Below are 144,179 nucleotides of genomic sequence, written 5' to 3'. Positions count from 1 at the left end.
TGTACTCTGATCAGTGAGGACACGTTCCGAACTTCATGGCCATCTGACGCACCCGCCCTGCAACAAGACGACACGCACCTGCGAACGTGGTCAGGACAGAATCTGCCACTATTGGGCTCTGCCAACGTGCAGGTTAACTACAACGGCCAGACCCATACGCTACCTCTGCTTGTTGTGAAGGGCACAGGATCAAGCCTTCTAGGGAGAAACTGGTTTTCTCCACTAGGCGTGATGATATGCGGCATACACCAGACGCCGAGCCAGAACATGGTTGAGCAACTGCAAGAGAAATACGAAAGAGTATTCTCTGAAGAGATTCCAGGAAACGAAGGGCCCCCGGTCACACTGGAGTTGTTGGACAACGCGCAACCCAAATTTCTGAAGGCCAGGCCGGTGCCGTTTGCTCTCCGAGATTCAGTTGAAAAAGAGTTGGACAAACTGGAGCAGCAAGGTGTCATCGAGCCGACGCAGCATTCAGAATGGGCCACACCACTTGTCGTAGTTCGCAAGAAGAACGGAACCATACGCCTCTGCGGAGACTACCGGTGCACCGTCAATCTTGCGACTAAAGCGTCCTCTTACCCGCTACCGACACCTGAAGAAGTATTCAGTGTACTACGTGGCGCAAGAGTCTTCAGCACATTGGACCTCACCCAGGCGTATCAGCAGCTGAAGGTGAGCGAGTCAACTGCTGAATTATTGGCAATTAACACACTGAAAGGCTTGTACAAAGTCAAGCGACTGCCTTTTGGCGTAGCTGCAGCCCCGGCCATATTTCAAAAATTCATGGAGACAGTGCTTCAGGGCATCCCAGGAGTTTGTGTCTACCTTGACGATGTCATCATCAGTGGCACTTCCACTGAAGAGCATGCAGTGCGCCTAGAGCTCGTTCTCGAAAGGCTAGCAAACGCTAATTTGTGCATAAGCAAATCGAAGTGCTGTTTTGCGGTGCCAGAGGTGCAATTTCTGGGACACCGAATTGATGCGGAAGGCATTCACCCTACCGAGGACAAAGTGCGAGCGATCACAGAAGCACGAGCTCCAACAAACAAGCAGGAGCTACAGGCTTTTCTCGGACTCTTGACGTTCTACGACCGGTTCTTGGAACAAAGAGCTACCGTGGCCAACGACTTATACCAACTCCTTCGGAAAGATGTGACATGGACATGGTCGCCACGCCATCAGCAGTCATTCGATGCCCTGAAAGACCTGATTCGAAGATGTACAGTCCTCCGCCACTACGACGAAAGGAAGCCTCTGCTTTTGGCTTGCGACGCATCACCGTACGGAGTCGGCGCGGTTCTATCGCAAACTGACGAGCAAGGAAGGGAAGCTCCCATCGCCTTCGCCTCACGTACGTTGTCGCAAGCAGAACGCAACTACGCGCAACTTGACAAAGAAGGGCTAGCCATCGTCTACGCGGCGACACATTTTCACCAGTACATTGCCGGCCGGAAGGTGACCTTTATAACCGATCACCGACCGCTATTGGGCATTCTGGGACCACAAAGGCCTATGCCACCAACTTTGTCTCCGCGAATGACACGTTGGTGCATCAAACTCTCAGCGTACGACTACGCTCTGGTCTACCGCAATGGGAGTAAACATCAAAACGCCGATGCGCTAAGCCGTCTGCCACTAGACGCAACTGTTGACGAACCATTTCCACCAGGAGACGTTCTGATGTTCGAAGCACTGCCAGAACCTCCGCTTACAGCAGGCACAGTTGCAGCATCTACGCAGAAGTGCGCAGCTCTCCGGCTAGTTTACACAGCTGTTCAACAAGGCAACGTGCATAAACTCAAAGGGGACAACTTCGACGCTTACCGCAGGCGAGCTACAGAGTTGAGCACCCATCGCGGCTGCATCATATTTGGGTCCCGAGTTGTGATGCCGAGAGAACTACGCGCACAAGCTATGTCTCTCATCCACGCCGGACATCGGGGCATCGTTGCAATGAAAAAGTGTGCCAGAAGCTACATGTGGTGGCCTGGCATTGACAACGACATCGAAACAGTGGTGCGAGAATGCAAGCCTTGCCAGAGCAGCCGGAGCGCCCCGCCGAAAGCTCCTGTCCCAGAATGGGAAAAGCCAGACACACCATGGCACACACTGCACATTGATTTTGCAGGACCAATTGAGGGCTGCACTTTCCTTGTGGTCGTAGATGCCTACACAAAGTGGCTTGAGATAAGGCAAATGGGACAGACGACTTCGGCAGCAGTCATTGACAACCTCCGATCACTATTTGCAACGTTCGGCCTGCCGCGCAAGGTAGTGTCGGACAACGGAACACCGTTTGTGTCTGCGGAGATCCTCAAGTTTTATCGCGACAACGGGATCTCATCAGTTACATCGGCCCCCTACCACCCAGCGACAAACGGACAAGCCGAGCGCTACGTAGCCGAGCTAAAACGCGCCCTTGAAAGAGATCAGACAGGCTCGCTGCAGCGCCGCCTTGCGCGCTTTCTCTTCAAGCAGCACACGACGGTTCAGAGCACAACAGGCGAGACCCCCTCGAAAATGATGTTCGAGCGTGAAATGCGAACCCAGCTCACAGCCATCCTCCCCGAGCCAAAGGCAGAGACGTTCCGGGAAGAAAAAGCAATTCCGCGCTGCGGCACGCTTAATGAGGGGCAGCGCGTCCTCGCCCGACAGTTTCTGAAAAAGCCACGCTGGGAGGAAGCTACAATTGTCAGACGCATAGGCATGCGCTCTTGGCTCGTCAACATACATGGCACAGTAGCACGCCGACATCTCAACCAGCTGCGTAGATTTACGACGCCGTCTGAGAGCTGTCCGCCAGCGGAGAGAACACGTGCACCATCTTCCCACATAGCCTGGCACCTCTTCCCGGAAGAAGAGACTTCGCCCAGGACAGACCTAGGAGACACAGCGAACAACAGCCAGCCTACAAGTGTTTCTCCCCCGAGCGCACAAAGCCAGCGCGCCTCCACGCGTGAGCGCCGACCCCCTGCACGATACCAGGCAACTTTCTAAGGGGGAAGGAAGTTTTGTGTCCCCTTATTGCTTTTGTGTGTGTGCGCCCCCGCACCCTCCTCCTAACGACCACTCGCATCCTCCTCCTAACGACCACTCGCATCCTCCTCCTAACGACCACTTGCTCCTCGTCGCACGCTGTCGCCAGATGCCCCCCCATGGTGCGCCCCCGCATCCTCCTCCTGTTTTGGGAAGCCACTCCCTCCCGTGGACGCTTCTCCGCTCCCTCCTTTCTTCGGGCGGCCAGTTCGGCTCCTGCCTCGGTCGACGCTGGTCGCACCCTCATCGGCTTTAAATAAACGAAGTCTTAAAGTACCGTGTGCGTCTTTCGCTGCATTCAACACAGCGACCGGACACGACACAGTCATTGCCTGCAAACCAGCTGTACTGCTACGCCAGTGTGCTTGCGCAATCTTCAACGTGAACTTTCCCATGTGGCCGCGATCAGTGAAGTATGGGTGAAGGGGAGGATTCTTCTGCAGTTTGTCCCTGCTTTCAATGAGGGTATTAAACCTGGCTGTGCAAATCCCGGGCGGACGGAGGTGTTTTGCGTTGCACTCCCTGAAATGCGAAGAAACGAGACGCATCTCGCCGCTCAGCGATTGCAGATGTCTCTAACGGAAACTGGCCTCCTTGAACATCGGTGCGTGTTGCCGCTTATCTAATTGCTGTGAGACTCAGACTGTCGGCGCACAACTTTTTTAGCTTTGTTAACATCCCGTGTGTCATTGCATCAAAAGCACCGCAGCATCTGTTCTGCCTGGTTAAGATATCGCATGTAAAGACCTCGACGAAGAGCTGTGTGTTCAATGTTGTAGTTGTCATTGCCATATTTTGAACAACAAAATAAATGACATGTTTAAATTTACGTCGCCAATGAACGCCGTCATATGTGCACTCAATTTTGACACACCTCTTGGTCACAGTTTTTGAGAACTGAGATGTGTACGATCACAAGCCGAAGCGAGTAGCGGAAGCGGTTAAAGAAAGACTGTGCGAAAACTCTCTACCGTGCGGTCATTGAAATAGCGACGCAGGGAAGGGGCCATTTTTTTCTTAATCATTTTCTTGCAAGCAGCTCTTGGACCCTGAAGCCAAAGGGTCTGCTTATATGAGAGGGCGCTAACAGGTATTTATTTATTTGAACATACTGCTGGCCTCACATTTGAGGCCGTCGCAGGAGTGGGACATCACATACACTAAAATAACACAGGTCAAGTAAGTGTAACACAAAAGCGATCGTAGTCCAACAAGGCAATATGCAATATACAAAAGGTAAAAGAAAGTAGCAAAACAGGAGCAAGTAGCATATTTGAGGACTTTGCGGGGTATTGCTTTTTCATAATGAGGTGGAGTGAAAGAGGACCCACCGCCACTGAATTTTCGTCATCAAAGACATTGAATGACAACCCTGAATTGGCCAAGGATGCATAGATCCATTAAACCAAGCCCACTGCGAATGCGAGCGGTAATCGGCAGCAGCCAGGCCACAATTTTGTTGTAGTGATTTGCGACGATGTCTTTGCGATAGCCCGCTTTACAATGCGCATTGTATGACACTAGATATTCTCTCATTAACTTTCCATTGCAGTGATTACCGCATTCAGATAAGGGGACGATAGGCGTCAGTAGGGGGTTCACAAAGGCTACGGACTGCACCAGGTAGAGACATGAGAATTTACTCGCCATTTTTTTTTAATCCCACCATCACCGCCGTCGGAGACCCTAGCATGCGTCTCGTATGCACGCACCCTTCCGCGCGGCAAGAGTTCCTACACGCACGCGGTGCGGCTTGAAGGTAGGGGACATCATTAGAGAAAACTTCACTAGACCAAGGGGCCGGGGCAAATGGCAATACAATAACTCCTACATCATCAGCCTGATTATGCCCACTGCAGGGCAAAAGCCTATCAATATCTCTCCAATTAGCCCTGGCCTTTCCCAACTGTGGCCACCGCATCCCCGCGAACTTAATCTAACTTTCTGCCGCCCCCTGCTAGGCTTACCTTCTCTTTGGAAGCCACACCGTTACCGTTAGAGAGAGGTGAAATGTTTTTTTTTTTTTTTAGAATTCGAGGTTATTCAAGAATTTGTACCAATAAAACTTATAGCTGAAGTATGAAAAGTAGTTTTGCGCTAGCTTTTAATATGATGACGCAATCACCGATTAAAACTGCGATGCTGTTCAGGGTTCTCCTCAATGCGGTGGAGGTGGGCGGAGGTAACTCGCGCTTAAGTCATTGCTACAGAAATTTCAGATATTCACTGCCTTCGCCTACATGCTGTCGTGCGTCATCCGATGCCACCAAACAATTCTTCTTGAGCTTCACCTTCAAGTGCATTCGTTTTCTTCCTTGATACAACTGTTTCTTCGCAGGAAACCTTACGCCGCCGTGTTTAACGTTATCACTGCCGTCTCTGACTGTCGCTGTGCACTGCAGAGAAGCCTGAACGCCTACGCCGCTTCAGTCGGCGACATTTGGCATGCTTAACCTGCAAGTTTCACACATTCGGCTCCTGTAAGCGCACCGAATTCTAAAACCTCTTCCGTTGGCCTTTAACACCAGCGCTTATCTTGCCTTCGCAATTGATTCGCTGCCGAAGCCCATTTCTTCCTCTTGGCTTCGACTAGGATGTCATTAACCTGCCTTTGTTCCCACACCCACTCTGCACTCTTCTAGTCTCTTAACATTATACCTTTTATTTTTATTTCTATAGCTCGCTGCGTTGTCCTTAACTTGAGCTGAACTCACTTCCTTAGCCTCCACGGTTGTGACCCATAGGTGAGTATCGGTGAGATGCAGCTGTTGTATGCTTTTCTTTCGTGGGATATTGGTAAAATGCCCTTCATAATCTGAGAGAACCTGTGATATGTGCTCCACCCCATTCTTATCCTTCGAGTGATTCCTTTTCATGGCCCGGATCAGCGGTCGCTACCTGCCCTAAGAATAACTGTTCCCTTACCACTTACAGCACCTTGCTACGAATTGTGAACTGTTGTTCCCTTGCATTGCTGCTGCACATGACTTTGGTTTTTCTGCATGTTAATGTTTAGGCTGATTGCTCTGCTCAGCCTCTCTAAGTCATTGATCATGCTTTGCACTTCATCTCCTGAGTGATTTAGCAAGGCAATGTAATCAGCGAATCGAAGATTACTTATGTATTCTCTATTAACTCTATTAGTATTTTCCTTGTCCCCAGCTGTTCCCAATCCCCACCTCGGTATACCTTCTGTAAACATAGCGAACAGGATTGGCGAGATCGTGTCTCCTTGCCTGACACATCCCTTATTAGAATTTTACTGTAGACTATAAGGACGACTATGGTAGCTTTGCAGCCATTACAGGTGTATTCTACTATTTTTACATAAGGCTCTTCTATACACCCTGACTGTGCAACGCCTGCATGACTGCTGAGGTTTCCACTGAGTCACATGCTTTTTTGCAATCAATGATTGCTATATTTAGAGGTTGGTTAAACTCTGCGCATTTCTCTGTCACCTGATTGATAGTGCGCATGTCGTCGATTGTGAAGTATCCCCAACAAAAACCAGCCTGATCATTTGCTTGACTGCAGTCTAAGGTCCTCCTGACTGTATTAGCGATTACCTTAATAAATATACCTTGTAGGCAACGCACGGTAAGCTGATCGGTCAGTAATTTTCTAAGTCCTTGACGTCTCGTTTAAGTTTAACTCCAGTTTGGGCGAGTTGGTTCATGTTGAAAGAAAATTGTTGAAAGAAAGAAAATGTTGAAAGAAAGAAAATTCTTATGAATTAAGATGCCAGCGTTCTTCCAAGCTTCTGGTACGCTCGAGGTCGCAAGGCATTGTGTGTACAGGGGGACAGCTTTTCTAGAATAATAACCCCCCCGTCCTTCAACAAATCTGCTGTTACCTGATCCTCACCAGCTGCTTTCCCCCTTTTTTATTGCTCCTAAGGCTTTCTTTACTTCCTCTCCTACAACTCCTACAGCGGCTTCCGATGCCTTGTCCGCACTTCGGAGGCTGTATGCCACCAATCTAAGGTATAGAAAGAGCGAAGAGCTGTGTAGGCACTGAAGCTTCAGCTGCATCTTTTTTGAATTTTGCTCCATCGAACAGGGGTCAGAAATATAGCAATTGCAAACAATTAACGCGCACTATATCACACACCACCTTTGAGGTATGGCACGCAGCAAGATCGTGCAAACTCACTTATGGCTTGTGCCCCTTTCGACACATGGCGCAAGGCACGTTGAAAATTTTGTCAGTTACACTTCCTAATGCTGACGCTGAATGCGTGTTCTTTGTGTACTTGACAAAAGGAGAGATGCGGAACGAAATGTAGATGGACTGCTTAAAGCCAGTTGGGCGAATAACGTATGGCTTCAAGGCCTAACATCTTTAGCGTCCTAGTGAGCTCCTGCTAGAATGTGACACAGTTACTCTTTCAAAATCACTATTACGCGCACTCGGCATTTAATAATTCCTTTGTTTATGTGGAAAATACATCTGGGTTGAAGGCCAAGCAAAAGGCCACAGTTTTGTGCGCATTATTTTTATTGTTGCGTTGATTCAAAATGCGAACATTTATTGTTCTTTATTGACAGCTGTATTCATAATATCACTTCGTTTATATTTGGCTATAAATTTGGAGCTAACAGTAAATAGCATGGCTACTTTTCCCTGTTTTCAGCTCGAGTTCTGGTTCTCTTTCAAATGTGCACAACCGAAACCCTGCCATGTTCCCCGTTCGGACCAGAGCGTGGCGGAGCTCGCCTGCTCGGGTCCTCCGACCTGCGGCCGCTCAAGCCTGTCCAAAGAGGTCCAGCGACCCCCGACAGGCGTAACTTGCGTTGAGTGCAAACTCTGTCTCGCAAACGGCCTAACGGTTAAAACGAGAGGGATAGAGGTCACAGCAGTGCCACGGGGACATTATCCTGTAGCAGGGTGCTAGCGGCGCGCATTCCTCTCGTCGCTCCGTGCGAGCAGCGGAGCCTTTGCTTCTCACGAACCCCCTGGACGAGGTTACCGTTGAATTTGTGCAGCTCTGAATGACAACGTCCTTAAACCTCTCCTTCCGAAACTTGGAGACGTGTTTCTTTGCGGCGAGTTGCTCTCCTCCCTGCGCAGGTTGAGTTCACGGCAGCGGTGTCCCAGGGTGCGTGTGGTGACAGCTGATCAGGGCCCTCGGCTCGCGCATAGCCCGAACCCGCGGTGGTTGGGGGCCTGTGCCCATTGAGAAAAATCCACAGAACCGAAACTGCCACCCGAACAGATTGTGAAAACAGCAGTTGATGACGATTGTGGGGATTGCGCGCATGCCGACGCAGATGTGCGAGGTCGCAGATCTTAGCTGAAAAATGCCGATTTGTCATCAAAATATAGGTACGGTGTAGTAATTTCAGACAAAATAAATGCAATGCTAATCCCCCCAGTAGCTGACAACCTCAACCTCTCAGCCTAGAAGAGTACAGCTGCAGAGTGCGGGGATGCGATTGACCACACTAATAACGTTGCTTATAAGTACAGCTTTCTTCACTGAAATGTGGCAGATGTAGGACGGGGGCTAAATGAAGAGTACCGGGATAAAGGGATAGAGAGAAAGAAACATTCGTTTTCCAGCTCTGGTCCTGGTCGCCGTCTCAAGTACGAGAGTCGGAGCCTACCTCGTGCAACACGTGGGTGGTATGAGCAACGAGCAGCGGCCACAATATCGGGCGGAGTGCAAAGGAAGAGTGGGCCAGTTCTCCCTAGATCAGGATACCTGTGTGGGTAAGGATTCGCGTGGCAGGTAGTGTGACGATCTTGTGGCACGTGCGCAGGTTGTTATGTCCAAGCAAGCGTTCCGCTGGCATTCGTAGAAACCAGCACCGTGCGCCCGCCATCGCGCGAAGCAAGCCCGAACTCTCCGACATGTCCCGGCTTGGAGTATGATTCATCCAGGCTCGGCCGGCAGAATCCCCAACCACCTCATCGCTAGCGCTAGCTCGAGACCACCGTGCTCGAGACTCAACCGACGCTTCGCCGGCAGCCCTTTCCCGTCTGCACACTTTGAACGGCCGAGCCCTTGTTGTCCATTCGTCCAATTTAAATGGTGACCAGTGGCGTGAACTGATTGGAGGGTTCCAACTGCTGGCTGCTGCAACAATCCCAAAGGGTCTAAAAACTGAACCGCGCTGAGCAGAAGCAGCAAACGGGGAGCAGACAGAAACATCAAGCGTGAGAGGCGCTCTCCCGGGGCATCGCCGTGCTCCTTTTGTGCCCGTTCTGCTCTCGGCCACTGTGCCGACTATGTAACGCCATTGAATATACTGTGCATAACTCTTTCGTCCACTCACCGCCGCCTTGTCCGTTTCATCGCTCAGCTCTGCGCAACAGTGGCAGCAGGCTGACAAGCCCCAAACCTAACAGCGGTGACAGGGCGGGATGCCCTATCCCAACATGGCCCAATATATGTGTGTGTTGCCAGGGTACGCGCCACATAGCTGACAACGGGTGTGGTCAGCGCGCTTGAGTATGTGGTAGTTGTACAGGTCACATGGTAGAGAACTTCTGCTATTGGAAGTACACTGGCGACGAGTAACATGTGGAGGAGGGGAATGAAGGAGGCGACGGGAGCGTCGTAGCTCTATCAGTCCTTTTCTTCGGTTTTTTCTGTGCTTAGCCCGCTCATCCTTAACAGCGGCGAAAACAGTACGAGATCATCCAGGTCGAACACAGACACCCGCAGCGATAGCAAGCGTGCTGAAACGCAGGTTCATCGACGTCTTTATAGCAATGCCGCTGAAGCGAATGTTCTTCTCCGTCTATACAATCGCCCCAGGAGAGAACAGGAGCCATCCTCGTAAATACGCTGACGGCAAGAATCTTGCGTCCGCGGGGGCGCAGATCAGGAGGTGTCTGGGATTCGACAGCGTAGCTAGCATGAGATGTGTGCTGCAGGACGTGGTAGGGCCGTGATACCTGGCGAGCTACTGAGGCTGTTGTTTTTAAAGGATCTGCTGTCCGACGGAACTAGTTCAATTTTCGAGGATGACTATTCTCACTGACACTTTCGTTGCGTGATTGCCTGCTTTACTGCATACATCCGGACTGTCTGCTTGTATTTTCTTGTTAAGTTTTATGCCTCGATCTACAACATATGTATGCTAATGTTTGTTTCATAAATCATTTTGTTAGCTCTACCTGACCTTTCTTTATTGTTAGAAGTGTCACAGTTGGCCAGAAAGATTGTACACGAGACCTAGCTGCTGCTTGAACTTGATATTCATTTTTGATTCATGCTGAATCAAGGTTCTTGGAGCCTATTTAAGGCACATTACAATGAGATGACCGTATAAATATTGTACTACAAAAGTTCAGCCGTATAACAGGCATACTAAATCGAAACACGCACATCTTTCCAACATCGGTAAAGCTGTTAATCTATAATGCCTTGTTTGTTCGTGACAAAAATTATTGTTGCCATGTTGTTTGGATCACAACGATGGATTCAAGGCAGAATCTATTTTTAAACCGACTACCAGCGCCTGGTACACATGAAGTAAAGATCGCTCAGAGGGACCCCAACATTTCTCTGCCATACACCGCACAATGCTTGCAAAGCTGTCGAGCATTTTCTTGAGCAAAGAAATGTGCTCCGTCCAGGACAGGTCGCGGTCTATCGTAACACCTAAGAATTTGTGGTGTGTTACGTATGGAACAATTTGCCCGTCGATTGTGACCGGATACCACGCCATTAACTTGCGTGTGAAAGCCAATGTTACGCTTTTAGCTGGCGAAAGTTCAACCCCCGACGGCGCAAGTACGCAGAAGTAATCGAAACCGAACGCTGCAACCTTGCTTGCACTTGGGGACGCGTGGCACTTGATATCCATATGCAAATATCGTCTGCGTAAGCGGATATCCAAACAGTGTTCGGTAGTTGTTTGAAAAGGCCAATAAGCACGAGATTAAACAATGTTGGACTGAGCACTCCTCCCTGAGGAACACCACAAGCAACTTGATGATCTGCTGTGTCTCCTCCAAGAGCCTCCATGTAGACTGCTCCGTCACTCGTTCAGTGACCTGACTCAAGCCTACCAGACCGCGCATCGGCTCTACCCCCCTCCCCGCTTCCTCGACAGCTATAATCACTTCGGACACGTCTCCAAACTCGCAAGCTACCCTCCCCCAAAATACACTCGCGCTTTAATAAGTCCTCCACACCCGCTTCTCCAGTATCCTCGGCTATCACCCCAGGGCTACCCTCGACCGTATCCTTTTCCTCTGCCCTTCGGACCCTCTCCCGCATCGCCTGGAGCGCCTTACCAATTGGAAAGCTCGGCAGACCCTGCTGAGCCGTTTCAAAGGGGACGACACTCTTCCATCCATCCATTCATCCTTAATGAGCCGTCTCCCTCGGGAGCTCCTCTCAGATGCGCTCGTTTCGCCGATACGTTCACTACCACAGTGTGTTTGAAGAAGGACATGGACGATCCCAAACCATCGACACCTTACGCCATGGCCGAAAAAGATCTGGGAAATAAGTCCAAGGATCCGACATACACTGATTCTTCCGAGAACGTCGGGCGGCCGAAACCGAAGACAAACGAAAGACGAGACAGCAGAACGACCAAGAAAGGAAGCGAGCTCGCACTGCGGAACAAATCGAAGGAGAGGGCGCCGCTCGTCTCGAGAAACGGCGCGAGGAACACCAAAGGAAGAAGGTTCGAAATGCAGCGTCCACTGCGATCTCAGAGCTCGCGTCTCCCGAGTCCGAAATTTTGGCCAAGAACAGTGAACGCGTGCGTTCTCATCAACTGCGACTGTCGACGTGCGCCTCGGCCTTCGCGAGATTTTAGAGAGACTTTGCGGACAATCCCCTAGGATACGTACGCCATGTGTGTGATAGAATTTGGTTTATGTGGGACTTGTCGACTGTGACTGAGAACATGATCCCCGTTCTCTGCCAAGCATTTCCAAACATCTCGCCGGAATACTTGCCGAGCCAAAGTTATGCCGCACCTACCACCACTTTCTGGTTAAACAAAAGATCGCCCTCTACAGCGTCACCAATGGATACTTCTGTCCATCCATGCCACCCGACTTACAGCCATTGAATGATGTGGCCGAAAGGCACTTGTCGCCGTGGATTCCTTTTGTCCAAATCAGGCTCCCTTTGATTTCATTCATATCAATTCTAGTAAACCAGACAGCTAACGCTCGTTACTTCCACGTCTTCCAGACGGTGGCGGCCTTTTTTCGGCTGGGGCAATACAACCACAATGCTAGTGAGAAATTCATTCCTAATTTCACAAAATATATGATGATGCATGCTCAATACTCTGGCTACTGATCAATGACATTGTCACCACCATCAACCTGGTTGCACCCATTGGCAGAACAAAGGCCTCTACCTTATCTCTCCAATAAACCCTGCGCTGTGCCAGCTGCGGCCGCCGTATCCCCGCAAACTTCTTAATCTCAATCGCCCACCTAACCTTCTGCCGCCCCCTGCTACGCTTGCCTTCTCCTGGAATTCAATTCGTTACCCTTAACAGCCATCGGTTATCCTGCCTTCACATTACATGGCCTTCCCAAGCCCATTTCTTCCTCTTGATTTCGGCTAGGATATGACTCGCCCGCCCCCCTCCTGTGACCCACTCTACAGTCTTCCTGTCTCTTAAGGTTAAGCTTATCATTTTCGTTCCCGTAGCTCGCTGCGTTCTCCTAAATTTATTTGAACCATTTTCGTTAGCTTCCATGTTTCTGTCTTATAGGTGAGAACCGGTAAGATAAAGCTATTGGCAGGCACTATAGGGAAAAGGTTTGGTTTGGTTTATGGGGTAAAAAAATTGGTAAAGTGGCATTAGTTATGTGAAAGAACCTGCCTAATGTGCTTCATCACATACTTACTCTCCTAGTTATTTCACTGTCGTGACCCGGATCGACGCACTGCCTGTGCTAAGAAGGCGTATTCCCTTATCACTTGGATCGCCTCGCTGCCAAGTGTAAACTGCTGTTCCGTTCCGAGACAGCTGAGTTTCATTAATGTTTAATGTATGTTGCCATATGACAATATACGTTTTGTCGTTAGGACGTTCAAGGCAAAGTTTGAAGCACAGAAATATTCCTCTGACGGGAAAAAAACTTTCCTGACAAGCAGACGTCTACTTTAAGCATCCCCTTCAAAGACTGCATTTTATTTTCCTCCTGCTCTTGTAAACATGCGCTTCAACTAACACAACTCTAAAGCGAAGCTTCTTCGTTTTTCCGCTGCCCAGAGATCGCGTATATGGCGTTAAGGTTCTTTTAGAAATCTGTGCCAATTTACAAGAAATCCCGTAGGCGGATTTGCGCACCCTTAATAGCCGGTATTTCAGCATTAACAAAAAGTTGGAGTCAGGTGACCATGTCATTGTTGCGGCTGTTTTGCCTGTGTTGTAATTCGCTCCTCAAGACTTTGCTGATACTTGTTGCTTCTAGAGTGCTAATTAAAGTTTTCTTTTTTCGTTTGGCAATACGGGTAATGAGATGTTAAACCATCATGCGGAAACGGCGCATGCTGTGTTCGTTTCGTGAACATTCAGGCAAGTGTTACAACGCCGATGATTCTTAACAGTATTAGATGCGTTTGGACCGAACTTGAACACATGTTCCATGCACTAATATTTTTGTATACAATGCTGGAGCACCCACTGGAGTGCATATCAGATACATTTTTTTAATGTCCTTTCCTCTGACAACAGTAAGATGGGCACTGCAATCAGAATTCAATAGGGTTTTCATCAAAACGCAATGCCCCATTTTTATATCGCTCAACACACCCTCAATACCAATTCAATACCCATTCTGTGCACCGTCAATAAAAACATAATTTTCCCTAATGAATCGTTTGTACGGGTCCGCAACAAAAGGGCATTACTATCTTTCGAACACGAAGCAATTTTGTTGTGTTTATTCTTACTTTCTCGCCGCGCTGATGGTAGAAACAAAGCACTGAGTTCGTAAGTGATTTGTGCAAGTTCATTTTTAGCGCTTTCTCTGGTATTGCCTAGAATATGTTAGCTCTTTTTTTTATTGCCTTCACATTTCGAATTTCGTTTAAACGAGCGTTGATTGAATTCGCTGCGCAGTTTTTCCTGTGAGTACCAGCTCTGTATTCAAACGCTCATCTGTATGCTTACCTTTAGTTCACCGCCATTCGTTCTTTTTCAGTATCGTCGATGTAATTCAAAGCAATCTTGTTCGTTGTTGACAGCTTACCGTCCGCAGCAGTGTTTGCTGTGGCGCGTATTTTCATTTTTCAACAGGAATACAAATGTCTCAAATATCACAACAAACGAATTGACTTCGAACAGGCACCGTTCCAAGAATTATAAACACAACTTGAGCCTGACAGTACAACCACTCAAGAAATGTCTTTTTTTCATCTCCCCTTTGGTAGCTGTTCTCAAATATAATTTCCGTTTTCTTCCAGTGGATCGAACTGCCATCGTAAGGCTGCAAGTGCCACGTGCCCACCCGTGACCTCAAGGAAGCAAATTACACATATCTAAAGTGCACTTTCATCGCTCCATAGTGTGTCATTTCACGATTTCGGGGCACGCCTCAGAGCGATAACCTTGCTCGGCATTATAGACGAAGCACTCATGTAAGCTGCAAGAACCGGCGATATATATATCATACCGGCTGAGCCTCCAGTCATCAATCATAAGAGAGCATTCGTTGCGGAGACATGTCGCAGAGGCACAGGTCTCCTCTAGGTCTGTTACTGTCATCTGTTTACCTATCCTCCATCTGTGCCATTTTTATACCTCTGGCTTGGGGTTGTAGAGCCTACGTCGACGGTAAGGACGCCTTCCAAACTTTGATTCAGGGAAATCTCAATGTCGTTGTGCTGTCATTCCGGCCCCTTTGGTCCGAGCATGATGTCGCCTGGGCTAAACAAATCACGTCGCCGATGACAATGTGGTTCTATACTGACAGTAATTTCATCCCTTTCATCAAAGCCAATTTTCGCCAGGGAAGGAAGACATTAGTCGTCGTACCAAGACTGAAGATTGGGTGGAGTCTCTTCCGCATGCTCCTCACAATAGAGGATGAACTTTGCGCCGTCGTTCACTGGGTGGTAATACGAGACGACGCTTTGCTTCAGCTCGAAAGGGCAAGTTATAAGCGAATTTCCTTTTCGGTTAAGTTTTCCGTGCTCGGCCATTGTGGTAGAAAAGTGAGCAGCGCCCTCATTTACTCCGATGAGTCGCAAAGCCAGGTCTTCTATACCGGACAGGATCTCCTCAAGTTCAGCTCATTAGTGAAGGTACCTTGGAGTCCAGGAAAAGACAATTTCTTCGGCAGTCAGCTGCGCGTTGGTTGCTTGCACTTTCGCCGTTATAACAGCGCACCTGGTCCACGGGTGCCCAGCGGTTCTGTTTGCCATGAAAAGCGCTACAAGATCCTATTGTACCTGCTGCTTCAGATGAACACGTCACTATCCTTTAGCCGCCACTTCAGCATGAATCACGCCGTGACTTCTCTGATTAGCGGTAAAATTGATCTCCTGATGAGCCTGGCAAGCCTTGATAGTTTCGTTCTGAATCACTTTTCGTTCGCAGACGTGGATGTAAACTATGACACCTTCTACAGCAGGGCGAACGACACCCGATCCGTGTCGGTGTTCGCTGTCCTCTCGCACTCGGCTTGGGGTGTTGCGTTGACACTACTCTGCATGGCCTCCTCAGCTCTGATCCTGGCACTGCTGGGCCCGTTTCGCACATGGAAGATATTCGCTTTAAATTTAGTTGACGAAGCGATGTTCCTCTTGGCGCCGCTATTGGCTACTGCGGAACCTGATACACAGCACCGTAGACACGATGGACGCCGGAAAGTTCTCTATGCGATCTGGATCCTGAGCATACTGTCCTTGTCTGTCTACATCCGAAGCGAAATGACGGCCCTGGTGACAGCGACGAGACCTGCCGACGTTCTGGACACACTGGATGAGCTAGAAGTTGCTTTGGATGCTGGAAAAGTAGCCCCATGCGCCGATAAGGGATCAACTGCGTTGAGGCTCCTTGAAAACGGTGCAGAGCACTCAAGCGTCATGATGAAAAAGTTGAACGCCGCGTACAAGCGCCATTCAAAAGACGAGTTGGTCATGCCGACCATGGTAGACTGCATACTGTCTGCCGGCAGGCGCGACAGGATCTGCTACTCTCCCGTCCAGCCAAAATGCGTAATTCTGGAGATGGCGAAAGGTGTCCGGGCTTTCCGTGAGCCATTCACAATGGTCCTTGACGGCTTTCCTGTTCGGAATGGATTTCCATACCTTCCGGCTTTGCGCAGGTTCCTCTTCGCAGTGCGCGAAGCGTCTCTAAAGAGCGCGATAATTGACTACTGTGATGATGATGCCATCATGCCGAGCCAACTGAGTCTTCAGTTAATAGATTATATGAAGCACTACTTTCTCATGCAGTTAGTGGCAGTCACGGTGTTTGCAGCCGAGTGCCTCACTTGCCTTATCTTGAAATTTCACAGAACACAACGTGAATAAGTAGCGTATTGTGAGATCGCCACTGATATAGATTTGAAGGAGGGCCACAGACATTTCTCCTACACGGAAAAAATACCGCGAAAAATAACTGCCCTAGCACTAACCTTATGCGTACGCATGCAGTCGGCAAGAGAATCACGTTGGAATGAAGCAGCTTTTTCCTTTTTCTGGTCACACAACTTACTTAGTTACGTTACGTTCACTTTCTGATTGTGCGTGCAAAATATTTTTGTGGAAAAGATGAAATGGTCGGGATTGTTTCCCGCGCAAAAGTATAAAAAGAAAGTTCATGCTGCTGCCTTTTTTCTGATGGTTGTGGCCTTTCGCGTCTCTCTCGGGTTGCATGAGTTCATCCTCGACAAGAAACTACTCTCGAGCAGTTGCCTGCACGTCAGCACTACTCCTACGTCAGTGTGGTTGCGCAAGCTTCAACGTGAACCGTCCCATGTGGAAGCGGTCAGTGAAGTCACGGATGAAAGGGAGAGTTTTTCTGCATTGTGCCACCTATGCTTTCATCGAGAGTGTCAACCATGGCTCTGCAGACACATAACAGGGTGTATTTTGTGTTGTATCCCGTGAACTGTAAATAAATTTGATGCACCTGGTACCTCAGTGACTTCAGATGTTTCTAAAGGAAAACTAAACTCCTTCAGCATCAGTAAGGGTTGCTACTTTTCTTATTACTATGAGACGCAGGTTGTCGGCGCACAACTGCTTTAGCATTGTTAGCATCACGTGTGTCATTACATCAAATGAAACACCGCATCGTTTCTTTTTGAATATTGATGTATAGCACCTGTCGACCTTGACGGAGAGCTCTTATTAAAGAGCACATCTGATGGACTTTGTGCTGAATGTTCGTAGTTGTCATTGCCATACGTTCTAGATCAAAATAAATGGCGCGTTCAAATTTACATCGTCAGTGAACGCCACTAATTGTTCACTCAGTTTTGCCACACCCCATGGTCGCAGGTTATGAGGACTAAGATGTGTAGGATGTCCAACGGAAGCGAGTGACGGAAGTAGTTGTAGAAAGGGGGTCATTGAAGAGGGTCGTGTTTCCTTAAACACTTTCTTGCAAACAGCTGTGAATCGCAAACCCGAAATGCCTTCTCAATGAGAAAGCGCTAAAAGGTATTGCTTTTTTTAAAAACGTAGGGCAAAAAAGAAATGTCCGCCGCTTACACCCGTGGCCACGGGCATTGAATGACAACATTTAATTGGCCAAGGATAAATAGACCAAACTAACCAAGCCCACTGCGAATAAGAATGCGCGCGCTAATCGTCAGCAGCCATGCAGGTCGCCATAACGAGTTTTGTTGCAGTCAACATTCATCCAAACGACGCCTGATACCATGAACCGGAAAGAAGGCACGATGCCGCCAATCTACGCGCAATCATTACGTCATACGCTGTGAATCTAAGTTTTCGCTGCTTGTCTTATTAGCCCCATCGTTAACAAGGAACCCGTACAGGTTCTGAAACATGAGTTTTATTTTGACTGGGTCAGTGACTAATGCTTCTTCTACTGTAGCCGAACCATAGCTTAAAAATTTCTCGCAGCACCATTCAAGTCTCTGCAGTGCAAGTCAATGCTTTATTGAGGTTTACACCATGTGCAGATATGCATGATTGTGATAGTTTCAGCACACCTGACATCCGCCTGACAGGCGCTAATGCTTTTGCAGATGCCCTTGAATGCTATTGCGTGCTGAAATTCAAAAACAACTTGAAACCCAAGACGTTATTTTGCATTAGCACGAAATTTCTTTCAGGCCGTCTCTATAGAAAGCTAGCTCATCAGAGTAGCAAACCTAAAGCTGCGTTCTTCCTCTTATGCATTGTCCGCCGTTCACTACTTCATCCCGCGACTGGTATCAATAACTGCTGTTGTGGCCGCACGCACGTGATAACCGGACGACAAAAATTCTCAAGCTGTTCAGACTGAAAACGATGTAATGGAGGTAAACGTGACACGTCTGTATTGCGCCGCCGTTCGGCACGACCTAAGGGGCAGCTTGCATGCAGGCCTTCCTACAGGCCTCCATCGTGGGGAACCTGTTGGCTCCGGCGAGGCAGTGGCGCGCTCTGTCTCCGCCAGTGGAATGCAGCTCACGACAGCGCACGGCTCCGGACCCGTCTGGGTCCGCGTCCGCAAAGAAGCCGAACCGCAGCTGTTCGGCCTCACAAAGCGCTGCAGTCGGTGAGCGGCACGGTTCGCGCCTCTTGGGATCGGCGGACGCAGTCCAGGGATGTGCGGAATACGTCAGTTCCCTTGGACGGGCAGTGGCCACGAGGGAACCTCCAACGGCGACATCCCTTGCCCTCCATGTACCACCACCAGCTGTCGATTATATCTCGCCTGCGGCAACGTGCCAGGAATGAAAGCTTGAACGTGTTCGTCCAATGAACCGCCTTAGTTCTCGTTGCAATGGTAGGAACAGACATCCGTCTAGCTTGATCTGACTAAACCTCACTTGCACAAAAATCATCGACCCTTCACAGTAGAAAGGAGCATGCAATGATGAGAATGAGCAAGTACTTTTAACTTGATCAATTGTTTTAGTGTTCTTATATTTCTATACCTCTACACCAGTACTTGTATTGAGCCCATCCATGCCTTTCGTATCATTACCTTGTGCGGGCGAAATACTACAGCCACGGCGCTCTTTGGGCAAGTTGTCGTAGGGCCGTTAAAATCAAACAGCCTTCGTCGGGTAATTTACTCGCGCCACTATTTCCACATTTCTATAGTGCGCAAGCGCTAGATGGGTCACTAGCGAAAAATACGTTATGAGTGATTCTCAACCGTCAGAATAACTCGGGTAAGCTTGGAGTAGCGTCACGCCAGCTGCAGCCAAGTGAAGAGAGGTGTGCGCGCATGAAGAGCGAGAAACGTGGTTGCGTGTACATGCAGATGCCAAAATATGGGAGGAGACACTTAAGCTCCGCAAGGCTATGACGCTATAGAGCTAATGGGTCAACGCCCATATATGCAGAATTGGTCATTGTCTACTTTTTCCCTGGCTGTCCTCGCAACACCTAGTTGCGGAAATAAACCTTCAAACCTTCAAAACCTTTATGTTCATATATCCCTGGGAGTCCCGATACCCCTCCTGGCGCAGTTGTGCAGCGGCTAAGCGATGCTCCACTGCCCTGCGATGGTAGGTGGTGCTATCCGTGAGGGTCTAGGCGATCCAAGTTGCTCTTTCCGGAGAACCTCTCGCGGCCAGTCATTAGCCACCTGCAACGGTGGTCAGTTTGCTCAATCTTGTAGGCAGGTTGCGATTGCGCCACACGGTCCCGTGATCTAGGTTGCCCACCTCCGGCCGCTCCTGCTGCAAGGCTTCAAACCGCTTCAAACGCTAATACTTCGACAAAACGCTGCAAAAACCACAGGGACGTTCAGCAAATCTTGACACCAGCAACGTGCTAGTTCTTCCTGGCATACCTTGTCAGGGGTAAAACTACAATCATGTATACCCGATTGGCGACCCAGGCTGGAGAATTTGAGGCTTAACTGCTACACCACTGCGCCCGTAGTAGTATGACGACTCTGAGCGACCTATGAATGTGAATTAGAGAATTACCACTTCTGCATATATGGGCATTAATCCATTAGCATCTTGTAACTAAGACGAAGTTTAACTGTATTCTCTAGTGTTTTTCTGTATTGCATGCTTGACAAATACACATAACTATAGACAGGAAGTTGAAACTTGCCAGTAGAGCTTTTCCTGGCGTGGTGATATCAGATTTTTTTCAGCCTTATTAAAGCCTTCGAGAATGAAGCTGCCACCATCGCAAGGCTGTTAGCTTTGCTTCTAAATGACGCTTAGTTCAATCGTCACGACAGCCGTAGGTCGGCATTTTGTCACAAAAATTTAGGAGAAATGTTTAAGACTGCTTTCGTGTGGCAATGCGAAAGCATTACTCTCCCTGGTGCTATGTTTACGTTTAATGTTTGTAGATGCATTAAAGTACAAGTTTATGAGTTTGCATACTGGTTACGCACCAGTCCAGAAACGTTCGAACTCTCTCGCTGCAAGGAGATGAGGTCAGTCGAGTTTGCACACATGCGCGTATGACATCACCCGGAACGTCGTACGACGAGCGGTTGCATCACAATTTTGATACGAAAGTCTGGGAAGGCATACAATTGAAGGCGCATATGTCGTCGGTTCGAATCCCTGTCGCAAGCTAGCCTCAAGCTTGACTAACACATGTAAGCTACATGCAAGGACAAATCGCATGACGCCACCCGGAACGCTGTATGACAAACGATTGCGTCACAATTATGATAAACTGGGCGCCACCTGGAGGTCTTCCAGAGACGAGTACGTATAGACAAACGACATGCATTGGATTGTCTGAAATGGCAGTGTGCGCTCGGCTTGATGTGTCATACGGCCGCTTGATGACGTCATCCTATTTTTCTTGACACCACTCGGATTTTCAGTTCCATCTGCTACTACACATACACACAGACACAGACACACACATCGTCAGCGTTTCTCGTAATGGGACTAGCAATGTTTTCGCATAAATAAAATAAATCTGCGACTGGAAGACGAAACCAGGCGGCACATGTTCCATAAAAGCAAATCATAGAGCAACCATCTCTACCGATCGGGAACTAAAGACGCAGTTAGCCACCGCAGTGGCTTAGTGGCAACGGCATTCAGCCGCTGAGCCCATGGACACTGGTTCGAATCCCAACGGCGGCGGCCGCGTTTTGATAGAGGCGAAAAGCAAAAACGTCTGTGTGCTGTGCGACAACATTGTACGCTAAAGAGCCCCAGCTCATGGAAATTAATCTGCAGCCTTCCACTACAACCTTCTTCATATCCCGTGCGCAGATCTGGGCCGCTAGCACTCACACGCGATTTCATACAACACCACGCAACATGCCTAGACCCTAACCAAGAAAGAGTCGAATGCCGATATAATCTTGTCTTGAAGATAAGATAATAATCTTGCAGATGACCTTATCTACTGCCATTTTTATATATCAGATTTGGGATCTATCGAACTATTCTGCAACACCTCCTTCCCCCCCCCCTCCCCCGAGTACGATATATCAATTCAATTGTATTTCGTGATTCCTTCGACTTCGACATATTTGGGTTAGTTTCAATATCCAACCCAACATGCGACACCTGAACTTCGTTTCTGTAAGACAATCATGATGGGGCTTTTTGCGCATGCGGCCACAATAATTCGTTCCGAAGACAATGATGGCGCGACGACACAAACACTTTACCGCATGAAGATGAAGTTCTTCACGCAGATTTCAAATGATCGCCTGGTGCCCTTCTTATGTTTTGCCTAGTTTTAATGCTCCTGAAACCTGTTTCAAAACCTCCTATATAATGAGGGCTTAGGTTCGAAACGGTCTTTAATTATGATAGGAAATGTCATATTTTGTAATTATTGTGCTGTAAATGCGTGAATTGCATTAAGCAGTACCATGATCAGAAAGGGCACTTCTACCACTTCAAGCATGAAGGCATAACATAGTCTTTCATACTGTAGCATGCCTGTTGGCATGAATGTCATGTGTCGCACGCCTGTTGCTGTCGTAAGTATTTGCTTTTCCGGTGAGCATTTCGAGGAAAAAATACTGAAACAGGCGGCTAGCATTAGGCACAGCCTCCGCAGAGCATCAGTTTGCACAGCTTACAAATCCGCAGCGTCGGAAAATGAATCTCTGCTTTCAAAAATATCTCAGTAAACCCTTCTAACGGCCTAGGTATTTATATTGCTTGAAGCACCGACACTTTATTCCCTATAGTGCTAGTTACAACCATCTCCTCCAAAATATCGCCTTGTCAAGGGTTTTCAGATATGTTTGTTGCTATCAACATTAGCGCTTTAGGCGAAAATTGTATAGAGGTTGTCAGCATCTTACGCCTGACATTCAGTGAAGACAGCCTTCTGGTAGCATTCGGGAGCAGGTGTTCGAATATCCACGCATTGTTGGCGGCAGCTGCCCATCGACGCAAACCGGTTGCGACCCCTGTTGCAAACACCTGGTCCCTCCGAAGCCAACAGTACACAATCGTTGATGGTTTCGTTGTAGTAGAACTCTGGTGGCCCACCAGAGCAGATTTTGAAGACAGGTTGTCCGCATATCACTCTCGCCTAAAGACAAAAAAAAATAAAAACGCAAATAGGAAGGTTTAGTAAGTGCTGTCCTCGTGTACACCATGACACCAAAATCAGTGACGTCCCAAAGAGGAACTGAACGGAACTACCGAAGCTATGCTCTGCTATGCTTCACAAAAGTGGTCGCCTATGCAAAGTAAAGCATACAAACTGGGCATCCCTGTAGCTGCTTTCATTACTATATCCATCCACTCGTTTAGACACTAAGAACAGTTGATTTTTTGTCTTGGTGTCCTTGTTTGCTTTGTATTACTATTATTGACTTAAATTGCCCTAGCATCCGATATTACATGAAGTATGCGCTGAGTGTTCACATGAAAGATTCGATGGCAGCCTTGAACTGAAGTGGATCGGATTTCTGTGCGGCTTCTCGACGGGCGGATCGATCTATCCTAGAGCAGTGTTCTAGAGCTTACTAGTTAATTATTTATTTCTGATTGAATGGCATCCGAGGGCATTACAGGAAGAGGAAATGAAAAACATTTCGTATGCAAGTAAGGTGAAAGATGTAAATGCGTGGAAGCTACGTACAATACAGCATTCAATGTTGCCAGCACGCAACTTCTTCAAGATATTGAACGTGAGGGGTAAAATGAGTGCATTAAATGCATCCGTTGTACATTTGACTTCACGAATTTCCCACTGATGGTCAAGTAAGCAGGATAAAATGTGAGGTGGTAGCAAATACTGGTCCTCGCTTATGTTGAGCATCGGATGTGTGGTGTAGTATGTGCTAGGAAAGAGCAGATGATTCTGAGATGGTGGCGGGCGCGATTTCACAGCTAGTGTCCCCGCGATATTACTTAAATATCGGGGAGACTATCACAAAACTTGTCAGAAAAGGCAAAGACGCGACCTTTCTGTTCGCTATAAGTAAGGTGTACCTGAGATCTTAGAGAGGGCACACTACTGTGGCCGCAGCTGGCACAGGACAGGGTTAATCAGAGGTCAGTTAGGGAGGCTCATGCCCTGCAGGCTGATGATAATGACGCTACAGTAATGGGAGCAGTCCGAGTGATTAAACTCGGCTACTCAATTTTGAACCGAATCGAGAACGAAGAAACGAAGAGATTCTCGAGGCTCACAAATTCAGTATGCATATTCTAGCTCACATTGAGCAAAGGTGAGATAGGTTGAAGTCTTAACCGAGGCACACACAAGTCGCAGGTTACGACGGAGGTAGCCAAAAGTGCGATTCGCATCTCTAGTTATGTTCATTACGTGGGCGGAGCAAGTAAGGTCCTCGGCGTCACCGCGACGGTGACGCCGAGTTAGTGAGAGAAAAGATTATTATTCCGAGCCACATATCAAAGGAGTGACAGTGTTGCCAGCGGTAAAATAAGAGCAATGATATTTGATTTGTACTTAGGCCTAATAAATGCTTGTCGTGCCAGGCTTCAACGCCGTTAAGGTCACCTGTTCATATGCGAAGGTCAGATAGATTCTGTCCGTTCTGATTCTGGACAGATGTGTTACTGATATAGGTGACCGTCATGCCGTATCGCCCGAAGACTCCAATGCTTCCCTTCATATATGGGTTCCTATCTACACTTTAGCGCTGCGTTCCCCTTACCAACCACCCTACAGCCTTACTTCTGCCGTTACGAACCCAGGTAAGCCCAATTCAGTCTGTGCTGCACTTTATTTATGCCTCCTGAATGGCCTCACAAGTCCCGCAAAATCAGGAGAGCATACACAGTCGTATTTTCTGCCAGCCGGAAACCCGTCTGTTTTATTTTGGGAGCGACGATTACTTTAACTGCCCAACTTTACCTTCGCCTCGACAACCTTGTCTTGCTCTGTTCAGTTGATGACTTCGGAAGATGTGAGCTCGTCTCAGTGACTAAAGCACTTTTGAGGCTCGCTCAGCTTGACTTGTATTACGTTCAAACTACCTTCGCCTCGGGTTAATTGAATGCGGATCATGGCAACACGGACGAGCTCTCATCTATTTCCCATGAACGCTATGATGACGCAGGGCCAGACGCATTTTGGCGGCGGCAGGTGAGGCCCGAATTAACGTTTCATGCGCGATGCAGCTGCGTGGGAAAGATGCAGACCGATGCTCCCACCCATATTATGGGACAATACAAATCCCACCATGACGCGTTCCTCGGACACAATTTGATGACGACAGTAAGGGGGTGGCCCGGCTGGGCCCACTTAAATTGGGCTTCTCTAATCGCTTTGAGAATCGAAAAATAAATTTGAGCATAGGAGGAAAAACGCTAGGGGACACAGAAGATCCACCTTCAGGGTATGAAGCGATAGCCTTAGTGGGTATAACCTTCATCAGCCTCGGGTCCCCGTTGGGTATCACTTCGCAGGCATGGCCATTGTCTGCTTTGCATTCAAAGATGCCTGGGAGTCCTCGTACTCCTCCTGGCGCAGTGGTGCAGCAGTTTAGCGATGAGCCACTTCCTCGGCAGGTGGATGTTTCAAACGCAGCCACCGGTAGGGCTTGTGTGACACATGTTGCTGTTCGCGAGGAACCTCTCGCGACCAATCATTCATTAATTTTGCTGCCACCTGCAACGGTGAGAAATTTGCTCACAATCCGATGGGATAGTCGCCTGCTAAGATGGGCAGGCTGTGATGACGTCACAACGTCGTGTGACCTAGGTTGCAGGTGGGTCACCTGCTTTTCTAAAAACGCCAACGCCGACACCGGGATTGCCACTGAACTAGAATCTTAGCGCTATTGAAACAGGAGACGCTGACGAATGCTGGCAGACATCCCGCTCGCGGACGTTGGCAGACTTCTGAACAGAAAGCCCACACCCTCACTTGGTGCCCGCTCTGGACTAATACCTTCCATTCCGCATCTGCATCAGCTGAACTCTTCGTGCGTATTTTTTTTCTCTCTGCCCCGCCTGCAATGCAAGCCGCCTGCAAGCCTCGATCGCCACCGTCGATTTTCAGCACATTGCCGGGTCAACTTGGAGCTTGCAGAAGCATCGGCCATGATAGAAGGGCAACTGCTTCTCCCCGCCGAGATGCGCATAATTCAGAAATTCAATGGGCTCGTTCGAGAATATTGCACAAATGAGCCACCCAGTGGCAATCCGACGCTAGACCTTTTTATTTTTCACTTCTCAACAAATGCTACCATGGCCGGACACCCCCAAAGACCCAGCGCAAACTGAGTTATCAGAGGCGAGGGAAATGGAATGCCACCACGAGTGCTACCGCGTCAGCGCGCGAAGCCTAACACACAGCAGATATGCTCGAAAAAGAGATGAAATCAACGAAACACGCCTGCGCGTTAAAGGGCAAAACGGTTCGTACAAAGGCACGAAAACTCACCGCTTTTCGAAAGGCGATAAGGCCGTTCACCCTGAGCCCTCCCACCATGTCGGCATGGTCTCTCTTCAGTACCGCCTCACCATCTCCTTTTCCGGCCACATCCGCTTCATCCTGGGTACGAGAGCCCGTGGTGGTCTCTTCTGGGTCGACGTTTAGCTTGGCGCCTTCGCGCTCCTCGACGTCTTGTTTCGGTGCAGGCATAAGGAAGTCGGCGAGGCTCTCATCGACGCCTCCTGTATCTTCCCCAAGAAGTCCGCCACCGGCATGCAGTCCAGATTTCGGCCAAGTGAGCTGGAACTCTGCCGCGACCGTGACGAAGAGCATCGCCAGCAGGGCGCCGCACACGGCCACTGCCATCACCGCGACCAGAGCGCGACGGGGATTATGGCAGCACTGATCGCTCCACCTGCATTGACCATACACAACAATTCTGGACAAAAGCATTTTTGAACGGGAAACCATTTATGAGCGACGTTCTTTTTTCATATAATGTAAGATTTCACAGTAACAATCAATACAACCGGCGATCCCCCGACGACAGTCTTGCATTTTTTGTTATAAGCGTTTTTGAAATCGTTAAAAGCGTGCCCCGGAGCCGCAGCGGTGACTCGGTGGTTATGGTGCTCTGCTGATGTTCCGAAGGACGCGGATTCGATCCTAGCCGCGGCGGTCGAATTTCGATGGAGGCGAAATTCTAGAGGCCCGGGTACTGTGTGATGTCAGTGCATGTTAAAATACCCCAGGTGGTCGAAGTTTCAGAAGCCGTTCACTACGGCGTCTCATAGCGTGAGTCGCTTTGGGACGTTAAACCCCATAAACCAACCAACCAAAAGCGTTCCCCAATACCTTTCTATGGCAGTTTTAACTGTTCGATGCGATCGATGGAAACACTTTAACAGAAAGATTTTGCTACATATCGGAAGAATGGAACAGTACCTTCAATATTTCCATAACAGTACCTTACATATTTTCATTTTCAAAATTTTTGACTAAGAATGTTGGGCATGTCGCCTGGAGCTGGCAACTCTGTCCCCCCGCATTCCTTGTTTCGTACAGTATCCGCACGGTCTAATTATGATCAGATACTTGTAGTACAATCTTTTGAGTCAATATAAAAAGAACAGTGTTCAAACGATCCTCGCAAGCTGCGCCGACGATGGCTAATTATATCTAACCCGAACGTCTGCGTTAACTATTCTCAGACACTTGAGCCCCACTTGCAGCTACAGCATCATTAGGAAGTGCACAAGATTAAAAAACAGTACTTGTTTCAAAAAACTACGACGTAATGTACACACCATGGAACTAGAAGGCAAACTAAAAAAAAAGAAAAGAGTTTAAAAACAAATAGAATGATTGCTTGATGAAGTTAATCTTAGACTTATTATCAGTGATTAATGGGATCCAAAGATTTATCGAATGGAAGTAATTAAATCAGCCGCGTAGCATTCGGTGGCAAATGGAAAAAATTACGTTTAAAGCCATAGCGTGATCGAAGCTGGCAAGTTTGCTTTTTACAAGCTGTTAATCTACCAGGTTTTGTTGCTCGCATTAATTTATAATTAATATCCTCCTCAGTTTGTGTGGGCTCACACGTTCCCACAGAAATCAATTTCAATACGATATTTCTGCTGAAACGCAGCAAGGTGTGGGCAACTTTAATCACACGCGAGGAGCGGCAGGAAGATGGTTTTTACAGCACAATCTTTAACAAGGACAGGAAGGGAAGCTTCAATCCGCTTGTAAAACTGAACTTCCCTTCAGTGGACCGACGTTTTCCTCTACTCGCTGGATAAGGCTTGCGAATCAACATCACGTGAACTTTTGTGGCTGCTTTGCTGACTCAAAGAACAACATCAGCTCAATTTCCTGCTTGACAGCAAAATATTTATTTGGTAATGAGGCCGAAAAAATTAATTTACTGGAATCCTAAGAAAAATAATATTTGCTCATATCACTCCTGCACATGGAAACTGAGTTTGTGAATTGAGGCACACGGCCTGGACACAGTTCCTGCTCTTTCTTAAATGGCACAAAAGAGCAGGTATCTTATGATGGTAGCTTCACGCTCACGCGCCCAGGGAGCACTTAGCGCCGGGTCTTCTCTTTGCTACAGCGAAAACCAACGCATCAAACCGCGCATAGGGTTCACTCTCTAAGCTCGCCATCCCTGCGTATTTCCAGTTAGGTACAACATATCTCTTTTTTTTTTTTTCTACACGCAGAACGAGTTAACGACTTGCTGCATTAGAAAAACTGCGCAACGCGGCTGGAAAAGCCCAAGTATACAGTCATACATTTCCTCCTCGTTTTAGACAGAAGTGGCTGTCTGGGATCGCACAGAGCAGAAACCACAAAATCCCCTCTAACCTGGACCAACTCCTAGAGTGGATCGCAGGGAGCTCCCCCTCGCGGCCGATGTCCCGCAGCGCACTGTCAGTCTTCTGGTTGTTGCTGGCTTCTTCCCCCTCATCGGCCGCCGACTGCCGATGCCGGAAGTAGTGCCTGATCTCTTCCGGTACCCAGTACGGGGCCATGCTACTGCACGCGGATGTGTCGACGGTTTCCACAGTCGACGCAGAGCACGCGCTGTTCCTGGCGCTGAAGGACGACAAGGCGTCAACGGCAAGCGATGCGGACGGCGCCCCCATCTCGGTCCCAGGGACACGGCGCTCGAGGTGCTCCGGCAAAGCGGGCGTGGGAAGGGCTGTGCATGAATGAAAGGCATGGAACGTAGTTAGTGATTGCACCCGAAAGCTATGAATAAGTGCGAAGCCACACGCGCTAGTTGCTTTGAGGGGATAAACCTCTGTAATGATAAATCGCTCGTGTGCTGATATATCAATGCACGTTAAACAAGCCGAATCCGCCTGGATTCCATGCCTGTCCAACAGCTCCAACATTTCCTCCAAAAGAGGAAACGCTAGTTCCTAATGCATCGTTCTGGCTGTAATTAACAACGAACGTCGGGAACGAGCAACCGGGTTGCGATTGAAACATACATGTGTGCCTGGTGAACGAGACAACAGCAGAGCCACCTCGCTTTCGTCGTGGAGGTTGGCCTCTATCTTCAGTCGCCAGTTGTGACGTCTCATTCATTTTTTTGCGCAGCACGGTGCCGTCTCGTCACTTCTTTCTCGGCATGGGCTCTGGGCGTGCGTTTAAGCGTTATCAAGTTTAAACTAGCGACCAGAAATAGTGCTGATGTCTCTTGTGGGAACCGCGTCCCAAGACCGGTTACTGAAGCTTAAAAAGTGCTCAAGAATAACCCTAATTTTAAACCTGCGAAAAATTGAAAGTTTTCCAGACAAAACTACGCGTGATATTAACCTTAAGCAAACTTCGCCCTATATTGGGAGGCAATGGAAACGTGCTAAAAGCTTAGCCTAGGTTGTCTAGGTGAAAGCACAACACCAAGCACGAAAGCGACGCCTCCCTGAAAGGGCAGCTATATGGCTTGCTTTGTATTTCAAGCTGAACACACAGAGATAATGCGACAGTGTTAAGCACAGACATAAAGCTAGTATCTTCTTTCTAGTGGAGTCGTACCGAAAAGTGGGCACCGTTCGTCGTGGTGCGCGTCGGCAGGCGACACGGTCCGTGGCCGCGACCTTCCTAGTCGGAACCTTTCCGTCTTTACCGGGACATCGGGTTGGAACGGACCCATCCGAGTCCCGCGAAGGTGCGATTCCTGTCGGTCGGATTGAGGCCTCGGCTGCTGTTGGGGGTCATAGAAAAGAGCATACCCGAAGGGCACAGGCCGTCTTGCGTACGGGATGAACGCCATTTTTCTGGTTCTTTTGCCCTTGGAGAATGTTGTTGGACATATCCCTATAACCGTCTTCTTCTTTCTCTTCTTCCGGAAAGTTGCGCTGGTAGTTGGCTGGCAAGACCCACTGGCGCGAAAGGAACATTACAGAAACTGTATTTAACGAATGACTGAAAAATCCAGAAAATAGCATCGGCTAGAGAGTAGACAAGGCACGTGCCACTGCCGCATAGACATGAGAAGGCTAAGCAAGCTGTTTGCACCATCCTTATGAGCATATTTTGCGGCATAATCACCGTCATTGTTATTCTCCTAAGTACTATCAGCAAGCTTCTAACATATGAAACACTCATTCACCCCATCCTCGAATATGCTTGTGTTGTTTGTAAACCATATAAGCAGTGTGAAATCAATCAACTGGAGCCTTTGCAAAAGAAGGCCGTGGCTTTGTTTGCAGGAATTTGTGATGGATTTTTCGCCGTCCACTTTTTTCCCCAACTAAGCCTCGCTACACTTGCCGCACGTCGCCTTCTTGAATACTTCGAGTTCTTGTACACTTTATCCAATTCAGCTGGTTTTTTTTTTTTCGCTAGATAATTATCTGACATTTTCAAAATCTTCATCTACACGAAGCCACCGTGTCCTAAAAATTTCGCCCTTTTATGCCCGCACTAACTTCTTTAAGTACAGCTTTTTCCCCCCTACCATGGAAGTTTGGAATTATTTAGCAAGCTACATAGAGTCATTATCATTAGAAGAATTCTTACAAGCCTTTTCCTAATGTTTTATGACTGCTTTCTTTTCTTCTTTGTATCGTTCTTTGTATTCTACCCCACTCCTGCAATAGCCTCGCTAGAAGCTGCAATGTGTATAAATAAATAAATAAATAAGTAAATAAATAAATAAATAATCAAACTAAAACAAGACAATGGAAACGCAAACCTCAAAACGAAGACTAAGTTGAGCGAGACTATATATTATAGAAAAAGGTTAGTACTGCGCGATGGGACACGACAGGAGAACGAGGAACAAAAACGACAACACAGGCGTTTTGGTTCCTCGTTCTCCTGTCGTGTCCCATTCAAGCAGTACTAACCTTTTTGTGCAATAAACGAACTAGCCCGCTAGAACGTTCTATATATTGGTGCAGTTAACTTTGACGTTGAAGATACGAAAAGAGTCATTTAGAAGGTGGGGTGAGACTTTGAAATCGAGTTTCAAAATTTGGCTGTACAGCAGTAGCAATAAAAGCTATGGTCATAAAATTTGAAAGGAGTATTAAAGATAGACGCAGCTTGCATTAGAGTTAAAAATTAGTTTTAAATTTTGAAGCAGTATTTTCATTTTTGTTTTTTTACTTTTTTATACGTTTGTACCTCTCTTTAAGATCTACTTTTAACATCTTTTTTAAGATCCATAGAGTGTTCCAATTTAGTACAAAGGTAGCAACGAATATTTCACAGAAGTGAACTAGAAGTATGTTCCCACAGCAAAAACAAGATTTGTTACGTTTTTTTTTTTGCTTTTGCCGATGCATGAAAATTGCCACTTATGACTGGTCTTTTTATGCTAGAAAAGATAAAAATGCACCTAGGATATTGATTCTAGTTGCAATTATGTAACTGCCACTAATTAACTTACCAAAGAAATTGTGTTTGCTCATGCCCTATAGTTCCTGAGAAAAAGGTACACAAACTTCCAAAATTTTTGTTTTGAGAAAAACGCCGGTAAAGTCTTTGAAAACATTTTTGTTCATGAAAAATTCCCTGTGCGGTAGTCTTTTGAAGTGGCAGCATCGTCATACCCTTTCTCTTTGTTTCTTCGGTCCTTTCTTTCCTGTTTCGCCTCAGATCTCAGCTTGAAATAAGTTTTTTTTACCCTCCGTCTCTCTATAGATGCTAACGTTGACACACACAGAGGTCCAAGGGTGGCTCTCAAATGTTTCAGCACCCTTACTCGTGCAACATTTCCATCATTACAGCATGCAATTGCATCATCGACAGCTGTCTCAATTGTTTTGAGACTTGCAAAGATGGTTTTAGGACACCTCACCCAAATTAATTGTTAGTACATTGACAGCGTTAGTGACAGAGGACAGCGTCAAAGCTTAGCGTGCAGCCATAAACAGAAGAGCAAGAGGAGGAGCCCTAGTGGCTTAAAAATGTTCTATTCACAAGAATAAATTCGAAACCGAAACCTTCAAAGCGTTGACTTTCTGCACGTATAAGAAATGAAGAGACTATATCGAGATACACCCACTTTTCCTGTCAAGTGTCGAAGAAAAAAGACAAAAAAAATATTTTTGAAACCGCGAATAGACAAGTGTAATATATTTTCTGAAAGATAAAGATATTCTCTATCAGATGACTGAAAAATCTCTAAACTGAATTTTTTGACCAAACCAAGTTTCACCCCACCTTTAATAGAGCCCGCTCGTTATCCTCCTCACAAGCGAATACTTTAGTGTTTTGTTCGCGTTTCATTTGGTGCTGATTGTACTTCCTTCGTGGTTGAATGCGTTAACGGGACAATCTATGGTACCACAAGAACAAGTGGCTTCCCTGGTTTCAGCATGCACTCAAAGCAGACCGCAGCATTTGGCGATTACTTGCAACAAGGCACGCTTATAAGTCCACCCTACCAAAGCGAACAGACAAAGACGGCTTCCATTTTCAGCGGTGTTTGCTCCCCTGGATTAGCCCTTGCATTGGGCTAGCAGGACGTCTCACCGTATCTCGTCCAGTCTACCATACCCCAGGATTACTTTTTTCTGAGCTTGCCTTTTTTTTCTTTTCACAGTTTCGCAGATGAACCGGTTAATCTACTTTAGCAGCCATCATGCCTGAACGAAATTTGCTCTCCTCATCCTAACATCATTCCCACTTCACACCTTACTCCCCCTCACTAGGGCCTTCCTTCTCGGAGGGATGACCCTATTTAAACCCCGCCAATCATGGACGCTTTGCCCTGACGAAGACAAGTCGTCTTGTCGAACCGTTGACAAGCACCCTGAGGTCTTCCCTCCTTCGTTCACTTTGTGATCCCTTTACGATCAGGAATTTCAACGAGTTAAGGACTCGGGGTCGGAGTCAGCGATGTGTACGAACGGTTTATGCCTACATTTCCTACGAGGTAGGCAGGTAATTTTTTTTTATTTCTACTATCTCTTTTATTTCTACGTAACAACAGTGAGGCAGTGGTGTTCAAGGTTTGAGAAATTCCTTCAGGCCCAGAAAAGAATCGCGATGCAACGCTGGATCAATATTCAGTGTCCTACGTGAGGATGAAAAAATGACTGGAGAACAAATCGTATCACCGAGGTCTCGTAAACAGCGCACGAGTTCGTTTCCTCTTTTCTCGTCCTGGTTTGTGCTCCACTTGCTACGCTTTGGCAGCGTGCACAAGCCGTCCAAACTCACACTACTCATACGGAGAAGCCGAGGTTCTGTTTTTTATTGCATTCATTTACAACTGTTTGTTGCTCGTCGAGGTTTACTGTCATTGCAGGCGCTGAGATAATTAGTATTCCATTCTCCAGTGCACTATTTCCGAGGTGAGGGTCAGTGGCTCTGACAAGCTGGCACAAAAGACTTTACCGCGAACTCGGCATCATGTTCACTATAAATGATATAAATAAACACTCTGCATGAGGAGAGAAGACTGCAGATTTTCTCGCTTCTTCAAGGTCCTCTTCCGAACAATATATCGTATATAACGCTAACAGCGCATTCTCAGAGGTAAGCAGGCAGCGAGAGAATATTGCGGCGGCCAGCACCGGGAGAATACGAAAGCACTGACGCCTCCTCGGCACTCGTTGCCTTTCTATACCTCTCTCTATCATTTTCTGTTTGTTTGTTAATTAATTTAACTACTGAATTAGCGTAATTATCTTATGCTTTAATTATGGACCGATTTATTTGCTCTGATTATACCTTCCTTTATCTCAATCAACCATTTTGGTTTTTCGAATTTGACCGCTTCCTATATCCCCGTCCAGCCTATTCAACCGTCCAATGGTTTTTGCTTATAATTAATTACTTAATCTATGTCATCGAAACTTTTTGCTCAATTAATTATCACTCTTCAAATACATTTCAATTCATTTCAAAAAATTTTCACTCGTTGGCCTATTTTTGAACTATTTTGCCGTCCATGGCTGTTTTCCCGTCCACTCACTTTATCGACGTCCGCGCTCTTCCGACGTTTTTTCGACATTTTTGGCTGTAACTAATTAACTAATCATCCTATCAACATAATTTGTTTTTTTTTTTGCGCAGCATCATCGCATCATCCTCTTTCGATTACAACCACTCGTTGGATGCTACCTCTTCTGAGAACGCCATAAATACTGCGGACACCATTTGCGGACACCTTTTGGTGACACGAGCCCGCCGCAATAGCCTAGAAATGCTTTCCATTAAATATAGCTTCAAAACTCGTACTAAACGCCCCCACAAATGTAAACTTGATTATTTGGTTCGGTTAGCAGAGATAACAGTCAGCAGCGTTCTTCTCTCTCAAAGCGCACTGAACTAAATTCTTTTTCCACATGTTGCGAACAGTGACCTCCTCTGTTTCCACAGAACACGTTGACGACCCTGTTTCAGCACTCGTCCGCGGGCGGTTTGTGTTGCGGCCCCAGCGCATTTGCCAAAGGGCTGCTGAAGGGCCAAGGCTTGAACCGGTCCGAGGACAGGTACTCGTTGAGTCCCGGCAGGTTGGCGATCCGCTGGCAGTAGTCTTCGAGAGCACGGAAGCCCTTGCGGAAGGTGCTTGGCCCGAGAGTCTTGACCCCCTGCGCAGTTCCATGAAGCGGTAAAAGTGTATATACAATAGCGAACTTGCAGACACTACGCACGCACGCACGCACGCACGCACGCACACACACACACACACACACACACACACACGCGCGCGCGCGCACGCGCGCACGCACGCACGCACGCACACACACACACACACACACACAACACTACACACTACACACTACACATAACAGGGCAGGACACTTGCTAGAACAGCTGCGGTGCCGCATGTAGTGTGTAGTCTGTGTGTGTGCGTAGTGTAGCGAGTTCGCTAGAAAAGATGAATTTTTTAGTGCTCTCGGGCGCTCACGGCAAGCTCACGCCATTTTCGCAGTGCACGTCTAAACATCTCAGTATATTGAGGCTTTGGTTCTCAATGGTGAGAGCACGCATTAATTAAAAAAAAGCAGTTCTATTCGCTCTCTTTGAATGCGTCCGCAATTCGCTGACCAGTCGAAATCAAAAGCAAATTTTCAAGTGATGCACCTAATGTTCGGTGCATGCCCGCATACGATATTTATAGCAGAGCGCTGCACGGCATGACTGAAATTTCTTATTTAACGTTACTCTCTGACGCCTTTCCACGTTTAAGGTTACACAAATTCAGAACGAGAGGGATATCGAATAACCAGGAACCCTATTATTCTTGACCTTAAATACTTCTTCATGGGTGATCACGCCCGCATCCGGCAAAGTTATTCAGGCAGTTTCATTCAGTCCTCTAAACTTCCATAAAAGCACAAATGTACTGAAGGATCTCATTAACGGAGCGCGCATTGCTATCTCGACCAGCAACTCCATTCCATATAGAGGCAGCCGCGCGGCTTCAGCGTGCAGAAGTGTCGCGTACGCAACAGCTACAGTGCCTCCTGAAATGCAATTTAGAGAATGTGTTCCTGTTGCGCGTATACTCAGCACTCCATTTTTATTCGAAAGCCAAGTGTCCGCAATTTTTAATCATTTCGTGATTATGCATGTTTCAAGGCTCGCCATCTTGCATGATCAATTTTCTTCCTCAAAAACATAACAAACTTCGGTGCTTACAATGGCCTCCATTGCTTGCGTTGCATGACAACTTTGCTACGTCAAGTGCCATTGCCCAGCGGCTGCAACGAATTCATCATGTATAATTGTGTGACTGTGTTATCTCAAAAGCACGGAAGCACAACTTCCGGTTTACAGCGCCATACAGCGGCAAAGAGGAGGTCTCTCACTGCGACCGATAATCAGCCTTACGCAACCTTGCAGCAGCCTCATGAATCGGATGGACTTGTCGTGAAAAAAGCGTTCTTAACTTTCAGAAATCTCAAAAAAGGCGGCTGCACATTAATATTATGTTAAGTACACCAATTTCTCTGCATTCACCTAGTATAAAAGAAACGTGGCTGGAGGCTCAGCACAGCTGAGACAGGATAGACAGAGCAAAAGCTCTGTTAAGCATGGTTAGACAGGTTTAGTTTTCGTTCATCTTGATTTTTTCAAGACTTCAGCAAGAGCAAATGACGTATACATCACGTGCAACAAATGCAAGAGCAAGAGTCCAGAGCGGTGGTCGGCGCAGCGGCGGACATGACTGGAAAGCGCAAGAGCGAATCATGTGACACATCACATGCCTCAACTGGGGAGGAGAAGCGGCCGAGCAGCAGCCACCGCCGCGGCGGACGTGACTGCCAAGCGCGCAGCTATGGTAGAGAGTACTAGAATCGGTGGCGTCGATGAAGATGAAGATCGAGGCACCTGCCACGCCTGATATTGCACATGCGGCGCGCCTCTCGTTAGAGGTCAAATCCAAGAGCCAGTTGACCTTCAGGCTCAGCATGAAAGGAGTAGAGTTTTTTCGCACTAAAAGCTCCTCTGCGCATTAGATTGCCACTGCGTTTAGGACTCACCAGACAGCAGTTTGAGTCTCTTTACTTGGGTTACATTCTTTGTTTTCCATTCCACTACGGTTACATTCTTTGTTTTCCATTCCACTACTTTTTCTCACTCACGGGAGAGTTCAACTGTAAGCACGGTTGGGCAGCAAAGCTCCCACCTCGCTAACGGGACATGGGGGCCGGATAGAATAACAACGCTGGTTAGTACCTGGATGCAGTTACCGAAATCAGCCAGTGTATCCATTGGTAACTCGCGGTCATGGCATGCGCTATCGGTTCGACATCGCAGGAAACATGTCATGAAAGCCTGCGTATGCTGTCGCGCATTTGCCTAGGTTTGAAGGTTTGAAGGTTTGAAGGTTTATTTCCGCAACTAGGTGTTGCGAGGACAGCCATGAAAAAAGCTGTATAGACAGCTTGAGAGGTCCTGGCTTCCTCTTACAGTGCAGCATTGACGGCGGCAGAATAGGACATCAAACAAATAGTCTGCAAGAGTCTATGTCTGCAAGAGTCGATTAGTCAGCCTTCGTGCAGTCTTCGTAGCCTTCTCTAGACGTTTGTGGCTGGCTTGCTGATTCAGAAAAAACGTACCGTCCTGTTCATACCTTTACACTAACCTCAAAGTTTGCTTGAGGATATCATCTTTCACACGAAATAATTTCTGATTTCCGTGCCCATGGCGGCTACGCCTCTACCGCCACAACCACAAATCGTTGGCGGAGAACGACTACCATGAATGGAGGCAAAAATTTATAGAGAAAGTTTACTACATTCGAATCAATGCGAAAGCACTAATTTGGGCTACTATTAGAAGACGACGATGAGCGACCAGTGCTGCGGGACGGAGCTTTCACGCCGCAGACTGAAGTTAATGAAGACGACGTTCTGCAGTGCACAGCGCGAAAGTGTGGTCACTTTGTCCGTCCAGCTTCTCCTCTTCTTCGGTGCGAGCACCAGAGGTTTTGCACTACATCAAGTTAATAACTACTGGCAGATTCCCTTGCTAACTATCCCGATTTTCACATTCAAAACCTCTCTCTGTAATTTTACTGTATTCAGTTCTATGATCTTGTCTCTTTTCATTTCTTTCCTTGTTAATAATCAAAATATGATTTATTACAAATAAGTTGCAATATAAATATAAGGTATAATTTGCAATAACAATTACCCAAGCACAACACTTAGCTTGACACCAGTTTACCCTCTTCTCTAAGGCCTTCCTCACTTAACCTTGTCCTATCCCTTGTCGTGGGTATGTACCATGTCACTAAGACAACAACAACAACACGAAGAGTGTTCGGCTGCAGCAGTAGGCTAGTGAACAGTCATTCTGCTGAAGTGGTCTCTTGTTGCTAATCTAAAGGGCTAGTATGGCCAGACTTATTTTGCTGCCCAGTGCTGTACGCTTCATTGCCTTCTTTCTAGTGCGTCGTTGCTGAGGTGTGTCGTATTATGATGTAATAGTGATGTGCCCTTTGCCGAGTCTTTTCTCGTGCTTGGTTGTTTAGATGTGTCGTATTATGCACTGTATTGATTCTCGACTGTTTTCTTCATGGTTTGTACATAGGTCATGTACATAGAACATTGCTTCATTGTAATAATTGCCATGTTTTAAAAAAAAAGCAGCGATAGCCTCGTGCTCTCGTGCAGCGGCCTTTGAAGCTGTTATGATTGCGCTGCCGCGTGTTCGATTCCCAGTCGTAGATAGTGATGTGATTTTCTTTGTTCTTGTTTTCTTTCGGAATCTGCTGCTGCAGAAACCGGCAACAGACGATATTGCTATGCTCTGAATTTCTGAATTATCGCTTTCACACTACTTTCACTTGTTTTACTTTCTTCTTTCACTTTCACTTCTGCTTTCACTTTTTTTTGTTATCGCTGTATGATTTACTTTTTTTTTTTTGGGGGGGGGGGGTTGCTCCAGTGTGTGTGTGCTGGCCGTAACGTTCCGCAAAATGTTAGATGCTGTGTTTAGTAACTTTCGAAGGCAAGATTTTTCTTGATTTTTTTCAGGGATTCGCTACACGTGCATTTTTCAAATACCTGTTCAAAGCCTTTTTTTCCTTTTTCTTATTAACTTGTACCTGCCTTCTTAACTTGTTTACTTCTGTTTTCAGCCGTTTGTATTCTGTGTTGTATATTTGTTTTCTTTCATGAATCCCCCTTATGTAATGCGGCCTTTAGGGTATTGAAATTAATAAAATGAAATAAATAAATAAATAAACAGGGGATAACCGCAAAAGTTTTGAAGTTCTCAAGAGCTTACTGCACGCCGAGTGACGTGGACATAAGCGCGCCTACATCCGCGCACACACCAGTTCGGACACTAACCTGGAGTGTCTCGTACAGCAGGAAGTCCACGTACGTGACATCTTTCCCAGCGCCGAACGGACCGTGCTTGGCCAGGTAAGCCTCGAACTGGCGGAGCTTCGCGGCCACGTCCACCAGGAACTGGCGTCGCTTGTCGTCCGTGTAGTCCGGGTCGTAGCAGAGCAGCGCCACATACGCGAAAACGTCCGACGCCTGCGGGACGTTCGACGCGTGACACCAAAGGCCCGGCTAGTAGGACATCATTTCCAGTCAATAAATATGTTTTTACAACTACTACTTCAAAATCTAAACGTGTTCGTTTTGTTTTGTGCATTTCAAGAGTAAACCGCAAGCTTACCCTCCCGAAATGAGTCTGAATTCAAGTACGACTGCCAACGTCCTAACCAACAAGACTGGCTCGATGCTGGGTGTTTCCAATCATGTTGAAGCACACCTTGAAGGCCCAAGTATCAAGGCAACGGAAGAGGCACTCCAAGCATTTCAGCTTCAAGATTATCCGATCATAATCCCTGCTCGAAGCACTTTTGATACCAACACCTTTGAACTGTCGTGCTCACCACCCTAACGATATTATTTTCGAGCTTCTTCCGAGCTTTTTCCTGGAGGAGGGAGGAAAAGGGGAAGTCCGGAGGTGAGACTCGAACCAACCACCTCCTGCAGCCGAGACAGGCAAAACAATATGTCGTGGCTGTGGGATGCGGGATTCCGCTGCCTCAGGCGAGAAGGGAAAACGTATATTTCACATGGTGCAAGCGAGGCTGAATTGTTATATTTCGACGTATTGAATGCAGTACTGGTGAGAATTCAAGACAGCATCTGCAGGAAAGAGCTGAAGAGACCTCGCTGGCAGCCACCGGAGTGCAACTAAACTTTTCGAATAGTAGGGAGCCACAGAATGCTAAGCGGGACGTAAGAACTCCCACCCTCTTGTGCCTATCCGGGTATGGAGTATGAGCTATGGCTGCGCTGCACTCCATTGTTTGGCGCCCTGAGCACATCCACTGGACCACCTAGATGGACCAACATGGACCATGTGACCAGAGGTGCTGAATTATGCCGAGGTCTCACTCGCCACCCTTTTCAGCTGAGGCCCGCTTGGACAACACTACCTTCGGGTGGCAGGGAAACGCGGGAGTTTTCGTTACGACCTGTTACGAGACCCTTCCCCTAGAACAAAATTCCACATGAGCTCTCGCTGGGAACTATATCGGCACAGAACAACCGCAACCTGTTGCTCCAGCACGTCAACTCGCCGCTGGGTCTCCTCGTCCTTGGGCGCCAGTCCGTGCTTGCGGCCCAGGTAGCGCAGGATGGCCTGGCTCTGCGTCATCCGCACGTCTCCGTCGATCAGGTACGGCAGGTTGGGGAAGTCCAGGTCTAGCTTGAACTTCACTGCCAGCCACTCGTCACGGCTGGGCTTCGGGCCGTCGCCGAAGCCGTACCTGCACGCGTGACGCGACAACAGGAACAGTCGCCAGATGAGGTGGACTCCCTCTTTAAGCACATGTGCTAGCCATGGTGACGTTGATAATGAAAGTCCTCGTCAGTCTGCTTCGATAACTTTGCTCTATTCACGACTAAATGGTAATGCGGTAATAGTACGGGCCAAATCATTCTATGGCACGGGTGGTTCACCGAATTTCCTTACTATGCCGTGTGTATCACCTAAAATCTTGAGGGTAATTGCATTGTCAACCTTTGCTAATTAATTTCTATGGTTGTAACCGTGTTTTAACAGCTTTAGTTTTAACCGTGTGGCACGGTAAAAAAGGTATAAAAATCGCCTAAAGTCTGAAAACCTTCGTGACAGAGAAAGCAGTTGTGAGTTCGCGCTATGTGTGTCAGTGTGCTTCATACCTTGTTTGTACCTTAAAGTTCATAGCGCCTGGTAAGCATATATAGAGCACAAAGAGTGAATATAAAAGCAAACACAATAACCCGTGGCGACGCGGGCCAATCGCACGACTGCGACTCTTCTAAAGATTTGAGGCATACCCCGTTGGAAGCGCGAAAGGGAGTGACTGAAATTTTCTGAACAATATGAGTTTTGAGAACAATGCGGTTAATTATAAAGTAGAATACGCACCGAATGAATACATTGCCGTGCACAGCTGCCCCATCGCTTTCAAAATCGGAAGGCACAAAACCACGATGATGATGATGATGATGATGATGATGATGATGATGATGATGATGTCCTCAGACTTAATGGCACATACCCACGGCGGGGAACGGCCATGTTTAGAAATGTTGATTCTTTCTCATCATCCTCGCTGCCCAGCCATTAAAGCCTCCTTCTACCCGTCCAAGAGTTCAGTCTTTGGGTGCCTGCCCATGGCCCATCCTCAACAGAAAAGCGACAAACACAGGATCGGCTCGCATCCCCAGGGGCCAGCGGGCCTTTCATATTACTTCTACCTGCAGAACCAAGTCGGCCGGGCATGGCACTGATGAAATTACTTTAATACCTTTAAAGTAATTTAATTTTTGTTGTAATTTGGTATGTAATGAATTATTTTCCTCCTCTAGTAATTTAGAAAATGTAATTAATTAGGCAGTAATTTCGCAGCAGTAATAGTTAATTGCTTTCGAAAATTTGTTTCCTGAAATAAGTCACTGTTCTTTGTGTTGGCAAAGCATTGGTTTCTCGAATGCTCGGTAGGGCGCCTCGAAATCGTGGACGACGTATGGAAAGCCTGCACCGGTTAACGGATCGGCAAATACAAAAAAACTGAGTAAGACTTAGAAGAATTGAGTAAGAGCATTAATTGAACAGGACTCGGGAGAAATGGGAGGATCAGAGGAAGAACTCGCACCTCTTGTCTTCGTAGTCGACCCCGGCATGGGCGAGCAGGTAGCGGATGGATTGGGCCAGGCCTCGAATGTCCCAGTAGCCGAGCACTACGGGCGCCATGCTTGCAAAATTCTTCCCTCGCAAACGATCCACTTCTGAGAGCGATGCGCACTCACACTGCGCGGCGATCACATGCGCTGCTAGTTCGATGAATTTCCTGCTGTTGCCACTGCTCTCGTGTGCTCTTCGAGCGGCAGCTGGAGCCGCTCCTTTACTCTTCCCCCACCCCCTCTTCTCTCGGGCAGCCACCATGTTCCGTGCACCGCTCGAGCACTGCGGGCCCGGCGAACTGCAGTACTTGCAGCTCATAACATAAACGTCACCGAGTGACTGAGTTATCGCTGTCGCCAGGAAACACTGCTGTTTACCACCTGCGTCGGTTTGTTTCGACTGTCGCTTAAAGCTACAGCGGAATTGAAATTACACTCTAGGAGAACTTGGCAGCTTGAATTTACGCGGAAATACGCTTAACTGGTTTTATCGGACTTCGTTAACTGTGTCCGTGTAAATCAAAGCAGTGCAGCTGTAATCACAGTGCTGTTCCAACTAGTCCAATTCGAAACACTTCTTAAGAGGTGACACATGCGGTTCCACCATAGTTGATTCTTAAGTCACGTGACTTTGCGGTCGCTGACCAGGCGCATCCTGACAAGACAGCATAGAAACTGTCACTTGAGATCCGTAAGCGCACACTACCGTGAACGAAAAAGGCTTGCGGCGCATTCCCACTCCTGGGCAGAGGTCGTAAAAACCCTAAAATCCAAGAACGCAGTTTATTCCCGTTTTTTAAAGGTGCACTGAAGATGAATCTGAACTTGTCTTTTTGCCGCAGGAACTCGATCTACACGTTCCGAGCTTTCTTAGAAACTGCGATCTACTGCCCTGTGTGGCCGATTTCCCCAATTAAATCGAATTAACGTCCGGCTCCCGCCTTTTTTTTAATTCGGCCTCGTACGGTGGGCGGAGTCGACCAACGCGTGAAGCGCCTTTCACCCAGTCCCCTGTCGGCTTGCCGCTCTGCCATCGGCGGAGTAATATGCAGTAGTCCGTAGTAGCAAATAGTCCGCGCGTATTTTTATTTCTTCGGGCTTATTTTGCGGCTATATTTTCTGCTAATGAAACTATTTATTCATGGAAACCTAAAAAACAAAATAAAGCGAAAGCAAAGTCTCCACGGGACTGGGTGAAAGGCGCTCCACGCGTTGGTCGACTCCGCCCACCGTACGAGGCAGAATTCAAAAAAAAAGGCGGGAGCCGAACGTTAATTCGTTTTAATTGGGGAAATCGGCCACACAGGGCAATAAGCCACTGTTTCTAAGAATGCTAGGAACGTATGGATCGAGTTCCCGCGGCAAAAAGACATGTTCAGAATCCTCTTCAGTGCACCTTTAAGAGCAAATTTCATGCACTTTCAATCCCGTGGATATTTGAGTCACCTCACCGCATAGACGAATAACCAAAATGTTCTTGCGTCCACACGCCCCGCCGCGGTGGCTCAGTGGTTACGGCGCTCGGCTGCTGACCCGAAAGGCGCGGGTTCGATCCCGGCTGCGGCGGCTGAATTTTGATTAAGGCGAAATTCTAGAGGCCCGTGTGCTGTGCGGTGCCAGTGCACGTTAAAGAACCCCAGGTGGTCGAAATTTCCGGAGCCCTTCACTGCAGCGTCCCTCATAGCCTGAATCGCTTTGGGACGTTAAACCCCAATAAACCAAACCAAACCATCTTGCGTCCACAAGACGCTTGAATTTTCTCGTCTCTGTCAGGGTATCCACGTAAAAAACCTTATCAATGAGCTGGAAAAGACCCACAATCGCGATAGTTCGATACGTTCTCAAATATTATGGCAGGGCACTTAGAACGTCGGAGAGCAAACGTGATTGACGACCTGCGAGAAACACATCATACTGAATTTTCGGCACATTTATGGCAAATCTGGCGCGGAAAAAAATTCAAAATTTTCTTCCAATCATAAGATGAATGTCACCGCAATTGCAGGTTTCGTTTCTGGAGGTGTATACATCCCAAACTGACTCATGCTATGAGGGACGCCGTAGTAAAGAGCTCCGGAAATTTCGACCACCTGGGTTTCTTTAAAGTGCAATGACATCGCGCAGTACACGGGCCTCTAGAATTTCGCCTCCATCGAAATATGACCGCCGCGGCCGGGATCGAACCAACGACTCTTCGGTCAGCAGCCGAACGCCGTAACCACTGAGCCGCCGTGGCAGCACCCATTTCAGGTGGTGATGTATCACCTTATTTCACATTCACGGCTTCGGATGTATATACTTGTATATACTTGTCTTGATGTTTATATTTCTTATTTACAGGTAATTCAAGAATTTAGATATTTAGGAAAGAATTTAGGAAAGAAGGATGGAACGCAGTGCCTCTACATACTGCTATACTGTTGTTTTCTTTGTGAAGTCAGCACTTTATGTTTCAATACCTTTCAAAGGCATTGCTCGCTGAACAAGGTCAGCCACGAATTCAATGCCAAATCTGGCCTAAGCAAATACTACTTGCTAGACCAGCTCTCCTCACTGCTGAAAATTCAGATGAACATCATTGTTAGGATTAATATGCCTTGTTATCGTGTATTTAGTGAAAGGTTCAGTTAAATGATGAGTATATGTTCTTTGTACTGAAAGCCCACCGCTCCCACGCCGATGTGAAGGTTTCTCATCTTCGTACTTTACTCCGGGCTAATTTGCAACTGAATTTTTAGAGCGGTAGCTCTATTCAACGCAAAACTCGGTCACCATTCCGTGCCTGATTTGACCTGGATAACCTTGAGAATCGCAGCATAGCAACAGAATGATTTTGACAGATTGACCTTGGACGATTTGTGTCAAAATCGATGTCCAACCATAACAGGTCGTGCGCGACGCGATGGTGACCTCCAAATTTGGCCCGGGTCATTGCCAAAACGATATCGCTTGACCCTTGGGCATCTGTGGTTAAACCCTGCCTAACTTCTTTAATGTGCTCACGGGACCTTTAATCGAAGGGGTCCGCATTCTGTGTGGCTAACCTATGCCCGGATGAATGCGAAAGTTGGTTAGGGTAGAGAAACTTGGACAGGGTGAAAAATAGTTAGTTGTGAAACACCATAGAAACAAACCATGCCAAGTGGCGGTTTCTACTTTAAAGGGGCAAGTTCGCTCATCAAGTTTGTAATGAGGCTGAGAAAGTCAAAACATCACAAAATCTATGCAGTGGTCACGTTGTTCAGCTAGAATCAAGGACGTGCGGGTCCATAATGTATGTGGGCTTAGCGTAGTCAATCATCCTTTTTTTGTTGACACTACGAAGGTGCATAATTTATTTATTTATTTATTTATTTATTTATTTATTTATTTATTTATTTATTTATTTATTTATTTATTTGGGCAAAGTGCAGAGTCGTCTCACTCCAAGCAGGAGTGGACACAAAAAAAAACAAATACAAGAATCAAGAATACAAGAATACAAGAATACACGAATACAAGAAACAATACAAGAATACAAGTACAACTTCACCCCAGCATTTTCACGTTTGTAACGAACTCTTGCGCACTGGGACTGTCGACAATATTCCTAGGTAATTTATTCCAAGCGCGTATGGTTCTCGGAAAAAATGAATACTTAAAGGTATCGTTTAGGGGGCTATATTCACGAATCATTTTCCCGTTATCAAAACGCGAGCTTGTGCGTAGTGTGTGAGGGGTAATGAAATTATGATTGTTGATGTCTATTATATTGTTATATATTAAATACAAGTATTTAATCTGCATTCGGAACGCCTCGCTCGTAGTGTGTCGAGACCAAGATAATCAATCATTTCTGTCACGCTGTCAGTGCGTTTATATTTATTGCAAATGAATCTGGCCGCGGTTCTTTGAACCCTTTCTAATTTGGAAATATTTTTCTTTGTATAAGGGTCCCATAGACACGAGGCATACTCCAGACATGGCCGGACCAACGCTTTATAGGCTGCTAGTTTCACGTGCATGGGGGCTTTTGAAAGCTTGCGTCTAAGAAACCAGATAGATTTAAAGGCTTTGGTGCAGACTGTATTAATATGAAAATCCCAACTCAGATTGTGTGTAATAGTAACTCCGAGGTATTTAACAGACGGCGATTCCTTAAGTGCAGTGCCATTTACAGAATAAGAATGTTGTAACACGGTTTTGTTCCTGGATATGCGGAGGACTAAGCACTTATCAGCATTTAAAAACATGTTCCAATTAGCACACCAACCTGAAACGTCAGCAAGGGCTTTGTTAAGTTTAATTTGGTCAGTTGCACATTTAACAGAGGTGTAAAGAACGCAGTTACCTGCGAAAAGATTTATCTTAACATCACTGTGTATGACTTTTACGATATCATTAACATAAATAAGGAATAAAATTGGTCCCAGAACCGAGGCTTGTGGTACCCCTGATGTCACCTGCAGTGCCTCCGAGCAGTACTTGTCAACTTGGACGTACTGATACCTGTTTTCTAGATAAGCCCTAATGAACTCGATAAGTCTGCTATTTATTCCCATGTCGTAAAGTTTCTGTAATAATTTATTATGTGGCACTTTATCAAATGCTTTCGCATAGTCTAAAAATATAGCATCAATCTGTTCTTTGTTTTTAATCGCGAGTGAAAAATCATGGCATGCACTAAGGAGCTGCGTTACAGTCGACAAACCACGCCGAAACCCGTGCTGTGCGTCTGATAACAGTTTGTTTTCTTCGAGAAATACGGTCAAGTGTCGGCAGATTATATGTTCCAATATTTTGTAACTAGTTGAGTAAAGCGCATACAGATCGGAATAGTTGCTCAGAAACAGTTTGTACACTGCAGACAGTAGACAATACGTACAAGTTTCCTTATTCTACGCATGTCAGCACTGCAGTTGACGAGTCACTTATATGGAAGTAAACCGTTAAGGTACACACCACTGCGGGAGGAGTGCGTAATCTTCACGCCGCGGCCTCATGCCAAGGCCTGGGTGAATTAAATACAAACGATTTAATTAAGCTTAGATTAGTTTATAGGGCTTCGACATCCCAAAGCGACTCAGGCTGTGGGAGACGCCGTAGTGAAGGACACGGGAAATTTCGACCACCTGGTGTTCTCTAGTGCGCACTGACACCGCACAGTACACGGGCCTCCAGAATTTCGCCTCCATCGAAATTCGACCGCCGCGGCAGGGATCGAAACCGCGCCTTTTGGGGTTAGCAGCCGGGTGCCATAACCACTAAGTTTTTATATATACCGCTCTCCCTTGACAAGATGCAAACAGCAATTTAATTGTCCAGCATATTTCCAAGCAGATCATAAATTAGATTTATTCAGCATCAGGGCAGCCGCATGACTAATTGCCTCTACTGCCATTCGAATCAACAGCTAGACAATAGGCAGTTTCATGGATATTGAAGTAATCGTTCTTCTTAGACGGTTCGCAATGGAGAACTTCTTTGATGAACCTATGTTAACCAACTAGCCCACTATCATATCTTACCTCAGAACTTCGTTTGTTGCGTTCGCGTGTAACTACTGTGTCAATGTTTTGTTTGTCGGCACATGTTTGTGTCGTTTCGACGACACTGCGTTCGCTGACTCGATTGCTGCAGCCAGCAAAAGGAATAACACGGCGTGGTTCTAACTTATGTTACTACTAACACTAAATTGCCATCATACGGCACTGGGTATAAAATCCGGGCTCTGTGGACGCGGTGCAGTGACCCGTTGATGGCATGACGCGCAGCTGAAATGACGGCCTCATCAAAGGCGGCACAAGCGGGAAAAAACTTTTAATATATAGCTAGCAGGTGCACAAGAGTTTTTTTCCTTGTGTTAAGGTAGCCCATCGTAACAAAAAGAATTTACAGACTATCTCGTCGTCTAGAGATGATGTAAGCATGAAATGCTCTGCAGAAAAAGCCTACCTTAACCTAGGACGGCTCACAAATACTGATAGCCGCACACGAGCCTTGGGGAGCGTTCCTCATCACCCATTCCTGATGATGGCGTCGATGCGCCATCATCAGGAATGGCTCATTGACGCCATGATCAGGAAGGCAACAAAGCGAGCACTGGACCTCCCGGTGGCTACCTCCAGCACCAAACTGAAGGCGTTGCATGCGGTAAACTCCGATCAGAAGTTGCGGGAGGCCATCCTCGTGAATCAATATACGCGGCTATCGCAGACGGCTCCTGGGCGCCGCCCGCTAAACCGCTTACACATCCAACCCACATGCATACCAGAGGGGACGGATAACATCCCGGTGCTGTGGCGCCACATGCTCTGGGTCGCTCCGCTCCCGCGTAACAGGGACATGGCTTCACACGAAGGCAGACTACATGCGCGGGTTCGCACGCTTTAGAGGCAATATGGATCTAAACAGGGCGTCTACCACGTGGACATCACAGGGCCGTCGCCCGCGGGATTCTACAAGGCTGCCGTAGTCCACCGGGGAATGAATGTCGATGGGGTATCTTTTCGCGCCTCAAATACTACGCGAGCGGAGGAAGTTGTAATAGCTCTCGCTGTTGCCGATCCAAAATCGAGAACGGTTATCACAGAGTCTCGTCGGGCCTGTGAACCCTGCCTTGCAGGGGAAATATCACCTCTTGCCTCCCAAATTCTAACTCGGGCTCCCGCCGATCCAACTCGCTCAAACGTAATCTGGGCTCCTGGCCAACAGGGTCTACGAGGCAATGAGGCCACTGATGCGGCCGCCCGAGCGCTGCCATGGTCTTTATCCCCGCCCGTGTAAAGGTCTGTCAAAGGCGGAGGAGCGGCTTCTGCTCCGCCTGTGTACTAATAATTTGCTGTGCCCGGCAGCTCTGAAACACTTCGACCCTTCTTTCTCGGGCAGCTGTCCGCACTGTGCGGAGAAGTCTTCGGACATCTACCACATGGTGTGGGCCTGCCCCTCCAACCCTGCTATACCCCCTCACCCCAACCCAACCCGGGAGGACTGGGAGGCGACCCTGCTCGGCTGCTCTGACCTGCAGGCCCAACGGGCCTTGGTCGCGCGAGCCTGGGCGGCGGCCGATGCCACTTGGGTCCCCAACTAGGGACCTCCACCTAGTATATTATACCTCCTGTATTATAACCTCCTGTATTATACCTGTACATAAATGTTTTCCACCACCACCACCCGAGCGCTTACACACCGCGCTCCTCATCCTTGATCTCCTGGTTCAGAAGCTAATAAACCGCTTCTGCGGTTCCGCAAAATCTTAATTCATTATTGCGACAGCCACCGCCTCTACCCGGCACCTGCCAAGGGGCTGAGTAAGGCGGAGGATGGAACTCTGCGGCGCCTGCAGACAGGAACTGTTCTCCGTCCTACCGTAGTCTAACACTGATCCCAACATAGATGGGCGTTGCCCGCACTTTGGAGACACCTGCGGTATCTTTCACATGGTATGGGCACGCACTCAGAATCATCACTTTCTCCCTTCCCCTAACTCTACCCGAGAGGCATATGGGAGACTGCCTTCCTCAACTGATCTACACTGGACTCCCAAAGGGCTCCAGTAAAGCGGGCGCGAGACGGGGCCTCTTCATACGGTGTCCCGGACTAAGGACATCGACCATGTAGCGGAGTCTTCTGACCTCAAAGTCTCTTTCTGAGCATTGAAAAGGTTCTCACCACCACCACCACCGTGGCAGAGACAAAATACGCCGCGGCTAAGCAGTGGCGCTGCCAGCGCGTGAGCGTAGTCGACCGCAGTCGACCGTATTCAACCGGCCATCAGAGAAGGAACCGGCATACAAAATAATAAAACCCGGTTGGCACCGGAGACTCCAAGCCCCTCGCATCGTCTCAGCTCTCCTCGCACGTGCCAACAATTGGTGACCCGGAAATGAACGCAGTTCAGCGACATTACCCGGGCTTGGCGCCTTTACAATGGCCTCGACATTCTGTTCTGTGGGGTGAAGACCATCTTGCTCAATTCGACCGGTGCCCCAGATAAGATACGGCCGGTCTGTGCAGTTCGCACTTATCTAATTTCCACTCCTCATTCTCTGAAACGTTGTAGCACGTTTCTTAATCGCTCACTGTTATCCTGCGTTTTTTCACAGACCACCATGTCTTCTAAATAAGCTTGTACGCCCGGCAGGACTGCCACCATCTCATCCATCTTTATGATGAACATGGGGGCGCAAACAAAACGGAGACACAGAAAGAAGTCAACAGGACGAGCGACTTTTTCACAACTGGTTTATTTGGAACAAAACGACCTCTTAAATACAAAACGATACCAAATGCAGTGACAAAAAAATTCCGCCTCTCCCGTAACCGAGAGTAGAGTAAGCATGAAATGTTTACGGGCCTAACACAGGCTTCATTGACGGTGGCGGCATTAAAATCCAGGACGATGCAGAAGCGTACGCGGACACGACGAGACGCAGGCCTGACAAGAATGTATATGCAGCGCGTTCGAATACTCCGCGAGCGTGTATGCATCTGCCAGCCAAGAGGGGGAAAGGGCTTGAAGGCCAAGCGGCCGGCCTTTTACATGCGTGAGTGTGGGACCGCAGCGCCATCCTTGGGGAGGGAGCGAAAGTTTTCCGCCGAAAGCCCTTCTCGCCCTGAGCTCCCCTCTTACGGCCTTCTCTCAAAGCCCCTAACAGATCACGTATGACAACGAAGTGTATTGTGGCATGTATGTGCTTTTTCCACGCGTTATTAGAAATCGGAAATTATAATTCCGTGCATTATCAAATGCACAGCTCGACTGATATCTTGATAAACATTGAGAAGACACTGGCAGCAGTTATTTTTTGGGACTTGTTTGGAGAGCAGCCGGCGCTTGTATGCCGGTCCCGTAGGAGGGCTTAGAGAGTCTCGTTGAATCTCGTTACGTCTCGTACGGTGGCCGGATGTTCTCGTTTCAGAGCCCGGATGAGTGGAATTCAGTGCCCGGATGATGGCTCTCGGTCTCGGCGTGACGTCACCACAATGCCGGCAACGGGAGCTAAAAGCATTTCATGCTTAAAACATAGTCATGACGTGCGCGCAACGCAGTTGTTATAGATCAGAATATGCAACACATCCGTCAATCTAAGCAATGAAAAGTCATCCACTGTCAAGCAGCCACACTGTATCGCGAGCAGCATTGGCTTGAAAAGTGAAGCTGATAGCATATCGGAGATGATTTCGCTATGCGATTAGTGGAGTAAAATGACTCAGGCGCAGTGGAGCCACTTTTTTCTTACTTTTTTTAATAGCCGGGCTACGTTTCGCAGGCTCTCACAAATGTTCTTAAAAAATAAAAAACTGGAGGGTACAGTTAAGCTCCGCCTTAAAGGAACTCTGAAAAACCTTCCGAGGAGAGCACATCAACTCGCTCAATCACTGCATTTTGTTGTCATGAACACCTCAGCCAGATAATGCACTTATACACTCAGCAGAAAATTCACAATCACGCGCGAAAGTTGGCAAGCCGTTCCCCGCGATGCCCGCGCCCTCCTCCGTTGCTCGCACCTGCGTATACAAGTTGAGAGGTGGCTATTGGTTAGGTTCTTTCAGACGTCAGGATGTTACCATGGTCCCAGCGAATATGCCGCGTAGCTCCGGCGGGTCGGGAAACTCCGCCCCCGGAGGTGGAGCCGGCGGAGGAGCGCCGACCTTCCAGCGTGCAAAATGTGACGAGAGGAGAGGGAAACGCTCGAAGACGCTGAAATTCAAATTTGGGCTACAGATAACTGAGCTTCTACAAAGTGCAATACAAAAATTTCTTGCTGGACAATACTCATGACGCTGCGTGCTTTAACATTCCAGGCATACCGCAACTTTATTGAGCCCGTTTCAAAGCCCCGTTAAGGGCATGACGCGACAGCGTAATGGGTTAATTGCCGTATATGCAGAAGGTCATTCTCTACTCTACATTCATATAGATACCTGGGAGTCCTCGTACCCCTCCTGGCGCAGCGGTTAAGCGTTGCGCCATTGCCCTGCGATGGCAGGTGCTCCCCACCGGTGGGCCTTGTACGGCCAGGTTGCTCTTCAGGAGCGACCAATCATTAATTTAACAGGCACCTGCCACGGTGGGCAGTTTGCTTACTATCCGGTGGGCAGGTTGTAATGACGCCGCAAAGTCACGTGACCGTGGCCCACCTGCCTCCTAGGTGGCCATCTGGGGACCACCTGTCAGAGCCATGCTCGTTATTTTTAGTTCACAAAGCGGACGTCGACAGCGCCGTCACCGGATTTTCCGGAGAACGAGGCCTTTAACGCTTCAGCATTAAAGCATGTATGTATAGGCCGAACCCCGGGAAATTTCAGCTATACTCTGCTGACTATAGTCCAGAAAATACGGTACGTAGTTGTGTCGCAGTTGGCGATTATATAAACAGCGTCGCGTGGTACCAGCCTCGATTCTTCGTCTCGATCGAGGCATGAACCAAGGTGTGTCTCATAGGCTGCAGCTCAGCGCCCTCAGGTCCGGGTCATCATGCTCCCGCTATAGTCTAGCGGTGTTCGCAGCACATGTGATAAACACGTTGAGTTGAAAGATCTTATTAATAGAGCTAATAGTAGTAATAACCAGATAATAACAGATAATGATAATTGATAGATACAATAAAACTAGCACAGCTATCCAAGTTCATCAATAAGCGTAGGGTAACCAATAAAAGAAAATATAATGAGGAGAGAATCGAGCACGTACTAAAGGACGGAGGTAGTCTAAGAGCGGTCAAGAGGAAACTATAGGCAAAAATCAGATATATGCGCTAATAGACAACGAAGGCAATGTCATTACCAAGGTGGACATGGCAGTTAAAGTAATAATAATAATAATAATAATAATAATAATAATAATTTTTTATTTCTGCCTCAAAAAGTGACAGAGGAGCTGCAGAAAAAGCTGTCATAGACAGCTTGACTGAGCCGCAGCCCCCTATACCGGGCAGCAGTGACAGGCGACGAGGAAAAAAAATAACAAAAAACAAAAGAGAACAAGTCAGAGAAAAACACATTATTAACATCAAGAAAAATCTTACCTCTAGTTTGTACATGTGTGCAATTTACATGGTCAACCAAACATCATTGCATAAGTTAAGTATCTTTTAGCAGTACAACAAAAGCACAATGAATCAAACAATGCAAATTAAAGAAAACAAAAAACACCACTTAGTGCAGTTTAAAGAAAAAAATCATTTTGTAACACAGTCTGCGTATAAGCAACGCAGCTCACGATGAGTACAGGTAAACAAGTTAAAATTGGCAGATTTGTATGCGTTTAGAAGAGAAGGAAGTGTATATTGCAGGCGCTGTTTACCTGTATTTATGCGTGGTGTAGGCACCAACCAGGTTTCAGGCTCTCTAAAAGGGTAACTCGCTTCTTTTTCTTTCAGATTTGCCAGACGTCGAATATGACTTATGTTATTTTTCGTTTCTAGTTTAAAACGAACACTCAGTCGATATTGATATAAATCAAAGATTTTGATTATGCCAGTTTCACGAAAGAACGCTTTGCTGGGTGCTCCATAGTCCGCATTAAAGACGTAGCGAAGAAACTTTTTTTGCAGAACATGAATTTTTTGTAATGAGGAATACGTTGCAGTACCCCATACAAGCTGGCAGTAGTTAATGTGGGCACAGAACAGTGTGTTATATAGAAGTAGTTTAATTGATTTAGGAAGAATGTATCTAATGCAGCCAATCATGCCTGTTACCCTGGCTAACTGCCGGACAACATGATTTGCGTGATCTTCCCAAGACATGTGCGAGGAAAATTCTACACCTAGGCATTTGAAGTGATCAACAATTTCTATTTCTCTAGAGTTAAAGTTAATACTATCGTGTGGGGGGATCGGTTTGTTTCTTGGTCGAAATATTACAGCTTTAGTCTTTTTTTCATTCACGCGCATATAGTTTGATTGGGACCATCTTTCCAGTGTGATCATTGTCGTGTTGCACATTTGTATGAGGTCATGAATGTTACTTCCGGAGAAAAAAATGCTAGTATCATCGGCATATATGATGAACCTGACATTTGGGTTAATGTTCACAATATCATTAAGGTAAATGTTGAAAAGTAGGGGCCCAAGTATACTTCCCTGTGGGACACCAGAATAAATTGGTTTTATTTCTGAATATGTATTGTCTATGTTGACAGTTTGTTTCCTTTTTGACAAGTATGATTTTATAAGTTCTGCAGCCTGTCCCCGAATTCCGTAGTGCCATAGTTTCTCTAGAAGTAACTTATGATTAACCAAGTCAAAGGCCTTTGAGAAGTCTATGAATATTCCTATTACGAGCTCTTTGTGTTCAAACTGTGTCAGAATATATTCTTTTTGCTCTAAGAGTGCTAGTTCAGTCGATTTGTTTTTCCGGAATCCGAACTGATATGGTGTGCCGAGGTGCTCCGCACATATATCTGTACAGTAGCTGATGAATAAAGAGAGAGGCAGCAGAGCAGAGCAATTGGACACACCGTCAGTACAGTAACGAAAGAGGAAGTAAAGAAAGCCTTAGAAGCTAGGCAAAGGGGAAAAGCAGCAGGTGAGGATCAAGTAACAGTGCTCAGGAAGAATACGGGAATTTCATTTTTTTTTCTTACAACGACAAAACCAAATATAGTGTACTTCTTCCGTTGTCTCAAGTGTTGTGAACCTTATAGCTTCATTTTGAGCACGTGTGAGTGATTTCGCGCGAGGTAGGAGAATTTCGGTGCATAGAGACCTTTCTAAGGTTGACTGCGAGGTAGGAGAATTTCGGTGCATAGAGACCTTTCTAAGGTTGACTGCCTGCAGCTTTGTAACAAATTGTCTTGTCTGCAAGCTGTAATAGAACATTACGCGGCAGGGCTTTGATACCCTTGTATTAATCATAAGACAGCGAACAATGTCCGATTGCCCAAACTATCACCTCAGAGATATGCGGCTTCTTAATTTTAAGTTTATCAAGAAAATGTCTAGAAAAGAATCTCTGGCATATCTGTCTCGTCTGAGACAGGCACCAACAAAAAAGCAACAAAACTTCAGGGCTAATTAATTAGGAGAAACCGACCAAAGCGCACCGATTCGAAAGAAACAGTTATGCGCCTTATCCGAAGAACAGCAGGCCAGAGCATTAAGAATCTTACAGCCAGCGGCCTTTCTCTCCAAGTTGCCGCTACTATCTGCCCATCTTCGTTTTTACAAATTGTATCTGACCTTTTTTTTCAGTAATTATTTATCATGATCCTTACTGTTTGTATAAGAACCCACTCCTTATGTAATGCCCCCACGGAGGACTTTTAAAGTAATAAACTGAACTGAACTGAACTGGGGAGAAATATGTGAGTGTCTGAAACATTATCCGCGTGTTCAAGGGGAGAAAGAAAGAGTTGTCGGAGAATTTATGTGGTGCAATGCTATTCCGCTGTCTCTACATCGCAGCTGCTCGCCACATTATAAAATACTACCGGAGCAAGCAACCATTTCTGCACTGCACATATGCACAGCTTCAAATGTATTCCTTGTGCACAGGACACAGCTGCGCGACGCAGTTGTCTTTGCCTGTTCTTTCCAAGCAGCTATAAATAACCCTCATTCACAAATGTAGTTTCTTTTTTTTTAAATTGAAGTTATTGCAGCAACGCTGGCTGGCCATTCTTTTAGAGGAAACCGCAATGACACCTCTGTAAGTTATAAGGCAGGACCTGATCGCTTGATCATTTTCACGAACTCTGCAAAATATATAGAGGTTTTCGGTGCGCAAGAAAAATGTATTGCTCTCCGGGAAATAAAAAGGCCTTGTTTCCTAAGTTATTCTGTGGCCTTGGTAATATTTCTGGCCGACTTTGATATGTTCCCGGTTGACACGCTAGGTTGCCGACCAGGCGTACGCTGCATTCTGCTCCGGATGTTCTGCGTATAATGCGCGGAAATAATGGGAAAAATAGGCTAGCCGTCTTTTCCCTTGGTCCTTCAGTAACGCTCACACCGTTCTAGTACCAAAAAATTACAACGACGATTACGATGCTCCCTAATGCGAAATTTGAGCGCAGCTCTGTAAGTGTTTTGATTTTGCGATATAATGAGGTAAATAATTTGAGAGATATGTGTATGTATGTACAGTTACAAAGCACTCTTTAATTTCCACGGATACCCTCTCTTCAAGTAACACGAATCCCCTCTTAGTCTTTGATTGCCATGAAGGCGGCTTTGTGGTCGCAGAAATGGATGGAGATATATGTTCAGCCTGTTGCACCAATGCCTGGCTGATAAGCAGACGGCTTATACCAGGAAGACAACGCTGTGCGTGGCGTGGCCGACACGAACAGTCTAATAGCGCGCGGCACATTTCACAGCACCGCCCGCCATCGGAAAGGAACATGGGGCGACTGCAAGAAGGCAGCGTGCCGCCAGACAAACCTCCTGCCCCTAGCCGCCCCACTTCCGCACAGGCAGTGGTGATGGACGACGGCGCTCACGGCGCGCTAAGGACCCTCTGCTTGTGCGTCATCTATAAGCGAGCGGCAAAAAAAATGGTAAATTGGTTTCTGAGGAAAGGAAATGGTGCAGTATCTGTCCCTCACATCTCGGCGGACACCTGAACCACGCCGTAAGGGAAGGAAGGAAGGTGGGAGAGAAAGAGGTGGTCTCCGGAATAATCTCGACCACCTGGGGATCTTTGACGTGCACTGACATCGCACAGCACACAGGCGCCTCCTGCGTTTCGCCTCCATCGGTTTTGTTCCCTCGACACAACTGGTCTGGCGGGGTGCGCACTCCCCTCGCGTTCGGTTACACCAACGGCGACGTCGACACGGCTCAACCAATGAACGGGAGCATAAGAGCTGGGCTCTAAGATAGACGGCAAAGGGGTTACTGAAGCTGATTTAGCAAACTAGTTTAACTAAAACTTTTTGACGTGTTGTAAATAGCAAAGTGTTCACATCGCGATTTGATTATTTATATCAAAAGTAGTGCAGACAGTTTACCAAAAGTAGTGCAGACAGCAATTTTTCCTAAATTCTGCCACCCATGAAATAATAAATGCTTTTGAACCTCTCAATAGTAAAAGCACAGCTCGACCCGGTGATACTAAACCAGGTCCCAAAAAGTAATCCTTGATTACACTAGTCACTTACCTGTGTGATTGTCTTTTGTTACGGAGCGTTCCCACAGGAATTTCAGTTTGCTTGCGCGTTAGTTATCCACAAAGGAGGTTCTGAAGATGATTTAATTAGCTGCTATCCCATTTCCATTTTAAATGAAGTTTCCAAAGTTACTGAGCGCTTAATATTTAAAAGACGATATAACAAATTTCTTGGACGACTTACAAATAACAGGACACACGGACGCCGTCATGATATCGACTTGTATGACCACTTGACCTTTAATATTGACGCAAAAAGAATACAGGGTGCCCCAGCTAATTTTAGCCAGGGTTTAAAAATATGCACTTTGAGACGGCGCGACCAAATATGCTGCTGGCTTATGCATAGGGCAACTCAGACTATTTTTTGCATTGGGCTTAATTGCATAATTAGTTGAGATTAATTAACCAACTTCACAAGCAATGAAAGTAGGTGAAAAGTTCCAATGAGAAAGTTGTAGAACGATCTGCACAAAGTCTGGCTGGACAGTTTCTAAGTTTCCATCTAATACATGTTAGCTCTTTTTCGCTCACTGCAGATGCCAAAGAAATACAAAAATACCACACATAAAGCAGGTATCCCACCTCATCACTCCCGCTGTCCGCAATGTGGACCAGCAGCAGTTTTGCGTTGCCATGCCCATTTGGACTTGTGGTATTTGCAGCCCTGGGCCTACATTTACATTGAGGCTGCCCTCAAGAATCTGCCAAGGAATCGATGCAGTGGCATGTCTTCATTCCAGTCCAAATGTACGACAAGAAGTATAATGTGGACCGCCCTATTAGGTATAGATTCACCTTGAAGCTGCCCTCAAAAACCCGACAAGGTGCCTGTGCAGATGGCATGGAAGCATGTAACCTTCTCAACCCCGCCGCACCCAATCTAGAACCAGCAGTGGTTTTGCATGGGCAGCTTTCACTTTGCCGAGGTATTTTCTGGCATCACATCTCCCCAGCCCTGCCACACGGTCAGTGGTTTTGCGTGGGCAGGCCCATTTATGCTTGTCAAGGTTTATTTGCAGGCAGTCCACATTTACATTAATCCTGCCCTCAAGAACCCGACAAGAAATCGATGTGAGTGCATGTAGGCTTGCTACCTTTCCACCCTCATCGCACACTATGTAGGACGAACAGTGGTTTTGTACGGGGAAGCCCCATTTGGGCTTGCCATGGTATTTCCAGCATAGGGCACATATTTAATTTGAAGCTGTCATCAAGATTCGGACAAGGCACCGATGCGAGCAGCATGTTAGCATGCCACCTTTCCAGCCCCGCTGGGCCCGATGTAGCACCAACAGCGGCTTTGTATAGGCAGCAGCATTTGGGCTTGCCGAGGTGCTTCCTGCATAAGATCTACATTTATATTGAAGCTGCTCTCTAAAACCTGACAAGAGTCCAGTTCAAGCGCCATGCAGGAATAACTTTCCTGTTCATCCTGTGAATCCGTCTAGCGTAGCTCAGGGATGGCAGCACAACTCTCAGCAAGGCTTGAACTTCAAGGGGTACCACACCTTGCTTGATAGAAAAAGAAAGTGTTTAACATTGGCATGTAGTCAGTGTGATTAATTGACACATGTGATGATAGGACTGTGCCTTGCTTAAACGAAAAGGAAAGCACCCAGTGTAGAGGAAATACTCTGCAGAAGCACTAATGTGCTTCTGGCCCAAACATCAATGCTTCTGCAGGGTATTTCCTGCTCAGCCACTGCCAACAGAGGATCAACAGCGGTTTGGCGTCTGTAGCTCCTACCGATATTTCCTGCATAATGCCCACATATAAGTTGCAGCTGCCCTCAAGAACTTCACAAGGAACCGACACGGGCGGCAAACAGGAATACCATCTTTCCATCCCAGCCACGCCCAACATAGGTTCTGCAGCCCCATTAGGGCTTACCAATGTACTGCCTAAATGTGCCTACATTTAAATTTAAGCTGCCATCAAGAACCCAAGGGACCGATTTGGGCGGCATGCAGGAATACCACCTTAACAGCCTAGCCATGTCTTATAGGATGAACAGCAGCACTGCATGAGCAGCCCCGTTTGAGTTCACCAAGGTATTTCCTGCATAGGGTTCACATTCGCATAGAAACTGCTCTCAGGAACCCAGTACGGGATCAATGCAGGCGACATGCAGGCATACCACCTTTCCAAGCAATGTCGGGTCCAATGTAAAGCCAACGGTGGATTCGCGTGTGGCAGCACCTTAGGGCTCGCCCAAAAGAATAAACTTTATTCAGAAAGGGTCCTCAATTGAAGCAGCACGGGTTGCTCCGAACTGTATTCATCTAGTGTGGGGCCCCCAAGGAGGCAGCCGCTGCACAGGCTCGTTCTGTAAAGCTTAGCTCGTCATCCAGGACCGTGCTGGACAAGCCCACCTTCCACTGGTCTAATGTGAGGCTTTAAGTGAAGGCACTGCCGGGTTAGGTTGGCAAGCACACAGGGTAGGGAATAATGTAGCGCTATCCCCACAGTGTGAACTTTCCTCATACAAGGTTTTCCAGGGATTTCCTGCATAAGGCCCACATTTACATTGTAGCAGCCATCAGGAACCCGACAAGGGACCAATACACGGGCAGCGTATGACACCTTCCCAGCCCTGGCATGCCCGATGTAGAACAGTGGTTTTGCGTGGGCAGCCCCATTTGGGCTTACCAAAGTAGTTCTGGCATAGGGCCCACATTTACAAAGAAGCTTCCCTCAAGAACCTGAGGAGTGTCAGATACGAGCAGCAGGCAGGCATATATACCTTTCCAGCCCCGCCAAGTCCGCTGTAGGACCAACTGGGGACCAAGCAGTTTTTCATTTTTACATTGAGAAAATCGACTTCATTGTGGTTTTACTATGTAGTTTCTTGCTTTTGGGAGAGGGCGACTATTTTCTTCTTAAATCTGCCCCCGGAGTCAATGCAGGTATTTTAGGGGCTGTCACGCCCCAACTTCCCACGTGGTCCAGCAACGGCTCAACATTTTTTTTTGTTACTCTGGAAATTTCTGACAACTGGCATTGTTTTGACATGCAGTTTGTTAGCCCATGGGGAATATAAGAGCACATTTAGTAAATGTATCAGTTTGGTACACAACTGCCTCAGCCCAACCCATGCTCATCAGTTCGCAGGACTGAGCCTGTCCCAAGCCCACAGCCTGAGCTCGGCCCAGCAAGAAACCACTGTTCCCGGCCTGAGCCTAGGTTTTTGGGTAAGCCTAAGCCTGTGCAATGCTCGACTTGTGGGCAAGGACCGCCACCCTCCCAGTTTTCACCAGATACAGCAAGGTTCACACACCATGCAAGGGCCACCAATGGGGAGTGGGACGCACTGAACAGAATAACCGAAGTGTGGCGGCACAAGCACAAAAACGGGACCAGGGCTAGCGCGCCTAACGAACAGCTCGTATGCGACAAACACATGACCCAGAGGTCCGCTAACTGCATCAAGAGGACATAGCTGTCATGACCATGACCTTCAGCATACTACATGGATCACAGGGCTATGCTCATAAACGCCAAATACAAAACAAAGCATCGATTTCACAACGAAGCATTTTCTACTAGTGCACTGCACGGGCTCGGGCCGGCCTGAAAGCCCGGGCCCGGCCCGCGGGCCGGGACATGATCTGTTTTGCCAGGCCTGGGCCGGGCCTGAAGTTGCGGGCCCGGGCCGGGCTCGGTTTTTAAGCTGCGGACCCGAGCCGGGCTTGGGTCCGTGTAGAAACGGCTGGTGTCCGACTATTCATTCACTACTGCAGAGTGAAGTACACAACTGCGGCATTGGAGCAGCGACACGGATGAGCTATGGTTTATTCATTGGCTTATTTATTTACTTATTTCCCCGCCGCGGTGGCTTAGTGGTCAAGGCGCTTGATTACTGAGCCAGGGAACCGGGGTTTGCTCCTAGCCTCGGCGGCCGCATTTCTATTTCGGCGGCAAGCATGGCAGCCATGTACTTTGTAGTATCATTGCTCGTTGAAGAAACCCAGGTGGTCGAAATGATCCGGAGCCCTCTGCTTCGATGTCTCTCACAGCCTGACTCCCCTTAGGCCCTTAAAGGGACACTGAGGAGAAACTGAAGTTGGCCTGTATCGACAGAATACCAGCTCCTGATTACAAAAACACCACTCAAACTGACAACAAAGCTCTTGTAACGTAGAAAAGAGGAATAACCAAAATACAGGTATCGCCGCCACAGGCCAAACTCGCAAGTACAAGCGGGATGACGCCATAGGACAAAACAGTGTTGCTAGAACCAACAGTTCTAGCGACACTGCGGATGCGAGAAGCTACGAGTCACTGAGGCGCAGCCAATGCATGAGCAAATCTCCTTGACGTCGCCAGATGGCGCCACGTACCCGGCAGATACGCGAGGGCCTGCAGCATCGGCTTTAAGCATCGGGACCAATCAGCGCCTGCTCGACAAGGTACACGGTATGCTAAAGGTGTCTATTTGCGAGAACTTCAGGTCTCTTCGATTTGGCTGCACTGGCTGCACGAGTTCCGCAAAAGTTCCGCGACCGTGCAACGAGCGCGCAAGGCCAGTTCCGGCGGTTCACAACACTAGCGCCGCACTGTCGCTGTCAAAACGAATAGGCAAGTTCACAAAATGTCCAGGCCTTGTCGTCTGCAGCGCATCGCCAGCGTCGTTTCGCCGGCAGGCAGGCGGGTGCTTTGAGTCGGGTGCACGTGCTCTATTGATTCGTGCTGCATTTTTTTCTTTTTCTTGTGTGGTGCATCGGGCTTTTCGTGCGTGTGCCTGTAAGCGTGATGGAGAAGGCTGCCTGCTTGCAAGCGGCTCTGGAGCTGCTAGAGTCTGACAGCGACGAAGAATTCGACGAGATGTGCATTTTAGTTGCATGTGGTCTCGTTAGAAACGATCGCCATCGTATCCCTGGCTACTGTGAAACTGTAGTGGACACATACTTCGAAGTGGAATTCAAGAGACTCTTCCGGCTGTCTAGGAGGACTTTCGATGAGCTGAGCGCTCGCTTCATGGCATCGGCCTTCTTCCCCGATGCTGTACAAGGAAGGCGGCAGATTTCGGCCGAAAAAACATGCTTGATAGCTTTAGTGTACATAGGCTCCCAGAGCTCAATGTACTCTATTGCTGATAAATTTGACGTGACGGAGTCGTCGGTGCACGTCTGTGTCAACCGTGTTGTGAAGTTTTTGCACGCCATCAAGGACGAAGTGATCTGCTGGCCTAGCAGCGCGGAGATGGTCCGCGTGAAAGCTGGATTCCTCGCGAAGAGTGGTGGCAGGGGGCCCCGGAACACTATCGGCTGCATCGATGGATGTCATGTGGAGATCCTTAGGCCGGATCAATCTGCACATTCCTATTACAACCGGAAGAAGTTTCCATCTATCGTACTGCAGGGAATCTGCGACGATAGAAACAGATTCACGCACGTGTTCGTCGGTTTTCCGGGATCAACACACGATGCGCGTGTGCTGAGAGAAAGCTCGTTCTTTCAGAACGCATCCGCAATGTGCGATGGTGGGCACCTTCTTGGGGACTGCGCTTACCCGCTAATGCCGTGGCTCATGACTCCCTTCAGGGATAACCAGAGCAGTTTTCCTTCGTGGAAAAGAAACTTCAACGGAAGGCATAGCCAACAAAGGGTGACCATTGAGAACACTTTTGGACTGTTGAAGCAGCGCTTTCGAAGGTTGTACTTTGTCGACGCCAAAACTGTAACACAGTGCTGCTTCCTTGTAATGTCTGCCTGCGTTTTGCACAATTTCTGCAATGAAGAAAGGGATTTTTTGGAAGAGCTGGAGAGACTGCCACCTTACGACGATGTAGGAAACGGAGAGCCAACAGGACATGTTGACCCTAATTTGGTAGGCTACAGTGAGGCTCTGAGGGAACACATTGCAAAGCAGCTATGCTAAGGCAGCCTTGTTTTCATGATTGTTTCATGCCACTGCCATGCTGTTTGTGCAGTGCTTGCATTTATTCTAGTGCTGTTCAAGTGGAAGTGAATAAATGTGGATACATCTTGAATAAACAGCGCAAACGAAGACGAGCACACAAGAAAAGAAAACGGACGACACAGCGCTGTGTCGTCAGTTTTCTTTTCTTGTGTGCTCGTCTTCATTCGCGCTGTTTATTCAAGATGGTTAACCAACTAGCCCGCCAAAACGTGTTAATGTGTGGATACATATTTTGAACATTTCCTTTTCATTTGGGGTATGTGGCACACAGGTCACGAAACACCAAAGTGCAAGGGTTTACTGCTTATTTATTCTTAATACTTCAATGAGCATGTCAAACTTCGCCATACGCTCTTCGTGGCGCTTGGCTCTGGCTGCGTCCAGTTTCAGCAGCGTTTCAGCAAGGACACTGTTGGAAGATGTTCTCTGCCTCTTCCTGCGGGGCATGCTGGCCGGCACCTCCTCCATGTCCCTGACGGAGCCCGGGTCGTCCTCTGCGGCCACACTTTGCACACATGAATACAAACATTACATCACTTTCTGTGGTTTGCACTAAGTACTTCACTAGGAAACCAGCTGCACAAGAATGGGCACATATGACATGCTTCTTTTGCTCTAACTGCTTAGGAAAATATGAAGCATTGCTTACAATGTAAATGTTATTTCAGCATTTAGTCAGTGCTTAGCCTTGTCATGTGTGTTCCTTCTCATGTACCAAATTTAGTCTGCTATTCCAATTGTAAGCCTATCTACTAGGACAAATGCATTTAATGTAATTAGTATACTTACTCTGAGCTTCCTGCAGAGACTCCTGTCTCGAGGAGTGCTGGCGGCTGTATATGGTGTTCCTTTTCCAACACCCTGGCCAGCTCCCTACATGGTGTAAGTCCTATTAGAACTATTCAGGAAGTCAGCTAGACATTTATTGGACTGGGTACTCACTCCTCGTACTCGCACGGCACACGGTGGTGCCCCGATGTACCATTCTTTGTTCTTGCTCTTTTAAACATGCGCTCCAAGGACTTCCACCTGTTCTCGGCCTGGATAGCCGAAAGGGTGCCTCCAAACTCTTCGTTGAGGAGGTTCGCCAACTTCGTCCACATCATTTTTTTTGTCCTAAAGAAATCAAGCCAGAACTGAAACACGTACTGCGGCAAGTATTAAACTCAACTGCAAAAACAGGGGTCATATTTCCAGAAGCATGCTGAGATGAAATATGAAATGCACTTTGGTTTGTATTACAATGTTTGCCAATACATTCAAATGCAGTAGCCGCTCGGAGCAAATTCTCTCACTTTTTTTAAATGCTTTCTTTTTTTTTTTGCGTTTGCAAGCATGCTGCATGGAATCGGGGATGGACACATACCTGAATCCCCCTTTCTGGCCAACGAGGTCCTTAAGATCAACATATCTATCTATCAGAAAACGCGTTTTTGGACCGTTCCAAAGGGCCTCGACATCTGCTTCCCCAGAAGCAGGTATAGATGCAACTGCCCCTGCTGAGGCAGAGGCGTCTGTACCGCTTTCGTTGGAAGCACATGGCGGGCTGGCAACTGCATCTTCAGCTTGAAAAACAAGCGTGTAGCGTACGCCGTCTGAAAAAGAAAAAAAAAACATACTGAGAATAAGCTGTAGACGCGCAAACCTAGCGAAGTAACCGAGAAATTGCACAGGGTGCATTTCCCTTGACAGCGCCAGTCTGTGCGATTTTGCTGCGACTTTGCTTGTGAGTACCAAAATGCTTCCTCAGACGGTCAGTACCGAGCGCAGGCAGGCGCCATTCGCGCACATGTAAAAGAGAATCCAGAATTGCTGTTCATAGCTTGAATCCATAGCAGACAGACAAACAAAACCGCGCACCACGTGCTTACCACGTTTTTTCAGTAAGCCATCGAACAACACTCACCTGTTCCCTCGTACAGGTATCCATTCCCATCAGGAATGTAGGAGCCGTCGCTGTTACGAACAGCCGTCACCGTTTTGGTGGTGTCGCCAACAGCTATTTCCAGCGTCGTCTGCTGCGCACTCGGAGGAACACCCGTCATCGTGAACTCGCTGGCACTGGCTCCGAAGTCAGTGCAGCGCAGTCGAGAACTCGTCGAGAACTAGGCTTGCACTTGTACAAAACGAAGAGGAGAGTGCAGAGGGCGCGCGCTGCACTGGCAAAACGTATACGACAGTGCTGCACTCTCGGAACTCGTGCAGCCAGTGCAGCCAAATCGAAGAGACTCGTTGACGACTTCGAGAACTGGATCCATCGTAACGCTGGCAAAAAGCCGGTGCAAACGTAAACGAAGCGACGGCCGCATGGCCTCCATGGACGGCCGCAATAGCCGATAGATGCCTTCAACGTGTGACCGGCGGTAGCTTTCTTTTCGGCTGCGGCTAGGCCGCACTGCTGGCTGTCAGAAATCACGGAGTCTGCGTTACGGCCATGAAGGAAGGAACACCATGGTTACGGCACGTGCACGTCATGTTTCACGTCACTTAGTCCTGTGTCGTCATAAGAGTTTGAATCAGAGCGGCGGGAAAAACTTTTTCAACTTCGAATGCAAATTTCTTAGGAATAAACGCATCTTTCGCTGCCGGCCAAGTGGCAACAAAGCCATGAAATGCCGAACTATCGGATTTTGCTTTAAAAAATATATCAATAGAACTCTCCTCACTGTTCATTTAAGCCCCAAAAACATAGCTTTTATTTTATAGCTATATTTTTCTCACGAGAGAAAATTCACAAACTAAAGCACGTTTGGTTTTCTTTTTGACCAGCTGACCCGAACGCCTCGTAAATGAAACAGCCACAAAAGCTCACAAGAGTTTGTAAATCTCATCTCATAACCACATCTATCCCTCCTCGCTTCTTCAGCCTGGTTGGCATGACAAGTGTTTTGCCCTGTAAGTTATCACGTGGTTTGTGCGTTATCTTCTGCTTCACCAGCAAGAGTAAAATTTAACCGGTCTTAATTGGCAATTGATCGCTCGTCATCCCAAAACATACCTATACACTTATTGAAATGCTTTCGGGAAGGACATATATTAGTTTAGGACGCTTATAGTCTTCAAAACACACACCGTGAAATACTCAAGTTTTTAGCTTTTCGTTTCTGATGAAAGGCGACCAGTTCGGCTATGAGTTCAACCTGTGAGATCGTGTTCACTAAAAAAATGTCATCGTACTGCTTGCTAGGCAAAATGTTTATACTTCGCTGGCGGCAAAATATAACTGATTAAAATCGTGGGGGAATGCAAAGTAGTCTAATACGCGCATATGCATCCCTTTTTATTTGGCTCTCGGAACTTCCGAGTTCATCTTTGCGCACCTACACGAGATCACTGTCCAAAGAGGGCCTGGCAAGCACTACTCTTAATCACTTCCCTCTGGGTTAGAAAGAACCAAATTTCTGCAAGCCAAATTGTGGTTTCAGAACCTTTGTCGGCCAGTTTCTTATCGGTCTAGTAGCAGTCTACTTGCTCACAGTGAGCAGTAAATCTCGAGCATTACTGTGAAACGGGCCGGGCCGGGCCCTGGCTGGGCTTCACTCCGGGATTCACGGGCCGGGCCGGGCTCGCTAGAGCGATAATTTAGCGGGCCTGGGCCGGGCTCGGGCTTCAAATCTCGGGCCCGGGCCGGGCTTCAGATCTCGGGCCCGTGCCGGGCTTGGGCCTCAGATGGAGGCCCGTGCAGTGCTCTATTTTCTACACAAGCATCCCTCAAAACCGTGCCTCAGTATCATCTCTAAATGCTGGTCTCTAAAACACCTCTCAAAAGCATGTTGCAGTTTCAATCGAGTCTTTCAACAACACCTCTCTAAACCTTGTGTGAAGGCACATCTGCAGCTCATTTTCGCAGCATGCTTAGGGCGATCGTCCTCTGCAATTGTTTGTTACTCTTCTCTTGGCGGAGTTGCCACAGAAGCCACTTTTAAGATGTATTCGTCTACTGTGTAATTTCTCCTCACATAGATAACATAATGGATAATGCCAAAATAAGATGGGTCCAGAAAAGTGCACCAATTTGTGGACATCCAATGGTATTATCCGCACAGGGGGATGCTCGTACTGAAGATGGACACAAGGTTGGTCATTTTGACTTTAGTTGTGCTGGCCTAACCAGTTTTATCTACACACAAACACACACACATAGAGGCACACACACAAAGAGTAGATGGAAAGTTTATAAAATCATACTCTCACTGCACTAATATTTATTTATATACCAGTGCCTTACTCCATACAAACATTGACCAGTTAATGCATGTATATCGGTATGACCACACGACACATCCATAAGAAATACAGCAAATTAAAAGGGCCACAAGTAGTTATTAAAAAGGGGGCATTTATTCTTTCACACAAGATCATTACAAACTACACTCTTCTGTGCACAATGAATAGGTCAAATGGTACAAAAAAGAAACAAAGAAAAATGTCTGTGCCCAAGGCTTCCATGAAGCACGTAGATTCAACTCCTTCAACGTATAGCACCATCGTATGCACACTGCTACATACATGAGGGAATGGTCCACCACAAGCACGCTCACAGCATTGAGCAATTCCAACCCAACCGTCACACCGGCAGTTGGCATCTCGCTTACGCCTTACATGCAACATTACGACACATCCAGAAAGAGACAGGTGCACACAACACCTGAACTCTTTAATCCCTTCAGCCAGCTGCAAAATTCCTATGTTAAAGTTTGACTGTCTTTATGCAATTTCTTGAAACAGAGGTTATTTCAAATCCATGCTTTGGAAGTAAGAAATAGAAAACAATTTGAAGTGCAAAAATTATTCATGATTGTGCATTTCAGATGGAGAATGCTCCGTATTTTTGCATTTAAGAATGAGCAGCTGCAAATGCCTTCCATCCTTGGTGCAGGGTTGTCATCTGGGTTCTTTTTCAAGCTTCCAAAGAACAAGCTAACAACAAACTTGCCATCCTAATTTTAACTCGTTCGGAATTTTGCAACTGGATCATCTAAAGAGCTCTGCTGCAACTTCACTCCAAAGTATAAGAACATAAAGTGCACCGGGCAAAGTACAACACGTATAAAAGCTGCAACCTGTAAAAGGCGGCCTATAAAAGCTGCAACTTATAAAGGTGACCTATAAAAGCTGCAACTGATAAAGGCGACCTATAAAAGGCGACCTATAAAAGCTGTACCCTATAAAAGGTGACCTATAAAAACTGCAAGCTCCGTTCTGTCAGTATCATCACTTGACTGCAGCTGACGTACTACAACAAACAGATGTATTGCAACATGAAAGCCGAGACACATTCATTTGTAATGCAAGTAACACTTCACGTTGTCATTTTACTCCCATGTCTTGCAAGAAAGCAATAGGGATGGCACAACCAATCTCACAGAAGGAAAGGGGAACTCTTCGGGCCAGAATATAATGGGGAATCACATCTGACTGAAACAGCATAGAATGTTCTTCTCTGTATGTAATCAGCGCAGAAGAAAACTTCTGGCTAGATACGAACAAGTATGCATCAATATAATTCCTTCGGAAAAAAATTTCCAAAGAAAAGTGAATTTCACCAAGAAAACAATGAATGAACTTCTACTAGCCTTCCTCAAATGTGAAACAATAAGTTTTGGGCAGGGTCTTTAAGCGAAATTTTTTATTTCTGAAGTCACAATTATACTGTCTTCAGGGAGTATGTATTACTGTCTGCCGGTTCCAAGCATATTATTTCATTCATTGAAATCAAGCTATACTGATCTCTTACATAAGATTTAATATTTTCTGACAAACTTTCCATGATGTCTGCTGCAAGAAACTAGCCAAAATGCATGCCACTGGTTGCATTAAGGTCAAAGGTCGCAATAAAGGCAAAATTATCATTCTCCTTTTCACAAAACTGGAACTATAGGGTTTTAAAGTTGCCACTCCAGAATTTAAAAAAAATGTTTTGCATTACTGCCTTTCACTATTACAATTTACAAATGGTATGCACTGGCACTTGGCTGCATCATGGCACTGCGGAGCAATGTCAACAGCTACCACATCTGCAGCGCATATAGCACACAATATTCTGCTCATGCTTGTTTTCTTGATGTATCAAAATCAGACTGCTGCTTAGACCCCATGTGCATCGCAGATTTGGCTAGTAGTTGGCCTTGCGCGATAGCCACACAAAACTTCGTCGTAAACGAACAACATTCACAATGGTCAGCTGCACTGTTTACGGCTGCTCAAGCCGTAAACGGTAAAACGTAAAAAGCCATAAAGCTAAAAGCAGTAAACCATAAGACACCTTAAACCGTAAAAGCCGTAAACAGCTGCTGAAGCCAATCAAGAGACGGGTGCAACAATGATGATTAGCCAAAATGGGTTCTCTTCCTATCGATTCCAGAACCAATGCTCCGATAGTGGTTTGTGACAGCAGTGCTTCTGTCAAACTGTAGGGCAATGCAAACGACAACGATGACAAGCAAAACCAGCTGCTTCTCTGTAGATACACTTTCCTTCAACACCATCTTGGGCTCACACCTTTTGGCAGTTTAAAAACTGCCGTTAGCAGACACAACACACTTTGACATAGAATGCAAGGCTACAGCAGAAGAACCACCTTAAATCATCCTATGGCCATATCTATATAACAGGCAATAGAAAACTAGGTATAGAAACAAGAGAAGGCTGTAATAGATTTTTTATTTAACTTATGGTAAAATGTTTCCAGTTATTAAAGTTACTTCATGCAAACATGTCCATCAAACGTGGAGAAAAACATTTCAGTTCTTCTTAAAAAAGATGCAATTGTAGCCAGATCAGCATTAGCATGACATAATGACTAACACCTGGTCTCTGAAGGCAGTTGAGAATATGCTGTTTAAAAGCAAGATTGCTGCTTCAGCCATCTTATACGGCCATAATGATATGTGAAGACATTTTCACCTCTGTTCATACTGCACATATAGAGGGCACTTTCTGGTTTGCTGCATGCCAAACAAGCTCCCCTTGCTTCATTAAACACTACATGAATGTAATACATATCCTCATGACATCCTAACGAGTCATACGGAATGATAACAGGAGCACTGCTGGTATTTCCCTTGGTTGGAGCTTCCAACCAAGGCACAAATGACAATTTCTCCTGTCAAATACGATTATGCGAGCAGTCAAGAAGGGCCACAGCCCTGTCAAGATGTCAGCAGACACAGCTTTTAATTAGTACAAGGAAACAGCAAACAAACATGATCTCCAGCTATGTTGTAATGCTCGTCTAGATGCTGCATAGTATAGGGCAGTGAATGCATCAATGACGTTCATAAAAAAAAAAGTTGCCAAAGATCAGCATTGGAGAAGGAGTACTGGTAAGGAAAATAAGAACAAGATGAAAAAACAAGAAAACCACTGAACGAGTCCAAATCTCATTTGACATCATGTGCGAGAGATAAAGTCACACTCACTCCAACCAAAAAAAAAGTCACACTTCACTTCCAGTGTTGCCCTCTCTGTTGTGAACATCACAAATTGCAAAAGAGAAAGTGCAAGGCACGTTGCACAACTACACTGAGTGCCTGAGATTCATTCCACTGAGAATAGTCTTGGCTAATATATACACAGACATCATCACCTGGTTACTAAAAATAACGACAACGTATAACAAAAATAACAGGATGGCAAGAAAAACAAGCCATCCACCCGAAACCTTCACCAGCAGAGTTTGTCACAAGCTCTAAGCATAAAAAGTCGTATGAAACTTGAGTTAAATGACAAAGTAATTGAAAGGAGCATTATATAAATGCAGTAACGCAAAAGGATCCAGTTTTTATGTACACCGGGTATAACAAAAGACGAAAAAAGGTCACTAAAAAATGGACGGATAAAACGGCACGACCAACATAGATCATACCAGCAAAAGGGCAATGTTACGAAAAAGCCCAACAACTTCAAAAAAAGCTGGTACTGTTTGATTTCATGTACAGGCACTTAAAAGTGTTAAAGTGAACAACAGCAGTTGGTATGCAATAAGCTAAATCATTCTAAATATACATTCATCCAAATTGCTGGTATTGCCTGATTTCATGTACAGGCACTTAGTGCTACACTAAACAATAGCAGTTGGCATGCAATAAGGTAAATCATTCTGAAAATGCGTTCTTGACAACGTTTAGAATATTTACTTTGTGCATGCACAACGTTGACTCATTTGATAATAAAGGCAACACACAAAGGGATGTTGCTTCCTACCAGTGCTGCTAATACCCTTGTCACAATGGAAAAGTTAATGTCGTTTGAAATAAATGACACCAGCCTGTAATATCACTTTGCTTTCTCATCTCATAATTATCAGTTTTAACCAAAAAGAGCTTCACGCTCCATAAATGGTGAGGCGACTAATGAGGTATGAGGATGCGCGCGGCAAATGGACGGAATGGGATGCTACGTGTAAACTAAACAAAAAACGGGTTGCAACAACTGTGATATAAAAAGTTAAAATTTACAATGGAAAACTGCGCATGTCATCCCCAATGGCACAAGTTGGTCCGACTTTTGAGGGAATACACATTCCAAGACGTTTCTTGTCCGGTTACCTTCGCCTTCAAGAAAGCAACTAAGAGGAAACTACAGGAAACACTCTCGGAGTCACAGGTACGTCACCTTCCAGTTCCATCAATCAATTACCGGCGAAGGCTGGCACCCTCCCAAGTTGCCGAAAAGGCACGCAGCGAAAGTGTTTCTAAAATACGGACGGCAGTGTGATAGCTTTCCAAAAGGCAACAACGCACTCTTTAGCTAAAAGTGTTACGAGACTGCATGAAGAGTGAGGAAATGATCCCCCGTGCTTTCCACGCATGACGTGTCAACACTGATATGTAGACCTTCTAATGCCACGGCGGCCACACAACTGCCCAAAATCTAAAACGGCACTAATTCCGTGCATATAAAAACGGGAAATATCTGGTAAAGTGAACCGGATAGAAAGAAAAGTCAGTTTCACTTTGTACAAGCGTAGCTGTGAAAGGTGGAATGTATCTTGGGTTCAGTGAGATGGAGTCCTCGAGTCAACCAAGACTAAACACAAGAAACTGAAGCCGGTCTTGAAGCTGACAGGCACGCTGCATGCACCCAAAGTCAACAGCAGTGGACAAATGGGCAACACCTCTCCTGTACACAAGACCCCATTACATAGGAAGCTGTCACTGACTTCCCAATCAACCTGCCACTCCGTAACATGTCAGCGAAGGATTTTACGAGGACACAGGCCTTTCGCTGAATCGTTTCACGCGAGATAATGTAGCATGGGTACAAAGTTGCCAGCTCCAACAGCTATGCCATTGACATGGAATGGGCTTTGCCAGGGGTGTCTTGTGAAAAGACTCTGTGCATAGCTTTCAAATGGGTATAAGAAAATCACTGTGATACAACCTTTCAAGGCAAGATGGGGGCACATAGCCTGACATCACAAAGCATATCACTGCTTCACAGCTCCATACAAATTACTGTTTGTTATACCACAACCTCACTGCTCCAAAGGCATAGTAAAACAAGTCTGCCTTCACAGTGAATGGTTTTAGAGAAAGCTGTCACAAAAAAACAAAAAAAAAAGTGAGGGATAATGGAGCCCCCTCCCACCCCCCTCGAAAGGAAATCAGCTCATCATACAAGATGGGAGCGCTGACCAACCTTTCAATGACATCACTTTTGTCCAACAACAGTTCACACCGCATCCCCGAATCCAGGGTTTGCGCACTCGCTCCTCACAGGAGAGTCCGCAGTAGCAGCACAACCATTGCGACCAGGGCCGCACTTGAGATCAGAGACGACGCTCCAGCGATGCGGCACTTGAGCGTGTCGTACCTGCTGGGGTTGTCCTCGATGACCTTCTCAAACTCGGCCTCGACAATCTGTCCGTCGAAGTAGGTGATGGGGTCGTTGAACGGGTACTCAAAGCCCTGGAGGCACTCGCACTTGTACCCGCCCGAGTCGAAGCCACGGCCCAGGATCGGTACGCACTGAGGAGGAGATGATGGAGGGAAGGGAAAGACGTTTACAATTACAGGCAGAAATGCTGGACGCAAGGTGCTACAGAAATGCGTTCCCACCATCCACTGACTGACCACAGGGGCCGCCACTGTCACGCCCAGTTTTCTTTGACATCAGCAACTAGCGCCATCTGTTGGCAGCCAACAGTGGACACCACGTAACTTACAGGGATACTTAAACTTGTAATTTTGAGAAAACTAGACAGTCTCAAGAGATTCTGCATGAACATAGTGATTACCACGGCCCAGTCTTCACCCTCGCTGCAAAATCTGGCCTATGAAACGCTTCTGAAAAAATGTGGCAGCTTTCATACTACAGTGAAAGCTCGTTAATTCGACCCCCGTTAATTCGGAAAATCGGATAATTCGACGCGCGCGCGAGGTCCCTACAATTATACATAGGAGTCTGTGGGACGAAACTCTCGTTAATTCGAACAAATTTTGCCGTGCGTCGGTTAATTCGACTTCACTCCGCAGCCCGCCAAGCCGGTTTGCCGAGAGCAAAAAGAAAAAAACACTGCCATGAGCGGCGCTACTGTACGGCTGATAGGCCATCCGTATGGTTATATTATCATCCATCCATCCATCCGAGGAAGCGAGTTAACGGCGGCCGAAGCGGGCTGGCGTCTTTTTTTTTTTGTGCTTTGTTGTGTCGCAGCAGTCGCTACGATCGCGGTTATTTACGGCGCCTTTTTTTGGTAAATGCGCGCTTTGTCAGCGTGTTTACTGCGCTGCTTGTTGTTGCTGTTTTGTTGCAACTGAGAGAAGGGTGAAAGGAAATTGCAAGGGATTGCCTACTGGCTCAGCCGCCACCACCGCTGCCGTGTGCAGATAGAGGAGAGTTAAAAAATCAGAGGAAAGATAAAGAGAAAAGATAAGACGCGCGTCCCAGCAACAACGCCGTCCCCGCGGACGCTGGCTGAAAAAACAGATAAGCGGGGAGCCGCGCTCCCTTCACCTCCCCCCCTCGCGCTGCTTTCGGGTGGGTAGCGCGCAGGGCCTGCGCGCCTCGCCTTTGTGTCCTGTCAGCTGACCGAGGATGAAATAATTAAAGTGACAGGCGCTGACAACGACGACGATTTACGATTGTGAGCAGTTGTCCCAAATGCCGAAGTGCACGGTGAAAGAAGCCGCAGAAGCCTTGTCCGTGCGGGAGGACTTCTGTGAACAAATCCCTAACGGCGCGTGTGCCGCGGAGCACCTGGCAGCTGTTAGAGCTATCGTAGTCGCTCAAATTCGCTCGAAAAAGCAGACGGTGATTACAGATTTCCTTGCCAAATAAAGGTATACGTCCTGTTGCGGCAAACATTGTTTTTTGTTGTTCATTCGATAATTCGACATTCGGATAATTCGACAATTTTTCGCGGTCCCGTCAGTGTCGAATTAACGAGCTTTTACTGTATAACTCGACGTTTTCAAAGTGCCACCCATACTGTATATGTTCTCTTTCTTTTTTTCTTTTACATAAACTGCAGCCAGATTTGAGAGCCCCCTAAGCCTAACGACTGCTCTGTAAACTGCCCTACCATACTACTGCGGATAGAATCAGCTCTCGGTGCCACACCATCCATAGGCACTTGAACTGACACCTGTCACAGTGCAGGGTTTGCGAAAAAAGCACATCGTTCAATTCATTCCAGTTGATTAAGCTGCTTCGTCCAATACAACGTGACCGCAGTGAAGATGAAGCACGGGATTTCAAGTCAGCAGGATTAATACCAGCTGTTCAAGTTGGTGCACTTGCAGTTGAGTGGAAGCTCATCTCACTTTCACCTGAAATACGTCAAGATGTGGAACAGCACTGTGCGTGACTCACCCTGGAAGAGCGGCGGTCGCACTTGTGCGTGTCCTGGAAGATGTTCTCCTCTGTGTACGGATCGTAGTCCGGGCACTGGTTGATGTCCAGCTCCGTCACCATCACTGTGACCGCCACCACGCCCCTGCACACAGAGGTGACGGGGAAGAACGTCAGGGGTTTACCGAAAGCTCCACACACAGCAGCACACTGTAAATGCACCATTCTGACACACCCCTGATTCTAACACACAACAAATTTTCATGTTTGGAAAGATGGAAAAAGCTGAATTCCTGCCAAAGTGTGAAGCAGTGTTCATACCTGCTTTTCTGTTACTATCATAGAAAGATTTATTGGGCACTAACACATCATCATCATCATCAGCCTGAGTATGCGCACTGCAGGGCAAAGGCCTCTCCCATGTCTCTCCTATTAACCCTGTCCTTCGCCAATCTGTGGCAACCGTATTCCCGCAAACTTCTTAATCTCATCCGCCCACCTAACTTTCTGCCGTCCCCTGCTACGCTTGCCTTCTCTTGGAATCCACCCCGTTACCCTTAAAGAACAACGGCTATCTTGCCTTCACATTACATGCCCTTTCAGAGACAATGTTCAGGGTTAGCCTGAAGCATTGTGTTCCACGTTTCCGGAAATATGTTTTTAGAGAAACTTCGTAACTCCAAGCACATCCCTTGCATACACATCAGCCTGGCACAAGTTGGCTTTTAAATTTAACAAGCTTCACTCAAATGAATTTACCGGCTTTGTTGTAGACATACCAGATCATAAAGACTTTTATGGGCAGCATACACACATCATATCTTTTGTGTCACTTTTCTAATGCCACGAACAGAAACAGCATTCCAGGGTGGCTCACTTGAACTCAATGCGGTTGTGCAGGCTGTCCCAGCCAAAGAAGGGTGACGCGTAGACCATGACCCAGTCACCGTGCAGGCCCCCGCAGTCAAAGTAGGGGTCAGTCCAGTAGCCGTGCTCCACCTCGGCAGCGTGGTACTGCAGCGGGTAGTGGTCATAGTTGATGGGGTTGTGGCCTGTCGAGTTGTACCTGCGGACACAACGGGGCGCCTCATTGTAATGCGCCAGTTTTGAAAAACTCACCGCAAGGCAAGCTCAAAGAAAAAGCGAAAAAGAAAAGCTAAAAAAAGGCGCACCTATGACAGGACAGGCACCTTTCTCTTTTGTTTTGTTTCTGTATGCTGTGCTTTCCTTACAAGACAGAGCACATTCTAAAAGAGATACGCTCAATCAAAGTTCCGGTCTGGGCTAGTTTGCTCACGCTGAAGAGAAGTTTCAGTATCTTAATGAAGCTGACGTCAGGACATGCCCATCCTGTCATACTAAGTCTGCCTTTTGTTCACCCTCGTCTTTTGGTGTCGTTTTACTACGATAGCAAAGTGAGAATGCCGGCATTACACTCGTGCGGCTTAGAGCAAAAGCATGTTGTGTAGTGTTGTGTTGGGTTTAGTGGCGCATAAGCATCCAAGGCTATCATGCACCAAGCTGAGGGTGTACGAAAATTGATTTCTGTAGAATTTAAAGCGAGAAAAATCGATGCTGTAAAGAGCCTAAAATATTAGTTGCTACAACACTGTAATGCTGGGAAAGAAATTTTGGAAATCTTAGTATTAAAACACTTAGAGTAAAAGCATTCATCAGAGTAAAAGCCTCAAAGTAATCACTGAAGCAAAATCCAACTACCTTCGCAGAACAGTCACATCAGGTTTCAAGACTGGCCTGTCGATATTTTTTCGATAAAACAGCATGGACCAATTGGCCTAAACAAGGCTAAGCACGACATAAGTGTACAATTGCTCGGCTGATTCCAAGAGATGTTATCAAGCCGTAGGCCCAGAAAATATATGGCGGTGATTGACGTGTTTTTGCACCACCATCGATTTCTGCCTGATGTAAATAAAGGCTAACTCACAAAGCATGTGCATTGATAGGCTTAAGGCAGTCCACCAAGCAATCCAAGGCATGCCTGTTGAATCGATCACTGTGACGCCACCTAAGACCAAGCTCCCATAACTCTTTCATCCCTGCACTGCACTTAGCAAAGCTCAATGCCAAATACGGGCCGAATGTTGATTAGTTTTGACATTTTCACATTGAAGGTTTGGTTACTATCGTTATGCCAATGACACTTTCCCAGCTGAGTCATGTCTAGTGCAATACAGCCATCCTCCTCCACCTGAACCTCCTGAAACCTCCTCCACCTGAAAGAAAGGAACAAAAACCTGTCGCCCTTTTTCTTTTGATCTTTAAGTCCAAACTGTGTAACCCCTGTAACTTTCATTCACACCAACCAAACATGTTATAGGTGGCACAGTTGCAGGACAGCTTGACTAGATTCATATCAGTCAAGCTGCAGTAAATATTTCCATTTCCCAAAAGAAGCCTTCCACAAGGCACTTGTAAACAGGAAGCAGTAAGAGAACGCTTGTGAACTCAACTCCCTCAAACTCAGAAAACTCGCAATTCACATCTGGCTAAATTGGCAATGCACGCAGAACTAACTCTGCCACACATCCATTAACTCTTTGACACACTATGTACACAACTTTGTACAAAGCAAACTTGCAGCTTTTTCTGAGAGTGGGCTGGATCCAGCAGTGGTTTCTATGTTTCAGGCGGATTTGAGATTTTTCATCTCACAAACAAGCTGGTTTTTCACGGCATATAGCGAACGCAGTATAAATAATATTTTGAAAAAAAGTTAAGGACAACATTTTTTTTTTTCTCCGCAATTCCAAGCATAATGTGCCCTTTCGAAATAGAAATTATTTCCACGATCCTTCAGGTGATTACCTGACAAGTGGCGGCATTTCCATGTTGCTATTTACATCAACTATGACATTTCGTACAAAATTTCGCGCAACCCAGCAAAAAGTGAACCGCTAATATTTTACGCTGGCAAACTAACAAATCGCCTTTCTTAACCCTTTGAGGGTCGAATTATTTTGAAGAAAACTTTCCCAGGTGGTCAAATTACTTTATTGCGGATCTTTAATCTACAAAATGTATATAATCGAGAATAAATAGTAAAAAAAAAAAATAGGAACAGTACTTTGGTGACAGCATCACTCACAACTAAAAAATGTTCAATAGAATAGAATAGCAACGGTGATAAGCAAGCTAAGAGCAGCACCAATAAAGATAGACATCAACTTTCGCCGCCTCTGCAAAACAGTGCCCACAAAGAGAAAACACGTTTCGTGCGACTTCGTTGCGATCCCGCGGCGGAATCGAAACCGCATAGGCGCGTTGCCACAGAGGGCGAGAATACCTCGCGAGCAACGGTGATAAGTAAGCTAAGAGCAGCGCCAATAAAGACAGAAATCAACTTCGGCAGCCCCTGCAAGATAGTGCCGACAAAAAGAAAACTGAAATTTCACGCGACTCCGTTGCGATCACGCGGCGAAACCAAAACTACAAAAGGGGTGTTGCCGCAGTCTGTGCCGCCGCGCTAAAGCTAGACATAAGTTCTGCTTATCTCCGTAAGAAGGCAGCACAAAATTCAAACACTTCTTGTAAGTCCTAAGAGGTGGCAGCACCCCCCAGTGAGCACGCATTGTTCTTTTTGCGCAAAATTTAAAACGGAAGATCGAAACTGTACCTGTATGGCAAAGACCTTGCGGGACAGAAAACCGCCGCCGTACATATACGGCAAAAACCTTCAAAGAGTTAAGGCCTGAATATACTATGTAGGGGGAAAATATTTCCCCCTACAAAAAAAAATGCTGTAGCAATGGGCTAGGCCAGCTTGGAAGCGCAGCTTCCTCAGGAAAAACACATTCAGTGGGACAGCAAGACAGACGAGCGCTTCCCCTGAGCACAGATGCAAAAGGTCAAACTCATGAGGTGGCAGGTTGGACTGAAATTGCGCACCTGATGCGGATCTTGGTGGTGTAGGTGACCAGGTCATCCGTGTTGGCTGCCCAGCGAGTTTTGAGCGTCGCAAAGAAGTCCTCGTGCAGAAAGGCGCCACTACGGAAGCGGGCCATGTCGTCGACATAGAAGCGGCGCTCATTTCGGTGGCGTCGATAGGCGTAGGGTGCGTACAGCGCTCGCCCAGGGAACTGCTTCCGGTCAAAGTAGACGCCACAGCCCAGGATCCGCTGGTTGCCGGCCACTAGCGACATGGCCTCACCTGCAACATGCACGGATGGCAAGTCCATGATGAGTGTGAAACACAAAAAATGAGATAAGGACACGAAGAAGTTGACAATGTGCATCTGTAATGTCTTTCCCAGCACCTTTCGTGCCATTTTGAACCACAAGTTGCATGAGTTACCAGCTACACTCGGTGACAGCTCGTCTTTGCAGCGAAAGGAAAGGTACAGGGATGGAGACGCTCTGGTTTGCTTTATTGGTTTGGTTTGGTTTATTGGGGTTTAACGTCCCAAAGCGACTCAGGCTATGAGGGGCGCCGTAGTGAAGGACTCCGGAAATTTCGACCGCCTGGGGTTCTTTAACGTGCACTGACATCGCACAGTACACGGGCCTCTAGAATTTCGCCTCCATCGAAATTCGACCGCCGCGGCCAGGATCGGACCCGCGTCTTTCGGGTCAGCAGTCGAGCGCCATAACCACTAAGCCACCGCGGCGAGTCAATTGCGTCTAACTGTGTCACTCTGCCAACAGTTCAGCTACAGGATGGCCGCCTCACACATTTTGCTAACTGAGCAGCTTTTCACTCCATCACTAGAACAGCAGGCGCCATCTATAGAAGCTTCTTGGAACCAGACGAACAAACAACTCGTTCTCATCAAGGAAACTGCTTTTCCGGGGACTCTCTCAAGTTGAAAATCCACATACTATATGTTAGAAATGTGTCTTAACCCTTTCGCTGTCGGGTGTTTCTGCCCGTGCCGCACCTCCAGTGTCGCACACTTCCGGGATGATGGCCCCGCCGTTTCAACGTCAGAATCTGACGATGCGGAACTCGCCTCTTCCTCGGATGAGATGCTGTTAGAGTCCGAATCCGAGCTCGGCTCGTATTTAGAATCTGAAAAGCCACCGCTCCAATGCGCAGAGGAAGGTCCCGCGCGGTCAGCCATATCCGAAAGTAACCGCGCGCAGCGGGGGTGTGCTTTCAGTGGCCCGCAAAACGGAGAGAAATGGGACGCTGTGTAATAAAGATGAGAGAGGGAGATGGAAAAAGGCTAAAACAAAGTTGAGGGGCTTTGCTTTTGCTGCTGCCAGCCGCAAGCGAGGGTGCGACGAGAGAGCGAAAGCAGCGATCTAGTCATGTGTCAGTCTCTTTGACTCTCGGAGTGGCAACGGCGCGCGCCCTTGAACTTGAAGCGCCGTAGCTCACACGCCGACAGAAGAAAAATAAAAACCTGCAAAACAGTGGCAGATGGCAGAACAACCCTTGGACCCATGACCACACACGCGCGTCATGATCCGGCGAACGCGGAGCGACCGCGCCACTCAGCAAAGAGGGAGGGGTGGGATGGCAGTCGCTCCGTACTCTTCAATACACATACCAAAACAGTAAGGGGCGAAAATACGAACTTGTAGAAAGATTCAACAGATGGCGCAGCTAGTCCAAGAGCGTCAGCTTTGCGCTCAAACGCAAAATTTTGAACGCACGATAGAGAACGTACCGGTACGTCAGTGGCACTGTGGGGGGGAAGCGCGAAAACGTACCGGTACGTCCGTGACAGTGAAAGGGTTAAACAACACGTGTTACCAATATACTGCGTTTTAAGAGGAAACTAATAACTGCAGCCGAGGACCATATTCACTGCACAGGAATAGAAGGCCTGTTCCGGCTCTGTAGCCTTGGCTCCATTTCCAAGAAAAGCTGTTGCGGAGTATAACCTGGTCATGCACGTCAAGAGAACTGACACATGAGGTGGCACTAACTATAAAGCATGCGGAGAGCCTTGCATCCTTTTTTCAACAACACTAAACGCCAAAACAAAAAAGCAAACTCCTCGTGTCTCATAGGAAGTAAGTGCTAGCAATGGCAGCTTGCCGCCTTGCTCCCTCATTGCGTGAGTCAACCTTCATAATTTATGCGTTGGCTCCTAAGATACTACGCTACACTACTAGACCTGTGCAGTAATTTCTATGCAATGAATTCCATGCCTCACTACCACGTGCTACCAAACTTTAGAGCCAAGGAATGCACACAGGGTTCCACACAGAGCAAAGCATGTGCTGATATTTTTTTTTTCATGTCCCTCTGAATTAGACCTCGTGAATTATTGGCATTACGCTACGCACGTCAGGCACTGTTTATCACATAGGACCTCAAAGGAACATCAAAGTATGTGCAAGGCATCGCATGTAAACCATAAAGTTGATTCTTCAGAGAAAGTCCAGCGTGTGTTTACTCCACAGAAAGAGAAGTTGAAGTCAGCGAATGTTTAGTCACACAGTACAGCCTGCTTACAGCTGCCTCACTTATAACGAACAGCTACTTAATATGAACAAAGACAACACGACCGTCACATTTTACACAGGGCTGTGATGACGAATTTGAGAGAGAACAAACGTCAGCAGACACAAAATTCGGTTACAGCGAATATTAAGGCACCAAGAACACACGTTCCGAGGCATGCTGCATGGTCTTCATCACAGTCCTGCATGAGCATCAATACTACTTTCGCTTATCGGGCAAAGAATATGACAAAGGTGCAGGTTAAAGGAAGATGAGAAAAAATGGTCTGCCACAGGTGAACAACATTACCTCTGCCTCCGCGTACTAAACTGTGGACTCGTCCGCTTCGAGAACTGATCGCACAGCAGAGGAGAAATGGCACTCTCGTGGATTGGCCTTCCCCTTCAGACACAAGACCCCGCAAACTTTTCCAAGGCGGGTCACAAAAAGAGAAATTTTATCGCGCCCAAACAAAACTGCTGGAAGAGATGTAATCTTATTCTGAGCAGGAGCCCATTAGTCAGTTATGCCAGTTATCGTCTGTGCTGCACGCACTGATCACAGATTGCTTAGAAGCCAGAGTAACCATTACAAACTGGAAGAGCTCAAGTGCCTACTGAAGTCTGTGCACCTCCATGGCTCCCGGCCAAGACCAGATTGGTGGCTGCATCCTCACAGACATTAGCGCTGCTGCGTACGAGCGTCTCAAAAAGACCCTTTATTTTGCATTGCATCCATTCTAGGCTTACTAAGTGACATAGTGCTTTATTGGGCCCAGTTGGCACTCGGCAAAAGCAGCGCCCTTACAACAACTAAACGCCATAGACATAGAAATTACCATATTAGCGGGTACAGATTTCATGTCTGGTTGATATTATAGACCCCATAATTAAAACTGGCCTACATTCATCACGTAACTCGGCTGCTGACCCGAAAGACGCGGGTTCGATCCCGGCCATGGCAGTCGAATTTCTATGGAGGCGAAATTCTAGAGGCCTGTGTACTATGCGATGTCAGTGCATGTTAAGGGGGGACGCTGGTCTTGAAAAGAAAATTTAGTTAATTTAGTCATAGTTATGAAATTTTCAGGGCACATGTATTTTTGTGCGCTGATTCTAGATATGTCATTTAATTTCATGTAAAACAATTCCTTGAGCACTTATGCACTTTTTATGCAAGTATTTTGCGAAGAGTTTTGAAGAAAATTTGCAGCAGGAAACTCACTGAAATGTATGCCATTGGGTTCTCTTGACACCAAGGAATACAATAAAGGTAAAATTATCATCCTGCCTCTCATAGAACTGGAGTAATAGGGTACTGAAGCTGCCACTCCAGAAACAGGAATACACAATTTCCTTCTCATTTCTGAAGCGACAACTTCAAAACTCTACAACTTAAGTTCTATGATAGGCAGGAAGACAATTTTACCCTTATTGTATTCCTTGGTGTCAAGAGAACCCAACGGCATACATTTCATCGAGTTTCCCGCAGCAAATTTTCTTCAAAACTCTTCGCAAAGTACTAGCATAAAAAGTGCATAAGTGCTCAAGGAATTGTTCTACATGAAATTAAATGACATATTTAGAATCAGCACACAAAAATACATATTCCCTGAAGATTTCGTAACTGTGACTTCATTAATAAAAATTTTTTTTTCAAGACCAGTGTCCCCCCTTAAAGAACCTCAAGTGGTCGAAATTTCCGGAGCCTTTCTCGACAGTGTCCCTCATAGCCCGAGTTGCTTTGGGACGTTAAACTCCCGCAAACCATAAACCTTTCATCACGCAGCACACTAGGCCTATATGCACAGTGCCGATTGCCCTGGTGATCGTAATGCACGAAAATGGGCTAAGCGGCGTCAAAAGTTCGCCAGGCCAATGACGACTTGCAGATAACGAGTAGACAATGCACCATAAAAGTGCGCCTTGTGGTTTTCATCTATATAATGACCAGTCTACTTACTGCGAACATCTGAATATAACGAATGAAAGGTGCGGGATGGTGAAGTTCGTTATAAGCAAGCTTCACTGTAAATGTCAGAAGTAACAGTTGCACGCAAAGAGAGGCAAGTGAATAGTCTCAATCACGGAGTGCTCGACCAGAAACTGCAAATGATAATGGTGATGTCTCGGACAAGCTACCGGTTACATTTTACAGGGACTTTGAGAATGAATGAAGTTTGCCTCTACCAATAAATTACAGTGTCCTAAAGACAAAGGGGCTACTTTTACTGCAAACAGGGATCTTATGGGCAACAAAAAGCCAAGAAATGAAAAGCACTTGCTGCCATCAGCAGCCATTTTTGCAAGCAAACTGCAGAAACATCGAGGCAGTTTTTTGCATGCAGACTCACTGGCCTCACAGTAATTAATCACAGAGTCCTTTTCAGTCTCGATGTCGTGAGTTTGAATCGAGTGGCAGGAGAAGAATTTTCCATTTTTAAATCAAATTTTCCCTGCAATAATAAACAAACACCAACGTAGCCAGAAGAAGCCGCAGAATCAATTTTTACTAAAAGAAATCACCATCAATTACTACGCCTGTTAACATGACGAGATTCAGCAACACCTGTATACGGAGCTCAATGTGCCGTTCACTCTGCCAAGTGGCGCCCTCTGCCTGCTAAGGCTGAAACGGCGTAAACACTAGCTCACACTGGGTGTCACAAATCCGTATGTGGCATGCAATGCCGCTCCCCTTTGTCCTCATTTCTCCTTTGTGTTACACCAATGTCGCCAACGCCACAGAACCTAGACTTGTGCCCTTAACAGCTGTCGCTGAAAAACAAAAATTAGGTAGCGTTGTCCTTCGTGTTACACCAATGTCTCCAACGCCACAGAACCTAGACTTGTGCCCTTAACAGCTATCGCTGAAAAACAAAAATTATTTAGCGTTGTCCTTTGTGTTACGCCAATGTCGCCAACGCCACAGAACCTAGACTTGTGCCCATAACAGCTATCGCTGTAAAACAAAAATTATATAGCGTTGGCCTCAATACCCCTTAAACAAGAGCATACGCTACGATGCGTAAAACGTATAGTTCAGTGAAAGAATCTAAAGCATTTCAAATCCCCTTCGGAATACCTATTAATGCCCAGTGATAACGCTTAGACAAAAAGCAAGGGAGAGAAGCATGCCCCTCACCGATGATCTGGTCCGGTGTGAGCGAGCGGTCAGGCACTCGGAACTCGGCAAACAGTTCCTTGGGGTCGACCGTCTGCAGGAAGCCCGAGAGGAAGTTGGCCAGCCGCACGGCCGACCGTGCCTCGTTCTCCAGCTGCCAGTCACGGCCATGCGCCACATCTCCCGGCAGCCTCAGCAGCTCGGGCCGCTCGCGCTTGATATCCTCGCAGCTGGACGCTGTCACCTGCACATGCAGTGGCAACGGGTCAGCAAACGAGCATGCAGGAAAAAGAGGAAGCAAATTAAAACGCCAGCCTCAGTTGACAACACAGTGCCCTTAAACGCGCACTGAAGAGGAATCTGAACTCGTCTTTTTACCGCTGGAACTCCATCTACACGCTCCGAGCGCTGTTAGAAACTTAAATTTATTGCCCTGTGCGGCCAATTTCTCTAATTTAAATCAGATCAACGTCCAACTCCCGCCTTTTTTTTTTTTTCATTCCCCGCAAACGGTGGGAGGAGTCAACCAACCTTTCAGCCAGTCCCGTGGCGCCTTGCCGCTCTGCCATCGGCGGAGTGATACGTAGTGATAATCAAAGAGTCCACGCGCATTTTTATTTCCGTGGGCCTAATTTGCAGCTATGTACTCTCTGACTGGATCTATTTATTCACGGAAACCTAAAAGAAACAAAATAAAGCGAAAGCAAAGTCGCCACGTAACTGCCTCAAAGGCACTCCATGCGTTGGTCGACTCCTCCCACCATATGCGGGGAATTCAAAAAAAAAAGGCGGGAGCCGGACGTTCATCCGATTTAATTAGGGAAATCAGCCGCACAGGGCAATAAATCGAAGTTTCTAAGAATGCTCGGAACGTGCAGGTCAAGTTCCCGCGGCAAAAGACGAGTTCAGATTCCTGTTCAGTGCACCTTTAAAGAAGTATAGACACCACATTTTTTGTAGCTTCTCTTATCCTTTGGAAGGGTCAGCATACATTAGTACGGTACATGGCTAGTATACATAAATCACCACATGGAATTTGCATATACTCTCTAAATAATTTGTGACTGAATTTCTTTTCTCGTGTTGTTTCAGTTGCAGTTTCAACAGCTGAACAATGGCTATGATGTTGAAGTGAACTTCACAAGTTACTCAAGGCACAAAATAACTGCAATATAACCCCTGCATCATCAATTTAATTTGCTCCATCTCTTGTCAGGCTGCCCCATGACCCCAAACGGCAATAAATGAACAAACGGTGATTATTTTCCCACTTTTTTTTTGCGTCTCACATGACTTGAAGACCACCTTGATGTCACAGCCACCATCACCTTTTGAAGCCAAAGCCAAAACTTGAGAGAAGAAATTCAATTATAAGTTATTTAAGTTATTTACTGTGCATGGGCAAATTTCACATGGCAATTTATGTTTAGTAATGTCACATGCATCACTAAAAAGAACAAACACACAAGCAAAATTTAGTGTCTATATCTAAATCAACATAGCTACAGTTGAACCTGGATACATAAAATTCGAACGGCACCGTGAAATAGTTCCAACGTATCGATAACTCAACATGTGAAAAATGGCAACAGATAACCTTATCTGTAACCCTGAATCCAGAATACACTGCACCCATGCTAGTCTCGCGTTTCTTGCAGCCACTTGCCAGCATACTGGCAGCATACCGTTCGCTACGTACTGCTAAGCCTTGCCTGCTTTGCATTGAAGCTGCAATGGACAGTGCTTTGGAATTGGCCACTGTTCATCATTAAAGCACTACACAGAACACTATAAACAGAATGATCTCTCATTAACGGCAAGGTACAGTTGGTTTCCCAAGCATTTCCCAAGCATTTTCCCAAGTAGCCCGAGCATTTTCTACACAGGATGTTATATATATGCTTGCATAATGCACTAGTCACTGTCATGTCAAATTAGTGACAGAGTGTAAAAATGAGACAATAATTCAAAAATACAGAACATCATTGCATGAAGAATTTAACAAGGAACATGATGCAACAAACTGCATGAAAATCTGCGAAACCACTGTCACGCCATACTTTCTGCAAGCAGAACAGTCAGGTCCGAACACTTTTAAGAAAACTGGCCTTCTCAAGGAGATTTCAGCCAGTTTATTCCTACCTATGGTCACAAAAACATTTCTCATAGTCATTTCTGGGATCTTTGCGGGGAAAATTTTTTTCGGATGTGATTAAACAGACGTTACAGATACCAAACCTGACGTTTCCTAAAATTCGATTTTTTTCGCGATTTTCGCAATTTGATCCCCGCGCCCTCCCTTAAAAGCCAAGCTTTACCTCCACAGATAGACTTCACCCCCATAGTCTGCACATCCCTTTAGCAGCTACCCTATGCAACGCAGTGCCCCTTGGCTGACCTTGGCGTAGACCAAACCCACCGATTTCATGTAGGTGAAGATGAGGCGGGGGTCCTTGTTGGCCCCCGAGCTGATGTTGAGGATGGCCATGTGGTTGGCCTGCAGGCCGATGAAGCGGATGCGGTCTTCCTCCGGAATGCGCAGCAGGTTCTGGGTCAGCACCATCATGTCTGCACGCGAACACAAGCGGAGGTGGGGGGGGGGGGGGGGGGGAAATACAGCTTAAGCATTTAAGCATGCATCGGCCAGCAACTTCGATCCCTGTTGGCTTTGAAGGCCAACAGCAATGCACAGCACTCCCTAGCTTGTGAAAGCCTGACTGAGCCAAAGCTTCAGCTATTTCGAAAAAGTATTTGAAAAATCTCACAGGTGCTTAAATTAGGGCTTTTGGTTCTGTTTCTTTTTCTCTTAAAACACATCCGTTGCACATCTGGGAGAGTGCTTGGAATAAAATTGTGCAAGAGCACATGTTAACATGGAAGCTAAAGTGTTATTATATACTTGCACACTGGGCACACTTCTACAATGAATGCATAAACTATATTGGCTGTCGAAATATAAATTTTTCCTAGTACAGTGAAAGCTCGTTAATTCGAACCTCGATAATTCGAATTTCGGATAATTCGAACTACACTGCTTGGTCCGGCCAAGCTCCATAGAGATCTGTGTATAAAAAAGCGCGTTAATTCGAAAGCCAGTCAGTTCCGCTACGGATAATTCGAACTACGCGCCGCCGCGCCTGTGCGACATGGCGCACAGCACGTCGCCAAAAAAAAAAATAAAAAACATCTACGCATAGTTACAGGCTGCGCAAGTCCTAAACGGGGACAGAAGATGGAACCAGATAAAACCGTGGATGAGTGGTTAAAGCCCTATATGGCGCCATGACCGGCGCGGCGGCCGGCGGCACAGGAGGGTAGGGGTTGGCGGCGGCGGTGGCGGCTGCCTATACTCTTTTCCACGCGACCTCCGGAACTCGCCACTAAATACTCGTTAACTCGTTAATTCGAGCCCTGTTAATTCGGAAATACGGATAAGTACTGTCGGCGCGGTCCTAGCCAACGCCCGTGAAAGGCTATGACTTCGGACAGGCGCTACAAATTACGTGCGAAAAACTTTTTTTTTCTTTGTATCGTCCATCTTTCCACCCCTCAGTCGCCAACGGAAGCACACGGTCCGCTGCGATCATGACGCCTGCTTTTAGCATCGTTCACTGCAAAAGGCGTTTGCTGCTGCTATCGCGCGTTCCAATCATTGGGTGGCAGTATAGACAGTGTCCGCCCCAGTCGCCCATGGCACAATAAGGCGAACCTACTGAAAACGAGGCTGGCACAACCGGACAAGCGTTGGCACTCTGCCAAGTTCGCTTCCCCCCTTGCTAGAGCTAACGCCAAAAGTAAACACACCGTGATGTTATCGCGCAGAAGTAAACACACCGTGATGTTATCGCTGCGCAGCATCTTGGCACGCCGCCAAGAAATGCGTTGTGGACCTTGACGGCGCGAAACGGAGGGACGCATTTTTTTTTTAATTCTTTGGCAAAAATCGGGAGGTGGGTGGGTGGGTTCTTTATGCGAGTGGGCTCGTCCCACGAGTAAATACGGAACATATACCTTAATACAAATGGTTCTTGCCGGTTTTTTCGCCGCCATTCGATAATTCGAACATCGGATAATTCGAACTTTTTTCCCGGTCCCGTGAAGTTCGAATTAACGAGCTTTTACTGTATTAATTCCTAGTAGTAATTTTTCCTCTGTGTAACCAACACACACCCAGGTTCTCATAAATCTTTCGACGAAAAAAAAGCATGTTCATTATACAAGTAAATACAACATCTTGCTCTGCGCCACAACAATAAAAGAAGATCTTTATTCACTCTGCAGGCAATCGCACATATGTATAGCCGCCCTGATTTTTACTAATATAGGCGAGCGTGGACCGGACTGCTGGTCAGCGCCTTATAACGGCGATAAGCGTGCAACAAGGCGAGAGTTCGCGCACGCGCACGAAGGCAGAGCGTCGTCTGCTATGCTGTTCCGAGCACGAGGACACACGCCCTGCCACAATATCAGTTCGCAAGATCCCGCCAAGTTGTAGAGCGCATGCGCGCATGTTTGATATGTGAGGCTGCATGAGACGTGGTTTCGTTCTCTTTCTTTTTTTTTTGCCTATTACTGGAGGCCAGCCTGGCGATGCAAAGTTATGACAAGAAAAAATAAAATCAAAGAAATATAGCAGCACATTGAAACCATTGCCTGGATCGCGATAAAAGGGGTCCAACCGATGCCTTTTTATAGCGTCCAGACACTGCAAGGCTGATTAAAGAGCTGGTTGGAACCCCGTTTATCACGATCCAGGCAATGGTTTCAATGTGCTGCTATTTTTTCTTTGCTTTTATTTTTTCTTATCATAACTTTGCATCGCCAGGCTGGCCTCCCATAATAGGCAAAAAAAAAAGAGAGAGAGAACGAAATCACGTCTAATGCAGCCTCACATATTAATCATGCGCATGCGCTCTACGATTTGGCGGGATCTTGCGAACTGATATTGTGGCAGGGCGTGTGTCCTCGTGCTCGGAACAGCGTAACAGACGACGCTCTGCCTTCGTGCGCGTGCGCGAACTCTCACCTTGTTGCACGCTTATCGCCGTTATAAGGCGCTGACCAGCAGTTCGGTCGACGCTCTCGCTATATTATTAAAAATCAGGGCGGCTGTACATCCGGACACGTATATGTATATGTACATGTACACTCCCCGTCAAAAGTATACAGCCCAAGGGGTTTGATTGTGAGGCCTGCAGCCTGGCTCGTTATGCATCCTCAGCAACCGTGATCTCTCCGAAAGAGGAAAGGCATTGCGTCCTCAATCCTACCAAGGTTAGGACTGCTTGATGCGCCAGGGAGCCATGCTGAACAGCTTCGAAGCAAACTCCTTGGGCTGTATACTTTTGACGGGGGGTGTACATGTACATATACATGTACATATACATGTATATGTACATGTATATGTACACGTACATATACATATGCATGTTTATATACATGTACATATGCATGTAAATTTGCATGTACCATCAGCAACGAATGAAACGCGAACAAGAAAACTGAGGTGGTAACACAAAAACAGCAACATATTGGCTCCTGGATTGGAAATACTACAAGCAAAGTTGAATAATACTCCAAAAGAAGAGTCTTCGCGCCTTAGAAATTAAAATAGTAGGAGCTAGCATTGTGCTTCCCCTGGCTAAGCTGCATATGTTGCCGTTCGTGGCTCGCTTGTGTTGTTCGCATTTCATTTCTTGCTGATAGTACACATACATGTACATGTATATGTACATGTATATGTACATGTATATGTACATGTATATGTACATCCGGACATGCACAAAGTAAACCTGAGTTGGCACCACTCACAGCCAATCTTCTCGCAGTGGAATCCCGTGCGGTAGTCATGCTCAGTGGCACGCTCGATGAGCTCGCCATGGTACGGGTTGCGCACAATACGGGGCCGCCGGAAGCCTGGTCGGCACCTACACTGGTAGCCGCCACGCCGGAAGCCATAGCCATGCACGGGCTCACACTGCACCGATGGAAAGGGGGAGAACAGGCCATTCAACGAGACACCCTTCACTGTTCTTCGCAAAATCTGAGGTGGCATGTGACAAAAGGGACCTCACAAGCAACACTGAACCAGATGGAATCATTACATGTGACCATTTTCAATGTGTCCGCCCACACCTCCAACTTTTCTCAGGCCTTCGCATCAGCTGTTTCATGCTTGTTCAGGATAACACTTCAAAACTTTATTTCTTCCAAGTAACAGCTGCATCAGCGATACTTTGCAGGCTTTGCAGCACTGCAAGAACAGCATAACGCAGGTTGTAGGCTCTCCGCACGTAAACACAGGTCAACGTGATTCAGATATGTGGCCTATTTAAGGGGGGAGCCTGGTCTTGAAAAATAAAATTTTATTAATCTAGTCATAGCTATGAAATTTTCAGGGGACATGTATTTTTGTGCGCTGATTCTAGATGTGTCATTTAATTTCATGTAAAACAATTCCTTAAGCACTTATGCACTTTTCATGCAAGTATTTTGCGAAGAGTTTTGAAGAAAATTTGCTGCGGAAAACTCGCTGAAATGTATGCCATTGGGTTCTCTTGATGCCAAGCAATGCACTAAGGGTAAATAGCCAGGAACTTGAGTTATAGGGTACTGAAGCTGCCACTTCAGAAACAGGAATAAGCACTTTTCTTCTCATTTCTGAGGCGACAACTTCAAAACCCTACAACTTAAGTTCTATGATAGGCAGGAAGACAATTTTACCCTTATTGCATTCCTTGGTGTCAAGAGAACCAAATAGAATACAATTCAGCAAGTTTCCCGCAAGAATTTTTTTTCAAAGCTCTTCACAAAATACATGCATAAATATTACATAAGTGCACAGGGAATTGCTTTACATGAAATTAAATGACATATATAGAATCGGCACACAGAAATACATATTCCCAGAAGATTTAACTGTGACTTCATTAATAAATTTTTTTTTTCCAAGATAAGGCTCCATAGTAACACTCATGAACGGAACATGTCATCTGTGGTATTGTGATCTAGACAGGAATGAACCTTCGCGCATTTTGCCCCAAATCGGCAAGAAGCTTGGCATTTATTGCTATGCTCGAGGGCTCAAGAAAACCATTCTTAAACTACATCGATCGATGGCTGCATCATATAGTACATGCAAGAACAGCATCCATGTAAGAGTTTCAAAATAACGGAAAGTGACATCAATGATAAAGCTTCACCAGTTCACAGCTAAAAGCAATGCTCAAGCCAGAAACTCTCAAGAGGTGTAACCATGTCTTATGGCTCTGTTACTGGATTCCTAAGAATGATCTCCAATGTTACAGACACACTTCCAGGTTTTCTGTACATTTGAAAACTCATTTTATGGGGAAAAACAAAGGTTTCCAAGTGGCAAAAGCCATTTGTGCGGTGCAGCCTTTTCTGTGAATGCCTTAGTTTAAAAAAAACTTGTTGCTGGCAGTGTTCATTACCACTTGTAAAAAGGCAGGAAAGTGCAACACAGAGAACTGTGCGTAAGAAGGACACAGACAATAGATACACTAACGAGAGCTGTCACTGCCTATCTTACTTGCAGTCATTTTTGTAGCACTTTTAGGAATACTGTGTCCCCCACTCGTTATCAGAGCAACCCTGTGCACGCACAGCGCACCACAAAACTCACAGACCTCAGTGGTGTCGTTCTTGCAGCGGGACGTCCCGGCAAAGTAGTTGGGCCGGGGGTTGCCGTCCCCAATGGGGCACTGGTTGATGTCCAGCCGCTCAAAGTCCAGCTCCAGCACGGCCACCGCAACATACCTGTGTGGAGACATCACCGCATTATTGCAACCGCGTACTCTCCATCAATTTAGCCTTGGGGAATCCCAACGGCTTTCATGAGGTGCTGAGGAACCCCGCCCGTCTAGCCTTGCAAGCCTACTGGCCTGACATGCATACAAGTAAGAGCTGGCAATGCATAAAACCTCAAAAAATGGCCAAATTAAATTAATAACGACTGGCTGCATATAGAAACAGTCTGCTATGAGCAATCACAGCATGTCCAGTCATGAAAAGACTGCGTAAACGAAACGTAGGGGCTCAGGCATCCATGAATTTTGATCATTTATATGCTTGGTTCGTCAATAATAGTTTTAGAATCCCCGCACCAGAACAGTACAGAGCAGTTTTGAGTGGAATGCAACGACTTTTAGGCAGCAGCTACTTTTATGATTCTTACCATACATTCTAATTAGGGGTGTGCGAATATTCGAAATTTTCGAATATAATTCGAATATCATATTTTTAGTATTCGTATTCGATTCGAAATCCAGGTATTCGTGTTGTTTCGAATACTCGACACGACGCGAATATTCGTATCTAGCCGAATACTTTATTGCGAGCACCAGCGTTCATTTCGGTCCGCAAGTCCTATCGACAGAGACATAACAACATGGCGGCACCCAGAGCAATGCGTAACCATTCCTCCATGTGCGTAACGTTGGGCCATGCCGTAGCTGACTGCGCTGGTGAACTTCTTTGTGGCTATACCTGCGAAGCTGATATAGTCAGAGCTGTGCACGAAATACCTCGCAATACGTGTCAGTTCAGTGCCAAGTGAGAGGGCATTTTCTGTGGCTGGAGGAGTCGTTTCAGCTAGAAGGGAACTACTTCTGCCTGACCATGTGGAGCAGCCGGTTTTTCCTTCACGACAACCTTTTATGTTCACCCCAGAACGCGCTTTTGTGCTTATGGCAAGCTAGCCTTGATCAATGCTCTGTACTAGCCATCTTCTCTGATATTTCCACTATTTCCACTCTTCTATGAACAATGTTGGAGACTTTCATACTTTTTGTGCAGCCACACACACCTTTTGTGCTCATTTCATCACTGATAGTTGAACTGTGATGTTCTTGGGTGCTGAAATAAATGTTTTGTAATGGTTAAATGCGTCTGTCCTTGATTATTCGATATTCGATTCGATATTCGGAACCAAGTATTCGTATTCGATTCGTATTCGAAAAATTTGATATTCGCACACCCCTAATTCTAATAGAACTTGTAGGCACGCAGTGAGAATTTGTGAAGAAACAGAAAGGAAGATTGTGACCAATGAAAAGTCCTACATTGCATGCGTGCTGTCAGTAACCCTGGGGATTAGTGGACTAATTTTTGAGTGGTACCATATCCTTGTCTACTGCCAGCAAATGAAATAAGAGTCAAATAATGCCGTGCTTAGTTAGAGCTTTGAATCAAACATGACTTTTAAGGAAGCCTGAAATAATTTTACAAGCACCCGAGGATAAGGGAGAAACCTGAGCTTAGAATCACGTGCATGTCAAAGAGACTACATAGCATACATTCCCCAGAGGTATCACAGTTCACACACTTCCCCAGCATGTTACTCCATGAAGAACCATGATGCGTCCATTTTCCTTGAATCATCAACACGAAAAAAAAAAATTCCTCTTGCAGTAGCACTCTGAGAGTGCGAGTTATAATGAGACAGCCTTCTAATTTATCCAAAAACGTATCCTTTCCGAGCTCTTTCTTTGATATCTAACATAAGTGCACAGGTGGTCCAAATATTCTGGTTTAGGCCAGTTAGCTAGTGGGAAGTGTTTTTCAAGCAAGTAGCTATACATTAACCGAATGAGCTGCTTGTTCCTGATGTGTTGTTCATTCCTTTCTTTGTCCTGCTATGACATTGTCACAATTACTTGAAAAACATGCTCCACAGGCAGCTTCTCTTCAACAGCTTTCACGGCAACTGGCCCCCCCCCCCTTCTGGTAAATCTGCAAAATGGGTGCTCACTTGGGGATCTCAATGTGACGCCACTGGGTGTGACGTGGGTAGATGTCCGGAATAGGGGACGTGGCTCCATACACCCACTTGTTGGACCGCTCGCAGTCAAAGTACGGCCGAGACCACTTGACGGGGCCCGGAATGTCCGACGGGGCTGCAGGGGAACAGCAACGGAGCAACTTCACAGACTCCCCACTCATTCACACGGTGCTGCCCCAACATCATCATCATCAGCAGCCTGAATAAGCCCACTGCAGGGCAAAGGCCTCTCCCATGTCTCTCCACTTAACCCTGTCCTTCGCCAGTTGCGGCCACTGTATTTCTGCATATTTCCTAATTTCATCCGCCCACCTAACTTTCTGCCACCCCCTGCTACGCTTGCCTTCTCTTGGAATCCACTCCGTTAGCCTTAAGGCCCAGCGGTTATCTTGCCTTCGCATTACATGCCCTGCCCAAGCCCACTTCTTCCTCTTGATTTCAACTAGGATGTCATTAACCTGCGTTTGTTCCCTCACCCACTCAGCCCGCTTTTGATCTCTTAACGTTGCACCTATCATTTTCCTTTCCATAGCTCGCTGCGTTGTCCCTAACTTAAGCTGAACCCTTTCCGTAAGCCTCCACGTTTCTGCCCCGTAGGTGAGTACCGGTAGGATACAGCTGTTGTATTATACTTTTCTCTTGAGGGATATTGGTAAACTGCCATTCATGTTCTGGGAGAACCTGCCATATGCGCTCCACCCCATTCTTATTCTTCTAGTTACTTCCCTCACTTCGAGCAAAAGGCAGGGTTATATCCATCACTGCATGTATTGCACGTATTTAACCTGTTAGCTACGTTCTTGAGTTATTCGCCACTCCTGCTTGGGCCAAACCGGACTGCAGTATTTTTAAATAAACAAATTAATTAATAAAAGAGGTAGGGTTAGCATTTTAGACAAACCTTAGTAGCCTGTCAGGCAGTATGCTCACAGGGAAGGTTTTCACTGCCAATGTACGTTTAACCCGTAGCACAGGCTCAGCACACGGGCTGTAACACTGCAAACTTCCCTTTGTGTAATGGCTCCAGCTTTACAAAAGAAGCAAATCAAATATCACAGAAAAGCTCTTGTTGAAACAAGAACACGAAACAACACCGGCAACAGAACAAGTTCAAAAGTGCCTCGGGGTTGCGTTTCAGTTGACACTGCCCCTGCGTCAGCATCTGTAACCCTTCCCGGGTGTTGAGAAGGAAAGACCTCCTCGCTCTCAGGTAACCCTGTCAAGAGTGTTCCAACAATGCTCTCCTTCCCGTCCATGGCTTTGTTTTGGTAGCGTAAAATGGGTTGAATTGCACACCTAAAAGCTTTTAGAAAGGTGTGCAAATCAACCCACCTGCTCACAAGGTGCCTGAATCACAGAGCCATGAGGTGGTGTTTGGCCTGACTGGAGGGCCGGGAGCAAGCCTCACACATAAACTGGCTATATGTGTCAGCAACTACCAGACACTAACCAAGTGATGCCCTGTACCCTTCCTGTTTAGACATTTTTATTCACATTTCCTTGTTTCTCTTTTGGTGCCTCTTGATGGCTGGCGATAGCCAGCAGTTCTTTGTGACACAGGCCTTATTGCAAGCTGCTAATCATTGGATGCAGAGGCAGCAACAGTCGGCATTCACAGACCCTCTGTGTGCTCAAGTTAAACACTGCTTTTAAGGGGGGACATTGGTCTTAGAGCATTTTTTTTTTATTTACTGACAAAATGCAATGAAACTGCACAGACTTATTCAGTTTTTTCTGCTGATTTCAAATATGCAATTTGTTTATTTCTAGGCCAATTAGTTCCTGAGATATTAATATATATCGTGCCATTGTCTGCTCAAACAATAGAAAAAAAATGGGCCACCAGAAATTTAATTTTAATACTATGTGGGTAGATACTACAATGTGTAAGGAATGCAACACTGGAAGCAGTTTTCAGTTTTTTGTCCGTGTGGACAAATGGGCTTAATAGTTAGTTTCATGTGTGTCATCTGTTTTCTGTCACTGTATGTCTGGTTAACTCACTTGAAAACTAACTATTAAGCCCATTTGACTGCACGGACAAAAAACTGAAAACTGCTTCCAGCGTTGCATTCCTCACACATTGTAGTATCTACCCACATATTAAAATTAAATTTCTGGTGGCCCATTTTTTTTTCTATTGTTTGAGCAGACAATGGCAGGATATATATTAATATCTTAGGAACTAATTGGCCTAGAAATAAACAAATTGCATATTTGAAATCAGCAGAAAAAACTGAATAAGTATGTGCCGTTTCATTGCATTTGGTCCGTAAATAAAAATATGCTTTAAGACCCAAGGACACCGGTCTTAGACCTATTTTCCTTATTTTTAGTCCAATCCTAATGAAACTAACTATACCACCTTTTTTATACTGATTTCAACAATGAAATTACCTTTCTCATAAATTAGTCGGTTCCCAAGATAGTGAATTTTAATTAGTGATTCATTAGTACCTCAGTGCAAAAAAAAACTGCTCAATAAAAAATCATTTTTAATCCATGGCTACATAGCATGGTGAGTAAAGAGTGCAATAATCAAAAACATTTTTCCGTTTTACCCTCATTAGTAATTTTACAGCACTTGGAATATTGTTCACGGTGCGAATGTAATGCATCAATAAACTTTGAAAAATTATAAATTTCTGAAGTGCGACTGAACAAATCTGCTTCGATTATTGCACACACTGTGCCTTCAGCTTCCCTTAGCAAACAATATGACATCTCTATCTGTCCTAGATGTTGAGATATCGACATACCAAGATAGCCAAATGTCCAAAATTTTGATGCCATTAAATTGTCTGCTGCTGCATAAATTCGGCCCACACGATGATCTGAATTTAATATTACGGTCAAAATGCCGATTTCTTGAAGGAAAAAATTGGTACAATTGGAAAATAATCGCTGTAGATTCCACAGATGTCATTTTTTGAGAATCGATTTTTTGGTCATTTTTTGGTCTCAAAGACTCTCGTCGCGTCCCCCTTAACAAGGCTTAACAAGATGCCCACAGAAGTAACAAAATGCTGCCTTACCCGGGGGTCCGTGCCACACGAACGTCTCATTGGTGCCGTTGTAGTGGGTGATCTGGATGGTGTAGGTGGTCTTGGAGTCCTGCCGCTTGGTGAGGTCCGGCAGCCACTGGTTGTACCACTCGTTGATGCGGTACTGGTCGCTCGAGTAGTTGCGGCTGGGCGTGTCGCCAGGAATGGCACCCAAGTCCACCGCATCAATCGTGTTGAGGGTCGACGTGCCTTCCAGGTGGTACGGGTCGTTAAAGTCATCCGCCCTGCAGTGAGAGTACCACAGAAGTGGAAGGAACGTGGCATAGTGGATTCAGGTGCCGCGAGGAAAAATGTGAACACGAAAACATGAAGTCACCGCAACTGGCTCAGGCTGGTAATACAGTCGCCGACTGATTTTTCGGACTCAGCAGGACCCGAAAAAAACAAATAATCGAAAAGTAAGAAAAATCTGTGAACTTAAAAAAATAAACTTTTCTGCGAAAAACCGGCTTTCTAAATCGCGAAAATCGGCGCTCCCCATGTTCCGCCTACAAGCGATAATATTAGACTCTATCTGAGTCATAGCCGTGCTTTCTTCATGTCCGCACCCTATCACATCATGATACCAGACAGTGCGACACGGCCACAGTCATGCCTCGAATGAATGCACTCGCTGCGCGAAGCAAGAACAGTCAGTTTGCATGGGGCAATGACGCTCGCGAAGACCATGGTAGTCGACGGGAAGACGCGAGCGGAAGCGAGCGCCTCCAAATGCAGTTCCCTACGCCCTCTTCCCGTGTTTGCTGCCCCGCACCGCGGGGTGCGTCGTCCAAGTCGCGGCAGATGCTGCAGCCGTCCCACTGTCCCGTTTTCAATGCGATCACACGCTCTTTGTACGCCATACCGATGGCAATAAATAGCCAAGCCTATCCAAGCCAGTCCGATTGCACCCGCCGAGCCGAAAAACCAAGATGACACCTCTCACAGTGGTGGGGAATGGGTTGGTTGTGACAGCGATGCCCGCTCGCGTCTATATTAGACCGAAATAACAAACTTTCGGTTGAAAAACGATCACCACAATATTATTGGCGTCTATTTTAGTCCAAAAATTCAGACTTTTAGACTCCACAATGTCCGAAATAGCGGTCGTGAAAATGTACACGTTCCTATGAGGTGCGAAACAGTTCCTCAGTGAAGTCCGAAGTACCATGCTAGTCTGAATTATTGGAGTCCGAAAAATCGGTCGGCTACTGTAGTTCGATCCGAAATGGCAGACAACAAGGAATTTTCACAATTTTCAACAGTGGTTTCTTCCTGTAAAGCCTGGATCATCCGGTAAACTGCTTTAATATAACCCCATGAGGTGCATTCACTTATTTCACGATCTAGTACTTAGAGACGTGAACCACAGGCTGGGCTCATGTTTCGCTATCCTACAAGAATATAAAGTATAGAATCTGTTGACAGAACTGGACAAACTGCAGGTGCAAAGGACATACAGGCAATGGCAGCTGAAACATTATGAAACAATAATCAACGAGCAGTAAAAAACAGTATCGCCACAAATTTTGATAGACAACAATGACAGATATATTTGCACAAACATATTGTGACCACCAGTATAACACAAGGGGATGCTTTCGACACCTCTAACAATTTAAATGATCAGTGCATAATGCAACCACAGACAAAGATTCAAAATGAGAATGTTAGGATGGTCAATGCAAGCAAAGAATTTGAACACTTTGGGAGCAGTGGCCGAAATGCACGGCATCTCTCCCTGAAGTTGTGATGCCTAATGTGTGATGCCACCCCTACAACAATACCCATAAGGGCACTGTTGGTACCTGAATAAATAAATGAATGAGACAATGCACAGCTCCCAATCTGCTTGTCACGCTTTTTGCCATGTATATGTGACAAATGATATGAACACACATTAGAAGGCACCAGCTACTTTCATTACGCACTCTGGTATTAAAAACCTGGTATTCACAACAACTAGCAGCTACTGCTGTGAAAAAATTTCTTGCATTATCTACGGATCACGGTTCTAAATATGGCACAAGGTACATTTGCAATACAGTAATTACAAGCTCACACAAAAATGTCGCGCATTATATCCACAATAATCTGGCATTGCCCATAAACTGTAAAAAAATTTCAAGTGATGGAATTTTAGGGGCATTTCATGCAACCTAATCAGAACAGATCTGCTCTAGCCCTAGAAAATAGACAGGACAAAGTAACAAACCGCAGCCATTTCTTGAAATGTCTGTTCCTCCTTGCTCTGTTCGAATCACGGCTAATGTTCATAAACGTTTATATTCACTGTAAATGTGAATGGGCTCCCATTTAGTCAGTGTGGCTAATGGCTGGGGATAAAAGTACACTGTATTACATGTTAAAGCTGACCTGTAAGCCCTGGGTGCGAACAGCGGCATGGTCTTGTTGAAGAAGCCCTTGTACGAGGGCGTGAAGGACATGTTGGGGGCGTAGTAGATGGCGCTGCTGTTGATGAAGCGGTTGGCCGCCACATCTGAGATCACCGACATGAAGTAGTACATGAAGCCAGGCTCATCGTTGTCCGCCGCTCTCTGCAGAATGAAACTGCACCAGTGGGAAAACATTTTATTCGAGAACACAGCAGCAAAAGGAAACAAAACATTGTTAGAGTGCAGTCATGAAATTAAGGTGTAACGATAAAGCAGAAGGCTTGCTGAGTCAATGATTCACCTATGAAACTTAACGCCACCATAATGGACGAAAACATTATCCTGTGCACTTGTTCTAAGCCTTCATTCTTCATGCTGGTGCCAAGTTTCAAAGGTGAAAGAATGTTCACAACTTTACACTTTAATTCCCTTTTTAATCACACTTGCTTCGCAGGAGCCAAACTTGAAAACCTTCTTTGCGATGACTGAGCGCACCTTTTCTCCCGGTTGATTAGGCTGTAACTTCGCCACCGTGAGAATCTTGTTTCTTTGTTCCCAGCCACAACCACTGTACAATATGTGTCAGAAGTGAATGGAACATGGTTCTGTGAGCTAACTCAAATGCACAACCATGGATAGTTATTACATGATGATGACCTGATTTTCAATGCTGCAAGGGAAGAGTGGTCAGGGGGCACTAAGGCTAAAGGCTAATAGGCTAAAAGAACAGCCGTTGGCAACAACAGTCCATGGCAAGCAGGGTGCTGAATTACTCCCCTAGCCAACCCACAGCTTCAAATAAAATCGACATTTTAATGTTTAGCCTATGAAAAAAGCCACAGGCATAAAAATTCTTGCACATATACTTAGTCTCATGATTGCATTTTTTTTTTTGTTTAGGTAATGAGAACCTTTAACAAATTATTTCCTTGCTGCAGGGGGACAGTTTGTGGCAGTCATGAATGGGGATGGAGCTTCTCTGCAGACTGAAGCCGTACGGTTTGGTTAGCTGGTCAGCAACATACTTCTAAAAAGGGTCGTTCCTGTTAAAAGCAGCGAAAGACTGAATTCAAACATGCCAGCGTGACAGCCCACCGTGCTGTTTTGAGGACACCAGGCTTGTAGGAAGTCCGGGCTCATGCAGTGCTACAATACAAGCCTTACCTAGTGCTTATGGTGCTCGGCTGCTGACCAGAAAGACGCGGGTTCAATCCGAGCCGTGGCAGTCGAAATTCGATAAAGGCGAAACTCTAAAGGCCCGTGTTCTGTGCGATGTCAGTGCACGTTAAAGAACCCCAGGTGGTCGAAATTTCCGGAGCCCTCCACTACGGCGTCTCTCATAGCCTGAGTCACATTGGAACGTTAAAGGGACACTGAGGAGAAATTGAAGTTGGCTTGTATCGACAGAATACCAGCTCCTGATTACAAAAACGCCACTCATACTGACAACAAAGCTCTTGTAACGTAGAAAAGAGCAAGAACCAAAATACAGGTATCGCCGCCACAGGCCAAACTCGCAAGTACAAGTGTCATGACGTCATATAACAAAACAGTGTTGCTAGAACCAATGGTTCTAGCAACGCTAGGACACGAGAAGCACAAATCACTGAGGCGCAGCCAATGCATGCGCAAATCTCCTTGACGTCGCCAGATGGCGCCACGTGCCGGGCAGCTACGCGCTCGCCTGAAGCATCGGAACCAATCAGCGCCTGCTCGCCGGCGTTAGGCGGGCTCCCGGTATTCCGCTAGCGGTATCAAGGTACACGGTATGCTAAAGGTGTCTATTTGCGAGAACTTCGTTGACGACTTCGAGAACGAGATCCATCGTAACGCTCGCAAAACGCCGGTGCAAACGTAAGCGAAGCGACTGTAGCGACGGCCGCAATAGCCGATAGATGCCTTCAACGTGCGGCCGGCGGTAGCTTTCTTTTCGGCTGCTGCTAGGCCGCACTGCTGGCCGGCAGAAATCACGGAGTCTGCATCACGTCATGCCACGTCATGTTTCACGTCACTTAGTCCTCTGTCGTCATAGCCGAATCCCAAGTTTGAATCACAGCGGCGGGAAAAACCTTTTCAACTTCGAATCCAAATTTCTTAGAAATAAATGCATTTTTCGCTGCCGGCCAAGTGGCAACAAAGCCATGACATGCCGAACTATCGGATTTTGCTATAAAAAAATATATTAATAGTGCTCTCCTCAGTGTCCCTTTAAACCCCATAAACAAAACCAAAACAAACATTAAATAGGGCCTTGTCATAATTAATGATTCTACATTTGTCTTTAGCTTCCCCTCACTTCTTTCCTCCAAGCAAAAAAGAAAGCAAGGATAGTTCTTTCGCAAATTCTATTTTACATCATTCCTAAGCAAAACATAATCAGGTACAAACCATAAGTATAGATATCATACATCATAAAACAAAGCTAAGGCTCGAGGTAAGCACACATCTCCCCATTCAACATGCATAAACACTATGTAAACAGGCAACATGCACACTGTCGCCCTCCATTTCTCTACAAGAAACCAATGAAAGTAGCCAAGCAAAACAAAATTTACATTAGGGAAACAAAAGCACATGTGAAAGCTTACACCAAGACCATGCTCTCATGGTCATCATCAGCTTAACAACATCCACTGAAGCCGCCGCGGTGGCTCAGTGGCTATGGTGCTCGGCTGCTGACCCGAAAGATGCGGGTTCGATCCCGGCCGCGGCGGTCGAACTCAGATGTAGGCGAAATTCTAGACGTCCGTGCACTGTGCGATGTCAGTGCACGTAAAAGAACCCCAGGTGGTCATAATTTGCGGAGCCCTCCACTACGGCGTCTCTCATAGCCTCAGTCGCTTTGGGACGTTAAACCCCATAAACCAAACCAAACATCCACTGAAGGACAAAAACCTCTCCAATTAACCCACTCCAGTACCAGCTGTAGCCACCTTGTCCCCTCGAACTTCCTAATGCTATCCGCCCAACTGACTCTATGACACCCAATGCTACGCATGCCTTCTCTTGGAACATGCTCTATTACACCTTAGGGGCCACTGGTTATCTGCTCTTTACATATTAAATGGCCATGCCCATTTCCTCTTCTTGGTCTCATCTAGGAAATCAAAAACTATACTCCGTAACAACTTTTTCTGGCTATGGAGTGGAAGGTACAGAGCTGAAGCATGCCCTCTCTTCCAGCACAGCGAAATACAGTCCCTTATTTCAAATATTATTTTTCTCTTAAAACACAGTATGCTGTCATTATTCATTATTTCAGGCTTATTTCTAACACAACTGCCAACTTCAAATGTAACAAGGTCACGGAAAAAGAAGTTTCTTTAATTACAACAAGTAGTTTCGGTGCGTCCCAGTTAAAAGAAGTTCCACGGATGGCGCCAGCCGTTTCAGCAATGGAGTGAAAAACCGCAAAATGGACAGCTTTATGAAGCAGCCATCTTGTGACCGAACTATTTATTGGCAGAGTGACACAGTTAGAGAGGCACCACCCTGTACTACCTTTCCTTTCATCGCAAAATATACCTAAACTGCTTTGGCGGGCTAGTCAGTTCGGAAGCATACAGCCCAAAAGGAGACACAGTGAAGAACACTGCTGTACATTGTATTGATTTCTTTGTCTTTCACTGTGTGTCTCCTGTTAAGCCGTAAGAATCACGATATTTTGACTCGCATTTGCTACCTGGTCGACCCTGCTTCCTGTCTTTTAATGTTACCCCATTATTTTCAACTCTCTCAGATGGAAACAAATGGGCCTTTGTGAACTACCACACAGTTTTCCACGATACCAGGATGTCTACAAGTGTGCGTACTCCTGCAACAAATGAAACAAACTTCACTGGCAATGGAAATTTGCTACAACTGTGGAGGAGTGCGCAAGTCAAAGTATCCTGTGAAGTGACTATGTTACCTGCCACTTACGCATTTGGCTCATAGCACCCTTACTCTGGCATGGCTCTGACTACTTGAAAGAAACATCTGTGATGTGATGTCCCTTCTACTTGAAGAGCATTTCCAGAAGATAGAAAGAAAGTGTTCTTGGTTTGCACATTAATCTAGGCAACACGAAGAACTGCCTTTTTCACATGGCCACTCCTTGTGAAAGCCCCCTCTTACCCTCTCCCGCACTTCTCTGGTTGAAAACAAACTTCCAGCTTATACCACACAAACACACACGTGTTTGTCTTCAAATAGTTTTCTCGGTAGCAGATGAATTTTCACGCATTCACCAGATGGCGCCACATCTTGTGAAAAGGCGGATTAACACAAAATCACCCACAAAGCACCTATTCAAACAAAACCCTGTGCGAAAAGTGTATCTCTGCTTTTACAGTGGACTGGTATAGCATGCAACAAAATACCACTTCCGGAAAGGGAGCCAGAACAATGAAATACAGTTTAAAAACTCTTTCATCGGATAAGTGATCAGTAGCAGTGAATTCAATGCAGCGCAGCTAATCATCAAAACACTCTTGCAATGCATGAAGCATGCACAATAAACCTACTCAAATTTTGACCAAGGAGGATGCTGGGGCAGACCAGTATCTAAAATTCAAAGCATTCATTTGAACAACATGTGCCAACTGAAACTTATTTCAGACATGGATCTAAGTCACAAGCTGGTGACCACTACTGCGATATGAAACCAAAACAAAAAGAAGGAGCGCATCCACAACAACCTGCTTCAATAACAAGAGGGCTCAGTCTCAACATGAAGTGCCAAGACCTCACGCCGTTTGCATTACAGCATGTTTGCTCAGCTTGCCATATTAGTAATTACTGAAAGTATGCCGCATATTCAACTTGGCAGGGCCAAAGTTTAGGCAGGACAGAAACACTACTAAAGTTTTGGCTCTGACACGCCATGAGCAGAATGCCGACGGTGAAGAATCGGTAAAACATCAATCACTGAGGAGCTATGCATGCACAGCGCGACAGTATTGTGCATACAACAGCAGCCACAATGTGTGTAAGGTCCTGATTGCTACAACTGATGCGCTCACAATTACAACACTGGTACGAGCTTTGCGTCATTCGTCCCAACGCGCAACGACCCGCCGCACGCAAGTTACGACAGCAAGCTAAACTCTAACACGGCAAGCAAAACAAAACCAAGCGCATCACGCTGTAACGCAACACATCTTAGCAAGGCAAAGGAACCTTTGCTACACACACTGTAGCAAGATATGCATGATCGCTTTCGGGGACGCCGCGGCGACGAAAGTGGAACGGATTTGAAGCACGGCTGCGCCGTTGCGCTGTTGTCGCTTGCGCCGACAGGGCAGGTTTTTCAAAATCTGCGCTACCCGCCTCCGAAGCGCTAACGCTGCTCTGTGGGGCTTCGCACGCAACGACAGCGGCGTTTGAAGCAGTTTTGAAGGCACGTGCTCCGCCCAGCACGGGTTTCGTCGATCGCGAGATCACACGGTGATCAAAACTGCAAAAATCCAGATGACAAGCTGCTATCCGCTCAATGCTTACAGCGCTCGCGTCATATTCTACAGCAATCAGGCTATGCCGTTTTTTTTCCCAAAGAAAGTTACACCGATCGAACCGGAGTTACTTCCAAGGTGTCGGCGTACAGCAATCGCAAGCGCGCGCGCGAATGCTGCCGCGGAATGCGATGAGTCGATGTGCCGCTTTTCCGTTGAGCGTGTCTGCAAAACAGGGCGTCGCCAGCGGTGACGCGCCGCGTAGCTTCGAAACGCGTCGCTCACCTGAAGAAAAATGCCCGCGAAATGGCCATGTTGTGGATGTGCAACAGATTGGTCCGGTTCGGAAAGACCGGATCGATGTTGAGCCTCTGGATGTTGGGCACATGAGTGACGGTTTCGTTGGGCAGGAAGAGCTCGTTGACGTCCACCACCCTGCAGTTCGTGCCCGTAACTTTGTCGATGCGCGTCCGGATGTCGTCGAAGTTGTCCCGCACGTGCCAGTTGAACTGCGCGAGTACACAGACGCACAGACAGGCCAACACAGAATTCACGATCGCGGCACGGACGAGAGCCATGGCTGAGTATCCCTCGCGCTTTGCCTTCCCGGGCGATCACGAAGCGCTCGAGTACGTAGCCATGGGTCTGGGCGCGGACATGTTGGCTGAGCGCTTGGGGAGAGGAGTGGTTAGCAAGTTCCATGCTCCTCTCCTTCTCTTTCCGTTACGCGCGTGCCTTTCTGCCCTCGCCCTCTTTGTAGATGTAGAGGGCGCGGCTGCGGCCAGGTGAGTAACAGGTGAGGTCAGGTGGGCAGCTCCCGATATAAACAGGTACGCGCGTAACCTCCAAGGTGGTTGTAACCTCCGTCGTCGTCGCTTCGGCGGATGCGGTTGTTATGACGCGCGTCTGTTCTTTTATCCTATCACATGTTTAAACTCTACTCCCTCTGCACGTGGCAGCGATTACGGCTCAGCTCGAGCCAGTGGGCAGGCCCGTACACTTCCCTTTTCATCCGTCCTTCAGACGCAATAACAACTCCGTTTGCCGCTTAAATTATTCGGAGGCCGCGGTATGTCCTTGTACCCCACGAGTACGGTGCGTGTGCCGCATTTTGGCTGTGTTCACAGCCAGTAAGCCGACGGCACGATTTTAACGCTAATGTTTATCTGATTTGACACGGCCGACACAAAAGGTCTCTTCGATTTGGCAGCACCAGCTGCACCAGTTCAAGGGGTGCAGCACCGTCGTCCTCGTTTTTCCGGTGCCGCGCGCGCCCCCTGCACTTTCCTCCTCGTTTTGCCAAGGTGCAGGCCTAGTTCTGCACGAGTTCTTCGCCGCCTTGCACTCGGTCAGAAGGTAGTGCAGCATGGCGCGCCTGCACTTGCGCCTTCGTTTTGCCAGTGGCCGGTGCGCGCTAGTGTACGGGCTGTATCTGCACTTGTTGAACTGGCGCTGCACGCTCACGTGACTGCTTGGCGCCGCTGCAGAACTAGTACAGCCAGTGCAAGCCAAATCGAAGAGACCTAAAACGTACGTATGCTCTTGCGGCCGCCTCATGGAGTGCGATAGATGTCTCGTTTTATGGTTTAGGGGGGCTTAACGTCGCTATGCGGGACGACGCCGTACGTAGTGAAGGGATCCGGAAATTTAGGCCACGGGGTACAGTGCCCCTATTCTAGACTCTGTAACATGGTGTACTTTAGCGTGCACTGACATCGCACGTGCAGCACACGCACCTCTAGAATTTCGCCTTCATGGAAATTCGAACCCGCATCTTTTGGGTCAGCAGCCGAGCGCCATACCCACTGAGCCACCGCGGTTCATATGAACATCATTCTTCGTTTTCACACCCTGTGCTACCGTGTTTTGCACACACAGTTAAACAATGCTTAGGCTGGACCTTTTAAAAAAATGAAACCAACCTATACAACGAAATGACGTGTACAACGAAAGGAAAAGCAACATTGAAATCTTTCATAAAATATATGTGGCAAAGAAAATTTCTCTGCCTATAGATACATATAGGTTTCAGACCCTCTTATAGCCTACCACTTCTCTAGTATATTAAAAAAAAAAATCATTAAAACGGTGCGTCTTATATGCGAGTTTATATGCTTGCGGGCTGGGAGGATAGCGCCATTTTTGTGCAGTTTGCATTCGATTCGCAGTTATGAAAGTAAACGCTGATTAGGTAATTATTTCAATAGTTAGGAAAGCATGGAAGAGTTCGAAATCGCAAGTACGTGCACGCGGTCACTTCAATTCCGAACATGTACAATACGTATTGTGCTAAACTGTAAGCGCATTTTCTTCCTGTGGTGCATAAAATTTGCGGTCAATGGTCGCCTCTACCGCTACAGTAGCTCAATGTTAGGCTTTTATAGCGAATTAACCAACGTACTGACTCAATTTTAACGGTGCCTCCAAAGAACCGTGTGCGCCCTTCTGTGCACAGCGCACATTTTTTTTTTTTAATTTCTGGACAATATAGAAGATTCTATAGCAATATTTTCGACCCCGGCAGCGGCGGTCGAATTTCCAGAAGCCCGGGTACTTTGCGATGTCGGTGTACGTGCACGTTAAAGAACCCCATGCAGGTAGTCGAAATTTCCGGAGCCCTCCACGTTAAAACCCCATAAACCATCTATAGCAATATTTCTGGCATTGAAAGGAAATTATATAACATATTTCTTCCTCTTTAAATTTTGCTTTCATCCCATTAGCGCGAAGAACAGCTAGGACAACAGAAAAGAAGACGAACACGCCGCCCGTGTTCGCCTTTTCTGTGGTTACACCCGTGTTAGTCTTCTTCTTTTACGTTGCTGTTATTTGCTCTATAACTAAGATAGATGTGTTGTCAGAATACCAACTTACCAACCCATATGCCAACAGTTGGCTCTATTAAACTATTTTTTTGTAACTAACTGTTGGATTCGTTTTTAAGACGCAGAGGCAATACAGAATACCAACTATTTGAAATGTTTTATTTTTCCCAAGTTGTATCACATTATGTCGCGTTTAGCACTTTTTTTAGCCGTTGTAGTGCGCTCATGTGTGTTGCTTGTAATGACTTTATTGCTTGTGATGCTGCCCCGCTATGTGCCACGGATAAAGCTAAATGCTAAACGATTCCCACCTGGCAACCGCGGCGGCACACTCGACCTGCGATGGCGGCTAGCAGCGCGTCGTCGGCTCCGGCCGAAGATGCCAACCTACTCTATCCCGAGCTCATGTCGGCTGCGACCATCATCAAGATACTCAAAGAGGTGATTTACACTTCCAACTTCTGTTACATGAAAGGAATTTCCGAAAGTTTGCTCCCCACGACCAGCTGCACGCAGCTGTCGGCCGACACCGTGCTGTCGGAATTGTGTTCCTCTGGGTGTAGCGATCAAGGCCTGCCGTTTTATTTTTTGTGTACGCGGCGGTGTTTGTTTTAAGCGCAGCCGGTCAGAGTAGCCTTCTCAGCTGTTATATCTAAAACTCTGATCGTAAAGTGTCCTCCGGTCGCCTGCTGATCGCACGTGCATCGGCCGCTGCGAACCAGTAGTGCGCGCTAGGGGTCGGCCTCTCGATCGCCTCAGATTGATCACGTTCCTTTTGAACTCTTCGTTCCACTGTGCAGTGCCACGTGAATTTTTCAGCGGATAAGGATCTTGAGGCACCGGCTGGCGCATGATGTGCGGTGTCTTTGTCCTGCGGCTCCGAGTGTAGATGCGAGTGGAAGGCTAGGTATATCTCCCGTCCCGTTTAGAACGGCGGAAGATGCGCCGATCACGTAACAGCAGCACTCGCGCGGACATGACTTCCCTTCTTTGGAGCGTTCGAGCGGTGGTGTGCGAAGGAAGGAAAGCGAAATCTAACTGCGTTGTCTGAGTATTGGATTGTGTACTGTGCAAGCTGAGCTGCAAAGGGGCGCATCCTTCTTCGAACGCAGCGGGTGCTATCAGATTTCCTTCAGTTATGATCCTGCAGCCTGGCTATGTTATCAGGTTCCATGACCTCTTGCATTAGCTTGTCGCAGAACATGCGACTTTCTTCTGACACAGAACAAGACAGGGGCAGTACTTTTTAGTCATTCCCTGTGCTCTATGTCGCTTGCATTGCACCTTTTGCTGGGACTTAGCAACTGCATAGTTGGCAAGATACAACGTGAAGACCCGCCCATTTTCCGACTTTTTCAAAGACTGCAGTTGTTCACCTAAGTATGAAGAACGTGAGTGGTGGATTTAAGGCCCCACCTCCGTCACCCGCGGAGAACCACAGTTGTTTCCCCTCCCCATTTTTCTACGAGTAAAGTTTAGAAAATGCGCAGTGCATATAGGATCCCACCTCGTCAGCAATTCCCTCCAAGAGCTGACGAGCCTGAAGAGTACATTGTGATAGGCAGGGCCCACGGAAAGTTAACACTGCAGATAACAGAAACTGATAGGATAGCTAGGCTACGTGATAGCTATGTGAGCGTACCATCTTTGGTGTCGTTTCCAAGAGAGCTAACACTCCTTGAAGGAGCATGGCACGAGCTATGTCCTCTGATGTCATTAGCAGCCATGCAAACATATAGTGCTTCTAATATAATTTAATTTTGCTGGTCGTCATTGTGACAGTTATATCAGCTGTCCTACCAATAATAATAATAAAAAGATGTGAGTTGCCAGTCAGTGCTGTCATTTGCATCTTTTGTGCTCTCGCAATGCCATGCCAGAGCCAACTCATGTGTTATGCAAGGTGGAACGGATTAGCCTTTGGGAGTGCCATTTGCCTCGTGCCTCCTACCACGTAAATGTGCATTGTAGCAGTCTGCGTCTGCACGAAACTCGCAGTACACATCGACACAGGCTCAGAGACCACAGTTACTGCATGATGGGCTTCAAACATTGACCATAGTGTGCGAAATGAATGAGCAGTGCATTACATGCACACTAAGTGAGCCTCTCTGCTACTGCTTCTCACTGTTAAAAAAAAAAGAAAGCACCTCATGAGACAAAGTTCTTGTAGGCAGTTTGATATATAGAAGGAACTCTTCTATACAGATGTGTGGGTTGAGCATATAGGAAGGTTCCCAGCACCACTGTTCATAGAAGGCAGCCCCACAGATTCAAGCAGACATTAGACTACATTTGGCCATTCTGCACTCACGAAGCTGTTCTGTCCAAGCTGGACAAAACAGCTTTTTGTGCACGTGTATTTGCTTATGTTCTTGTGTATCTTTGCGTTTAAGTGTGCTCTTGGCTGCTGTTTTTTTAGCCCCTGTGTTGTATCGCCGGCTGGCATACGCAGCCAGCCACGCAAGCACGGCACCAGTAGCCGAACTAAGAAGATCCTTTAATAGATTAGTCGCGGCAATATATACACAGCTAGGGCAACCCGTGGCCCCCTTCAGGACAGGTTAATATAACTGTTAACACCTTGCTGCCGGGACTCACAGGCGGTGTACCTATCTGGTGCTGTTTATTTGTGCCAGTGAGGGTGGCAGGCTCTGTTTTCATTTCCTAGTGCACTGTGTTCAAGGAATTCTTGGAATCCTTTGGACCAGCAGCACAGACTGGCCTCCAGGCATTGCAAGTTAGGTAAACTCCTAAGATGACTGAGTATAGATCCTAGTAAACCCTGCATGATTTGCTGAGAATCAAAGAATTAACAGAATTCATCTTGACAGATTTGGTAAGGGCTTTCTGTGATCATCTCAGTCACTCCAAGCAAAAGCTCAAGAAATTCAGTGTGAATATAGGACATCACTAAAGGCGTAGAGTCACTAAACAGCGTCATTTTGGATTAATTCTCTTGCAAATGGACTGTTGCAATCATTTTGAGCATTTTTACTCATTGCCTTCTGTGGTCTTGTTTGTTGTCTTTACTTAGCCTTATTTGTTCCAGAAATGTGCAGAATGCTTGGTATTTACTCATTTGCAATTCGTTTGTTTATTCATTTTGGTTAGTCTCTGAATATTTTGTTTCCCCTTAATGTAATACACCATGGAAGACTGGGCCAGGATTGGTCTTGAAAGCCTTCTTTAATTACCATGTGTGGCAGTTTAGTCATTTGTACTTGCAATGAGCCTGGGAGATGGAATGACTTTCTTTATTTCAAGTAGGGTTGTGACCAACATGGGAAAGTTTTGCAGGGTGTTTGATTTTTGGTTCATTCTTTATCCTGCATTCTTGCTTGTTGTCTCGAGCCATCGTGCATTGTTGTAGAAAACATCATAGTATGTTCTGAATGTAACAAAGTAGCGCACAGATAATTGTGGTAGCTCTTTTGAGCTATGCTTTCTGGATTTTGCGTTTCGCTCACTCACTCCGCTCAGTTCCTTGCTGTTTCTGAAGAAATGACAATACAATGCATAAGTCCTGAGGTAACAAAGGGGTAATAAAGTTATTTGTGCTCAGAAGGCATGGATTCCTTTGCAGGTGCATTTTTCTAACAATGGACAGTTCATCAATGCTGCATAAAGCTGTTGCATGCATAACTTTTTGTGCATTCTTGAGGATGAAGAAATGAATGCTTGCATTAAACTGATGTTTGTGAATATATGCTCATAAAATGCCTCAAGCAACCTTTTTGTAACTGTGTAATCTGAGAAACATGGAGGCTGATTAAAAAGGGTTCAACGCAGGTTAAGGACAGCGCAGCGAGCTATGGAAAGAAAAATGATAGGTGTAAATTAAGAGATCGGAAGCGGGCGGAGTAGGTGAGAGAACAAACACGCGTTAATGATATCCTAGTTGAAATCAAGAGGAAGAAGTGGGCTTGGGCAGGGCATGTAATGCGAAGGTAAGATAACCGCTGTCCCTTAAGGGTAATGGAGTGGATTCCAAGAGACGGCAAATGTAGCAGGGGGCGGCAGAAAGTTAGGTGGGCGGACGAGATTAAGAAGCTTGCGGGGATAGGGTGGCCGCAGCTGGCAAAGGACAGGATTAATTGGAGAGACATGGGAGAGGCCTTTGTCCTGCATTGGGTGTAGTCAGGTTGATGGTGATGGTGAATCTCAGGTTGACTTTGTGAACACAGCTGCCCTCATGACTCAAGGTTTCAAGGTCCCTGTGATTAACTGCAAATTAGCCGGAGTTGAATTTGTTTGCACATGTAGCTAATGTGTTTTGAATTGCAGAGCCCACCACAAAGCCTTTTTTTTTCACGTGATAAGTGTTTTTCTCTTTTGTAATGCGTGCATGCATGTGTATGTGCATGTGTGCATGTAGCACCCTCCCTGTGAGAGCTGTTGGGGGTGACATGAATGAATAAAATAAATGAAATCATTCTTATTGGGCAGGTTCACTGCTGAACTTAGAAGAAAAGTTTTTATAGTGCTCTAATTTGAACTTTTGAAACCCTTTATTTGTTTGAACACAACACACGTAGGCATTTTCACCTAGTGCTTAGTGCATGATAGCCTTCGCAGCTTATGTGCCTCGAGACTGAGCTCAAGCAACCAATCTTTATTGATATGTTTTTTCCAGGTGCATAAGCATAGATTTATGAGAGGCAGCAGTGGTGAACTTCGTACATGGCAACGAACCTTGAGTAAATAGTTATTGAGTAAATAGTTATAGAATGTCTGTTCTGACTTCTTGATTTCAACACACATGAAAAGATAGCTGCATGTGGTGTTATTTATAAGGGCTTTATGTAAACAATAGTAGCATCTATCAACAGTAGTGGGCCTTCTTACGATTTGTCCCTGCATGATGCTTAAAAAAGCATGCCCATCATGCTCTTTTGCTCATGAATGATGTTGCAATAGTTGCAGGTTTAAGAGGGCTGACAATTTGTGCCAGATTTAGCTCATGGACTATGGAATCTATCCAGTGACACAAAAAGTTCAGGGGTCACTTTGGCTCTCTAAAGTGCTGCAAGGCGAAAGCCTTTCCTGGTGCACTGTTTGGCAGTGACTGCGATACTGTTGGTGCTGTACTAGTGCTTTATTTGACTACACACTCTGACTGCCGACTTTGACTGCTTCTTTAGCACGATTCTCTCTCTCTCTGCTTCGATGAGTTCGGTTGTAGCCACGGCTCTGTTCGCAGTAATGAGGTATGTAATGTGATCACCCACGGACTCCTTACACCCCCTGTTTGGAGCATTGGAGCACATGTAGATACAGGAGTGAACACTTGAAAAGGAAAACAAGCAAGTAAGTAGGCAAACAAAAGAAAAAGAAAGAAAAAGAGTTGTAGTCTGCTCCAAAAGGGGGCGTTAGGCATCCGATGTCCTCATTGCTTCGAATCCGCACACTCTGATGTCATAACCATTTCGACCTACCGAAAAGCGTGGCACCCCTGCTGACAACCTTCTGCCGACAACGATGAGGCATTAAAGGCCTTAAAAGGTGCATTGACCCGGGTTGTTGGCAGTGCGAAGGCTTCAGCGAGCTTCGTTTGGCTGGGTCACCCTCTTAAGCTTTTTCCCATTCTATTATCTCTCTCCTTTTTTTAGCCATTTTCTGTCAGTAGTACTTGGTGGAAGCAATCCCTGCAAGCGCGTTCTTCAGCTCTTGCAACTGCAACAATTTGTGTTGTGCAGCGGTACGTGAAGCACCCACGGCTTGAGGAACTGGACAAGGCGGCGCTCGTGCAGCTGTACGAGAAGACGGTGCTGCCCTTGCCGCAACGCGAGTACCGGGACACCCGAACGGGCCGGGCCTTGTCAGCCCTGAGGGAGCAAGCTGACAGTCGCCGCAAGCGGAAGGCCTCCACAGACGCTTCCTCAGACCCACCATCCACAAAGAAGCCACGGTCAGTGATTTCATCGCACTATCATGTCTTTGAATTGCACGAAACCGAAACTCCTCGACGCTTGCGGTCGGTGAGACTTGGTGCATGAACCCCAAGTTTCAGCAGGGAACCATTTTTATGGCCCTAGTTGTATACGGTACACTGGTAGGTTTCACAATGTTGGACAACCATAAATAAGTGCAGAGCAGTCGTAAGATGATCTCTGATCCTCCCCCACAGCTGTCAATATCCCGTGATCTAGCACCACAACAACACCCACTGCATATAAATACCCCAAGCTCTGCCGTGGCATTGTCTGGTTCTTTAAAGGGACAGTGAGGAGAGCTCTATTAACATTTTTCTAAAAGCAAAATCCGATAGTTCGGCATTTCATGGCTTTGTAGCCACTAGGCCGGCAGCGAAAGATGCATTTATTTCTAAGAAATTTGGATTCGAAGTTGAAAAAGTTTTTCCCGCCGGTCTGATTCAAACTTGGGATTCTCTTATGACGACACAGGACTAAGTGACGTGACACATGACGTAACGCAGACTCCGTGATTTCTGACGGCCAGTAGTGCGGCCTAGCAGCAGCCAAAAAGAAAGCTACCGCCGGCCGCTCGTTGAAGGCATCTATAGGCTATTGCGGCCGTCGCTACCGTCGCTTCGTTTACGTTTGCACCGGCGTTTTGCCAGCGTTACGATGGATCCCGCTCTCGAAGTCGTCAACGAAGTTCTCGCAAATAGACACCTTTAGCATACCGTGTACCTTGTTACCGTTAGAGGAATACCGGGAGCCCGCCTATCGCCGGCGAGCAGGCGCTGATTGGTCCCGATGTTGCAGGCGCGCGCGTAGCTGCCGGGTACGTGGTGCCATCTGGCGACGTCAAGATTTGCGCTTGCATTGGCTGCGCTTCAGTGATTCGTGGCTTCTCGTGTCCTAGATTTGAAGAAAATAGCGCCAGAGCATGCAAACCACGAAAAGACAAGGACGAGACAAGTATGCACCAACTCGCCCAAGAAGAAGTGTTAATCGTGTCCTAGGGTTGCTAGAACCATTTGTTCTAGCAACACTGTTTTGTCCTATGACATCATCACACTTGTACTTGCGAGTTTAGCCTGTGGCGGCGATACCTGTATTTTGGTTCTTGCTCTTTTCGACGTTACAAGAGCTTTGTTGTCAGTATTAGTGGCGTTTTTGTAATCAGGAGCTGGTATTCTGTCGATACAAGCCAGCTTCAATTTCTCCTCAGTGTCCCTTTAATTGCTGCCACCTAGAATCCATATTCATTAGTAACACCTTAGTGACATGGAGTTTGTAATAAGAAAGCAATACACATTAGCACCCCCCAAGCACAGTGATACAGCTACAAAGGAAAGCTATTCAGCTTTCAAAGAAATATCATAGTTGAAGAAAAATTTGTTCCTGGACCAGAACGAAGTTTTCTTCAACCACGAAGTTATTGTGAAAGCTGTATAGATTTCCCTTGTAGCCTTATGGCTACGTTTGGGCGGATGCTTAACTGCATTCCTTAAATGAGTAATTATTCCCTTAACAAATCTATTCCACCTTGGGGGATTACCCTAAACATTGGACCAACTCCATCCCCGCTTCAAGTTGTTACCAAATTCACTCTTGCCCTACCTTCTCATCTGCTAGCTGTCGTGGTTAGCTCAGTTGATAGAGCAGCTGCCCCCGACAGGCAATGGTCCTGGGTGTGAACCCCGGACCAGAACGCGTTTTTCTTCAGCCACGAAGTTCCTGTGGAAGCAGTATGCCTTTTCTTTGTAGCTGTATGGCTACACTTGAGTGGACGCTAGTGAGTAATTGCTCCCTTATTACAAATATACTCCACCTTCGGGGATTCCTCTGAACATTGTATATGCTGACACAGGGTTTACCACACAGCTTAGTCTGAGATTCGCAGTGTAATGGATGGTTGTGGGGCAACATTCTTACTGCGTAAGCAGTATCAGTGCCATTAGACGAAATGCCGACGTGTGTCTCTGCGTGGCCACCCAGTGAAGCCTCCGGCGCCTGCAGCGAGCCGAGCACGAGCCGAGTGCGAGAACCACCCGTGGACCAGAGGCGAGAGGGAAAATCTGCGTCGGTGGAGGCAGAGAAGCGGGCGGAGCGGCGCTCCCAAGAGAGCAGGGAGAGGGAAGGCAGCAGCAGAAGTGGTCACGCGTCAACGGAGCACGTCAGCGGCCATGCATCATCATCCAATTCAACACGGCATGCCGAGTAAGGCAAAATGTGTATAGTGCCACAAAATATAAGAGCACAAAACTAATCGTTAGCAAGCCATAACGCCAGCTAGAGTAAAGCAAAGTGTGAATACAGCAAATGGAAAGTATAAAATTATTAGCTAGCAATGAAACCCAAAGTGAAAAATTGGCTAAACTTTTAGGCAGTAGGATGCAGCAAAAGTCTCTTGTGACCATGGACAGTGGGCTTCAGGCGTAATGTCATGTTGTACATGTGACATTGTGGGCTGAGGAACCAGAGGACTGCACTTAGACACAGAGTGCATGCTGCCGTTTTTTCTGTTTGCTTAGCTAGTGTACCAGGCACAGATTGATGCTGCTTGAATAAGGCAATCATGAGTACAGGCTTCATACACTGGGATTTATGAAAAATTGGTTGAATAATTTACAGGCACTGTAAAAGATGCCAGAGTGGGCTTACTATTGGTCATTGATAAATTTGCTTAGCCCCGCCGCAGTGGCTCAGTGGTTACGGCACATGGCTGCTGACCCGAAAGACGCGGGTTCAATCCCAGCCGCGGCGGCTGAATTTCGATGAAGGCGAAATTCTAGAGGCCCGTGTACTGTCTGAGGTCAGTGCACGTTAAAGAGAGAGTGGTCGAAATTTCCGGAGCCCTCCACTACGGCGTCCCTCATAGCCTGAGTTGCTTTGGGACGTTAAACCCTAATAAACTAAACCAAACCATAAATTTGCTTACTGCAGTGTTGCATCGCACCACAGTGAGTCGAGGGTGGCCCTAGGCTTTGCCTAAGTGCCACCAGTATAGCTCCTTTAGCCAGTGCAAGATGAGAGTGTGGAGTTCAAGAGGAAGAGAGAGTGAAGTTGACGAAAGAAAGGTGGAGAGGTTGTCTGGATGTAACGTGACCTTGGCTTACTACTCTATACGGGGGAAAGTGGCAGGGAAGGAAAGAGACAGGTAGAGTGGGAATGGAGGTTATTGATGTCGTACAGTCAAACCCACTTATAACAATATTCAAGTGCCATGGAAATACCATTGTTATAACCAATAATTGTTATAACAGGGTTATGCTGAAAAAATAAAAGATGACAAACTTTAGAGAATTTATTGACAGGAAGGACCTGGAGGGATTTGATTGTTCTAATGCCTGTAAAAGCTTGTTAATTCGAACTTCAGGAAACCGGAACAATGTTCACTGATGACCAAAGCACCGCCATCACTGCGCCACCAGGAGCTTCGCGCACCTCCACGTCACAGGAATCATTCTTATGGGAAATTCAAGAAGCATGCAGAACTAAGGCTGCGGTGACAGCTGACAAGAGAAAAAAACCGGTGCTGGCTGCATGCACGCGCACTGCACAGACTGATTTGGGGTGTGCGCAGCCAATGCAGCAATGCAGCAGCTCTCCTGACGTGATGACGCCTGCCTCTTTTGCTATCGTGGCGTTGCTGCGCCAGCTTAGTCCATTGGTCAGCCCCACACGTGCACGCTTTTGTGTTGTAAGCATGGTTTTGATGGTGTGGTTGTAGCATTTCCTTCTTTCTTTTTCTGTAATGGTTGACACTCAATTACCAGATTTAATTGTTATAACCAATAATGTGCCTTGACAGCATTGCTATAAGCAGTTTATTTTACCATAAAACACATGGCAAAGCTGATGGTGCCATGACCGACCATTGTTATATCCGATATATTGTTATAACCAGTATTGTTATAAGTGGACTTGACTGTAGTACTATTAACTGCATAGGGTGACCCAGACAATGACCACACGCATGCTGGCTGGCACCTGTTCCTCGCATAGATTCAAGGCATTGCACGCGCAGTCCATGTCTAGCAAACACAACGACACCTATCACTTACACATGCTTCAGAGGTGAGCCTCCTTGCCAACACACAACTTAGCACAGCCACGTATGATCATGCAGCTTTCTCTCTGTCAGTGGTCCAGCCCACCCACAGTTGCAGAGACTGGCTGTAGCACACACACGCGCTCTTCCCGGCAAGCACATGTGTGCACCTGTATGGTCTGCAGTGCGAAGGATACGGGCCGTGCATAGCACTCACGATGTGTCACAGACGGGTATTTAGGTAGGCTTGTCTCTGGGACCATGAAAATTCCTCGGTGTCCTGGTCCTGAACCAGGACGAATTTTCTTCAACTGCAAAGTTCCTGTGAAAGCTGTACACCTTTCCTTTGTAGCCTCTGCGTGGCCACCCAGCTGCACTTGGGTGGATACTAGGGAGTAATCGCTCCCTTTTTACAAATCTACTCCACCTTGGGGGATTTCCCTGAGCAATGGATCAACACCGTTCCCACTTCAAGTTGTTGATAAATTAGCTCTCGCCCTACTATCTGATCTGCTAGTCTTCCTGGTTGGATCAGTTGGTAGAGTGACTGTCCCGGACAGGCGGTGTTCCCAGGTTCAAGCCTGGACCAGGATGAATTTTTCTTCAACCGCGACGTTTCTGTGAAAGCTGTATAGCTTTTCTTTGTAACCGAATGGTTGCACTTGGGTGGATAATAAGCAATTGTTCCCTATTGCAAATCAACTCCACCTTGGGGGGTTTTCCCTAAGCATTATACCGACACAGAGTTTGCCAAGCAGTTTGGGCATAGATTCGCAGTGTACCGGATGTTTGCGAATTAATTCTTATACTGGGTAAGCAGTACGAGTGCCATTAGGCAAAAATGCCGGCGTGTGTGTCTGCGTGGCCACCGAGTGAAGCCTCTGGCGCCTGCAGCCAGCCGAGTACGAGCCGAGTGCGAGAACCGCCCTTGGACCAGAGGCGAGAGGGGAAATCTGCATCGGTGGAGGCAGAGAGGCGGGCGGAGCGACGCCCTCAAGGGAGCAGGGAGAGGGAAAGCAGCAGCAGAAGTGGTCACACGTCAACAGATCATGTCAGCGGGCACGCCTCATCATCCGATCCAACACGGCGTGCCAAGTAAGGCGAAATGTGTGCAATGCAGCAAAACATAAGAACGTAAAAGTGATCGTTCGCAAGCCTTAAGGCCAGCCAAAGTAAAGCGAAGTGTGAATGTAGCAAATGAAAAGCATAAAATCATTAGTGAGCCATGAAAGCCAACCAAACAAATGTGAAATTAATTCGCACATCTTTTAGGCAGTGGGGTGCGGCAAAAGTCTCTCACGACCGTTGACTATGTGTTTCAGTCGCAATGTCATGCTGAACATGTGACATCGTGGGCACTTAGGCACAGAGTGCATTCTGCCTTTTTTTCTGTTAGTTTAGCTAGTGTACCAAGCAGAGAGTGGTATTATTTGCCTAAGCAATCATGAGTACAGGCTTCATACGCTGGGATTTCTTATGAAAAATTTCTAGAATAATTTACAGGCACCATAAAAGATACTAGAGTGGGCTTATTAATGGTCATCTGGAAGTTTGCTTAGTGCAGTATTGCATTGCACCACTGTGAGCGAAGATAGCCCTAGGCTTTGCCTGAATGCCACCAGTGTAGCTCTTTTAGTCAGTGCAAGATGAGAGTGTGGCGTTAAAGGGAAGGAGGAAGTAAGGTTTAGAGAGAGGAAAGAAACGTGGAGGAGAGGTTGGCCGATGGTGACGTTACCCTGGCCTGCCCACATTGGGGAAAGCGGCAGAGAAGGAAAGGGAGAGGTATAGTGCGAATGGTGACCCGGACAATAGATATGTCACACACATGCTGGTTGGCACCCGTCTTTCACGTAGATTCAACGTGCAGCACACACAGTCCATGTCTTGCACACACAGTAACAAGTATCACCTACACATTTTTTGAAGTGAACCCCCTTGCCAACACACAACTTAGCACACCCGCGTATGATCATGCGGCTGTCTCTGTGTAAATTGTGCAGTCTACACACAGTTTCAGAGACGGGTTGTAACACACACAAGTCCCGACATACACACATATTCACATGTGTGGTTTGCAGTGCAAGTGGTGTGGGTCATGCACAGCATTTGTGATGTGTTGCAGACAGTTATCCGAGGCCTGTCTCTTAAAAACGTGGAGCGGCCTTTGTTGTGGCCTTCTTGTGGAGTTGACCGAGCAATTGCTCCTCATGGTGGTGAATTGCTGGCAGCGTGATTGATTTCTTTTAATAAAAATCAATGCATTGTGATGGGGGGGCGGGGGGGTGGGGGGGGGAGGGGCGGCAGCACTTGTCACTCTTGCAGAGCAAAGTTGTGACAGTGTGGGCTGCACCACAGGCAGCGTATGTACCCTAGACACCGCCTTAACCTTTGAGTAAGGGTGGAATTTAGGGATGGCTAGCTGTCCTACCTGTGACATCTCCGGTAGCCTATGTAGTGGTTTCAATGTGCAAAGTGGGCATTTGAGTTTCTGTACTTTGTTCCCCAGACATGGCAAGCCAGAGGACAACCAGAGGCGGTCGCAACCACACGAGGCATCTTCTCATCGGGACAAAAACGGGGGACCTGCTGCAGGCGACGAGGGCGAGTGGGGTTCCTGGGACGATGAGCCACAGTCCAGTACAGGCAGGGTGAGTATCCTGCTGACTGCAGAGCAGATCTCACGACGTGGGTCATGAAAGCAAAGAATGAATCAGTCGCGCATTGCCCTTGCTCGAGGCAATTCTTAATAATGGCAGTCCTTGATACTCAAAAATTCGGATGTCTGGACTCATTAACCTATTGGTGCTAAGCATGATTCATTGAGCATGCTTTGAACGCTCTATTTTGGGTGTTCGCTAACTTCTTAGCCATGGGGATCTCCGAGCACTTTCAAAGGATATTCAGGAACCCTGTATGTCTTGGCTTCCATCCCTCCTTGCCTCACACGTGAGCAGAAATGAGCATGCAAGCACACCGCCCCTCAAAAAACACTCAAATTTATTTAATAATAAGTGGCTGGGCAGAGAAATAGTCTGCTAGAACTATCTACAGTGTGATCTGTCTCAAAATAAAGGTAGTACAGGAGAGGCAAGGGTTGAAGCGTGCATGAATTTAGGTGTTTGGAGAAACCAAAATGCACTCCAAGGAACCCAGTTTGAGAACCCCTGGCTTAACAGCATATACTGTATGCTCATAGTAGGTACCCTGTGCCCATTGAGAGAGAGAGAGCGCACGCAGTCTTCCATATATAGCTTCGCTTGAGCATGCTTTAAACGTCCTACCGTAAAGATGTGAGGATCTTTGCAACGTTCCCACATCCCTCAGTGGTTTAGGTCTCTGTGTGTGCCCATCGCGAGACAACACACACTTGGTAGTGCACGATTAATAAAATTGCAGCTGATTACCCTCAGGATGGGATGAGTGATGAGCAGTAGTGTTTTGTATAATGGTTAACACAATGATGACTCCGTGCTCAACTGCCACTACCCATGAGCTGCCACTCAATAAACACAAATAGCTGTATTAGCCTGTGATTGATTAGACAGATACGTGGCACAGGAAAAGTATATTCCGCATCCAGTCTTAGTTGGGACCTCCAGTTCGCATTCGGCTGCCCAAGATGGCCTTCACCGGAGGGTACTGTCAAGGGTAGAATAGCTGTGCCCTCAAGTGGCAGCAGTCTCTTTTTGCTCTATACTGAAGGAAGTGGGGTATGCAGATGGACAACAGCACCACTGACAATGACGCGAAACGGGGGGAATCAGGGTAATACAGTTAGTGCTGTAATATCTGTAATTGGAGAATGCCAACATCGCACTGTCAGTGTAATGCGTCAGTGAGAGCGGTGTCTGTCGGGCATGGTCCATGGTGTGTCCAACCCTTGCCGTGGCTGTCGGACAGTAGGGACATAGCGTTGTAGATGCTTTGTGGACAAACAAGCCCCAATAGTGTCATGCTGCTCCTGCCTAGGCGAGCACTTGCTGACTTGCAGCTTTCAGAGGGCAACACTGGAGGATTCTTGGATACATAGCTTTGGCGATTACGTTATAGTATTTCCGAAACCTCCCTCTCGAAGCTGTAATGAATGGCTCTTTGAAGTAGGGATCTAAACTAAGGAACTGAAATTGGGTTTTGGCCAACACTTGACCTCACAACTACGCGTGAATGACGTCACAGACATTATCTGAAAAGATCCCGTGTACGCGCTGAATGGCTAAAGCGGCAATTGTAAGCTATAACCTTGTTCAATTAATCTCCGGAGAGATCAATAACAAGCTGGACATTTTTTGCATCAGGCAAGGAGTGAACATCAATAGGCAGGTAGTTTGTGGCATCACATGTGCAGGGTTTCCTGTAGAAAGTGCTCCACCGATTAAAATCAAACAGAGCAAAAACAAAATGCCACGCATTCGTTTAATTTTTGCATGAAAGGCCAGAGGTCACGGGTAGGGGCGTGCAGATAGTGGCTTTTTGGTTCGAAGCAAATTCGAAGCAAATGCTGATTTTTTTTCGAATTTTGAAGCTAACATTTCAAATACTTCTGGCACACACACACACAAAAAAAATTGAATGGCACAGTAAGCGTTTTCAAAATCATGTATTTTACTGACATACAAGGCTAATACGTGAAAAAGACAGATGTTGCATTGAAGCTTTGTCAATTTAATTGAAGCTGTGTTAACTTTGTGCATTTTAAAAATGGCCATTGGAAATTGGGGGAGCCGACCTACATGCGGTGCTGACGTATTTGCGGGGTGGGGCACATCTGATTGGTGCTCTTAGCTGCAATTGCATCGTTGCACAGCTGTAGCGGTTGCATGCAGTGCGTATGCCCACTGCCACCCTGCGTCTGGTGTAGGAATACCTACTACTTCCATATTCGTAATAATTTACTGTTCAAGCAAATATTTAAAATTATTGCATATTCGCACACCCCTAGAGGGGAGAACCTGATGAGAAAGCTTCAGTGAAATCTATGGATGTTTAAAAAAACCCTTAGTTGCCCAGCTCACAGTTGAAAACTCGCTGTACTCCGGGGGTTGTCATGCATCATCTGTGTCGTCACAGCCTTGGATGCCAGCGGAGTGACTGAGAAGATTGATTTTGTCGAGAGAGGGTGCGAATGTACTCTCAGTTAAATTTAAGGTCCAAACCTTGTTTGGGGCCTTTTATAGTTGTTCTTCAGTGAAGGGAGGGCCTCCTCATGTGATTGCCATGTGTGTGAGCTGCGAGCTACCTTGGAGTGAAGATGACGTAAGCCTGCTTCTCGTGGAATACTCTTATATCCTTGTCACACGGGCGTCCTTAACCGTGGTTAAGGTAACCGCGGTTTTCCACTAACTGTGGTTACTGCTGTCCACACAGCAGACCAAACTGTGGTTACGCTGCTAACCATGGTTATCTTGAACCGAGCTTGGTGAGCTTGGCGACCTCGATTTGCGTCGTTAACTGAGAAGATGCCAGCATCTGTGGACGGAAAGTGCCCGTACGCTTTCGTGTTCGAAAAGCGCACAAGCTGGCCCACTTGTTGAACATACTTTTTTCGCACTGAATCATGTTTAAAGAGCAACATATTTAAATAGGCAGTGTGTATAGTTCTGTCCGACTGCGCTTTTATGCAGCCTTCGAGAATCGTCCATCGGCGGAGCAACGTCCCGTGGTGCTCAAGCCACGCAGTCTACCGCCGTTACGTCGAAAAAGGTCCGGTCCCTGCCGCAGCGTTAAAGTAGGCGACAAGTTCGGAACACTCGCAGCACCAGATTGTACGAGCTTGCCACAATGGTGCCGCCCACGAGCGCAGCAGACGAAAACGGCGCTCTGGTGTGCTACTCCCTAGTCGTCGCTAGGCCTAACTTGTTTAGCATCGAAGCCACAGCGGACGGTGCTTTTGCATTGACCCTTGCTATAGTAAATGGTTTACTCATGGCACTGCCTTAATGACAGCCTCATTGTCTAATATTAAAGGAAAGAGGTATGATCGATTTCAGCGACGCCTTAGCAGCGGAGTTGGCGTGGAAGCAGTTTGGGTCACCTGCGCCGCAACGACGGCAGTGCTACGCGGCTTCGATCATAAAACTACCTTGTATCGCAGTTGTTACTCCTACTAGCAACTCGGTACAGGTCAGCTATCCTCAAGGAGGATTGATTTTTGACATTCCCTAATAACAGGGCTGATTATCTACGAGAACAAGAAAGTTTAGCATGGTTTTCTGACGCTGGCGCCAGGGATCCGCCGACGAGACGTTGCCTTGGAATGGACGGCTTGCGGGAGATGCGGCGATTATACATCGGTGAAGGCACTGCTGCCACCGTACGGCGCCGCGTCACTTTGTTCGTTGCATCGAAACCCAGAACAGTTGCGAGTCATGTGACAACGGCGAACCGTGATTCGAGATAACCGCAGTTAAGTTTGGTATCCACGATTAAGCTTAATCGCGGTTAGACTGCTCGTGTGACTAGGGTAGTGTACGTGCCCTTCGTTCTTTTTTTTTCTTGTGTCCGTTTAAAAATGTTCAGCCAACCTCCCCTGTTTTCGGGTGCCACTCACCATTTCTCTTCAGAAAAGTTTTCCGGCTATTAAAAGTGAGATTCCTCCTCTCCCCCCTCAACTTATACATCCTGGCATGTGTGAAAAAAAAAGATAAAAAAGAAAACTGTTTGGCACTGCGCTCTGCCTTTGGAATACGCCACACGTCGCCGCCCTGTAGTTTACTTCCTGTGGCCGCATCTGCATACCCACCTGTCGGCGCAGTTGCTTGCGTACAGTTATGGACTACACTATTACGGAGCTTGCTTCAGCTATCAGACTCCTCTCACGCCTTACCTAGAAAAAATTAGGATGTACATTATACATATGTTAGCACATGCCGCTTTTACGCTCAGGTACGAGCCCAACAAACCATCATATTTTCTCTTAAGAAATGCGCGAGAAAATATCAAATGCCGAAGCATGCTCCGTAATGTGTTGGCCGTGCCTGTACCTTTCACCAATGTAATTACAAGTGCATTGCGGACCCGGATCTTAAGGCGCGACTTCTGCCATAGGCTTCAAACCCTACATGTGTGCCCTGGATAGAAACCAGCTGCTGAACTCCGGTGGCGGCAGTAATGACTGGTCAGCGTGTTCACGAGACTCTCCTGGCACACGGGCTGACTACAAGTGGCTGTGCTCCAAGACGACTGTGCCAAGACGACTGTAGAGCACATGACTGTTCCTCTACCGGAAACGTAGCTGTGATGTCATGCTTGCAGCGAATGCCGTCATCATGATGTCGCCATAGTCGTGGAGCGCCAGCCGCGGTGTCTTACTCGGCGCACAGCAGTGCTAGTGTATGCTTAGAAAGCCGGCGAGCGCTCAAGCATCGGAGATGAGCGCAGCAGTTTAGACCGGAACACTCCGCACATCCTCAACACTGAAATGCTTAGAGAGGAAGCAGGACTATCAGACCCCCAAGCAATTTGGCGAGTTCAAGATCGGGAGCAAAAATGCTTAACTCCTCTCACATCACAGTCCACGTGCTGTTCGTTGTTTGTGTGATGAGACCTCCTCACACACGAAGCTGCCAGGGATGCTTTTACCACTTGGGAGCAGTTCTGTTTTGACGCACCCGACAGTATGCACGCAATAAAGAATTTGTAGAAATGTGAAAAATAATTGTCACGCTGTTCTTATCTGAAAAGCAAGCAGCCATTTCCGATTTTTTCACCAAGTAAATTTACCGAAAAGCAGGTGGTTCTTGTTAGTTTTTTTTTGGTGCCCAATACTTGACCTTTCGGATAATTGGAACATTCTTTCCGGTCCCTAGAAGTTTTAATTAACGAGCTTTTACAGGCATTAGAATGATGAAGCCTCTTCAAGACTTTCTTTTCATTAAGTGCTCTATAGTTTGTCGTATTTTTTTGGCTTAACCTGGTTATAACAACGATATCTGCATGGCATTTCAACATTGTTATGAGTGGGTTTGACTGTACAACTCAACTAGTATTCAACGTGCTTCACATAGGACCGTTAGTAGTTTATAAAATAGTCTTTTTAAGTTAGAAGAGTGCTCTCCTCGGCAAAGTGTTGTCAGGGAAGGAGTGCATCAGAGTACAGCTGTGTTCACTCGCAGGCAGGTTAACTAATTCTGCACAGTTAACATTTTGACTGTTCCCATTAAGCCCATTTAGCGAGAAACTTGCAGCCCTCTGTAAGTAATATCCGTATCTGTTTTTTAGATTTTCGAAGATGCCATTCCTGTCACTGCTGCAGTGCTAGCAATTTTGGTGCCACACACGGGCAAAACCAAAACCGCTAGGCTGCAAAGAGCAGTTTGCGCTCTGTCTAAATGGTTTCATTTATAGCAGGAAGCTTACTAAGTGAAAAGGGGCAGTAGTTTAGATATATTTTCACGCATAAGAATGCACAATCTAACTCGAAGGCGGGCATGCCCATTGCATAGAAGTTGTTCTGCGTTCTGGTTATGGGACAAACTCTGCAGACGCTTCAAACTATAAAACTGAGCGCACCAAATGGTTCCAGTCGCTCCACAAAGCTGAGTGTTTGCTGCAGTGATCATGCTGAAATACGCACCTCTACTCCCACGTCCTAAACAGTGTTGCCAGTGACTCGTCACATGCACACTTGCCCTCGCACAATCTGCTCAAAGCAGTTCCCATGAGCGACCAGCCAACTACATTTGCATTGCAAAAATAACCATGACTGTCCGCTAGCTTCGTAAAACGCACGTCTAAGCGTGTACATCGCTGCAAAGATTTAGCTGACGCGCGACGGCGTCCAAATGCGAGCAACAAAGCTCAAGCGTGCGCACAAAACAAGTTTCTTTCATGTGCCAACTCGGGTCATCAGCTGGAGAGCTAGTCTGCCTGTGCAGCCAATTATATGGAGGCACACGGAGAAAAGTGCGCCGTTCGCTGGCACCAGCAATGCCACCCTGCAAAGGCCTTGTCCCCTATGCATCTCTCATAGCAAAGCTATGCGTCAGCTTGTGCGGCTTCAGGGTCGGTGCATGTAATTAAAGGTGCGTGGCTGAACTTGAGCACAAATCAAACGTGCCTTCAAGAGCCTCTTTGTATGATATGTAGTGGGATTAACGGGGGCAAATACAGGTGATACTGGCAAATGGCATTGCTGTCTGGAACTTGTTACTTGAGTACCTGGGGGCTGTGCAAAAGCAGTAGTTGCGTGATCAGCACACTTGCAAGCCATTCTAGGTATCGAGTAATGTTGACATCCTTCTTTCTGCCCGAGCAAATTGAGGTCAAAAGTATTGCTGTTCATGGTGCAAGAAGAGCACTTAACGTACTTGAGAAATCAGGGCTCGCAAGTCATAGCCCCCTACCACCCACCTAACTATTCACAGCTATTAGGGTGTTCATCATTGCCTGCGTGTAAGTACAACGTAAGGTTGAATAAACAGCACTGCTCATTACTCCTCCAAACATAGAGGAAGGAAGACGTCTGCCGAAACAGGTTTCGAGCAAAGATTTATGGTGGCAGAATGTTGACCTGGCTTTAGCAGCCTGATAAGCTGATTCATACAGAGAGATTCTCGATTCATACCGGCAGCGAAGAAGCGCAAACACAAAGAAAAGAAACATGCAAAAACTTGGACGAATGCTGCACTCACAACTGGTTTATTGGGAAAAATTTCGGGCACAAAATGGGGCTCGCGCATCTGCGCACTACAGAGAGGATAAAAACCGTTACAACCACGTGCCAAGGTAACACCAGAAAACATCTTATCATATTGCCACGAAAAGGTTGAATTCCGAAGCGCACATAAAAACGGAAGCATCACTAATACAGCAATCTGCTCTTTTCTTTATATGAAAGGCCTCCAGGAGTTCATGTGTCGTCTGAAACTTGCTGCTGCCTAGAATTCTAACACTGTCGAAAAGTGGTGAACATGTCGTGCATGACTGGAAGTGCTTAACTAAGTGCACATTTTCTTTGTTCTTTAAGGGGGAAGAGGGTCTTAGATATGAATTTTTATTAATGAAGTCACAACCATGAAATCATCAGGGAACATGCGTTTTTGCATGCTGATTCCAAATATGTAATTTAATTTTATGTACAACAAGTCCTGATGCACTTATGCAATATGTTAATTAACTTTTGCTGAGGTTTGAAAGGAACTCTACAGCAGGGAACTAGTGAGATTGCATGCCATTGGTTTCTCTTGACATCAAGCTATGCAATAAGGGTAAGGCTATCATCCTGTCTGTTATAGAAGATGACTTTATAGCATTTTGAAATCATCAGTTCCTTCCCGTTTGTGAAGTGGGAAATTCAAAACCCTGCAACTCAACTCCTATGATAGGCAAGATAATAATTTTGCCCTTATTGCATAGTTTGTTGTCAAGAGAGGCCAATGGCATGTGTCCTAGCCAGTTTCCTGCAGCAAAATTTATTGAAGGCTCTTGGCAAAAAGTTACATAAGATATTGCATAAGTGCACAAGGACTTGCTTTACATTAAATTAAATTACATATTGGGAATCAGCACGCAGGAATAGATGTCTCTTGAAGATTTCGTTAGTGTGACTTCGTAAACAAAATTTTTTTTTTCTAAGACCAGCTTCCCCCTTAAATTCTTTTGGTGCTCCCGTAGCCGGTCGTTGATATGTCGCCTCGTTTGACCGATGTACACTTTTCCACATGAAAGTGGAAAAGTGTTCTCTCTCTTTGTGTTTGTGCTTCTTCGCTACCAGTACGAATCGAGAATGTTACCAACTTGCCCAAAACTGTGTTTTACTCAAACAAACGGAGAGAGCCCGTTTGATGCAGGTTGGCTGATTTCCTGGGCTTGGACTGGCACATTGTTCCCTTTCCAGTTTTATCTTCTTGCACGCCTTCGCTAGATGGTTTAGTTTGGTTTATAGGGTTTAACGTCCCAAAGCGACTAAGGCTATGAGAGACGCCGTAGTGGAGGGCTCCGGAAATTTCGACCACCTGGGGTTCTTTAACGTGCACTGACATCGTACAGCACACGGGCCTCTGGAATTTCTCCTCCAAAGAAATTCTACCGCTGCGGCCGGGATCGAACCCGCATCTTTCGGGTCAGCAGCCGAGCACCATAACCACTGAGCCACCGCGGCGGCCCTTCGCTAGAGTTCCTTTCCTTTTATTTTTGCAGTTTATTCTGTTCTGTTTCGTTTCTTCACTCAAACCCTGTCCCGTGTGCAGAGTAGCGTGGTGACATTTTGATAGGCTGGCTAAACTGTTGTTGCTACATTCCTACAGACGAACGCCAGAAATCGGTGCCATGGCGAAGGTGACGGACCCCCCAGGAAGAAGCACCGCACTCCGATCACCTGGCCCTGATCACTCCTCCAAAAGAGGCCGGGCAGGCTGTCACAGGGCACCACAAGGCATCGTGGTGACTGCGTCAACCGACGTAGTCGAAGGAGCGCTGCTTTCATACTCGTCGTTAGCCTCATCGTCGCCTCGCACGAGCGTGCCATTGGGTTGCACACCGGGCAGGCGTAATTATATTTCACCAGTATGCACCCCCTCAAAAGCGTGGTTGCTGTGGGCTGCTAATAAATAGTGCACATCCAAAAGCTGAGGCTGTCACTCACTCGAGAGTTGGACTGTGCACCTTCTGTGGCTGGCTGTCTTTTTCGTTGCCTTTTTGACTTTTGTCTTGAAGTTTGTCCCCTTGCCATTTCCTTTAGTGGGCTTATTTAACCCTTTCAGGTGCCATTTTTTGTTTTGACTGAAATCAATTATTTTTTCACCTAAGTAGTATACTCAGGCCTCAAAAAAGGGAATTTGTTAGTTTTCGAACTTGAAAAACCAGCAGGTAACTTTTTACAGCAATGTCAAGAATTTCGGACAAAGTGTCAGATTTGTTAGAAATAGTTACATTGAAATGTTCTCGTGTGTCAGGTAAACACCCTAGGGATCGTGGAATCACTTTGTGTTTCAAAGATTCGTATTGTGCTCAAAATTGAGCAAAAACAATCGATGTTTTCACTCATGGCAAAATCTGCCTGTACAAAAACTGTGAACAGAGTGCTACCTAGCTGTCTCTTCTGTGAAATATTATTTACTGCATTCGCTACATGGTACAAGAAAAGCAACTTAATTTGCAACAAGAAGGGTGCTCAATTTGACTGAAATAATAAAATCACTGTTAAGTGCTCCAGTTTCTCAGAAAAAGCTGTAAGTTTGCCACTAACGCAATTGTGTACAAAGCACCTGAAAGGGTTAACACAACACCTTACTACATACACTGGTGTACCAGCCACCAGCTAAGTTCTTGGATGAGAGTGACTGCATTCTGTATAAATGCGTGACGTGAAAATTAGTTGACAAACCAGGCTGTGCTGCTATGGGGCCTCGTAAGGATTAGCAAGATGCTACTAGATGCGTATTTTGTCAATAGCAGCAACATTAACCTTTTCCGCCCCTTTCAGTAGTGGGCAGACAATACTGAAAAAAAAAAAAAAGGAACCGTGGTGTTCATGACACATGCATTCAGGAATACAAACCAGTGTTGCTGCACACTGAACGTGTGATGCGTTATGGCTGCCTTAGCTGGGAATGGGCTTGCATGGCAGGCATTATCGTGCATTTGAAAGCTGCATGTGACGGAACTGCAATGTGTGGTGCAGTCTGACAGACATTGCTGAGCCCATCTCTGGCTGGTCTGTGAATGGCTGGTCTGTGAATGGCTGGTCTGTGAATGGCTGGTCTACTGGCTGACTAAGCTGCCTGCACACCTCCACTTCCTGAAACTAATCTAGCCCTTTCCCTTGCCCAGGAATTTGACCTCTGTTCAAACGCCACCCTAAGTAAACACCTGGTTGTTTCCCCGTACTGGTTCTCAGAGGAAATCCCTGTCCAAGGCTTTGGGCCAGAGTAGCTGAGACAGCAGTTAATAGATTTCTATGTACGAAAGGAACTCTGTGGGCTATGGGGCACCACACAGTGGGAAATGCTGGAGGTAATATTGACCACCTAGGGTTTTTCTGATGTGCACTAACCTTTCATTACACGGGCATTTCTCCTACAATGAAATGCAGCTGCGTCGCCAGGAATCAAACCTGCAACTTTGGGCTGAGATGCACGCCACAGCCATCGATGCGAAATTAAAGCTTTGCTGCAAAAAAAGAATTGCTGCCAAATGCTGCATTACACGTGCATTACACATGATGGCAGCGCCGTTCGACCGAGAGAAAGTTCCCTATGCAGATATTGACGGGCACCTGGTTCAGCTTAGAGAAATCTTAACAGCTGAAATTTGTCTTGGCAGTTCGCAGTATTGGTTAACAGTGGATGTGTACCAATGGCTTAGGGAAGCAGGGCTAAATACAATCCTGTTCCCCTCCTTTTTGTTCCCCAGAAACCTGACTGAACCTATGTCAGTGCCCTTTGGCATGAACATCATATCACAGATTCCTCACCTAGCTTCCTCCCGTAAGAGGCGAACACATTTCAGCATTTTCCCACTACCCTGTACAGGACTGGCGAAGCCATCTTGTAAAAGCATACAAACTTGGTTGCACACTTTTACCTGCCGTGAAGCCCATACGGGCAAAGGAAACAAAAGCTGGCTGCGGCTTGCAAAGTGCCTGTCACATGCGTAGATTTAAAAAGAATATTGAGTTTTTGCCCTCAGTAGGTGACATCGGTGCATGTGCTGCACTCTTGGGCCACCCAGAGAGTCCTTGTGTGTGTCCCTAGGCATCCGTAGAGTGGCACTCTAGAGCATCAATGTGCACCAGGCTCCCAAGTCATCATCATCATCAGCCTGACTACGCCCACTATAGGGCGAAGGCCTCTCCCATGTCTCTCCAGTTAACCCTGTCCCTCGCCAGCTGCGCACACCATGTCCCCGCAAACTTCTTAATCTCATCCGTCCACCTGACTTTCTGCCGTCCCCTGCTACGTTTGCTTTCTCTTGGAATCCACTCCGTTACCCTTAAGGACCAGCGGTTATCTTGCCTTCGCAGTACATGCCCTTCCAAAGCCCATTTTTTCCTCTTGATTTCGACTAGGATGTCATTAACACATTAACACATCATTATGTAACAGCCTTACATGGCTCCAACATTGAAATGATGTATACTATTTGTTAAGAAAAAAACATTGCCAAATGGTACGCATACCCAAAAGTGCCCATTCATCCCTCCCCCCCCCCTTAACGACATTCTCGTGGGCAAAGCACCGTGAACACAGTGGTTTTCAGGTTGTAACATATACCAGTCCGATGGTGATACCGTCAACCGTGAAGGAAGTCCCCACTCGGCTGTCACTGTAAAGTGACACACAGGAAGTAATGCAGCCGCTCATTTATCGTTCACTTGCTCAGTTCTCTGTCACTTTGCATTGTGAATATTTCCCAAGTGGCAGGACGGGTTAGGGAACCTAAGGTGTGCCCCCAACGTCAGCCAAGTGAAGAATTTCAAACCACTACATTGCACTCTCCCCCAAAACAGGCCAAGAGGAATAAGGAATCATGTTTGGTAGGAATGTCATGCACAGGAGAGCAGTCCAGTCTTTTTTTCCCACTAGCCCTTATCTTCTGTTTCACTTTTTATATTTGATCTTCCCATCGAAAGGATGCAAGTTAATGCACTGACACTGCATTGCAAACCTGAAAAGCGGCACACATGCAGTTGTTTCCGGGTGGGAGAGGGGGATGTAAAGAGGGAGAATGTCACTCGACCTCCCTGTTGTGGCTGCTAGTGCTACTTTCGATCCTTACTGCGTTGCAGTGTGCCAAAGGATGACATTATGGTGATGAATGACACAACACTGCCCACAAAGAAAGAAGTGACCTACCCCAACTGATATCCCTGCCACATCAGAGGACTCGAGTATCATTTTAGTTTAATAAAGCTGCTGAGAGACATCTCTGAAATTGTGAAAAAAAAAAAGGCAGTCCTCTTTGAAATTAACGAGGAAACATGGCGGGATCGTACTATATGAGTGCAGTCGTTAATACAATCCTGTCTGTGATTGCTAGAGCTTAGAATTCACTCAAGGTGACATGTTTAGGGGGGACAAGGGTCTTAAAACTAACCTTTTTATTTATTGCTAGAATCTCATGAAATTTTGCACTCAGGTGTGTTTTTCTCTTCTGATTCTAAAAAATGTAATCATAACTGAGCTGGTTGTCTTACATCAAAAGTTATCTTAAATTCTAGAGTGTAATTAGAAAATTTCTTACGCAGCTTTAATGAACTTTCTCGTTGCATTTTGTTGCTTTTAATTATATGAATTAGCCAGAGAATTCCCATACCCAATGACATTCTTCCTTTTTTTTTGTTTAGGCCATGTATAAATAGCAATTTACAATTAGCTTAACGAGTTGCAGTGTCAGATACTGTGACCTTTTACTCTCGACATAGCATATCTGGATGGCATGCCTTTAGAGAAAAACGAAGAACGTCGTCGGGTATGGGAATTCTCTGGCTAATTCATGTAATTAAAAGCAACAACTCTCTGGCTATCAATTCGTGTCATTAAAGGCAACAAAATGCAACGATAAAGTTCATTAAATCTGCGTAAGAAATTACCTAATTACATTCTTGACTTTGTAAGAGTTAAGACCACCAGCTCATTTTTGGTACATATTTGGAATAAAAGAGAAAAACGCATCTGTGTGCAAAATTTCACGGCATTCTAGTCATTAATAAAAAATTTAGTTTTAAGACCCTCGTCCCCCCTTAAGAAACCAGTGCTGAACTCTCCCCACATAGTTGCATCATATGTACGAAGTCATACACAGTGGTAACAGATAATATTAAATTGTTATGCTGCCTAGTTCTTAGTTGTACTCGAAGTTTCCACCCAGGAGTCTCATTAACACTCCACTTTGTCTGATATCCAGCCTGGCAAGAATGCTTCCTTTTAGCATCCAAAAGAGAAAGCAGTTTGGTTGGGCTTACAAGAAGAGCTGATTGTGCACAGTGGACAGTGCAGTGTGTGCAGTGCTATTTCACATCTTGCTACAGTCAATGTCAGTTAACTAACTGTTTTTCTTCAATGACATCTTTGAACAACACTGCCACATTTACGACCAATCACAATCTGTGTGCAGTCAAGTGCAGTACCTCAATCCAGGCAACAGATTCCTAAAGAGCTATCTGCAATAATACACAGGGCTTTTTAGATTTCGTTAAAAAGTGACCATGTGTCCCAAGTGACGGAGCATGACGAGACGCAACAGTTAACAAAGAAAGCTTGAGCAAGAATTTCCTACGTACAGGTTCAATGAATGTCTCAGCGTTCACAGAAAAAATCAGCATGTTGCAGGGTATGTTGAATGATGTTACACATTGAGTTGAAGCACTACAGCTCGATAGAGCTACATCATTTTATTTGCAATGCATTATGGTCTAGGAGCAAATGTGTGTAGGAGAAAATGTAGGAGCAACATCTATGTCCTGATTTCCATTTAAGTGCATGAAAATTTGCATACTTTCCCTCGGGTACAGAAATTCCACTATAAACCACAAACATCCTCGTGATGTCCCGAATGAGTCTCAACATCTATGTCCTGATTTCCATTTAAGTGCATGAAAATTTGCATACTTGCACTCAGGTACAGAAATTCCTCTAAACCACAAACATCCCTGTGATGTCCCGACTGAGTATCAACATTTGTCCTGATTTCCATTTAAGCGCTTGAAAATTTGCATACTTCCACATGGGTACAGAAATTCCTCTATAAACCACAAACACCCCTGTGATGCCCCAACTGAGTCTCAACATTTATGTCCCGATTTCCATTTGTGCGCTTGAAAATTTGCATACTTGCACTTGGGTACACTATCAGGTGATAGAGAAATGCGCAGGATATAACCGACCCCTATATATAACCTTCTTTAATTACGAGAAAGCATTTGACTCACTGGAAACCTCAGCTGTCATGCAGGCATTGCACAGTCAGGTTGTAGAAGAGTGTTATGTGAAAATATTGGAAGATATTGATAACGACTGCACAGCTACCATAGTTCTCCATAAAGTCAGCAATAAAATTCCAATAAGGAAGGGTGTCGGGCAGGGAGACACAATCTCTCCAATGGTATTCACCACCTGTTAACAGGAGGTATTCTGAGGCCTGAATTGGGAACAGTTGGGGATAAGAGTTAATGGAGAATACCTGAGTAATCTGTGATTTGGTGATGACATTGCTTTGCTAAGCCACTCAGGACAAGAACTGCAAAGCATGATCAACGAGTTAGACAGGCAGAGCAGAACGGTGAGGTTAAAAATTAACATGCAGAAAACCTAAGTAATGTTCAACAGTCTAGCAAGGGAACAGCAGTTAACAACTGGTAGCGAGGTGATGGAAGTAGTAAGAGAATATGTCTATTTAGGGCAGGTAGTGGCCGCTGATCCAGATCATGAGAGGGAAATAACGAAGAATACGAATGGGGTGGAGCTTATATGGCAGGTTCTTTCAGATCATGAATGGCAGTTTACTGATATCTCTCAAGAGAAAAGTATACAACAGCTGCATCTTACCCGTACTCACCTATGGGTCAGAAAAGTGGAGGCTAACAAAGAAGGTTCAGCTTAAGTTAAGGACAACGCAGCGAGCTATGGAAAGGAAAATCATAGGTGTAACGTTAAGAGATCGGAAGTGGGCGGAGTGGGTGAGCAAACGCGGGTTAATGACATTCTGGTCAAAATCAAGAGGAAGAAATGGGCTTGGGCAGGGCATGTAATGCGAAGGCAAGATAAGCGCTGGTCCTTAAGGGTAACGGAGTGGATTCCAAGAGAAGGCAAGCATAGCAGGGGGCGGCAGAAAGTTTGGTGGGCGGATGAGATTAAGAAGTTTGCGGGGATAGGGTGGCCGCAACTGGCAAAGGACAGGGTTAATTGGAGACATGGGAGAGGCCTTTGACCTGCAGTGGGTGTAGTCCTGTGATGTCCCGAATGAGTTTCAACATTTGTCCTGATTTTTATTTAAGCACTTGAAACTTTGCATACTTGCACACAGGTACAGAAACTCCTCTATAAATCACAAACATCCCTGTGATGTCACAACTGAGTCTCTACATCTATCTGTCCTGAAGTAATATCTTTTAGATGTCCACTAGCCAACCTTTCTTGAGGGAAAAACTGAAGGCACGCTTTGGATGCATCTATATTTGTTTTAAACTATGGACATTACTTAATGACGTCCTAGGAATGTGACACTCCTATACCTACACATTTTTCTTCAATCAGCGTTCGGCTATTCAGCCAGAGGACCCAGGTTAAATCTCAGCTGTGGCAGCCATGTTTCAATGGTGGCAAAATACAAAAGATGCGCATGTGTGCACATCATTGTCAGTGCTCATTAAAAAAACCCCAGGTGGTCCAATTAATCTGGAACTCTTCACTACGGTGTCCCTCATAGCCCATGTGTCACTTTGGGAGGATAAACACATACGAAACTGGAGGAGGACTTTTAAACCAAGTCACTCAACCCAGCTGATGTATGGTTGTATTTTTTTCGTCAACTTGCTTAACATTCCCGATGAAAACATATTCCAGGAGTAGCAATTCGAACTAAACTTATCGTTTGAATCGGTTGTATGTTACTGAGGTTTCTTCAATTGGGCCCAGTTGGTTTAAAAATCCAAATGATCTTGGACTGACTGCTTCCAGATATATGAAGCAGGCATTTTTTCAGCACTATCAGTCCGAAGTACATCACGTGGATGCAAGCATGGCGGTAGACTTTTCAATGAAGGGGCTATGTGCACAAATTAGCAGCTACTGCTTGAGCTTATCCGAGTGGTGAATACAAGGGGGTACTGCGCACAAAAAGACAAGGACAAGAAGATAACACAACAAGGGCACACTCGCGACTAACTTTATTTGAAAACACGACACTCCTTTTATAGTTTCAAACTGTCACATCACACACATGATGAAACCAAAAACCTGTCTTCATTGTGATACAGTTTGATAGAAGGGTCACTTACGTAAGTGACCCTTCTATCAAACTGTATCACAATGAAGACAGGTTTTTGGTTTCATCATGTGTGTGATGTGACAGTTTGAAACTATAAAAGGAGTGTCCTGTTTTCAAATAAAGTTAGTCGCGAGTGTGCCCTTGTTGTGTTATCTTCTTGTCCTTGTCTTTTTGTGTGCAGTACCCCCCTTGTATTCACCATGATTGACCAACTAGCCCAACAACGTACGCTCTTATCCGAGTGCTTTGGCAATAATTCAGGCTTTCAATAAACAGAAGACTGTACATGAATTAGCCGCAGTAACGCAATGGGTACAAGCTTTCCCCTGCGTGTTGCTCGGCTTCTTGAAGGTGAAATGCTTTGGAAATGGGTCTTTGACCCCACCTTAAGTAAAAAGAAAAACCTTGTGCAATGGCGTTTTTGGCCACGGATGCTATTGCACCATAAAAATTCATCATCATCAGATGAATCAGCTCAAATGTATAGAACACAGAATGAATAAAAAGCCACTTAGCTTTGCTAAATATCTGTGTTGCACTAGCATTAATGGGGATACCTTGCCTGAGCGGTACATAAGCATGAGTGAAAGTGATCTGTCGAAATCAGGTGAGCGGAGGGGGTTGTGTACTCATTGTGGTACGGTATTACAGCATTCTTAAGAGATGCTACGCTGAGAAATTGAACAGCGGTGTGATTATGTATGATTCTATATTTGAACAATAAAGATGAACTGAAAATGCGCCCACAGTATTCAAGCATAAGATGTTTCCTGGACGTTAGTGTGCTTTTTGCATACTCGACATGACAAATATCGAACAGCAGAACATTATGATTTGAACTTTTGAAATCATATGGATTCCATCACATCTCTTTTACTGCATAAAAGTCTGAGCCATGTTGACTGCCCGGATTTCCCCCGTGCAGGAAATCCATAAAAATGTCATTCATTTCCAGCTGGAACATTTGCAGTACATATTATGACGGGTGTTAATTCTGGTGTTGAGGGTAGACCCTTGGTATACGAGACCAATAGGAATGTATGCTGGAAGTGTAAGTTGTCTTGTGCAAATATCTGATGGACATTCATATAATATCTGATGCTTTACTGGGTTACAATATTACTAAGCATGAAGCAGAGAATGAGTGTTCGTATGGGGCCAGATGAGGTAAATTTTTATGTTAACAGCTGCTACAATACAAATGGTGAAAAAGAAATCTGGAGATACTGGTATGGTTGCACACAAATATTTTTGCTATTCAGTAGTTTCGCGCAACTAGAGATTTGTTTTATCAAGAGCTCTCAGTTTTCTGCGTTTAAATCTTATCTTAGGCGTCCTAACTTTTGTGGCTGAATAAAGTCCTATACAGTGCAGTCCACTTATAACGATATCGAAAAATCCGGAAAAAATTGTTGTTATAACCGATCATCGCTATACCTGGACTTCCATAAAAATGGCTGCCAAACATACCTGTGTAGCTCCTGACTGAAGTTTTACACTTGCGCTGAAGAACAGTAATTGCAGAACGTACGATTTGAGAAACAATGAGCTTATTTGTCACGTTTAACAAGCACCTCAAGCATTAGGTGCGCTAAAGTAATTTGAGATGGGTACTTACTTGCATGGCAGTTGCAATTTCACTGCTGCAGTGTGCATTGCATCCAGCTGCTGTGCGTACAATGGCGGCAACTCTTTCGTGTGCATAAAGTTGAGTGATTCGATCTTACACAGCGCACTTTGCGTAGCCATCGGTGTCGAAGGTGGGCCAGTGTCAGTTTTGTCGTTGCTGTCGCTGCTGCCGTTGCACAATGCCACACCGTGCCGTGATGACACATTCTTGGCGATCGTCTCGTCGGTGACTTTCTCGCAGAACATAGCAGCACTAACTGCACTTAAGAACTCCTCCATGGATGTGCCATTTCTTCGTAAACATTTGCCACGTGCTCCCAGAGCTCAGCAATGTCCGCAGCTTCCACCCTGTGTGTTTCCACATCAGGAGGGGTTTCGTCGTGGCGCACAAAGCCGCCTTCTTGAAGCAGTTTCTTATGGTGGAGGCCTTAACCTTGTACCATGTGCCTTAAATGAAGCGCAAAGCCTTCAGCAGGTTGATCTTCAAGTCTGTGGCCTGCCCTGACATGCCGTTTGCTAAAATTAGCCACTCCAGCAAGCGCCGCCGATATAAAGCTTTGAAATTGGCGACCACGCCGGCATCCAATGGCTGCAGGCCTGCTGTAGTATTGGGCGGCAGGAACATCAGCTCAATTGAGGTTAGCTTCGGGCTGACAGTATGAGTACTGCAGTTGTCCAGTAACACAACCACTTTCTGTCCTGGCCCCTCGATGATTTCGTTAAACTCGCGCAGTTATTCCGCAAAAAGGTCACAAGTCATACCGGCCTTCTTATTGCTGCGATAGTGAACGAGATGGATAGCAAACCGGTCGTTCAAGGGAACTTTGCACCGCAAATGTCACGCTCAGCATGGAAAATGATGTCCAGAAGGCAAAATTCTGATCGTTGCATCCAATATTCAGTCACGAACATGTCATTATATATGTTTTTTTTTTCCATAGCCTCAATGCATAAGTTGATACTCTTAAGTCAACTTATCGTTATAACCAATATATCATTATATGTGGTATCGTTATAAGTGGACTGCATTGTACTACTAGTAAATCACTGAACCCCATTGCTCCACCTGTTAATAACCAACTGATAAGTCAGTATACCATAAGGACAGGAAAAAGACCACAGTGAACACAGCAGAAAAAGAAGGAAAAAAAAAGTTTTGCTGGAAAGTCCCGTGCTTCAGCAGTGTAAGACAGTTGGCGACACAGAATGCACCCTGTTTGCTTTATGAATTTTATTTTCGCTATTTGGTTCTCAACGTAGGAGCAACTGTATCCCACAGGTCTGCTCTGTTACAAACATAATGAAGGACAGAAGCAGAGCACAAGTGCCGACTCTTTGTCTCGACGCTCGAAATCAAACAGCAGATGGCACTGCCGAAGGATAAAACGTCTCCCTGCTAGCACTGAGCGGTGTGGCGGAAAATTTTTAAACAGCCGACGTCGTCATTCCACTTTCCGTACGCTCACAGTGTTCACGTCCTCAGAAGCATTCTTGGCACAAAGATGAGAGAGAGGGCGACAAAAAGTGCGCAGAAAGGCTAGGCTAGGCTGGAATGTCTGTAAAAGCAATCGGCTTGGCAGGCCTCTATCACTGTGGGCGGAAAAAACAAACAAAAAAACAAACAGAGAACAGCGAGAGAAGCACTCCCAGTGCACACTCATCCGATCACAGAACACAGGCTCTACACATGGTTGAGGACTCCTGAAAGCTGGAATGTAAGCCATGACCTGCAGGCACAGAAATGGAATCTCCAGTGTTTAAAGGTGCACAGAAGAGGAACCTGAACTCGTCTTGTTGCCACGGGAACTCGATCTACACGTTCCCAGAACTCTTAGAAACTACGATTTATTGCCCTGTGTGGCCAATTTCCCTGATTAAAACGGATTAACGTCCGGCTCCCGCCTTTTTTTTTAATTCCCCGCATACGGTGGGAGGAGTCAACCAACACATGGAGTGCCTTTCAGGCAGTCGCGAGGCGGCTTTGCTTTCACTTTTATTTTGTTTCTGTTATGTTTCCGTGAATAAATACGTCTAGTTAGAGACTACATAGCTGCAAATTAGGCCCACGGAAATAAAAATACGCGTGGACTCTTTGCTTTCGCCGATCACTACGTATCATCCCGCCGATGGCAGAGTGGCAAGCCGCCACGGGACTGGGTGAAAGGTAGGTCGACTCCTCCCACCATCTGCGGGGAATTAAAAAAAGAAAAGGTGGGAGCTTGACGTTAATCCAATTTAAATTAGGGAAATCGGCCCCACAGGGCAATAATTCGAAGTTTCCAAGAACGCTCGGAACGTGTAGATCGAGTTCTAGTGGTAAAAATACAAGTTCAGATTTCTCTTCAGTGCACCTTGAATCAAGACAGAATCGTCAAGAAACCGAAGCAATCAAACGCACGTGAAGAAATAAAGGAGCTGTAACAGTAAATAAGCTCTGATCTAACCAAACAACAACGAGACAAGTAAAGCAAGCATGTCTGGTAACATACAGGGTTCTGTAGCAAGCAGCTCCACACCTCTGGTGTCGCTTCTCTTTCGACGCACACCAAATGCAGACAGCAAAACTCTCAATGCAAAAAAAAAATGCAGTGCAAAAAAAAAAAGAAAAACTGACAGACTAGAAAGCATTGCATCTATTGGACACTGCAAAGACGCAAGAGTCTATGACAGAGCATGGTGAAAACATAAGTGCTGGTCGGTGACAATCTTCAGGGAGCTTTGCACAGCTCAAGTGAACAAAGTTAAGCAGCTACGTGTCTGAAGCTCTTTTTTTCTTCATCATTTCCATAGCCCTGAGGTCAGCCCAGTTGTAACCTTGATCGAAATGTTAAGCAAACCAACTAAAAGGTGCAAACGGGCCTGCATTTTCTAATTTTACTGAAGAACCACTCTTCAGTATGCGCCGAGAACAAAAGTGAACTAATCCCTTAAATGTGTCTGTAGATACTGCTTATCTGTCTGCCCCAAGAGGCTGCCCTAAGAAATGAAAAGCCCTGTCATGTGTAGACATCAATCTGTGTGTTTATATGTATTGCCTGTGCTTTTCCTCCCTCTCCCTTTATGCTTTATATATTTTTTTGGCAAGGCTAACGACGCATTGGTTGACGAGTGAGTGCAAGACTGGAAAACCTTGTGAAGCAATGCATTTACGCGGCACATGCCCATCTCTTTAGTCAAATCCACGTGGACCGCATATTTCGGTGAAAGCCCTTCACTAAGACAAGTAGTATCAATGACAAAAGTCTATTACCGGTCCTTGGCCGGTACTACTGACTGCACAACAGCACTCAACCATCAGAGACTGCTGACCATTCCGATGCTACAAATGCTACACATACAGCACAGAAACTAGACATGTTAAGCAACAAAGTCATCAGGGTAAACCCGTGCGGTAACTGATTGTAGGGGGTGCCGCCTCTAGCTCGCGTTAGCAACAATGTATAGATGGTATCGCCAACAGCTCACTCTCATCAGTTGTCAACAGCGCGTTGAAGAGAATGCCCACAACGGCACACTTAAAACCAAACTGAAGAAAGCTCATTTCTGCACTTGTTTATCCAATGCTGTGCTTAGTAAGCAGTGCTTGTCAAATGTCGACACCAGACAGACCTTACTAGATAAGCTCACACAACTCTTCGCTCTTGATGTAGGGGCTCACAAAGACCCTTTGCAGCAAGGAAAGAAGAAAAACGTCATGATGAGCAAAAGAATTTGGCAGAACATTGTTATGCTGGGTATGTGCAAAAGGAGTAACAGCCTCTTAAATGAAACAACTTGTCCATCAGTCCAGGTGTGCACGTCTCAACTGTTTCCTCGTGTCCCAACCAACCAATCATGGATGCCGTGGCTAGTCATTCAGCGGAGGCTTCTTGGCAGCTGGCAGCAAAAGACAGCATTGTCTTAGCTGCAATAGCGTCATGTAAGGAATGCAAGCTTGTTTCATCGCCCTGGTGAAAATCTTTCCCAGCCCAACTGGTTTATGGAACAATTTCCAGCTGGTTCCAGTTGGAACCAAGTGGAACCCAGATGGTTCCAACTGGAAATTGTTCCATAAACCAGTTGGGCTGGAAAAGATTTTCGCTGGCTGCAATACTACTCACAACCGCTGACACAATCGATTTATACCTGACTGACGGTTGTGAGCGAATGCACACACTTCCCATTTCTGCAAGCACTGACTTCACTCGCAGAAAGATGGTTGTTACAATGCGGTCAATGGAAAGCATACAAGTGTTGGAAGCTTAACCTTTACGCATTCTATGCAGCACAGAACATGCTGCGGAAGTAACAGAGCGGTGACCTGCTTCGAGAACACACAGCCTGCACGAGTGCATATCTGCACATCCACCCACGACAGTATGCACGACGATTGGCACCTGTTTACCACTTCAATTTATTCTTTAGCATTGAATAGACACATAACTTGCAACGTAAGAGGAAGAGCATATGTAATGGAAGCATAGTTTTCTATGAGGAGAGAGTTTTGACCAAGCTGCACTCGAGAAGCAATGTCCCATTCTGCACAAGACGACTGGACCCGCATTCCTTTGAGCACCTGTTTGCAGCACATCCCGCTCAATGCTACCGCAAATTCGCTTTTGGAAAAAGAAGCACACATTCGGAGGAAAAAAAAAATTACTGGCTGAGGCAAGGCACAAAGCGTCGCTGCCTGCTCCTCTAGAGGGAACTAGTTCCCCGTGATCGTGTGAACAAATAATGGGTGCCGTTTTCAAAACTCGTTAAAAAAATTGCATGCTCCAGATGCGCACACGGACTTGCCTGATGGCTTAAAAGGCCCTTGACAACTTGCAACGAACAATACTTGTAGCAATGCGAAAGCATCAGGTCGTAAATAACCCTTTCTGACTGTGAGTCCTTACATTGTTAAAGCCCTTACCCGTCCAATTGCTGAGCTGTGGGGAAAAACTTAAGCCACTTACAGGAGTAGCCACAGTAAAAAAAAACACACTGTGGAATGTAAAAAGCAAAACATCTTTTTAGTATATAAAAAAAACTAGGCTCAATGCCTCTCCTCGTTTCACCCGTTATCCTCTCGTTTACTCACTCTCTACCGACAAGGACATATTTGCAGCAACAAGAAAACTGGAATCCGCTTGTTTCGTACTGATTTTCACTCTCACAGCATAATCTGCACAGGAAAGAGGCAACGAAGCCAGAGTAGCCCTATTAGAAAAGACTAAAATGGGCCAGAACACATGTGCAACCAAATGAAATCCGAAAGGTTTCAATCAGTTTTCAATTCCAGTTGTGTTTTGGCCCATTCCAATTGGTATTTTTGAACTGGGAGGCAGACAAAATCAAAAGCAAAATCAAAAGCAAAGCAGGGTACAAAATTTACCCGCAACGATATGAGTCCAATACTCCTGTGCACCCATGTCCACAAGCATGTAAAGATAAAACAGCCAGGCAGAAGAGTTTGCTAGGCCAAAAAAAATTGATCTAGCACCTTGCCTGCATTGGGTACCTTAAATACCCTTCAATATATTAACTCTCTGCAACTGCCCTGCTTTAAGTCAATGAGTATAATGAAAAACTGCTGTTAAAAATGCAGTTAACATCAGTGGCTATTGCATTCATTCATACCAACTTGAGGCCAGCTTGTTTAATCGGCTTGTACCAATACAGATCCTCTTTCCTGCATGACAACGGGTTTGTCCTTCACAAAAACACAGCCTTTGCTCGGCGCCTCTTATGAGCAGAACAAAACTCGGTAAGCAGCTACTGTCAGTCGCTCACTTCTGTCGTGTTTTTTTAACCAGTTGGTATCACTTTGGTACAGGTGTTATAAAAAGTCTGTACATGTCTATGCTTGTTTGGTTACTACAGTCTAGCTACATGTTGCAACGATAATAAGACTGCGCAACGGTAAATGGTGCAAGTTAGCAACGCCCCAAGCACGGCAAAGAAGTCGTCAGAGCCACGAAGTGCACAGGCGCAGAAAAACCAAATGCTGGCACAGACATGCGCTAGAGAGTAATGGATACATACATGAAGAAAGAAAAGAACGGCACTGCAATGATCGAACAAAAACGATGACCACTGTGTATACCGGTAACTTCCATCTTTTCTTCTTTCTCTCCTAACAGTTTTTTTTTTAGTTTTATGGAAACAAAGCACAGCATGTGAAGCACGTCTGCGCGAACGCAGAGTTGCATGGATGCGGAGCTG

General features: G+C 46.4%; 4 protein-coding genes across 8 annotated transcripts; 1 reads left to right on the top strand and 3 right to left on the bottom strand.

Moving 5' to 3' along the window:
- Positions 1-34,362: 34,362 nt before the first annotated feature.
- On the bottom strand, positions 34,363-41,686 carry LOC149360548 (glutathione S-transferase Mu 2-like). The gene is made up of 4 exons (XM_089569309.1): positions 41,589-41,686; positions 40,001-40,214; positions 38,773-38,964; positions 34,363-34,554 (listed from the first exon to the last, which is right to left on the bottom strand). Exons 1-4 carry the CDS (start codon positions 41,684-41,686, stop codon positions 34,363-34,365), a joined length of 696 nt encoding a protein of 231 aa, XP_089425435.1.
- A 21,240-nt stretch (positions 41,687-62,926) lies between these two features.
- Positions 62,927-64,861, bottom strand: LOC149360547 (uncharacterized). 3 transcript variants are annotated; one of them, XM_089572390.1, is made up of 5 exons: positions 64,545-64,861; positions 64,005-64,233; positions 63,581-63,754; positions 63,428-63,511; positions 62,927-63,143 (listed from the first exon to the last, which is right to left on the bottom strand). In XM_089572390.1, exons 1-5 carry the CDS (start codon positions 64,681-64,683, stop codon positions 62,936-62,938), a joined length of 834 nt encoding a protein of 277 aa, XP_089428516.1. In that variant the 5' UTR covers positions 64,684-64,861; the 3' UTR covers positions 62,927-62,935. The 3 variants fall into 3 exon arrangements, with proteins under 3 accessions (XP_089428516.1, XP_089428518.1, XP_089428517.1); XM_089572392.1 differs by having other exon boundaries at positions 64,005-64,379; positions 64,545-64,673; XM_089572391.1 differs by having other exon boundaries at positions 64,005-64,450; positions 64,545-64,646.
- Positions 64,862-66,957: 2,096 nt separating this feature from the next.
- LOC149360546 (uncharacterized) lies at positions 66,958-105,341 on the bottom strand. Its single transcript, XM_089572385.1, has 12 exons — positions 104,932-105,341; positions 99,195-99,389; positions 96,810-97,063; positions 93,745-93,889; positions 91,622-91,751; positions 89,784-89,949; positions 86,392-86,540; positions 83,994-84,216; positions 78,344-78,605; positions 75,312-75,500; positions 74,456-74,579; positions 66,958-72,609 (listed from the first exon to the last, which is right to left on the bottom strand). Exons 1-12 carry the CDS (start codon positions 105,222-105,224, stop codon positions 72,355-72,357), a joined length of 2,385 nt encoding a protein of 794 aa, XP_089428511.1. The 5' UTR covers positions 105,225-105,341; the 3' UTR covers positions 66,958-72,354.
- Positions 105,342-105,946: 605 nt separating this feature from the next.
- LOC149360545 (uncharacterized) lies at positions 105,947-129,048 on the top strand. Of its 3 annotated transcripts, XM_089572387.1 has the most exons (8): positions 105,947-106,176; positions 107,761-107,912; positions 113,171-113,382; positions 115,382-115,603; positions 118,332-118,532; positions 119,944-120,085; positions 123,059-123,137; positions 128,681-129,048. In XM_089572387.1, the coding sequence occupies exons 2-8, from the start codon at positions 107,814-107,816 to the stop codon at positions 128,713-128,715; spliced, it is 990 nt and encodes a 329-aa protein (XP_089428513.1). In that variant the 5' UTR covers positions 105,947-106,176; positions 107,761-107,813; the 3' UTR covers positions 128,716-129,048. The 3 variants fall into 3 exon arrangements, with proteins under 3 accessions (XP_089428513.1, XP_089428515.1, XP_089428514.1); XM_089572389.1 differs by lacking the exon at positions 118,332-118,532 and having other exon boundaries at positions 105,949-106,176; XM_089572388.1 differs by lacking the exon at positions 123,059-123,137 and having other exon boundaries at positions 105,958-106,176.
- The last annotated feature ends 15,131 nt before the right edge of the window (positions 129,049-144,179 follow it).

Source organism: Amblyomma mixtum, chromosome 2 (assembly GCF_055824585.1).
Source record: "Amblyomma mixtum isolate Tamu chromosome 2, ASM5582458v1, whole genome shotgun sequence".
NCBI lineage: Eukaryota > Metazoa > Arthropoda > Arachnida > Ixodida > Ixodidae > Amblyomma > Amblyomma mixtum.
This window is presented reverse-complemented; position numbering and strand designations above follow the sequence as displayed.

Coding starts and splice junctions, on each gene's coding strand:
- LOC149360548 (XM_089569309.1), bottom strand. CDS start 41,686: ATGGCGCCCGTAGTGCTCGGCTACTGGGACATTCGAGGCCTGGCCCAA. Junction 40,215..41,588: donor GTCGACTACGAAGACAAGAG/GTGCGAGTTCTT, acceptor TCACGCGTGCAG/GTACGGCTTCGGCGACGGCC. Junction 38,965..40,000: donor TTGACGTGCTGGAGCAACAG/GTTGCGGTTGTT, acceptor AACGTCCCGCAG/GCGTCGGACGTTTTCGCGTA.
- LOC149360546 (XM_089572385.1), bottom strand. CDS start 105,224: ATGGCTCTCGTCCGTGCCGCGATCGTGAATTCTGTGTTGGCCTGTCTG. Junction 99,390..104,931: donor TCGCGGGCATTTTTCTTCAG/GTGAGCGACGCG, acceptor CCACTGGTGCAG/TTTCATTCTGCAGAGAGCGG. Junction 84,217..86,391: donor TCTTCACCTACATGAAATCG/GTGGGTTTGGTC, acceptor CTGCATGTGCAG/GTGACAGCGTCCAGCTGCGA.
- LOC149360547 (XM_089572390.1), bottom strand. CDS start 64,683: ATGACGGGTGTTCCTCCGAGTGCGCAGCAGACGACGCTGGAAATAGCT. Junction 64,234..64,544: donor ATACCTGTACGAGGGAACAG/GTGAGTGTTGTT, acceptor TTTCTTTTTCAG/ACGGCGTACGCTACACGCTT. Junction 63,512..63,580: donor GTGCCGTGCGAGTACGAGGA/GTGAGTACCCAG, acceptor TACACCATGTAG/GGAGCTGGCCAGGGTGTTGG.
- LOC149360545 (XM_089572387.1), top strand. CDS start 107,814: ATGGCGGCTAGCAGCGCGTCGTCGGCTCCGGCCGAAGATGCCAACCTA. Junction 107,913..113,170: donor TCATCAAGATACTCAAAGAG/GTGATTTACACT, acceptor TGTGTTGTGCAG/CGGTACGTGAAGCACCCACG. Junction 123,138..128,680: donor CCGCCGTTACGTCGAAAAAG/GTCCGGTCCCTG, acceptor ACATTCCTACAG/ACGAACGCCAGAAATCGGTG.